Here is a 118,050-nt window from a genome sequence, read left to right as displayed (position 1 = left end):
ACCAAGGGTGGAAAAAAAGTATAAGCCGCCTCCTACGGACCCGGTTTTCATCACTACACAGCTGCCACCAGACTCTGTTGTTGTAGGAGCAGCTAGGAAAAGGGCCAACTCCCACACATCTGGAGATGCACCACCCCCAGATAAAGAAAGCCGCAAGTTTGATGCAGCTGGTAAGAGAGTCGCAGCACAAGCTGCAAACCAGTGGCGCATCGCGAACTCCCAGGCACTACTTGCGCGCTATGACAGAGCCCACTGGGACGAGATGCAACATCTCATTGAACATCTGCCCAAGGACTTACAAAATAGGGCAAAGCAAGTGGTCGAGGAAGGACAGACCATTTCCAACAACCAGATCCGCTCCTCCATGGACGCTGCAGATACAGCTGCACGGACAATTAATACATCTGTAACTATCAGAAGGCATGCATGGCTCCGAACGTCTGGATTTAAACCAGAGATTCAACAAGCAGTTCTCAATATGCCTTTTAATGAAAAAGAACTGTTCGGTCCAGAAGTGGACACAGCGATTGAGAAACTCAAAAAAGATACGGACACTGCCAAAGCCATGGGCGCACTCTACTCCCCGCAGAGCAGAGGGAATTACAGCACATTCCGTAAAACGCCCTTTCAAGGGGGGTTTCGAGGTCAAAGCACACAAGCCAGCACCTCACAAGCCACACCGTCCAGTTACCAGGGACAGTATAGAGGAGGTTTTCGGGGACAATATAGAGGAGGGCAATTCCCTAGAAATAGAGGAAGATTTCAAAGCCCCAAAGCCCCTACTACTAAACAGTGACTCACAGGTCACTCACCCCCTCCACACAACACCAGTGGGGGGAAGAATAGGTCATTATTACAAAGCATGGGAGGAAATCACTACAGACACTTGGGTTCTAGCAATTATCCAACATGGTTATTGCATAGAATTTCTACAATTCCCTCCAAACATACCACCAAAAGCACAAAATTTAACAACACACCATTCCAATCTCCTGGAGATAGAAGTGCAGGCATTATTGCAAAAGAATGCAATCGAATTAGTGCCAAACACACAAATAAACACAGGAGTTTACTCACTGTACTTTCTGATACCAAAGAAGGACAAAACACTGAGACCAATCCTAGACCTCAGAGTAGTGAACACTTTCATCAAATCAGACCACTTCCACATGGTCACACTACAAGAAGTATTGCCATTGCTAAAGCTGCACGACTACATGGCAACTTTAGACCTCAAGGATGCTTATTTCCATATACCAATACACCCATCGCACAGGAAATACCTAAGGTTTGTATTCAAAGGAATACATTACCAATTCAAGGTACTGCCTTTCGGATTAACAACCGCACCAAGAGTCTTTACCAAATGTCTAGCGGTAGTCGCAGCACACATAAGAAGGCAGCAAATACATGTGTTCCCATATCTAGACGACTGGCTAATCAAGGCCCATTCGTTAATAGAGTGCTCAAATCACACAAATCATATCATACAAACCCTCTTCAAACTAGGGTTCACCGTCAATTTCACAAAATCCAAAATTCTGCCACGCAAGGTACAACAATACCTGGGAGCCATAATAGACACATCAAAAGGAGTAGCCACTCCAAGTCCACAAAGAATTCAAAATTTCAACACCATCATACAACGCATGTATCCAACTCAAAACATACAAGCAAAGATGGTATTACAACTCCTAGGCATGATGTCATCATGCATAGCCATTGTCCCAAACGCAAGGCTGCACATGAGGCCCTTACAACAATGCCTAGCATCACAGTGGTCTCAAGCACAGGGTCACCTTCTAGATCTGGTGTTAATAGACCGCCAAACTTACCTCTCGCTTCTGTGGTGGAACAACATAAATTTAAACAAGGGGCGGCCTTTCCAAGACCCAGTGCCACAATACGTAATAACAACAGATGCTTCCATGACAGGGTGGGGAGCACACCTCGATCAACACAGCATACAAGGACAATGGAACGTACATCAAACAAAACTGCATATCAATCACCTAGAACTTCTAGCAGTTTTTCAAGCACTAAAAGCTTTCCAACCAATAATAGTTCACAAATACATTCTCGTCAAAACAGACAACATGACAACAATGTATTATCTAAACAAGCAGGGGGGGACGCACTCCACGCAGTTAAGCCTGCTAGCACAAAAAATTTGGCATTGGGCAATTCACAACCAAATTCGCCTAATTGCACAGTTTATACCAGGGATACAAAACCAACTCGCAGACAATCTCTCTCGAGATCACCAACAGGTCCACGAATGGGAAATTCACCCCCAAATTCTGAACACTTATTTCAAACTCTGGGGAACACCTCAGATAGACTTGTTTGCGACAAGGGAGAACGCAAAATGCCAAAACTTCGCATCCAGATACCCACACAAACAATCCCAAGGCAATGCCCTATGGATGAACTGGTCAGGGATATTTGCTTACGCTTTTCCTCCTCTCCCTCTCCTTCCTTACCTGGTAAACAAACTCAGTCAAAGCAAACTCAAACTCATATTGATAGCACCAACTTGGGCAAGGCAACCCTGGTACACAACGCTGCTAGACCTATCAGTGGTACCCTGCATCAAATTGCCCAACAGGCCAGATCTGTTGACACAGCACAACCAAAAGATCAGACACCCAGATCCAGCATCGCTGAATCTAGCAATCTGGCTCCTGAAATCCTAGAATTCGGGCACTTACAACTTACCCAAGAATGTATGGAAGTCATAAAACAAGCAAGAAGGCCATCCACCAGGCACTGCTATGCAAGTAAATGGAAGAGGTTTGTTTGCTACTGCCATATTAATCAAATACAACCATTACACACAACTCCAGAACAAGTAGTGGGTTACTTGCTTCACTTACAAAAATCTAACCTAGCTTTCTCTTCCATTAAGATTCACCTTGCAGCAATATCTGCATACCTGCAAACTACCTATTCAACTTCCCTATATAAAATACCAGTCATTAAAGCATTCATGGAGGGCCTTAGGAGAATTATACCACCAAGAACACTACCTGTTCCTTCATGGAACCTAAATGTTGTCCTAACTAGACTTATGGGTCCACCTTTTGAACCCATGCACTCCTGCAACATACAGTTCCTAACCTGGAAGGTGGCATTTCTCATCGCCATTACTTCCCTAAGAAGAGTAAGCGAGATTCAGGCGTTTACTATACAGGAACCTTTTATACAACTACACAAAAATAAAGTCGTCCTAAGGACCAATCCTAAATTTTTGCCAAAGGTTATTTCACCGTTCCATCTAAATCAAACAGTGGAACTTCCAGTGTTCTTTCCACAGCCAGATACCGTAGCTGAAAGGGCACTACATACATTAGATGTCAAAAGAGCATTAATGTATTACATTGACAGAACAAAAAACATCAGAAAGACTAAACAACTCTTTATTGCATTTCAAAAACCTCACGCAGGAAACCCAATTTCAAAACAAGGTATAGCCAGATGGATAGTTAAATGCATCCAAATCTGCTACCTTAAAGCTAAACGACAGCTGCCCATTACACCAAGGGCACACTCAACCAGAAAGAAAGGTGCTACCATGGCCTTTCTAGGAAACATCCCAATGCAAGAAATATGTAAGGCAGCCACATGGTCTACGCCTCACACATTCACCAAGCACTACTGTGTAGACGTGTTATCCGCACAACAAGCCACAGTAGGTCAAGCCGTATTAAGGACATTATTTCAGACTACTTCCACTCCTACAGGCTGATCCACCGCTTTGGGGGAAATAACTGCTTACTAGTCTATGCAGAACATGCGTATCTACAGCGACAGATGCCATTGAACTGAAAATGTCACTTACCCAGTGTACATCTGTTCGTGGCATCAGTCGCAGTAGATTCGCATGTGCCCACCCGCCTCCCCGGGAGCCTGTAGCAGTTTGGAAGTTACCTTCAATTATTTATATATGTATCATCTCAACCTTAAATAGGTGCATACTTAGTCACTCCATTGCATGGGCACTATTACTACAATTCAACTCCTACCTCACCCTCTGCGGGGGAAAAACAATCGAAGATGGAGTCGACGCCCATGCGCAATGGAGACAAAAGGAGGAGTCACTCGGTCCCGTGACTCGAAAGACTTCTTCGAAGAAAAACAACTTGTAACACTCCGGCCCAACACCAGATGGCGAGCTATTGCAGAACATGCGAATCTACTGCGACTGATGCCACGAACAGATGTACACTGGGTAAGTGACATTTTCATTATCTCTGAGCTCTACCTATTATGTTGACCGCAGTAGAGCTGTGTTCAACTTTAATTGGATTATTTATCTGGGAGGGATTAACAGTCTTCCCTCATTGTATTTTAATAAACATAAATTTAATCCAAAGGGACCGCAATCTAACTTGATCTTTGTTCTTTGAGTCACTCAATGTCGAACTTGCAGGACAAAGATTTAGAACATCGTTTGCATAATAACAGTTTCAATAGTTGCATAGCAAACATCCCCTTTTTGAGCTTTCCCTACTAAAGCACCCTGCCTTTTTCATTCACTGCTTGCAGCTGTATGTCAAATGCATAGCTTATTGCCAATTTTCCTTTATTCCTGGATAGTCATCGGCCTTCACTGCAGACTACAAGTTTCTGATTTGGCATACAATCTCTATTTCATAAGGGATGGGGAATTTTCACTGCATTTTAAAAGCTGATTGGCATTTCACTGTTTGCACTGCAGCACGTAATTAAACATCACTGCAATTTCAGGTGGTGAAATGTCAGTGGGCTTGTTAGGGAGGGGCTGCGGGGACACAAGGTGACGCCCCCACCGCCCGGTAAAAATAAAAATAAATAATTTAAAAAAGGGATTCACCACGGGACAAATATTGGCATTGAGAGTGACCTGGTGTTTGTCCTGCAGGAAAGGTCTGCAAATAATTTCATAATTGGTTTCAGTTCACACTGCTTTTGTCTGTACGTTTAACTTAATTGCATGTACCTTCAGTGCCAGGCACAAAAAGCCCTGGGCCAGACTGTGACCTTTTGTGGTTCACTTTATTTTCTGCTTAACAAATGTCTTTGCTGTACCTTGATTTTTGGATTTGCTGCTTAGTGGAACCCCAGGACATCACCCCACAGGAGAAGAGACTAGTCAGTTAATCTCTGTTTCTTTTCAAGCTGCCTGACTAAAGGATTTATTTTGTGGAGAGTTGAATTCAGCAAAGTGGAAATTGCTACCTTAGCCTCTGTATAGATTGTAATGTTATTCTTTTTGGGAAGTGTTTCCTTGAGGTTAACAGATTCCCTAATGGGAGTGATTACCCTGAAGAACTTTCAGAGCAAAACATTAGCAATGAAGAGTGTCCCTACGAGGCATTCTGTGCCTAGGTTCTCAGGATCTTGATCATAGTAGTCTTTGGGTATGCCCACAAGCTACTTTACCTGCGTTGACATTGCTTTTTCTGTACACCAGTGGTTTATGACCTAGACTCATACTTAGAACTGGACTCATTCATGACATACCAGACTACAGACTGATGTGGGTAGAGTGGAAGGGTGCTACCATCTTAGGAATCACCTGCAACAACTGCAATTCATTTACAACAAGACATTACGGTGCTGACTTAGATCTTGGTAAATGTGTCTCTAAATGGTTCCTCTGAGCTGCCTGCACAGTCGTTTGTAGTCTAACCAACACTGAGCATTGACGGGAAGCCTGTTTCCTCTGCCTTTCACCTTCAATAAAGACAGAAAGAAATTAATTGATTCAGGCGCTAGTGGTAAGCAATGCTTTCTATGAGTGATGGCAAAATATGAAAAAAAAAAAAAAATCTGCTTAGCTATGCCCTATAAAACATTGATCTGGCTGTCACAGGTATGTATTAGGCTTCTGGCATGTGCAAGCGAGCCTGCTTTTACTGATTTTTTGTGTTTTTTTTTGTGTTTTTTTTTTTATTTTTTAGTTTTTTATTTAATGGGGGAGAAGCCACAAGGACTGCAAGTAGGTGTAAGTCAAAGAGCGGACTTCCAGGTATCTGGCAGATTTAAAGAAAAAACTTTATGTATACCCTTCAATCTGACCGGACTGCCTTCCCCATTGTCAGATCCAAGCTTCTTGGACTGCTGCATTAAACACCTGAAGCAAAGCAGTGAACATACAAGGCTGCAGCAGAATCCTTAGAAACTGTCAGCGTTCCTCTCATTTATCACTCTGCCTTTACCAAAAGGTGATTGTGGGATACCAAACTCTAGGAGGAGCAAAATCTGCCAACCATCCACTGACCGGTAGATCAAACACAGTGAATCCTCAAACTATGTCTGTGATGGTCCATGGCTTCAGACATTATTAACCTAGAGGATGCATACATACCTATTTCCATCTGTAACTCAAAGCAGACATTTCTGAGATTTTTTTTGTTTAAGCATCAGGTCTTCCATAACGTCCTCCCCTTCTGAGCTAGACTTCCACTGTTACCTGTAATGCATATTGACTTCTATGTGTACGGACTTGCAGGATGGTGAGATCATTCTCTGCTTTAAAGGCTACAGATCCTTTATCCCTTGTCTTTGAGTTCTTATTTTATCTAGCAGTTTCTTCTGAAGTCCACAAATCCGCTCTGGTTCTATATCTGCACTTTCCTTTCACTGTGGATTTGAAATTTGGGCAAATGGTGTGCCTCTGGGTAAGGTTTTGACAATTGATAATTACAACCACTTCATCTCTCTCTTAGACCAGCGTTGTCATTCTAGAAACTGTGGCACATATGTGTGTATGTCTAAATTATCCTTTGAGAGGGTAAGGTACTACACCAGCCAGTGGAGTAGTCTTGGGTTGTGCCTTGAATGCTCAGGAATTTTCAATCCATCCTAGGTAACCTTTTCTTGGCTGAATTTCCTGTTCTGGTTTGCAGTAATATTGAAAAGCCATCCTTTCGATGATTCTGGTGGGTTGCTCTCTGGCCATATCTGTGTCAGTTCTATACATTCAGTATGCAGTGCACCCTTCCAGATGAGGGGGAATCTTTTCTTGTAGATGAAGATCCCTAGCCCTTCATGACAACCTTATTTGTGTAGCTTATCCAACATTTCAGTGGAACACAGTTATGGGCATTTCACAATATGTACAGCATATCCAAGGTAGGGAACAGGCCCTTTGAAGGCTGTATAAAAGCAAGATTGTTATGTTTTTGGGATTTGGCTAGACATGTTAACCCTCTGGATTAGTCTTTTGATGAATATCTGATTGTATCCATCCTAACCAGACCTAGCATCAAGGTGGAGACACTCCTTCCTTCTGTTGGATTTCCTTAGCCATCAGGAACATTTTCTCTTTGTTCTTCACCAGTGTCTTAGGTTTTTTTTAGGCAGTAATAACTTTTTCTAGTCGTATGCTGGACTCTTTCATCTTAATTTTGCACAAAGGCCAGCAGGTCTTCTCACTGATCTTTTTTGTTGCCTAATGCCATCTTTCACATGGCAAGAAAGTGTCAGTATATTGTGGGTGCATCATCTTTAAGTGCTTTGTGAAGTTTGTCAGTATTCTCACCTGAGGGTACCAAGCTTGCATAGTGGCCTCGGTAGAATTCAAGTGCCATGTTTGTGCTTTCATTTTGTTGCCAGGTTGATAACTCTGGTAAGACAAAGGAGGGGTAAAGGCTGCATGTTCAGGAGTCACTACAGCACATAATTTTTTTCTTTTATGTTTAAAATATCCTATTAGAAAGATTTTACTCAAGAGCGTGACATAAGCCTACTTTATTGCAACTTAAACATCTTTCAAGAAGTGTGTGGTGTTTGATATCAGTCATGATTACAGAAACCGATACATTTACCAGTCAGAGTTGAAAGCACCATTGCTGCATTCTGCAAATTGAGGAATAAAATGGGATATTGTAAAATTAACTATCAAATGGAAGATGATGTTTTCAGAAGCCTTTCATGATATCTTTCCGTGATGAATTTGTCATCTCAAAATCGAACTGCCTTTCAGACACCAATCACTGGCCACCACACATCCAGTTGTGTTAACAATTCAGTAAGCTGACAAGACTCTGGGAATATCAATATGATCTGAAAACAAACACCTTGGAATAAACTAAAAGTTGTGTCTTTGCTTGCTCAGTTGTAAATAAAGGCAACTTAAGGTGATCTGTCTGTAGGGTAGGACATGTACATAAATGCCATCCTTTATTAACTGTAAATGTGTAACTATCTGATCCATGAGGTGCGACAAATACCGGTGTATAGTATTGGGAATTACAAGCAGTAAACTGTAGCAAGTGCTTCCCTGTGACAGTCAATTTGAAAGCCGATGAATACTTGGTAACCTGTTGAAGTCTGGAATATTGTTTGCAGAGCTAAATCGAACAAGCACTGGGCAACTTGAACCCTATCCAAAGAAGGCATTGGTGTGACATTCCTGAAAGTTGTCATGAATGTATTTGTGCCTACCTGTGAAACGTAGGGATAACAAATTGTATATATACTTTTTAACTCCTTTAAACTAACAGTTTGTATATAAATACCTATATTTTTTAAAAATTGAAATGTCAAAAAAACTTGAGGGTTGGTGATATTGCACATATTTATTAATTACATTTATGAGGTTGTTTTGCATAAACAGGACTACAAAATGAAGTATGTGCCTTTATATTGCTGCTTGTAGGTGTATGTTTGTTTAAACTGCACATGTGTGTATGTGTTGCCTGCATTACATTCTTGCTTTCTTACGTATGGTTTAGTGCAAAGAAGAAGCTGAAAGACCTACATATTGGGCATCTTGTAAGTGGTTCTATTGCCAATGCAAAACTTATGGAGGTTGGCTTTATAATTAATTTACAGCTCCAATAAAGCTTTTTACATGGGTATTTTTTCTTGTGTTTCTTGCAATAGACTTCCCTTTCAGTATGTCTTACTTGGAGCATTATGAAATGTGATGTTTATGGATGGAAGGGAAAAACGATAGAGTGCTTGGTAAGTTTCCTAACAGTTTATCCTTTTTAGGTCGAAGCCTACCAGACGCCACAGCTGATTGCAAAGATATATTAGGGACACAGAGGAAGGAATTCCACCCGTTGCTTACCATTTGCTTTGCCTTTTGTCACCCACATTTGCTTGCTTCCTTGCAATTCACTAGCTCTCTTTATAGGCTGTCCAGCTTGTTTGCCCCTCCCATGGGGCATAATCTTTTTACCACTGCTCTGACTGGCCCCTTCCTGACTTGCTTTTGGGCAAACTATTGTTTATTTTGTACCTGAAGTTCTCCTTGGGAGTGCATGTTTTCTATCAGTTTCCCTTGTACATGTGTCTCCCTGCTCATTCATATAAGTGTCATGTGCTTCTGTGCACCCCTCCCCATCAATCACTGCATGTCACTATTTTGTCTGTGTGCCTGACCACTCTACTTGCACACTTCCAATCCACACTTCCCGCCTTATAGATTGCTGTCTTTGTGCTTCTGTCGTGGTTTGTTAAAAAGCCTTTTAAACACTTTTGTCCATGCTGCACCACAGTTGCGCTGCTGTACAACATTGATAAATAACACTGACAAAGCCAGTAGATCTCAATAGATCTTGCATGGCAGTGACCTATTGACTTTGCCAATGATTGTTTTATTAACTATCTGTACTATATGAGCAATGCTTTTACATTAGTAAGAGAAGACTATACATTCCTTTTCAAGTGTACAACCCATTGCCTAGTACTTAATGCTGCACATGTTCAAAATTCACATGCTTAGAAGGCACCAGCAGATTATCTCTGCGATTGTATGAACCACGAATCATCCTACACTGTCATCAAAAAACATTGACTGCTCCAATAGACATAACGTGAGCCATCTGCTAATAAAAACATCCTCAAGAGGCAGAGCTGCAGTTTGCTCACTGACCTGTGTGTGTTCAAATATAAATCAGTTTGAAACAAACTGTATGTTTAGCGAAACAATGTATTCACTGCCAAAACATGCTATAAATTAGGAAACACTCAGTGTTGCTGAGATCAGAGACAGTGTGAATTACTCAGAAGAACTGGAGGTGCTTTGCTTTGTGGCCACACTCCTCTCCAGTTACAAAACGAATCCACAAAGTAATTAACCATTTGCATTTTCAGTGTACTTGCAACTACTACTTTCGCACTGGTAATGCTGAGGACATGGGAGTGGACAAAGGGCATGTTCTTTTGACAGGTTTATGCGTCACATGCCTTTTATCCAGATATATTAATCGTTAGTAAATCCCAGTATTCGTCTAGGCAGCTGACTTTTGTAGAAGCACAAGCGCATCAAGCAACAGAGCAGAACTTACAGAAGTGTTGAGATTCTAACGTGTTACAAAGAGTATGCATTTTCTGAAATGTAGTCACCACAGAGGTAGTAAACAACTTGTTTAATGATTCCAGTAACACTCCGCGTAAGGAGGTACATGCATGCATGCATGCATGCATGCATGCATGCATCCCCACCAGATGTACATGATGTCTACACTAAACGCTGGTCATTGCGGCTTCCCAGTAGTTCATCATGCTCTTACAGGAAACCACCTCATTCAATCCTGCATGCATCTTTGGCTATGTGCTCTTATACATGGCACACAAGTCACATTTCATGTGTAAGCATCATATACAACGCTGACAACACTTTTGTGCTGACTATTCATAGGCACCCCACATTCCCAAGACAGTACTGCTGCACATGGAACATGCTGAGCACTAAAATTATATTATAATTTGTTGCATATAATATATGCCTACTACATCTTGTTGATGCTAACATGACAGTATGTGCACATAAAGTTAAGAAACTGTGAATATGTAACAGTAGCCCAGCAAAAAAATCTAGAAAACCAAGTTAGTTGCAAAGCCCATCACAGATACCAACATTCCCGAAAGCCTGGCCGTCCACCCATACTTGTGAAATATAATTAGAAGTGCTGCAGCAGGGGCGTCCAGTGCAGATTTAGGAGGGTTGGATCCGACCAAATATTCAGGAACTCCAGATATCTACGGACAGATCAACATCAGGTCTGCAACCTCTGCCTGTCCCCGGAACATAAAGAAGATGACTGCAAAGCCTGCCACTGTTTCTGGTCGAAAAAGACTGCGAGATAGAAGAGGCAGACATTTTCGGACTTCAAGACGCCACGTCGGACACTGGACAAATGCAGGAACTTCAAGAAGCTTCAGCTGCTGAAGAGGAGGCTTTTTCCATTCAAGACTCACTCTGAAGCCGAAATGACTCTCGAGTTGCAGAAAATCCGGCCAGGTCAACAAATGGTGAGTAAATATTCCCCTGTTCTGTCCAAAAAACTAATAAGTATCGGAGACTATGGAGCCACCACTGCCCTCAGGCCATTGCAGGCACTGAAAGACTTTCCTGGACGCCCTGCCCTCCGGCTCAGCATCGAAACACAAACGAAACGCCATGGGCTTCAGCAGGGAAAGCTGCACTTCCCAATCGGCACCGACTCTTTCGGCACCGAAAAGACTGTCTGCCTCGGCTCTGACAACTTCAGCACTGAAAATCAAGAGTGCTTTGGCACCCAAAAATATGGGAGTTCATATGGTTTTGGAGTCAAAAACACCACCTGAACCAATTCTTCAAAAAATGAAGCAACAGCCCCAAGCCAAGTAGACACAGCTCCACATCCAACCTCAAAAGGGGAGAGTTTCGTCAAGGCTTTCGTTATCACTCCTACCAAACAGCTTACTTTTGAGGAGGCCTTAGAAATACCTACGCCTCCAGTCAAACAGGAGGATGGACAAGGACTTGGGTGAGGCACAGCCACCTCCACTGATATCTTCACCACCACCACCAATCACTCCTCCCCCACATTCTCAGGGGGACCTCCTTGATATCTCTCCACAGGGCTCACCTCACTCTTTTCACAACACTCAGGATAGGGGATGTCCGGGTCCCTTTTCATGCTGACACAGACCCTTAGTCACAATACGATATGGATACCTACATAGACACATAGGTCTACCTAGCTAGACCTTCACCACCTGCTGATAGAACTTCTTTCCAAGAACTTATTGGCGGGCAATCCTATACCATCAGGTACACCTCCATAAAGATCCCATTGAGGATGATTTTCTTTTTGAGACTCTTGTCTCCTCACATAAGTCTACACAGTATCTGCCCATGCTTAAAGGCATGTTAAGACATGCAGGGGATATTTTCCAAGACCCGACTAGAGTGGAGAAAAAATATAACGCTTCTCAATCTGATCCAATTTACATCAAGAGTCAGATACATGCAGACAATGTTCTTAGGATGCTCCACATCCTGATAAAGAAAGAAAGCTCATTGAGGCTTCGGGCAAACATGTTGCTGCTCAGGCAGCAAATCATTGGCGTATTGCCAATACACAAGGACTCCTTGCGAGATATGGAGCAGATGCTCCGACATCCCTCCCCCTCCCCCATAGGAGCACAGAAAAAGAGGACAGGAAATTAACGAGGGGCAATTCATATCCAACAATTTCATCCGTTGTGCTTCTGATACAGCATCAAGAGGCATAAGCACAAGTATTCTGTTACACTGGCATGCCTGGCTACGCATTTCCAGTTTCAAACAGGAGGTACATCAAACCTTTTTAAATGTATCGTTTGACAAGTAGCATCTTTTTGAGCCACAAGTAGATCAGGCGTTAGAAAAGATGCCGACAGATAAGGTGGAAAAATCCATGGGGGTGGGAGGGCTCCAATTCCCTGCCTCTCATGGTGCTTTTCTAATATAGGGGGAACATATAGAGAGAGAGGTAAAACACCCTCCCCTCGAGCTCCTTCTGCTGCCTCTAAGCAGTGACTTACTCCATATTCCCTCAAATTACCAAATACCTCTAGGAGGGCACGTTCAGTTCTTCCTCCAAAATTGGCAACAAATTACAACAGATCAATGGATGTTGGAAATTATCCAACATGGTTATTGTCTGGAGCTCAGTTCCATGCCTCCAAATATTCCACCTCGCTCTCATGATCACATAATTCTCCTCAAACAGGAAGTGCAGTCTTTACTAACGAGGGGAGCAATAGAACCAGTTCCTGTACAACATCAAGGAACCGGTGTGTATTCCCTTTTACTTTCTCGTACCCAAAAAGGACTGATCCCAAAGACCCAGCCTAGATCTCCGGCGGTTAAACCATTACATCGTATCAGAGCATTTCCATATGGTCACACTTCAAGATGTGTTACCTTTGCTACAACAGGGTGACTTTTTATCTTCACTGGATATAAAAGACTCCTAGCTACTCATTCCTATACACCTAGCACATCGCAAATATCTCAGATTTATCATAGAAGGGCAACCTTATCAATTCAAAGTGCTGCCAAGCGGGGTCACCACTGCACCAAGGGTGTTTACAAAATGCCTAGCGGTGGTAGCAGCTCACCTGTGCAGGCAGAAAATTCATGTGCACCTGGATCTAGACGACAGCTCATCAAAGCCAGTTCTCTCAAACAATGTCTCAGTCATTTTCAAACTGCAATAGGCTTGCTTCACCAATAAAGTTTCATTATAAATTTTCAAAAGCCACATTTAAACCAATTTCAGATGCAGCCATATCTTGGGCCATATTTAACACACAGGAATAGCCTACCCAAAGGCAACAAGAATATAGAATTTCCAGACAAAGCTCCCTCTCTTTTGTCCCAAGCAAAGTCACGGTAAAATCATTCATGAAACTTCAAGAGATGATGCCTTCTTGCATTGCAATTGTGCCACGTTCACCAATGGTCACAGGCACAGGGTCACTTGGAGGATCTAGTGTTGGTAGACAGCTGCACCTTTCGCTCTCTATAGTGGTGGAACAAAACAAATCTTTTAAAAGGACTGTCATTTCTAGACACTGTTCCACAAGTCAGTCTGACAATGGACGCCTCTCAGACTGGATGGGGTTCAGCTCCAAAACCTTACAGTCTGAGGTCTTTGGGACCACGCACACAGGATTTTACACATCAGCTATCTAGAGCTGCTAGCTCTTACCTAGCACTCAAAGGCTTTGTGATGCATCTCATCAACAAAGTAGTTCGCACAGACAACATGACATCCATGATTTGTCTGCAAAAACGGGGGTGGGGGGGAGACACACTCGCTACAGTTGTCTCGTCTTGCACAGACAATATGGCATTGGGCCATCCGTCACAACATTTACCTGTTAACAGAACATCTCCCAGGGAGACACAACAATTTTGCTGACCTCCTCAGCAGAACGTGGCAACAAGTCCACGAGTGGGAACTCCACCCCAGAATCCTTCTACCCTACTTCCAAAAGTGGGGATTTCCAGACATAGACCTGCTCACAACAAAAAGAAACACGAAACACCCAAACTTCACCTCTAGGTTTCCATACTCCCAGTCCAAGGGCAATGCCCTCTGGACGAACTGGTCAGGAATATTTGCCTATGCTTTTCCACCTTTTCCTGTCCTTCTGTATGTGGTTTGAAAACTCAGGCAGACTTCTCTCACACTAATTCTAGTGGCACCCACATAGGAAAGACAACCATGGTTTACCACTCCCTAGATCTCTCAGCAGTGCTACACAAGAAGCTTCCCCTAGACCCGGACCTCCTCACTCAGAATCAAGGTCAAATCAGGAACCCTAATCCCAAGGAGCTGAACATTGCAATTTGGCTCCTGAAGTCATAGAATTTTAAACCTACCTCAAGAGTGTATAGCCATCCTTAAATTAAAGAAGCACTCTTAGACCTGACATCCTTGGTGTGGTTTTCCCCTGTCTGTTTCTCTTTGCTTCCTACATTTTTGACTGTGTGCTGGATTTCGTTTTTGCTGGTTTTTGGTGCTCTGGACACTTTACCACTGCTGGCCAGTGCTAAAGCTCAAGTGCTTCCTGGATAAATTGTGATTATCCCGATTGGCATTTTTGATTCACTAGTAAGTACATAGTAAAGTGCTCCAGAGGTGCACAGGGCCTGTAAGCCAAATGCTACTAGTGGGCCTGCAGCACTGATTGTGCCACCCACGAGTAGCCCTGTAAACATGCCTCACAACTGCCACTTCAGTGTCTTTGTGTGCAGTTTTGTGCTGCCACTTCAACCTAGCGAGTGTACCCACTTGCCAGGCTCAAACCTTCCCTTTTACTACTTGTAAGTCACCCCTAAGGTAGATGCTAGATAGCTCCATGGGCTGGGAGCAATGTATTTAAAAGGTAGGACATGTACTGTGTTTTACATGTCCTGATAGTGAAATATTGTCAAATTTGGTTTTCACTATTGCAAGGCCTATTTCTCCCACAGGTTAATATGGTGATTGCCGTTAAAAATCTTTTAAGTGCAGTTTCCCATGGGGAGCAGATAGAGATTTAGAGTTTGGGGTCTCTGAACTCACAATTTAAAAATACATCTTTTGGTAACGTTGGTTTTTAGACTGTCAGTTTGAAAACACCACTTTTAGAAAGTGGGCATTGTCTTCCCCTAACCATTATGTACCTCTGCTTGTCTGCTGAATCCACGTCTGGGTCAGACTGACAGTTGAGCTATTTGTGAATTCACTTTAGACAGTAACACAAAGGCAGCTGAGATGTGTCCTGCATATCTTGATGAGTCTTCCTGGGCTAGAGTGCGAGGGTGAAGCTGTCACCTGCACTTGAAAAAGCTGTGTCTTCCACTCACAATACAGTCTCCAACCCCCTAGAGTGTGGCTGGGGCAGGACAATGAAGAGGCAGGGTCTTGTGTACTACAAAGAGTTTCATTTGAAGTTTGCCTACTTCAAAAGGCAGAAATGAGTATAAGTATTGGACTGCTTAACCCACAATTTTAGAACACTTCTGAATCAAGGTGAACCTCTGCTAAGGAGAGGAGCAGTAAGGAGGAGTACTGCCCCTTTGCTGGGTTGGCCTGCAGTTGCTGCTTCTGCCATAAATAGGACAAAGACTGGCTTTTGCAGTGTATCCTGCTGGGGAAGTTTCTTCAAGGGCTTGGACTGAGCTTGCTTCCTGTTAAGAAGTCTCAGGGACATCAAAGACTTAATCTGCCAGCACCTGGGCTCTCTTGCTGGGATCCTCATACTTGCCAAGCAGAGCCATATCCAGTTCCTGGGCCCCTGGAAGGAGAATCTGGCAGAACCCGAGTGAAGATCCATGCACTGGAGCGGCAGAAAAATAGACGCAGCCCCTGCTTCATGGCTGTAAAATTGATGCAGCATCCGCCTCATGGCTGTAAAATTGACACAGCACCCACCTCGTAGCTGTAAGATCGACGCAGCACCTGCCTCACGGCTGTAAAATCGATGCAGGACCTGACTTGCAGCTGCAGAAATCGACCCATCGCCAGCTCAGCGCTGATTCATTGTTGCTGTGCTTCTGGATTTTCCACGCATAGCCCCTGGGCATCATAAACCTCAACATCACTGCACGGACCTGCTGCTGCTTGTCCGGAAACTGCCTCATCCCCTCCCTGCGAGGAAAGAATCGACGCATCGTTTACTAGGCGGCGAAAGAATCTGTGCACGGCCTCACTTGCAAGTAAGGAATCAAGTCATTGCTTGCTTTTCCCATGCATGCTTTATTTTTTATGCATACCAGGTACTTTATGCTAAAACACCCACCATTGATTCTTATGGATTAAGACTCTTTTACTTTAAAAATTTATATCTTTACTTGTGTCTGGATGTTTATCATTTTGGTCTTGTTTGATTTAGATAAATATTGGCTATTTTTTCTCAACTGGTGTGGAGACCTCTTGTGGTGTTTTCACTGTGTTACTGTATGTGTTGGTGCAAATACTTTACACATTGCCTCTCAGATAAGCCTGACAGCTTGTGCCAAGCCACCAAGGGGGTGGCTAGCGTGAGGGTCCCTACTTGGACAGGGTATAAACTGACTGCCAACTAGAGACCCCATTTCTAACAAGCACACAAACAGTAATAAACTGTAAACACAACACCAGAAAAATCCCAAAACAATTAGAAAATAGAACATATTTTAATAAATGAAATGCCACCAGAATTACAAAAATCCAACCAGTAGAACTGGGGTTATTAATTTTTTAAGAGTTTAAGGTTTCAAATCGTGCCCAAAAAGCAGACTACAAATCTCATGTCGTGGACTGGGACAAAGTCACAAGTTCAGGATAAGTGCGATGGAATGTGGATCAGATACAGGACCAGGTTCTTTTTCTAGAAGTTTTACATTTTTATCTTTAATGTGAAGTCTGCATGGAGCATGTCTACATTGCTCTGTGCCGTGCTGCATTGGGTCCACTGTGACTTTTAGTCAGTCGGGAGCAGGTGCATTCTTTGTCACTCGGCACCAGTGAGGAGTGGTGTGGTTTGGCTCTGTGTTGCTCTGCATTGGATCCAATAACACCTTCAGTGAGGAGTTGCGTGGCCCTTTGCCAGGTCTGGTGAAACCTCCAATTAGGCTGGGAGAAGTACACTCTGACTCCAGGCAAGGGTACAGGAACTTCAGGAAACACTTGGGGGAGGGGAAAGAAGAGGGGGGTCAGGACTCACTTTCACAGAAACTAGCAGAGAGTTCAGGCCCAGTGGGTCTGGTCAGCTGGGAAGCAGGAAAGGCTACTAGGAGCTTGTTATGTCCCTGTAGTTCAAACAGGAGGTCAGCCAGTTGACCTTTGCAGTTGCTTCTGGAGCCCAGGGTTCAAGACAAGCAGGTCCATTCTTCTTCCAAGATCTCCAAACAGCAGGGCAGTCCTTCTTTTGATGTTTACAGGCGCAGGAGTGTTCTGATTTCGCCTTCAAGGGTTGCCACTTTTATGACCAGTTCAATCCTGTTGATGGAGAATCCATTGGTTTAACTCTAAAACTGATTCTGGTCAATTCTTCCCTTTCCCCTGAGTTTGGTTCTAGCCTGGCTAGTGAAATAAAAGCTGCATTGGTGAGCTGCATTTGCCAGTAACAGGGTAGGCCTCTTCTGAAGTCAGGAAGGGCTTGGTACAAACCCCATGCTACCCTTTGAAGTTCCATCAGGGTAGGAGCCCAGCTTCTCCTCAGTCATCCTGTCAGTAAGGTCTTCAGCTCTCAACACCCAGGCCAATTGTCCATTTTCTGGGAGGAATACACATCACACTACAGGAAAGCCATTAACAGTGAGGTGACTATGGACTGTAGAAAGGCGCATTTGACTTAGACAGGAAAATGCCAGCTTTCTAAGAGTAAATAGTACACAATAAGGCTCCGTCAAAGAGAGTTTACAGCCTTTGCTCGCTTGGCAATTGTTTCACAAGAAAAATTACATACACAGTCCTTTACGCAGGAGTAAAGCTTAATGTCAAACAATAGAGGAATGCGTCAAAATCTGGAATCCTTACCTCGATTGTTATTGGATCTTCATCAGGAAAAAGAACAATGGTATCAACCGTAAGGGCTGTCCAAAAGAAGCTTCTTTAATCATCAAAGTATCGAATTGGAGAACAAATTGCTCCAAACCAGATTGCACCGCTTAACATTGGTGAACCACTTTTGCGGCTACAGCGCTGACCCTCATCACTGCTGATGCCAGAAACAGTTGTTCTGTACAGCAAAATTAATTTATAAAGGTTCTGTTCTCATAGGAGTGTATCAATTGTCAACAGTGGCAAAGTTCTTGTAAATATCCCTTGCACATTTATGGTTCACTTTTTGTCACAAACCATGTGACCGCAGCCTTTTTCTTTTGGAACACCTATATTGATATTTATGTTTGCAAGAAAGTAAAAACTATAGATTTAACATACAACAGATTGTGACTGTAATTTTATTTGGGGAAAAACTGCCAAGGTGGCACAGGCTGAAAACTCTCAGAGGAAGCCCTGTGTACTATTTATGTATTGCCCAGTTTCCCAGGGATTTAGAGTAACCCCTTTTCTCTTAATAGCTTTCTAAAAAGGGCATTTTAAAAACAGTAATTTAGTAATTTGTAGTTCGTATTAGTTTGTATTTAAATTCCCATCCAATGAGTCCAATCATTTTTGTAGCTAGTCCCAATGTGAAGTTATGCATTATAAGGAGTTCAAATGTAAGCCAGTGCTTTTCTATGGAAAAGACAGCCTTGCTGCAACGAAAAATGACTTTGGAGATTTTCCACCGCTAGGACTTATAAAATGTTAACTATATGTTGTGCTGTTTACGTACTATGCACCCTGCCCAATGGGCATTTGGGACCTAACATAGGCATGGCTTAGAAGTATTAAAAGGGAAGGTGTTGGCCTGGCAAAAGGTTTATTTTGCCAGGTCGAAATGGAAGTTTAAAACTGCACACATAGGCTGCAGTAGCAGGCCGTAAACATGTTTTACAGTGCTACTTCAGTGGGTGGCACAATAAGTGCTGCATCTTATTAGCAGAATTTAATGTTCGATGGCATCTGTCGCTGTAGATACGCATGTTTTGCAATAGCTCGACATCTGGTGTTGGGCCGGAGTGTTACAAGTTGTTTTTCTTCGAAGAAGTCTTTCGAGTCACGGGACCGAGTGACTCCTCCTTTTGTCTCCATTGCGCATGGGCGTCGACTCCATCTTCGATTGTTTTTTTTCCGCCATCGGGTTCGGACGTGTTCCTGTCGCTCCGAGTTTCGGAACGGAAAGATAGCTAATTTCGGAAGATTTTCGTCGGTATTGTTGCGTTCGGGATCGGCGTAGTTAGATTCAACACCGCGTCGAAGGATCGAAGAGCTCCGGTGCCCTTCGGGGGTAGTTTTTTCGATCCCCCGTCGGGGCCTGGTCGGCCCGACCGCGTGCTGAAGAACGCCGATGGAACGGACCCCGTTCCGTTTCTGCCCCAAATGCCACAATAATTACCCCTATACAGACCAACACTTGGTCTGTAACCTGTGCCTGTCACCTGAGCACAGTGAAGACACCTGCGAGGCCTGTCGTGCGTTCCGGTCCCGAAAAACACTCTGAGACCGTCGAGCCAGAAGACTTCAGATGGCGTCCGCGCCGACAGCCCACCGAGAGTTCGAGGAACAAGAAGAGGAAGGTACCTTCTCGATCCAAGACTCAGACTCCGAAGGATTCGACGATACACAAACCGTGAGTAAGACGTCGAAAACCACACCGAGGAAGATTTACAAGGCCCAGGGGACGCCACTGCCATCAGGCCATGGCTCCACCCATAAATTCGGTGACCGACCGTCGGCACCGAAAAAGGCCCAAACAGTGCCGAGATCGTCCGACTCCGGTCGAGACACCGGCACGCAGCCTTCTCGGGACCGAGAAAGTGCTGGAGACAAGCCTCGACACCGAGATGCCGGTGTGGACACGGCTCGACGCCGAGACAGCGGCCCCGAAGAAGATCGGCGCCGACAGGTTTCGGCCCCGAAAATGAATAAAGTCACCTCGGAGCCGAAAAAGGACGCAGACAGGGTTTCGGTCCCGAAACAAACTGCAACCGACCCAGCTTCAGGCTCTTATACAGAAGAGCACTCGCTAACCTCCCAAATGCAAAAGCATAGGTTTGAGGAAGAGCTACAATCAACTGATGTGGACCATACGCAAAAGCGTATTTTCATACAGCAGGGGACAGGAAAAATAAGCACCCTTCCCCCTATTGGAAGAAAGAGAAGGTTGGAGTTCCAAACTGAACAGACACCACAACCAAAAGTGGTGAAAAGAGTTACCCCACCACCCTCTCCTCCGCCCGTGATTAACGTCTCACCAGCACAAACTCCATCACACTCCCCAGCTCACACCACCATAAGCCAGGGTGACCAAGATCAAGACGCATGGGACCTATACGACGCCCCAGTGTCAGATAACAGTCCGGAGGCATACCCTACGAAGCCATCTCCACCAGAGGACAGCACCGCGTATTCTCAAGTGGTGGCTAGAGCAGCACAATTTCACAACGTAAGCCTCCACTCAGAACAGGTCGAGGATGATTTTTTATTCAACACACTCTCCTCCACCCACAGCTCATACCAAAGCCTGCCTATGCTCCCTGTTATGCTCCGGCACGCAAAAGAAATCTTTAAGGAGCCAGTCAAAAGTAGGGCAATCACACCAAGGGTGGAAAAAAAGTATAAGGCGCCTCCTACAGACCCGGTTTTCATCACTACACAGCTGCCACCAGACTCTGTCGTTGTAGGAGCAGCTAGGAAAAGGGCCAACTCCCACACATCTGGAGATGCACCACCCCCAGATAAAGAAAGCCGCAAGTTCGATGCAGCTGGTAAGAGAGTCGCAGCACAAGCTGCAAACCAGTGGCGCATCGCGAACTCCCAGGCACTACTTGCGCGCTATGACAGAGCCCACTGGGACGAGATGCAACATCTCATTGAACATCTGCCCAAGGACTTACAAAATAGGGCAAAACAAGTGGTTGAGGAGGGACAGACCATTTCCAACAACCAGATCCGCTCCTCCATGGACGCTGCAGATACAGCTGCACGGACAATTAATACATCTGTAACTATCAGAAGGCATGCATGGCTCCGAACGTCTGGATTTAAACCAGAGATTCAACAAGCAGTTCTCAATATGCCTTTTAACGAAAAAGAACTGTTCGGTCCAGAAGTGGACACAGCGATTGAGAAACTCAAAAAAGATACGGACACTGCCAAAGCCATGGGCGCACTCTACTCCCCGCAGAGCAGAGGGAATTACAGCACATTCCGTAAAACACCCTTTCGAGGGGGGTTTCGGGGTCAGAGCACACAAGCCAGCACCTCACAAGCAACACCGTCCAGTTACCAGGGACAGTATAGAGGAGGTTTTCGGGGACAATATAGAGGAGGGCAATTCCCTAGGAATAGAGGAAGATTTCAGAGCCCCAAAACCCCTACTACTAAACAGTGACTCACATGTCACTCACCCCCTCCACACAACACCAGTGGGGGGAAGAATAAGTCATTATTACAAAGCATGGGAGGAAATCACTACAGACACTTGGGTTCTAGCAATTATCCAACATGGTTATTGCATAGAATTTCTACAGTTCCCTCCAAACATACCACCAAAAGCACAAAATTTGACAACACATCATTCCAATCTCCTGGAGATAGAAGTGCAGGCACTATTGCAAAAGAATGCAATCGAATTAGTGCCAAACACACAAATAAACACAGGAGTTTACTCACTGTACTTTCTGATACCAAAGAAGGACAAAACGCTGAGACCAATCCTAGACCTCAGAGTAGTGAACACTTTCATCAAATCAGACCACTTTCACATGGTCACACTACAAGAAGTATTGCCATTGCTAAAACTACACGACTACATGGCAACTTTAGACCTCAAGGATGCTTATTTCCATATACCAATACACCCATCGCACAGGAAATACCTAAGGTTTGTATTCAAGGGAATACATTACCAATTCAAGGTACTGCCTTTCGGATTAACAACCGCACCAAGAGTCTTTACCAAATGTCTAGCAGTAGTCGCTGCACACATAAGAAGGCAGCAAATACATGTGTTCCCATATCTAGACGACTGGCTAATCAAGGCCCATTCGTTAATAGAGTGCTCAAATCACACAAATCATATCATACAAACCCTCTTCAAACTAGGGTTCACCGTCAATTTCACAAAATCCAAAATTCTGCCGCGCAAGGTACAACAATACCTGGGAGCCATAATAGACACATCAAAAGGAGTAGCCACTCCAAGTCCACAAAGAATTCAAAATTTCAACACCATCATACAACGCATGTATCCAACACAAAGGATACAAGCAAAGATGGTACTACAACTCCTAGGCATGATGTCTTCATGCATAGCCATTGTCCCAAACGCAAGACTGCACATGAGGCCCTTACAACAGTGCCTAGCATCACAATGGTCACAAGCACAGGGTCACCTTCTAGATCTGGTGTTAATAGACCGCCAAACTTACCTCTCGCTTCTGTGGTGGAACAACATAAATTTAAACAAAGGGCGGCCTTTCCAAGACCCAGTGCCACAATACGTAATAACAACAGATGCTTCCATGACAGGGTGGGGAGCACACCTCGATCAACACAGCATACAAGGACAATGGAACGTACATCAAACAAAACTGCATATAAATCACCTAGAACTTCTAGCAGTTTTTCAAGCACTAAAAGCTTTCCAACCAATAATAGTTCACAAATACATTCTCGTCAAAACAGACAACATGACAACAATGTAATATCTAAACAAGCAAGGGGGGACGCACTCCATGCAGTTAAGCCTGCTAGCACAAAAGATTTGGCGTTGGGCAATTCACAACCAAATTCGCCTAATAGCACAATTTATACCAGGGATCCAAAATCAACTCGCAGACAATCTCTCTCGAGATCACCAACAGGTCCACGAATGGGAAATTCACCCCCAAATTCTGAACACTTATTTCAAACTCTGGGGAACACCTCAGATAGACTTGTTTGCGACAAAGGAGAACGCAAAATGCCAAAACTTCGCATCCAGATACCCACACAAACAGTCCCAAGGCAATGCCCTATGGATGAACTGGTCAGGGATATTTGCTTACGCTTTTCCTCCTCTCCCTCTCCTTCCTTACCTGGTAAACAAACTCAGTCAAAACAAACTCAAACTCATATTAATAGCACCAACTTGGGCAAGGCAACCCTGGTACACAACGCTGCTAGACCTATCAGTAGTACCCTGCATCAAATTGCCCAACAGGCCAGATCTGTTGACACAACACAACCAAAAGATCAGACACCCAGATCCAGCATCGCTGAATCTAGCAATCTGGCTCCTGAAATCCTAGAATTCGGGCACTTACAACTTACCCAAGAATGTATGGAAGTCATAAAACAAGCCAGAAGGCCATCCACCAGGCACTGCTATGCAAGTAAATGGAAGAGGTTTGTTTGCTACTGCCATATTAATCAAATACAACCATTACACACAACTCCAGAACATGTAGTGGGTTACTTGCTTCACTTACAAAAATCTAACCTGGCTTTCTCTTCCATTAAAATACACCTTGCAGCAATATCTGCATACCTGCAGACTACCTATTCAACTTCCCTATATAAGATACCAGTCATTAAAGCATTCATGGAGGGCCTTAGGAGAATTATACCACCAAGAACACCACCTGTTCCTTCATGGAACCTAAATGTTGTCCTAACTAGACTTATGGGTCCACCTTTTGAACCCATGCACTCCTGCGAAATACAGTTCCTAACCTGGAAGGTGGCATTTCTCATCGCCATTACTTCCCTAAGAAGAGTAAGCGAGATTCAGGCGTTTACAATACAGGAACCTTTTATACAACTACACAAGAATAAGGTCGTCCTAAGGACCAATCCTAAATTTTTGCCAAAGGTTATTTCACCGTTCCATCTAAATCAAACAGTGGAACTTCCAGTGTTCTTTCCACAGCCAGATACCGTAGCTGAAAGGGCACTACATACATTAGATGTCAAAAGAGCATTGATGTATTACATTGACAGAACAAAGAACATCAGAAAGACTAAACAACTATTTATTGCATTTCAAAAACCTCATGCAGGAAACCCAATATCAAAACAAGGTATAGCCAGATGGATAGTTAAATGCATCCAAATCTGCTACCTTAAAGCTAAACGACAGCTGCCCATTACACCAAGGGCACACTCGACCAGAAAAAAAGGTGCTACCATGGCCTTTCTAGGAAACATCCCAATGCAAGAAATATGTAAGGCAGCCACATGGTCTACGCCTCACACATTCACCAAGCACTACTGTGTAGACGTGTTATCCGCACAACAAGCCACAGTAGGTCAAGCCGTATTAAGAACATTATTTCAGACTACTTCCACTCCTACAGGCTGATCCACCGCTTTTGGGGAGATAACTGCTTACTAGTCTATGCAAAACATGCGTATCTACAGCGACAGATGCCATCGAACTGAAAATGTCACTTACCCAGTGTACATCTGTTCGTGGCATCAGTCGCAGTAGATTTGCATGTGCCCACCCGCCTCCCCGGGAGCCTGTAGCAGTTTGGAAGTTACCTTCAACTATTTGTATATGTATCATCTCAACCTTAAATAGGTGCATACTTAGTCACTCCATTGCATGGGCACTATTACTACAATTCAACTCCTACCTCACCCTCTGCGGGGAAAAACAATCGAAGATGGAGTCGACGCCCATGCGCAATGGAGACAAAAGGAGGAGTCACTCGGTCCCGTGACTCGAAAGACTTCTTCGAAGAAAAACAACTTGTAACACTCCGGCCCAACACCAGATGGCGAGCTATTGCAAAACATGCGAATCTACTGCGACTGATGCCACGAACAGATGTACACTGGGTAAGTGACATTTTCATTACAGATCCTAGGCGCATGTGGTACCATATACTAGGAACTAGTAAGTAAATTAAATGTACTAATCATGCGTAGATTATTTTACCAGGTTTAAAGGGGATGTACAAGCACTTTAATGCTGATCAGCAGGTGTAAAGTGTGCAGAGTCCGTTGGCTCAACAAAAAACGGGTTTTGCTAAAGAAAGCAAAAATGTGTGGCGAATACCAGATGGTAATTTCCAACAGCCACTGAAACACATTACCAAAAAACCTGGCGATCACTTGTCCCATCAGACATCATTCCACATTCTTAAAATGACAACGCTGGAATACCATAATCAATCACAAGAGACACAGACATTATGTATATTAAAACATGTAATTTACAAAGGAGACTTACCCAGTAACATAAGCCATTATTGTTCCTTAAGCAATACACTCTAAAACAAATTAAAATGGTTCATGTTAACATTGGTTTGTGAAAGTCAACAACTAAAGGGATAAAGTTGAGTTTTATAAGTGCTCTGTTTGTGTATGTTTGAAGAGTTCATATATTAAATGAAACTGACAAGGTCAGGCTGCAAACGATTTTACTAATTGTCTGAGGTCCAACAGTATGGTGAATTACTTTGTCTGATAAAACTATAACTCCTAAATACACTGCTCCTCTTTTTATTGCTGAATGTATTCTCTTATCAACACACACAAAAACAACCAGCAGTGAATGTGATATTGCCAAGCTATGTAGTGAAAATATCTTCTGAAATAAAGTAATGTTTTTGTTCTTCCCAGTTTGTAGATGCCTCAAGGTATTGGCCTGCTGTATCAAAGTGACAATGACAGGCTGCAAACGGTTACTGCTATGTGAGTTCCAAAACCATGGGAATTACTTTGTGACATTTTATCATAGTTTTGCATCAACCTTGCACCGCTCGTGTGGGCACTGGCATGATGCAAAACCGAAGCTAGATTTATCAAGCCACGCAAGGCAACTTTGCGTGGCCCTGAGTGGCTTGATAAATCTTCATTAACATGAGGCTGGGCAAATTGCTGCCTTGACGTACACTGCCCCCAAGAAGTCGTTCCCTGTGTTGAGGATGGGTGTTCATGTTTCCACCCATAGATTTTGGCGCATTCCCAGATTTACCAACACTGAAAAACCTGTGAATGTGTCTAAATGCTACACCTTTCCAGGGGAGTCGCAACAAGGAGATATCTTTATTTCTCCTCAGTGGTTCCTCTTTCTAAGTGTGCTGTGTTGTGAAGCACACTCATAAAGAGGAAAATGCTGCAGAGGATTGTTTTGTGCAGGAAAGTCCCTTTCAACACAGGCACCCCAGCACCATGATGCAAGGGTGCCTGCATTGGCAGTAGGCAGCACATTGTGCCCCAGTGCACGGAAAGAACAGGAATGTTCCATATCATGTTAACTGTGGCACATTTCTGCTCTTTCCCTTTCACGCAGCGTATCACAGCAAGGTGGTTTGCTGCAGTGCGTGAAATAATGCTAAATTTGCCACTCAGATTTCAAAGCACACTGGAGCATGTTTGTGTTTAATGTTCTTATTTAATTAACTGCAATGTTTAAGGGGATGGGTGGCTCTGTCATTAGTTTTAATCGCAAAGTTGAACTAGCAGTATAAACACTGCTCTTCCAGCCTGCAGACGCAGGCTAGGAGCCATTTTGTCCACCCTCAGGGTGGCACAAACAGTACTGCAGCCCTGGATGGACACTCTGCCTTACGTACCCTGGGTACCATATGCTAGGGACTTATAAGCAAGTCCGTCCTTGCCAATTGGGTATAGCCAATTCGACATGCAATTTTATAGGGGTAGAAAACTGGCACTAAAGTCTGGTCAGCAGACCTCAGTGCACTCTCAGGGTCCAAAAACCAGCAACATCAATCCAAAAATGTGGGAGTGAGCATGCAACAAGATGCATTTCCTTACACTTCCTTTGGCGTTTAGCCATCAAGGTACAGAAACACATGTACTCTCCATGACCAAAGACAGGCATCGACCACCACCATCACTTTTGTGCACATCAAAGGGGCCGAAGTAAGGCCAAAGAGGAATATGGTAAACTGAAAGCGTTCCTGACCCAATTTGAGCTGCAATAATACCCACTGACTGCACGGAGTGTAGGGAAATGCACATCCTGCAAGTCCAAGGATGTCATCCAATCTCCCAGGTCCAGAGCTGACAGGATCTGAGCAAGGGTGAGCATTTTAAACCTGTCCTTCAGCACAGTAGTGTTCATCTGTCTGCGTTCCAAAGTTGGCTTGAGCCACCCATCTTTCTTCTGGATAAAGAAGTAACATGAATAGCATCTTTCCACCATCTCAGATTCAGGCACCTATTCTGTAGCACCCTGTGACTACAGAAGGTGGACGTCCTTCAACAGGATTGATTATCCCTAAAGCTGTTCCAGTGTAAGAAAATGATGTGGCGGGGAGAAGGTAAATAGTGGGGCTAGGCCCTTTCCACAAGTTGTAAGACACATCTAACTGACATGGTTCTCCATCTGGTAAGGAGATGTATTTTGTCTTCTCCTGGCCAGGCTTGAGTCTGAGAGGGGAAAGTAAAGCGGCTTGGTAACCACTTCAGCAGGGGAGGAAGAATTGGAGGACTGCTGTTTGGAGCAGCTTATTCCAGTGCCATGGCTGCAACCTCGACGGAACTGTGCGGATTGCTTGGTACAGAGGGCTGGTGTCCTGGACTGGCCCGGATTGTCTGTATTGCTGAAGAAATAGCTTAGTTGGAGTTAATAGCACTAAAGATTGTGTTGTGGCCCAACTGATCTTGAATTGTTCTAGCACTGAATCAGCCTTTTCTCCAAATACCCTGGAGCCATGTTAGGGCATGTCCATTAAGGATGCTTGCAAGTCTCTCGAAAATCTGGTTGATCACATCCAGACTTGCCTTCTTAGCACAAAACTGGTGCCAATAGCTCTGTTGATGCAGTCCCTAATGTCCAGACTTGCTCCGAGCATATATTTCACTGCATCCTGGCCATCATGCATGGTTTGGGAAGCCCTGAGGTCCTCTAGAGTGGCTGACCAGATGTCGCTGGCCATGTTCCATAGAGCAGGGGTATACTTCCTCAGAAGACAAACTAGATTAGATTAATGGCTCGGAGGGCAAAACTGGTAGAAAAAAAACATTCCCTTTCCAAAGTCTTCGATTTGTTTTCAATTCCCTTTCTGAAAGATTTGTCAGAAAGAATCTGGATTAACCTGACCTGTTGAGGCTTTAACTGGGGTAGTGTGCATGGTAAGGAGGTCCGGGTCACCAGAAGTTGGTCTGTCATCTAGCTGCAGGTCAAATGACTGGCAGGCATACACACAGATTAGACCTTGTGGGCAGAAGGTCATCAGCACAGGTTCTTTAAATGGTAGTAATGTCTCAGAGGGAGCTGGGTCTGGTTGAAGATAATAAGTAAAAACATTTGTTTTCACCTCTTCAAGTGGGTGACTGCAACAATAGTGCCTCAGTTACTCTCCTTGGAGGTGGTGGGGGGGGGGGAGGGGCGGCTGGTATTATGGGGGGTGGATTTGTCTCTTTCCTCATTTTCATCATGTCCGGAGGGACACGTTTCATAGTGTGGCATAGTACATAAGCCTGAACCGGATCATCGCTGGTTCAGGGGTCAGAGATCAGTGTCTGAACTGATCATTGACCAGCGCCAGCATGGAAAGAACTGGGGTAGACCTTGGTGCCAGAGTAAAAGTCAGTGCCAGGGCCAACATGGCAGCTGGCTCCGCATGAGTGACGGCGTCGGGGCAGGCCTACCAGTAGAAGTCTCACTGGAGACCTCTGCAGCGTAAATCACACCAATAATCTGCAGCATATCCTCTGTGAAGGTCACTGTTTGTGACCGGGATAACAAAGGCCCTGGGAATTCAGGGACTGGCAGGACCAATTGCGGGGTCAGCTCTAATTCAGGGGACAACAGTGGAACGAGATCTTTATCTTGATGCACCTGCACTTCCTCACTAGACTGGGATGGACGAGATGGGTTCAAGTCCCACTTGGTTTTTGTGGGCTGTGCCCAGAGCCCATACACCCCAGGCATGCCACATGTGGGCCTGTGAGCAACCTTTGTTTCCTATGAGGCTGTCATTGATTTCAATGGGCCTCTTAACAATATACTGGATTAGTCTCTTTTTTTTTTTTTACGCTGTCTCAGCAAAGGCTTGATTCTTATTGACTGTGAAGGGGACATCATTCTCTAGCACACTGTGAAAGGTTTTGGGAATTGTGAGCTGGGAATGAAGCTCCAGACCTCCTTTGAACAGTGCAGAATGAAAGGAACTGACATCAGTGTGCGGGGATGGCGCTTACATGAAACATACTCCTGGTCTTCTGGGGTCTGATTCCAGTCTGGCACTGGGCGATAGTTACATCTATGTACTGCTTAATGATACAGAGCAATGTTCTCGAATGGCGTATCCCCTTAGGAGATGTCTTAGCCACAGTGGTGGCCACAAACTGAACAAGAGGTTCAATAAGACTTGCCCCCTCTTTTACTGGTACATTAGTTTCACTTGCTTGTAGGTTTTGCTCTTCTGATGGAGTCTGTGTAAAAGAGACCTCACAGTACATGAGGTTAAGACTCTGGTTGTCGTCCAGCAAACTCGGCTGTGGCTCAGTGACATCCATTGCCTTTTTTGTTTTTCTTTGTGACCCATGGTTGGCTGCAGACAGGAATGCTGCAAAGAGTGCAGGTGAATGGTCAGATATGCATCATCATCGTAGAAGTCCCTACAAGAGTACCTTATGAATTTCAGCACATCACCATATTCATGGTAGCTCACCATTTCTGCAGTTTTTGTTTCTGCAGCATCCATGGGTTCAAAGAAACTTCACATCCAGAAATCAGGGTTTGCAGTGTTACTATGAACTTGTACTCAATGGGTGGTTTATTCAGCTGTGGATCAGGTGCAAGGATGGTAAGAATTTATTAACTTTCACTTCCTATTACTTATCTTGTCTCATTTCATGAGCATTAGCCATTGTTCAGCGTTTGACTCAAAGCCACAAGAAAGTTAGCTCTGCCACTTTCAAACAGCTGTCTCAGTGAAGCAAGAACTAAAGCAATCATTTCAATGTGAAAGGCTAGAGTTTGTAACCAATAAGTGTTTATTTGGTTCAGCCAATCAGTGAAAAGGCAAACATTTACAGAGAAGAAAGATGTGATCCTGCAAGATCACATGATGCAATATAAAGGTATACAAAGGCTTAGCAGTTGTCATTTAATACTTTTTTTTACAGCACTACACTAGTAAATATATTTTGTCTTGTTTTATAAGTTTTAATGAAAAAAAGTGGTAAGTGTAAAGTTAAACATTATATGTAAGTCTCCCCTAAGAAAGACCTGTGAAGCCCTATGGCAGGAAGCTACATATTGTTATGCAAGACATATAATTTTCATAAGTCTTAATAGCAACACTTCCAAATTGACGTTTTGCTGTGGACAAGATATTAGCCCCATTGACTACCACGCGTTACCGGTTGGCACCCCAACCAGACTAACCTCTGAATGGGACTACCTAACTGGGTCATGTAAGGTATTAAATTAATTGTGGCATTAAACCTGATGCACAGGTCGAATTTAAAAAGTTGCCACTGTGTACTCCAGCTAGCCTGGCAACCTCACAAAGGCCCTGGCATACAGATAGCTTTCAGTCCACCTCTGAAGACATGTGAACGACTCCCAGGCTTAAGAACAAAGGCAGTTGCCGCGGAATTAGGTTTTTACCTCCTCTCCCTTGAAGTCCACCCAGGGTGTTAGCCCAAAAGGTGAACTTCAAGGGGGAAGCCACCTTTGTGAGGGAAGTACTGATAACATTCCTGAGCAGTATGCCTTTTGTTCCTGCAAAGTGGAGACAGAGCATGGGAGGGAAAACCAATCCCCAAACTGGGTTTTTCCGTGGGCATGTAACCCTCTGGTAACCACACCTCTAGGGTGGGCTACTAAGCTCCTGGTGACCGAGGAAGGGTTTTGCCATCTTGAAAGGGGCAAGAATGTGGCTCTGTGTGATCGCCAGATGCCATACATGGTCCCCTTCGGGCTCTCTCCTGGGATAAATATGGCACTCCTGGCACCTTGCCCTTCAGATCATGTTGGAACTGAAACAAGGTCCGAAGAAAAACTGCCCTGCTGCCCTTGAATCCGCACAAACAAAGGTTGCACCATCTTCTGGACTGCACCTGTGTCTCTTGGCTTGGGAAAAGTCGTGCCCCGGTCCTAGATCAAAGCAGTGACTCCAAGGGTCAGTTGGCTGATCCCCTGGAACCAGCTCCAGGGACACAAGAGCTGAAGAAGCCCAAACCAACATGTTGGTAGCCACTGCACATGTTTTGTCACTACCAGTCACCTGGTGCCCAAAGAGACACATGTGAAATAGTCAAAAGTTGCACCCGAGTCTGCGGACCCAGAAGTGCTATCCAGGACCGGATTCGTCACCTACAAGGGGCACTAGCCTTCACCAAAGGATCTTGCAGCAACCGCAGTGCACACTGACAACTAGCCTTGCATTGGCTGGCCAGCTACTGCAACATAGAGGACGTCAAGGGAACTTGACCTCTGTGGCCTAAGTCGCCCCACTTCACCACAAAGGCCTGTATCCTCAGCCTCAGGAACACTCCATTAAACTCTGTGGAGGTTGTCCTGTAAAGTTTGGAACTCACTCTAAAATGCTCTGGTGGCCAGGTAACCATCCAAAGCCTCCTCTCTGGCCTCCTAGTCCTGCATCCTATTGAATTTGGTTTGGCAGGAGTACTCAAACTAACTTTTCCAAACTTTTCAAAAGTTTTCAAACTTCTCATTGACCAATGCTTGTTTGTGATTGGGTTCAAAAGTGACAATATCTTAAATATTCAGTTTTTCAAGAATCCTCCAGTGGATTCTGTTAATCAAGTTCTCTACAAACTCATATAATCTATTTTTATGAATTGGTGACTTTCTTTTGTTTTTTTTGCAAATTTCTTATTTTGTTTTTTGGTGTTGTTAAGTGCTTTACAATAAGGGGCATATTTATGAGAGGCTTGTGCAGCCGTTGCATCACTTTTAGTGATGCAGTGGCAGCAGAAACCTTTCAACCATATCTCTGTGGCCACACAAAGCACTTTGCGTGCCTTTGAATGGCCTCATATATAAGATGTAAGGCAAGACAGCCAAATTCCTTTGTTGCCTTACTCTGCGTTAGGGAGGCGTTCCATGGGTGTTGCGGTCGGTGTTCCCATGCATCACCCATAGGTTTTGGCACACCTCCAGATTTACAAGGCCATGTAAACCTGGGGATGTGCTAAAACTTTACGCCTCCCCAGGGGAGGCGCAACACGGAGAAGTATCTTTATTTCTCTTTGTTTTTCCTCTTTCTATGTGCGTTGCGTTCTTCACAAATAGAAAGAGGAAAAAGCCTTCCAGGATTGGTTTTGTGCAGGAAGGTGGCCCTTCCTGCACAAAAACAATCTTGCCGACAGCGTAAACACCCTGGCACCATAGTGCAAGGGTGCCTGGATTTGCTCTAGGCAACCAAAATGACAGCAGCACAGTGGGAAAAGACAGGAATGTGCTGCGTTGCATAGATATGGCGCATTCCTGCTCTTTCTCTTTTACGCAGGGCAGTACAGTGCAGCAAGGTGACTTGCCGCACTGCCCTGTGCCAGAAAGTCATAAATCTGCCCCTAAGTTCCTATGCCCAGCTTTCCTGGCCACAGCTACACAGCGCTAAGCATAAGATTAAGTAAATGAGGCCTGACTGGACCCAAGATGGCATTTGTGAGTGTACTGCACGACAAGGGCCCTCAGTCATATCATATAGTACACCAAAATCCTCACAGACAGGCTTGCCTCAGTCGTAGACTGCCTCCTTAAAGCCAAACTCTTAACATTGTTGGGATTCACCATCCATGAGCAGAATTCCCACATGACCGAACGGATTGGAGTCTTTAAACTTGTCAGGAGGCAGTACAACTCTATTGATGGTTTGAGCAGCACATCATCTCCCTGGTCACAAACCACATAGGGAGGTTTCTGAATGTCAGCATGAAGTAACTGAAGAGGTGTGGTCGGGTGACCATGAGTGGCATCTTCATCCTTAGTTGGCGCAGGACATCTTCGAACAATGGGGTATGCTTGTGATAAGTATGAGGTCAGGCACATAACCGAGTAATTGTTGGAATTTAAGAGAGCAGGGATAACCTTCTTTTCTGTGTATCTATTCCCTACCATTCTGTATGCCTGAGGTTCCTCCAAAGCACTTGTAAAGAGACACATTCTGGCTCCAATAGAAGGATGGAGTTGTGTAGGTATTCCCAATGCTACCTCTCCTGCCTTGAGTTCTGAAGATCATAAAGATGGACGGAGTCCAAGCTATTATCATTGCCTCAGACTGGACCAGGAGAGTGTTTTACCCAGAGCTTTTAAGCCTGAGCATTTATCCTCCAACCAAGAATCCACTTTGGGAGGACCTCCTGTCTCTACAACAGGGCCAGGTCCTGCATCCTACCCGCCACTAACTACACCTCCATGCCTGCTATGTATTATGTTAGTGAGTCTTCTGCAGTGCAAACTGATACTTATAAAGCACATCTTGGCATTGGGAGCTAAGAAGATCATTGGACAACTCTAACTCTTCTAATTCTAAATAAGTTTTCAGCAAAATAAGGTTTCTGAAAGGAAGGTGTGAAAAACATCTGTTTTGTGGGAACAAAGTAACATGTTCCAGTGTTTTTCAGCAGTTAAAAGCTCTGCCTCCAGAATTTGATTGATTAAACCTGGGGATTTTTCAACTGTGATCATTGTCTGAGTGAGGGATCCAACTTAAAACATTTTCATGCCGGTACGGTGGTCATCTATTGTGGAATGCCTGACAATTCTCATGGTCTTGACATTTCTCATGTGCTTGCCCTTCGAGCCTACACACTGCTGCTCTCTAAAAAATCAAAACGCTGAAAACTGGCTTCCTCATTACAATCACATCAGCAGGCTGCCCTAGTGCACCTTTTTCCAGAACAAATTGATGCTGAGAATACGGCAAGCCTTCTTGCCAAAAGATGCGACTCTTTTAACATTAGCTGATCAATCACTGTGCTAATGTTTGTTGACCTGTCTCATTCCTCAATAGAGGAACATATAGACCCTTCTATCTTGCCTCTAAGCTTTTAAATCAGTCGCTCAAAGGACCATAACATTGATGATCAGCTCTTTGTGGGATTCTGTGGTGCACAGAAAAGCAAGACAGTGCAGAACAGGACTCCGCCAACATGCATAGTCCTCTGCATCATAATCAGCTCGAACTGGCCAAGAAGCAGCCGAATGAAGGCTTGCAAGCTCATTCCACCACGGCTAAAGCCACTACAAAGGTATTGGCGTGAGGACTATCGGTTCCGGACTTCTGCCAGGTTGCAACCAGTCTATTAGTGCATGCATTAACAAAGCACTACTGCCTTGACAACCAGGTCCTGCAGGAAGATCTCTTCAGCCACTCGGTTCTCCAAAACTTTCTTGTTTGAGACCACTCCGTAGAACCATCACCTTTAGTAGGTACTGCTGTGGTGTCTATTCTAAAGGTGAGGAATCTACGGTTAGAAGTATACATCAGAAGAGCAAGTTACATATCTCAGTAATGCTGTTTTCGGGATACTCTACCTGCATAATACGCATTGCCCTCCAACCCCTTTTTGTGTTGAGTGGCTTCTTTAACATCTAAAAAGGTCCCAAGATAGAAGATAAGCTCACTGGTTGATAAATTTGTTCTACGGCCTGCATCTGATGCTGCCGTAAGAGAAAGATGCAAAACAAATGACATCAGCTTACACAGGTGGCACTTATATGTCGCACTGCGCCATCACTTCTGGGGCAGCACTGAGTCACTTCTGAGCCACAGGTTGCCACCTACGGGCATGCAGGAATTTTGCTGAACAACTTCACAGATCCTGTCTGGTGGCTGGGAATCTTCTCAAGGCGAGGAATTTTCACATTCACCAGAAAGAGCGTTACTGAAGGTAAGTTAATGTTCAAACATATTGTTAACGAACAAGTTAAAGGAAAATGTTCTTGCATATATAAATCTACGAAAATGTATGAATATTAAATACATACATGGAACCACTTATGGAAAAATCTAATTAAGAAAAAACAATAGTTGGCTTTATAAGCAACAGCAGCATAGTAAAAGTATCTCAAAACAAGTGTAATATAACAGCAGCATAGTAAAAATACCTATAACATTAAACAAAATGTTAAAACATTTAAAACACAAACAAGTTGAAGGTGTGTTAAAATTGACCAGGATGTAGAAGTTGCTACAGTTCAAAATCTCAAAATACATAAATTTTACAGGTTAAAGTACTGCCTGAACATCTAAGCCAGCCTGCTGTCCTCTCCCAATTTAACCCACACACACATCACACACTTCGAAACCTAACACGTTTTAAAATGTCAGGCCACTTTTATATAAATGTAAACAGAGACAGTATGCATACAGATGCACCAGTGTAATAACCTTTTTATTATCTTTGCATGTAGGGAGGATTCATGGCTCACAAGTGCCAAAGCCTCAAGTAAGGTGTGATGCATGTCTCCTCCCTCAGCAAGTAAAATGAGTTGCTTCACTTTGTGAACTGAAAGGGTGTGATGCATTTCTCCTCCCTCAGCAAGTAAAATTAGTTGCTTTACTTTGTGAACTGAAAGGAGCATGACATCTGTGAGTAAGAAACCGTTTCACAAGAGAATAAAACGGTGTTGTGGTAATAACATGGAATGTAACACTTGTGCGGTACTTTCATTAGTACGTCTTTCATGTTGAATGTTCAGTTACATGTCATTTATTTTCACTGATGTACTTAATGCAGCGCCGTGAAGCAGGAAAGGGTCCTTATGTCACTTGATGTCATGTCCCTTGTGACTTCATGCCTGGGCGTCCTCTTCATATCATTGACACGTTTTTAGCTAAACCTTCTTGAGGTTTAGATGCCAAACCACATGGTATGTATGTGTGTATGTGTGTGTGTATATGTGTGTGTGTGTATGTATCCTTGATGGTGGTTGGGAATAGGCGGAGGCACAACATGCTTTTCACATTACCCCTGTTTCTAAGTTCTCTAACCACCTTTCTTCACATGGTCTACTAGGATCTACATATGTACATCTTCGGTATATCAAGGGAGAAGAAACAGAGCCAAGAGAGTCAACCTGCCATATTTTGGGGTGAGGCTTAGTTGGGTGTGAGAGGATCTGTGCATAATCTTGGGCCTCTGGTATTTCTTTCACTTTTCTGTTTTATAGGGCAGACTAGACCCAGAAGGGCTCAGAGAGTGATACAAGTCAAAGGAAGTTGGAAAGTGATCACATGATAAAAACCAAGTGTAAAATCATAGGATATACAGAACTGTTCATATAAGCCAAAACTAACTTGTAAGACCCCGTGGGCCACATTTACTAACATTTGTTGTGCGGGTGCTCGTGCATCATAGGACAATTTATCATTGCGCATGTAGACCTTTAGAAGGTAAGTGAATGGATGGTGTCATTTGTGTTGCACTTCTCTGTACCATCATAAAACTTTCATAAATGTGGGCGGCTTTTTACACATACAGGAGTAAAACAAGAACTATAGTTGACAGATTTGCCATTTCATTCCCACTAATCAAATTTAAGTTAAACAATAATTACATTTAGATTTGACATGATCAAAGTGAATGATCTAATTCATACTATCTAGCTGCATACCAGAGTATACCAGTATCACACTGTCATAATTTGCGAGGCAGCTCCAAGACTATTTTGCCTTTTTAACATGATTAGTGCAATAGTGTCTTTTGTGACTAACTAAAAAAGAAAATCATCTCTTCTTTTTCTTTGTCGATTTTGTCCTGATCCTTATTTTCCTTCAGCTTAGAAGCAGGAGGGTCAGAACGAGCCATCAGTTTCCTCCCAGTCTGTAAGAATAAAAATGGAATTAAAATCCTAATGTATTGCCCGTTTTCATCTCTGCATGAAAATTAATGTTAATTTGAACAGCTAGTAATCATTTGTTTTGCTATTTACAAAGTTATTGGCAACGCACATCATACGAATATACTCATCTCCTCTCCTAAATAAATTATAGCTCTCCTATTTCAGTGCATGACTTAAATTGCCTAAAAAACACATTATCCCTTTGGTACTATTTATAACGCTTTTGGGTGAGTGAAGACCATGCACCCTGATCAAGACTAACTTTGAAACTGGGTATTGGTTAATGACAATTTTCTTCCTGAATGCAGAGGGAGTGAGTAAAACGTTTGTAGTCAAATAAGTGTGTATGATGCAAGAGGCAGGAGTGGGTGCAACAACAACAGCAGCTTGGAAAGCGAGGACAGAACACATGTACTAAATAGGAATGACTTAATAAAAAAACAGCTGAAGTAGTTTTGCAAAGAGTTGTGTACCACCTTACCAGAAACATCAGAGCAGAGGCGGCTAATGTACCTTTTTTAAGAATACCTCCAGAGTCTGACTTTTCAAATACTTTTATGTTTATGGACCTACATAATTTTAGTAAAATTAGATTTCACTCTTGAATATTATGATGTAGGTATTAGTTATTCTGAATATCTGGCATGGATTTGCCCCTCCTAGACGTGCATTCGTCATCCCTGAGATACAACATGAACTTGTGATTAGCATTATTTTATTAATTTATTAATTCAAACTAGGCAGCAACTCAGAACTAATGTTTTACCCAGGTGATAGAGTCCACGGACTGTCTTATTTCAGGAAGACTCACAGGCATCATTTACTAAGGTATTTTATAGCTTAAGGCGTTCTTAAAACTGGCAGCAGAAATTACCATTTTAGAGTGATCGCCAGCCACCGAGAACAATTTCTCAAGCCAGTACAGAGCCATTAGGACATCTTTGCTACCTGTCCTGAATTTAAGAACCTCTTAAGCAGAGTGAGGAATAGTAAATAGGGCCACATGTCCTTTCCCCATGGTGTTATATTAATTCCCGAGGTAACATTAGCAATATTGATTTTAAATACAAGGGGGCATATTTACAAGCCTGTTGCTCCACCTTAGTGCTGCCATAGCGCCATTTTTTTTACATTAAGGCGGAGCTAAGGTGGCTTTTCAGCCATGCCATATTTACAATTTTACATGATTTCACTGCGCCATTTTTCCCGTCATTTTTAACGCCTGCTTTAAGCAGGTGTTAAAATGACGTATCCATTTTAATTAATGGGCTTCCCTGTGCTTTCCTGCACTAGCATCAACATTTTTGAGGTAGTGTAGCGAAACGGCACAAAAGCGTCAAAGGTTTTGATACTATTTTGCTAACAATTGCCATGGTGCACCGTATTGTAAATACACTGCAACCAGTGTCATTAGGTGCCGGAAGGGGGGGGGGGTGCAAGAAAAGTGGCACATCATTTATGATGCACCACTTTCTTGTAAATATGCCCAAGGTATTTAGTTTTATATTTATTTATTTGTGTATGAGTAAACTTAATGTATTTTGAAATAGGAATTATTTTTTACCCTGTCTCAGGTTCTTTCTGTTTTTGTCGGTTTCTCCTTAGAAAAAAAGCAAATTGCCACTGATAAATATAAAGTGAACTAAGCTGGAATAACACTGTCCCGAAAGATCTACGTATAATCTGGTTTGTAAAACAGAAATAAAAGTCCCGAAGATCAAAGATATTAAGCTGTTATTTTTTAAATTCCTCTTCATGTGCTGCTAGAGGTATTTTTGACATTTGCTGTACATTGTTTATTTTCAAGAAGTAGTGAAGTTTTGCACATTTAACTGTCTACATTTGTGTATTTATGAAGTGCTTTATGGAAATAAACCTTAAATTGAAAAATAAGAGCACCGTTTGTTTACTGCCTGCCCTATTTCATAAATAATCAGAATGGAATAAATGTGAGCTCTGAACTGACCAAAAGCTAATTCAGCTTTAAGAACTGTTTGGGGTGTTGGATTAAAATAAATTAATGATTTACAGCTGCAGCATTATCAAAATCCAGGGGTGTGTAAGTTATAAAATATCTACTTGCCCAAGGGACGGTATGGTTCAGCAATCTACTTGTCTATAAATAAAAACACTTGTCGTATGTAGTGTCACGCAGTGAAGTGACACACTCTGGCAGTGTTCTCATTAGATCAGAGCTGTGGTAACTTCCCTGATAATGTGAGGGCTCATGCTAAGGCAGGGTTTGGATCCTAGCAAGGCTAGGATTATGCCACTTTTTGATTGTGGTGCACTTCTACAATACCAGCACCCTATTTGTGTCAAATTTTACTTCTGAGAAAGTGCCTTGTAAAGTGTTTGGTAAATTATTTTAAGAATTCACTTGATTTAACAAAATGTACAGTAAATAAACCCAGATTGCATTTGTGGTCCAAGGCTTAGGTTGCCAACTGAGGATGAAAGAAACCGCACACAGTCTGATATTCTATTCTTTACCACATTGTGTAATTCTTGGGCAAACCACGTGATCAGGCTGTGACTCAGTTCATGTGATTGGCGTGCTTATGAGCATATCCTTAGAGCTATTATAATGGATGGACATTTGCCTTTTACCACTAGATGAACTCTGCAAAGTCAGAGACAAAATGTCACGAGTCCGATTCTCAAAGCCATTGAAGTGTAAGTTAGGCATACGCATTGAAGAGTTAGTTCTGCACTCTTTAAAGGATTTACACAGCATGAAGGTTTCATGTGAGTAATCTACTCACAGAGCGGAAGCTAACATCAGCCCTGGAGTGCATGAGAGTGTGTGAAACACTCACTGATTTACATGTTTAAGGGTATTGAACAACACCTCTAACCCCTTCCGGCCCTGGAAAAGGTCATTAATTTACTCTAACAAGCCCAGGAGTACTTTTTCCTGGGTGGGAAAGGACCCCACCACCTCCTAAAACAAGCATTTTCAATGTTAATCGGCCTTGCTTATCTTTACATACAAGGATTTACATACAAGCATTGCCAATGATTGTTTATAAGTAGCCTTCAATGCTTTTTGGGATCGATGTTGTATCATCCACATTTCTGCTAGTTTTTCCAATAACCACTGGGTGGCACTAAAACACAGTAATCTGGTGTTTTTTAGGTCGAGCGCGCAAGCGCTCTGACGTGTTGTAGTCTATCTGTGGGCCAACTGCACTCCCATCACTATCACTTGTTCATGGGCTTGCCTTTCAAAAATCCTTTGTTATCATTGGTAAATGCTTTTCGCTTGTCCCTCCTTTGCGAGGTTTTGTTACCACCATGGCCGTCTACTCTGTTACATGGATAATTGCACATTTGCAGACACGTTTGACTGTGAGCAAACTGCTTTTTCCTTTTGTCTTTCTCCCCACTCATGCTCATGGTGGCCGTGGTGCTTTGAATCGGCTCGCTTATGTCAACTGGTTAGGAATTTACAATGCTAATAGTTGTAACTCGAGCAAACGCAAGACCCATTGCATTGCAAATGCTTGTTAAATTTAGGTCTGTTTTCTTAGATGCGATGCTGTTTGGAGCAGGACAATGATAAATCTACCAACGGAAATACTAAACCGCCCCTGTGGACAAGTACATTTAGAAAGGGAAGAAATAAAAAAGAGCAAGGCAAATGAAAATGATACAAAAGTCATCCAATCTGGAGCTAGGATTGGCTCAGTGGTGTATTGTATAAAAGGCTGTCTAACACACAGCTAGAGCAGTCTGTGGTTTGGTCATAAAAAGGTGGCTTGAAGAGAAAGAATTTTCCCCCAGAAGAAAAAGCAAAAAAAAGTTTTAACAAGTGAATTAGTACTGACTCAGCAGATTTTCACAAGAGTAAATATACATGTCTATACTTTCCCACACAAAAATGGAACTCACAAATGTTTACTAGGAGTACTCTTGGAAACATGCAACTGTTTCCAGGCACGCTTCTGTAATCACTTGCAAATTCCTTACACTTGTAAATCTGCACCCATGCAATGTCATTGCATGTTTGTGACTTAACACTGGGCACCCAAATGTAATTATTTATTTTTATGCATGTTTTCCATAAAGATTTTATGCTGCTCATACCTCATTGCTATTATTATTACTAAGTATTCAGACTAAAACACGTTTTATTAAATTATGGTTTAAAAAAAGTAGCATAAAAAGTTGACCTTAAATTTGCGCCATATTTTAGCAAAACTGTACTTAAATTTCATTTATTTTTTCAAGTTGGAAACATTTTTGGTGGGACATTTCATTTTGAAAGCAAACATGATAGTTTGGCAACTTTGCCTGCACACACCCACTTTTCTTTCAAGTTTCAAATATTTTTGGGGTGCATTTTATTTTGAATACAATCAGTTACTAATATTTTTGCTATTATTCTGCATCTTCCTGCATGCGATCAAGGAGCATTCTGGGAGCATCACAATATACAACTTACAAAACCTGCACTAAACATAATAATGTGAAAGAACCCCAGCCAATTTCCTGGCTACACTGTCCCTCAGCAACCTGCAAGCTAGCATTATGGATTGTGGAGCCTGTCAAAGCACATGATTAGCCCCTAACCTAACCTATGGTCCAGAGAAGAAGGCAGGGGCATATAAGAACACAATGGACAAATGCCAGTGTTAATGACTGGTTTCAAAGTCATTGATTCTTTCATCACATTAATCTGGAAGTTATGTTAAGTATCCCCCCTTTTCCCATACATACAAAGCCAGTTTTCCACTGTAAGAGCAGTTGATGAGGACCTGTACTGGCAGATATGGACAGCAGTTCATTGAATGTGATTGATGGACTCCCTCTCAATCAATCAATCACTCATGGTTGCTGTTCCAGGATGGCTCATTCGAACAGCCAGGTCTTGAGGGTCCTTTAGAATTCCAAAAGTGAGGTGATGGTCCAGAGCTGCATTTCCAATGGCTATACTAATATGCAAATATAGTGCAATTAGGTTTTCTGCCCAAAGTTGCACCTTCCAACATCTACAGCCAAGTATAAGTCATCTGGGCGGACAAATATCGTAACAGACAATGTGCAGTGATTCAACAGCAAGATATTCAGCAAGATTCAGCTTCTACGTCCCCACCCGCCTCCTCCGTTCCTCTGGCCTCGCTCTCGCTGCCGTCCCTCGCATCCGCCGCTCCACGGCGGGTGGGAGATCTTTCTCCTTCCTGGCGGCCAAGACCTGGAACTCCCTCCCCACCAGCCTCAGGACCACCCAGGACCACTCCGCTTTCCGGAGACTCCTAAAAACCTGGCTTTTCGAGCAGCAGTAACCCCCTCTTTCCCCTAGCGCCTTGAGACCCGCACGGGTGAGTAGCGCGCTTTATAAATGTTAATGATTTGATTTGATTTGATTTGATATCAGTGCTTCTGAAATGTCGTAGTGTCCCAGTGTAGAATGTGATGCATTGTTTTAGCTCTGACATGAAACCCACCATGGGACTGTGTAATTAGAAACTGAAACAGACACTCTCTACTGTGACGCATCAAGGTTTCAAAGTTACCGTTTTCTTGGGATCGGATTGAGCTCTTTCTAGCGCACGCCGCAGTCGTTCCTCTTGATGCAATCTCTGCTGTTTCATTTTCTCCTCTCTAACTCTGTTGTAAAAAGAAGAAAATGTTTTGATATAATCTAGATTGACAGTGGTTTTGGATACATTTGGAAAGAAGCTGATGATTTCAATGCAATTTCTAATGTGCTGAGGGTTTCAATTAAATCTAAATCATACCACAATTTGCTGACTCTTATCACAGAGTAATAGGCTCTTGCTAACCCATTGTGATTCAGCCTACAATGTTTTCTTAACAGAAGTCTAAGTCAGCTGTAATGCACTTTTATTACCCAACTAAACTTGGTCAACTGCCCAATATGAAGTTCATTCTCTAATTGATAAGATTCAGGCAAGGTTGGTGAACGTCTAGTGCCATAGTTTTTGGAATGGGAAACACTCTCAGAAAGTCAGTTGTGTATTATTAGAGGATAATGGCACTGCAGTCTGCACAGTTCAGTGGTATAACAAACATGACACAGTCGAGAGGGCGGTGGGGTGAGATTTGTGCTGTAACTGGGCGTACCTTAGCCTTCTTTCCTTCTCTTTGGCTTTCTCAGCCAATTCCAGTTTTTCTGGTGGGATCTTTTCAATGTTGTCCAGCAAGTCTAAAAGGTGACTCTCGATAGTCGCCAGCATCTGCAAGGTGCCAAGGTTAGCTTGGTTATCTCCTATGCAGGAGTGGTAAACTTGGGTCACCTTTGCATTTAAAGATTCCAGCATTCTTTCCTATAAAAAAAGACACCTTTGTTACAAAATGTTTTCAAGGTTTAGTAAAGCAGTGCACTCAAGAATACCAGTGACCATGTTCTATGTACTGTGGGGGACGGTGACATAGCAGAAATGATTGGCGACTCTTCAAAGGGAGGAACATTGCACATCTACCTGTGCCTTTTTGAGAAGGCGACATCTGCGGGGTAGAAAGCAATATAGATGCAGGGGCCTAAAGAAGCTATATCTAAGTCTGCCAGATGTGCCCAGACCTTTTAGTGGGACTTTATATCAATAGTGGTACCTTTAACACCCAATCTTCCCCCACACTGTACCTGGTCTTCAGCTTCGTACTGTCCAAAGGAAAAGACTTGCGACCTAAGTTGGAGGTCATTTGCTTTCTCTTCTTCTTTGGTGATGGCTTCTTTCAAACGGCTGATTTGGTCTTTAAGAGTCCGGGATTCGTGTTCCCTAATTGGAGAAAATAAAATTGCCTTTATGTTTTAAAAGACTTCTTTCCAAACATAGACATGACAAAGGACGTATGAGTTGGCAATTGTGTCTTGGTCCCGAATAGCATAATTTTCTTTCTGGCTGCTGAAATATTTGTTTTCGTGGAGTATAGATACTCATAGGCAGTGCCTTGAGACCCTCACGGGTGAGTAGTGGGCTTTACAAATCCCTGATCGACGGATTGATTGATATCGACCATGATAATATTCAATTTGTTTGCAACGAGGAGGCATGCATTTCTACATCTACCTGCCCTTCTGCATTTAAACAATTCAGTGTAAAGAAATAGCTCTAATCAGGCGGAATTGCAGTATCTCTTCAGTGTCTATCTCTGAGCAGACATAAACAAATGTCTTAATAAGGTAATTTTAAAGGTTTCTTGTTCCTGGTGAGCCATATGAAGCCACGTAGAACAGTGTACCACTGTAGTTGAGTCACTGAGTAATACGTGACACGCTTAGGTTTCGGCATGGCAGAAAGAACAAACTTAACTTTCTGAAGCATGTTGGTGAAGGTGACTGATCTTTCAGAAACCACTTTCAGCAACCATAGTAATCACTCTTAGTGATTATTCAGGAAGAACATTTGAGCTGGAAAACCTTTTTTCATGATTCAGAGCTAAACCTCCTTATATCTTTCAAATGTGTAACATTATATGTACACACGCCCTTTGTAAATGATGAGGACATGTGGAGGTCCCAACTGGCAAGAGAATACTTGCCGAATAGAAAAGATGAATTGATGGCATTTCATCCAGGAGTCTGATGACTGTGTCACCGTTATCATTCTTCAAGGGAGTCTTGGCAACATATTTATGAAGATATAGTACTTAGGCATCTGTGGATATTAGCCAAGATTTTCCTTGAGGACCTCTGCCACAATTTAGATCCAAAAAAGGCTAAAAGGACGTAGAGCAGTGGTCTCCAAACCTTTTAATGCTGCGCCCCCCCCAGTTGAAAAATAGAAATCATTGGGCCCCCCTCAGAATTTTTCCCAATTATTTTATAAAGATGGCAATGTTTAAATATGTCTAGACCTATTTAAACATTGCAGTTAGGTATTGTTACCTTGTTAAAAATGCAATAACATGCTTCTGCTTAAAACAAAGGCCAGTTATCTGTATAATGCTTCTTTTGGCCAGAGACTAGCGCCCCCCTGGGATTACTTGAGGCCCCATTAGGGAGGCCCACACCCCAGTTTCGATGACCTCTGACGTAGAGTGATCTAGTAGGTGTGATATAACATGCCTAGAGCACTTCTATGTTAAGAAGGCGATGAGGTAGCAGACTGGGCGGGGAGAAATTGTCATAGCAACCAGCCACGCCACAGCAGAAAGATAGAAATAAAAGAAACAGGTACTATGGGCTGAAAAGAACAAGTATAACCGAAGTTCAATCTGGGGCGGGAGCCGCTCCCTCCCAGCACTATTTGTATTTGTGGGTGCGTACACGAAAGCATTCAGCATCAACATTTACAACATACAGGAACGCCAGCCACGAACCCCTTACGATGCAGCCATGGAGAAGTTTGAAAGAGTGTTTGGAAGTCTACCGCACTCGAGGCAAAGCTTTGGGGTCCAACGTGCCAAAATACCGACATGTTCACATCGCAAGAGCCAGGAATGGGCCAAACGTAGAGTTACTTTTGATATGGCCATTAATCTTGTGTCCCTAGAGAGCTATGACCAGGTCAAAGGCTGACCTTACCTGAGAAGACCTGAAGTTGGTAGTAGACTCTCACACTTACATCTTGGCTTCTGTTCTGGCTCTCTCTTGCTTGATCTCCTCCAGCGCCTCCTCAGTCTCTTGGGAGTTTTGGATGAGCGAGAGGTTCTGCTGCTCTAGTTCAGTGAAAATATCCAGCAGCTGGCGTGTGTCTGTGAAGTACAATGGTGGCTCCTAGGGAAGGAAAACGCAGAAGCACTGAAAATGGCTGCAAGGAAGAACTATGCAGAAATAACTATGCCTGCAAGGATTGTGCAAAGTTGACAACTCCATAAAGTTGTGCAGCAAGTCACACGGTTGAAATTTTCCATGAAAGGACATTTTTGCAGAAGATTTTTCTCTGCAATATAGTTTCGAGCTTTCACACTCAAAAAGCAGGCTTGTGAGATTTGTCATCATTTTTTTTAAATATTCGCTAAGCTTGGAAACTTTATGTAAGGAAAATCATCCTGCACCCCTCTTGCTAGTGACAATACAACAAATCAAGGAACCACTATGGAAACACTTTATAGAATGCCCCACTCACAGTTGCATAATTCTGAATTGTACTCAACAGTAATGCACATAATGCATGGAGGAAATACAAATTACATTGAAAAGTAAGTTGTAGCTGTGCCCTATTCACAGACAAGTTCGTGCTCAATAAATAGATACAATTCCATTCTTTATTGCATTGCTAAATTCCTGTCTTTTCAATGAGCTAACATTACTTAAGTGTTATTGATCGCTGTGCGATTACTGTACACATTGTAGGGAAGTGGCAAGGGCAGTAAAGAACTGTCATGCTCTGCACTAATTGGGCAAAAGGCTATTGGCACCCTTCCACCTCCAAGTTCCACCAATAGCATATTTATGCTGGAGGTGACTGAATAAAATGTCTGAAAGGGAGGGGGTCAATACATTCTCTAGCACCAATGGAGGATTGTAAGGAAATGCCTCCTTGGCATGGTTACCCCCTGACTTTTTGCCTTTGCTGATGCCAAGTTATGATTTGAAAGTGTGCTGAGGCCTGCTAACCAGGCCCCAGCACCAGTGTTCTTTCCCTAACCTGTACCTTTGTTTCCACAATTGGCACACCCTGGCATCCGGGTAAGTCCCTTGTAACTGGTACCCCTGGTACCAAGGGCCCTGATGCCAGGGAAGGTCTCTAAGGGCTGCAGCATGTCTTATGCCACCCTGGGGACCCCTCACTCAGCACAGACACACTGCTTGCCAGCTTGTGTGTGCTGGTGGGGAGAAAACAACTAAGTCGACATGGCACTCCCCTCAGGGTGCCACGCCAACCTCACACTGCCTATGGCATAGATAAGTCACCCCTCTAGCAGGCCTTACAGCCCTAAGGCAGGGTGCGCACTATACCATAGGTGAGGGCATAGGTGCATGAGCACTATGCCCCTACAGTGTCTAAACAAAACCTTAGACATTGTAAGTGCAGGGTGGCCATAAGAGTACATGATCTGGGAGTCTGTCATACAGGAACTCCACAGCACCATAATGGCTACACTGAACACTGGGAAGTTTGGTATCAAACTTCTCAGCACAATAAATGCACACTGATGCCAGTGTACATTTTATTGTGAAATACACCCCAGAGGGCATCTTAGAGATGCCCCCTGAAAACATACCCGACTTCCAGTGTGGGCTGACTAGTTTTACCAGCCTGCCACACACCAGACATGTTGCTGGCCACATGGGGAGAGTGCCTTTGTCACTCTGTGGCTAGTAACAAAGCCTGTACTGGGTGGAGGTGCTTCTCACCTCCCCCTGCAGGAACTTTAACACCTGGCGGTGAGCCTCAAAGGCTCACCCCCTTTGTTACAGCACCCCAGGACACTCCAGCTAGTGGAGATGCCCGCCCCCTCCGGCCACGGCCCCACTTTTGGTGGCAAGGCCGGAGGAGATCATGAGAAAAACAAGGAGGAGTCACTGGCCAGTCAGGACAGCCCCTATGGTGTCCTGAGCTGAGGTGACTCTGACTTTTAGAAATTCTCCATCTTGCAGATGGAGGATTCCCCCAATAGGATTAGGGACGTGCCCCCCTCCCCTCAGGGAGGAGGCACAAAGAGGGTGTAGCCACCCTCAGGGCTAGTAGCCATTGGCTACTAACCCCCAGACCTAAACACACCCCTAAATTGAGTATTTAGGGGCGCCCAGGACCTAGCAAGATAGATTCCTGCATCCTAAGACGAAGAAGGACTGCTGACCTGAAAGCCCTGCAGAGAAGACAGAGACACCAACTGCTTTGGCCCCAGCCCTACCGGCCTGTCTCCCCACTTCAAGAAAAACTGCAACAGCGACGCGTTCCACAGGTTCCAGCGACCTCTGAAGCCTCAGAGGACTACCCTGCATCTAAAAGGACCAAGAACTCCCAAGGACAGCGGCTCTGCTCCAAAGAAAGACCAACTTTGCAACAAAGAAGCAATTTTTAAAGACCACACGTTTCCCGCCGGAAGCGTGAGACTTTGCACTCTGCACCCGATGCCCCTGGCTCGACCTGCGGAGAACCAACACTACAGGGAGGACTCCCCGGCGACTGCGACCCTGTGAGTAGCCAGAGTTGACCCCCCTGAACCCCCCCAGCGACGCCTGCAGAGGGAATCCAGAGCCTCCCCCTGACCGCGACTGCCTGCATCCAAGAACCCGACGCCTGGTAAAGACACTGCACCCACAGCCCCCAGGACCTGAAGGATCCGACCTCCAGTGCAGAAGCGACCCCCAGGTGGCCCTCTCCCTTGCCCAGGTGGTGGTTACCCCGAGGAGCCCCCCCCCCCCTTGCCTGCCTGCTTCGCTGAAGTTACCCCTGGGTCTCCCATTGAACTCCATTGCAAACCCGACGACTGTTTGCACTTTGCACCCTGCCGCCCCGTGCCGCTGAGGGTGTACTTTTTGTGCTGACTTGTGTCCCCCCCGGTGCCCTACAAAACCCCCCTGGTCTGCCCTCCGAAGACACGGGTACCTACCTGCTGGCAGACTGGAACCGGGGCACCCCCTTCTCCATTGAAGCCTATGTGTTTTGGGCACCACTTTGACCTCTGCACCTGACCGGCCCTGAGCTGCTGGTGTGGTAACTTTGGGGTTGCCCTGAACCCCCAACGGTGGGCTACCTTGGACCCAACTTTGAACCCTGTAGGTGGTTTACTTACCTGCAAAACTAACAAACACTTACCTCCCCCAGGAACTGTTGAAAATTGCAGTGTCTAATTTTAAAATAGCTTATTGCCATTTTTGTGAAAACTGTACATGCTATTTTGCTGATTCAAAGTTCCTAAAGTACCTAAGTGAAATACCTTTCATTTGAAGTATTACTTGCAAATCTTGAACCTGTGGTTCTTAAAATAAACTAAGAAAATATATTTTTCTATACAAAAACCTATTGGCCTGGAATTGTCTTTGAGTGTGTGTTCCTCATTTATTGCCTGTGTGTGTACAACAAATGCTTAACACTAACTTCTGATAAGCCTACTGCTCGACCACACTACCACAAAATAGAGCATTAGAATTATCTCTTTTTGCCACTTTCTTACCTCTAAGGGGAACCCTTGGACTCTGTGCATGCTATTTCTTACTTTGAAATACTGCATACAGAGCCAACTTCCTACATTGGTGGAACAGTGGTGGGGTACAAGACTTTGCATTTGCTGGACTACTCAGCCAAATCCTGATCACACGACTACATTCCAAAAATTGTCATTAGAAACTGATTTTTGAAAGTTTTCTACATTTTTAAAAGTCCTGCTAGGCCCTTGTGTTAGTCCCTGTTAGCATTTCTTTTAGAGTTTAAAAGTTTTGTAAAAGTTTGAATTAAGTTCTAGAGATAGTTTTAGATTCTTAAAAAGCATTCCAATAATACCCTCCCAGAGGGGGAAGCTAGTGATGTGGAGGATTTCCCACCCCCACTCCTAGTGAGGGAGACCAGGGTTCCTCAAACCCTGTCTCCACAAGTGATAGTCAGAGATGCTGCTTCTCTCACAGGAGAATCTCTGGAAGCATTGAGGGCAGCCTCAATGAAGATGACCTCCTGTTAGCCAGGATGGCCAAAAGATTGGCTTTGGAAAGACAGATCCTAGCCATAGAAAGGGAAAGACAAGAGATGGGTTTTGGTCCCAACAATGGTGGCAGCAACATAAATAGGGTCAGAGATTCTCCTGACATGTTGAAAATCCCTAAAGGGATTGTAACTAAATATGAAGATGGTGATGACATCACCAAATGGTTCACAGCTTTTGAGAGGGCTTGTGCAACCAGAAAAGTAAACAGATCTCATTGGGGTGCTCTCCTTTGGGAAATGTACACTGGAAAGTGTAGGGATAGACTCCTCACCCTCTCTGGAAAAGATGCAGAATCCTATGACCTCATGAAGGCTACCCTGATTGAGGGCTTTGGATTCTCAACTGAGGAGTACAGGATTAGGTTCAGGGGGGCTCAAAAATCCTCGAGCCAGACCTGGGTTGATTTTGTTGACTACTCAGTTAAAACACTGGATGGTTGGATTCATGGCAGTGGTGTAAATGATTATGATGGGCTGTGCAATTTATTTGTGAAAGAACACCTGTTAAGTAATTGTTTCATTGATAAACTGCATCAGCATCTGGTAGACCTAGGACCAATTTCTCCCCAAGAATTGGGAAAGAAGGCGGACCATTGGGTCAAGACTAGGGTGACCAAGACTTCCACAGGGGGTGACCAAAAGAAAGGGGTCACAAAGACTCCCCAGGGGAAGAGTGTTGAGACATCCAAGGGAAAAAGTAAAGAGTCTTCTATAGGACCCCAAAAACCTTCTCAGGAGGGAGGGTCCAAAGCCTCTTCACAATCCAATTTTGGGTACAAGGGTAAAAACTTTGATCCCAAAAAGGCCTGGTGTCGTAGCTGTAATCAGCAGGGACACCAAACTGGAGACAAGGCCTGTACCAAGAAAGGTTCCACTTCTAACTCTACTCCAGCTAACACTGGAATGGCCAGTCTCCAAGTGGGATCAACAGTGTGCCCGGAGCAAATCAGGGTTCACACTGAAGCTACATTAGTCTCTGAGGGTGGGGTGGACACTGGCTGCCTGGCCCCCTAATATGCAAAAATACAGGCAGCAACTCTTAATTAATAGGACTAGTGTAGAAGGCTTGAGGAATACAGGTGCCAGTGTCACCATGGTGACAGAGAAACTGGTTTCCCCTGGTCAATACCTGGCTGGACAAACTTATTCAGTCACCAACGCTGACAATCCCATATAAAGTACATCCCATGGCTATGGTAACTTTAGAGTGGGGAGGAGTCAATGGCCTGAAATAGGTGGTGGTCTCCTCAAATATCCCTGTAGACTGTTTGCTTGGAAATGACCTGGAGTCCTCAGCATGGGCTGAGGTAGAACTCAAAACCCATGCAGCCATGCTGGGTATCCCTGAACTGGTGTGTGTCAAGACAAGGGCACAGTGCAAGGCTCAGGGTGAAAAAGTGGTGTTGGAGCCTGGAAAAAGGGCCCAACCCTCCAAGAGAAAAGGAAAGAAGACTAGGGGAACCAGCTTCAACACAACAAGAGAAAGAGAACCTCTCTTCCCAGGAAGAAGTTCTGCCCTCTGAGGAAACTGAGCCCATGGAGTTAGAACCTTATCAGGTCGAGCTCCTAGGCCCAGGGGGACCCACAAGGGAACAGTTGTGTAAGGGGCAGGAAACCTGTCCCTCTCTTGAAGGCCTTAGGCAGCAAGCTGCTGAAGAGTCCAAAGGAAAAATCACTGGAACACATAGAGCCTATTGGGAAGATGGACTCCTCGACACTGAGGCAAGAGATCCCAAACCTGGTGCCACTAGGAGAGTGGTAGTGCCTCAGGAGTTTAGGAAGTTCATTCTAACCTTAGCTCATGATATTCCACTTGCTGGGCATTTGGGACAGACCAAGACTTGGGAGAGGTTAGTCAACCATTTCTATTGGCCCAACATGTCCCAGAAAGTAAAGGAGTTTTGTGTCTCCTGTGCCACCTGTCAAGCCAGTGGTAAGACAGGCGGACACCCAAAGGCCCCCCTTATTCCACTTCCAGTGGTGGGGGTCCCCTTTGAAAGAGTGGGTGTGGACATAGTGGGTCCACTTGAACCTCCCACAGCCTCAGGGAACCAATACATACTAGTAGTAGTGGATCATGCTACTAGATACCCTGAAGCAATTCCCCTTAGGTCCACTACTGCCCCTGCAGTAGCAAAAGCACTCATTGGTATCTTTACCAGAGTGGGATTTCCTAAGGAGGTGGTGTCTGACAGGGGTACCAACTTCATGTTCAGCATACCTTAAGCACATGTGGAATGAGTGTGGGGTGACTTACAAATTCACCACACCATACCATCCACAAACCAATGGTTTTGTAGAAAGGTTTAACAAGACACTGAAAGGCATGATCATGGAGCTCCCTGAAAAACTCAAAAGGAGATGGGATGTCTTCTTGCCATGTCTGCTTTTCGCCTACAGAGAGGTGCCTCAGAAGGGAGTAGGGTTTTCCCCCCAGGTGGCCCTCTCCCTTGCCCAGGTGGTGGCTACCCCTTGCCTGCCTGCTTCGCTGAGGAGACCCCTGGGTCTCCCATTGAACTCCATTGCAAACCCGATGCCTGTTTGCACTCTGCACCCGGCCGCCCCCGTGCCGCTGAGGGTGTACTTTTTGTGCTGACTTGTGTCCCCCCCGGTGCCCTACAAAACCCCCCTGGTCTGCCCTCCGAAGACACGGGTACCTACCTGCTGGCAGACTGGAACCGGGGCACCCCCTTCTCCATTGAAGCCTATATGTTTTGGGCACCACTTTGACCTCTGCACCTGACCGGCCCTGAGCTGCTGGTGTGGTAACTTTGGGGTTGCCCTGAACCCCCAACGGTGGGCTACCTTGGACCCAACTTTGAACCCTGTAGGTGGTTTACTTACCTGCAAAACTAACAAACACTTACCTCCCCCAGGAACTGTTGAAAATTGCACTGTCTAGTTTTAAAATAGCTTATTGCCATTTTTGTGAAAACTGTACATGCTATTTTGCTGATTCAAAGTTCCTAAAGTACCTAAGTGAAATACCTTTCATTTGAAGTATTACTTGCTAATCTTGAACCTGTGGTTCTTAAAATAAACTAAGAAAATATATTTTTCTATACAAAAACCTACTGGCCTGGAATTGTCTTTGAGTGTGTGTTCCTCATTTATTGCCTGTGTGTGTACAACAAATGCTTAACACTACCCTCTGATAAGCCTACTGCTCGACCACACTACCACAAAATAGAGCATTAGAATTATCTCTTTTTGCCACTATCTTACCTCTAAGGGGAACCCTTGGACTCTGTGCATGCTATTTCTTACTTTGAAATAGTGCATACAGAGCCAACTTCCTACAAGGATCGATAGCTTTATTCCACTGCACAACCCCAGATCACAGTCCGCCAGTTCAACAACAAGCCATTCAATTTACAGGGCATTGTCCTCTCCCCCACCTGATGGACACACAGGGAACATTCATGACTTTGTTAGAGACTACAACCTTCAACTATTGGTCCCTTTTTAAACCTGTTCCTCACATTCAGGGAAGGCATCTTCCACTGACATCATTCCGCTCAACCACAGCATCCTGTAAGCAAGTGGACTGGTACGATGGTTGAATTGCCTTGACCTCTTTCACATGGACTGTTGTAACATACTGGTAGGTACATTTGTGCAATGAGGTTCTCTCTCATTGGATGTATTGAGCCCTTTCTACTCTGGCTTTAATATTTAATTACCGTTCAGCAGCTGGGCATGTGGCGTCAATCAAGCAATCAATCAATCAATCAATCACTGCATTTGTAAAGCGTGCTACATACCCGCGAGGGTCTCAAGGCGCTGGGGAGGGGGGGTGCTACTGGTCGAAGAGCCAGGTCTTGAGGAGTCTTCTGAAGGCCAGCAGGTCCTGGGTCTGTCGTAGGATGGTGGGGAGAGTGTTCCAGGTCTTGGCGGCGAGGTAGGAGAAGGATCTGCCGCCGCCGGTGGTTTTTCGGATGCGGGGGACTGTGGCGAGGGCGAGGTTGGCTGAGCGGAGGCTTCGGGTGGGGGTGTGGAAGCTGAGTCGGTTGTTGAGGTAGGTGGGTCCGGTGTTGTGCAGTGCTTTGTGTGCGTGGATCAGGAGCTTGAAGGTGATCCTTTTGTTGACGGGGAGCCAGTGCAGGCCTCTCAGGTGGAGTGTGATGTGGCTACGGCAGGGGACATTGAGGATGAGTCGGGCCGAGGCGTTCTGGATGCGTTGGAGTCGTCTCAGGAGCTTGTTTGTAGTTCCTGAGTAGAGGGCGTTCCCGTAGTCGAGTCTGTTGGTGATGAGGGCCTGGGTAACGTTTTTTCTCGTGTCGAGGGGGATCCATTTGAAGATCCTGTGGAGCATACGGAGGGTGTTGAAGCAGGACGCGGAGACGGCGTTGACTTGCTTGGTCATGGAGAGAGTGGAGTCGAGGATGACCCCCAGGTTGCGTGCGTGGTCCGTGGGTTCCGGGGCTGTGCATAGTGACGTGGGCCACCAAGAGTCGTCCCAGGCTGATGGGGTGGGTCCGAGAATGAGGACCTCCGTCTTGTCTGAGTTCAGCTTCAGTCTGCTGTCCTTCATCCAGTCGGCTATGGCCTTCATTCCTCGGTGGAGGTTAGCTTTGGCGGTGTGGGGATCTTCGGTGAGGGATATGATCAGCTGGGTGTCGTCGGTGTAGGAGATGATGTTGAGGTTGTGTTGTCGTGCGACGTGGGCGAGGGGGGCCATGTAGATATTGAACAGTGTCGGGCTGAGGGAGGATCCCTGTGGGACGCCGCAGATGATCTCTGTGGTTTTGGAGCGGAAGGGTGGGAGGTGGACGCTCTGGGTTCTGCCAGAGAGGAAGGATGTGGTCCAGGCCAGGGCCTTCTCTTGGATAGCGGCGTCATGGAGGCGTGCTGATAGGGTGCGGTGGCAGACCGTGTCAAAGGCTGCTGATAGGTCCAGGAGGATGAGGGCGGCTGTTTCTCCTTTGTCCATCAGGGTCCGGATGTCGTCAGTGGCGGCGATGAGGGCGGTCTCGGTGCTGTGGTTACTGCGAAAACCGGATTGGGAAGGGTCCAGGATGTTGTTAACTTCGAGGTAGCGGGTCAGCTGTTTGTTGACAATCTTCTTGGTCACTTTTGCCGGGAAAGGGAGCAGGGAGATGGGCCGGAAGTTCTTGAGGTCCTTGGGGTCCGCCTTGGGCTTCTTCAGAAGGGCGTTGATCTCGGCGTGCTTCCAGCTTTTTGGGAAGGTTGCTGTCTCGAAGGAACAGTTGATTGTTTTCCGGAGGTGGGGCGCGATGGTTGCGCTGGCTTTGTTGAAGACGTGGTGAGGGCAGGGGTCCAATGGGGATCCGGAGTGGATGGAGTTCATGGTTTTGATGGTGTCTTCGTCGCGGACGCTGGACCAGACGGTCAGGCGACTGGTGCGAGTGGTAGTCGCAGGGGTGGTGGACTCGGTGGTGGGTGCGGGGGGGTCGGAGTTGAAGCTGTCGTGGATGTCGGTGATCTTGCGGTGGAAGAGGGTGGCCAGGGAGTCGCACAGATCTTGAGATGGCGGGATGTCGTTGGTGTTGGAGCTGGGGTTGGAGAGTTCTTTCACGATGCTGAAGAGCTCTTTGGTGTTGTGTGCGTTGTTGTCTAGGCGGTCCTTGAAGGCGGTCTTCTTGGCGGTCCTGATGAGTTGGTGGTGTCTGCGGGTGGCGCTCTTGAGGGCTGTGTGGTTGTCTGGTGTTCGGTCGTGGAACCATTTCTTCTCCAGCTTCCGACAGGTGTGCTTGGAGATCCGGAGGTCCTCGGTGAACCAGGCGGCTTACTTATTGGTGTGGTTGGTTGTAGAGGTCTTGAGAGGGGCGAGGGTGTTGGCGCAGTCGTTGATCCACTGTGTGAGGTTGGTCGCGGCGGTGTCTGGGTCGGTGGGTGGTCTCAGGGCGAGGGCGGTAATCAGTTGGTCCTCGGTGACCTTGCCCCAGCAGCGGCGTGGTAGCTGTTGGGTGCAGTGGTGTGTGGTGGGTTTTCTGAAGGTGAAGTGGACGCATCTGTGGTCGGTCCAGTGTGGTTCAGTAGTATGGTTGAAGGAGACGTGGGGGCTTGCGGAGAAGATGGGGTCGAGCGTGTGTCCAGCGGCGTGAGTAGGTGTCGTTACGAGCTGTTTGAGTCCAAGGTTGGCAAGGTTGTCGATCATCGGGTGCGGTGGAGTCTAGGAGGTCCCAGAGTTCGATGGCGTGCTTGCGAGCGGAGCGGGCGATGAGGAGGATGCAGCGGAGGTGGTTGGGTTCTCTGGCTGGTGGTGTGGAGGGTTGGATGCTGGTGAATCTGCAGTTCCGGCAGGTGAAAGGCCCCTGGGTGCGTTTCGGGGTGGCCCCGTAGCAGGGTGGTCTCGTCTGGTGTTGAGTGCGTGGAGGGTGCTTGCGTCGTAGTGCAGTCTGGCGTTGCGGGGGGTGCGGGTTCCAGGGGTTCTGGTGCTGGGTGAGGTCCAGGCGCAGACGGGCTTGCCTTAGGCGCGTCGCTGCACCCGGCCTCCATATGAGGGCAGAGGGAGGGAGGAGCAGCTGGGAGGTGGGAGCGGGGCGGCCAATGGGAGTGAAGGGGGCGGGGCAGCAGGGGCTCAGCAGCGAGGGAAAAACCCGGGGAAAAAACGGTGGGAAAAGACGGCGAGAGAGGGACAACAGAGCACAGGGGTACAGAAAGCAAAACACAGGGGCACAGAATGAAAAAACAAGTGGCACAGAAGCCAAGCGCACGGGTACAGAATAAAAAAAGGGAGCGAGTAGTCAGGCGGCAAAAGCGGCAACGGAGGGTCAACCCACAGGGGGCTGCGTGGCAGATGGAGGGAGCGACCTGCCTGGTGACAGCATCAATCTGCACTGGGATTTCTTTTTCTTTAAATCAGGCCCTACTTACATGACTCTATCTCCTGCAAAGAACTAACAAAACCCTCCTTAAAATTCCTTTAAGCAGCTTTTCTGCAAATGCATGATATGCCCTACATCTTCCTCCTTCTCTTGTGTAATTGTTCCGAGCCGGCAAAGAAAGGCTTTCTTTCCCTCACGTAACACACCCTAGCTCAGTACCTGCTGTCCACCTCGACGCATTCTTTTATCTTAGGCAATGTCAACACCTGGGTGGGTTACTACCAACACTACTACAATCAAGGCTTGGTGAAACGTATTGGTAGCCTTGCAGTTCACATAGCTTGTGGAATCCACCACCCACAATGCAGGTCATATCCTCAATCTCATCATTCCGAGATAACAAACCTCAGCATCACAAACACCAGCCGCTTTCATTTTAGACCACTGTTTGTTCCTTCTCCAGAGACAGTTCCTTGAATTCATATGGTCCCGAAACATCAGTTTGTCTATAGAGAAGTCTCTGAAGGATGTAAGGGTTTGATCTTCTCTTTTGTGTTGATCTTGGTTTGTTGGTATACTAGCCTTGCAGGTTCTTTTTCTTTTTTTGCCTGTATCAATGTCTTTCTCTTCTTTTCTTGCCTCTGCCTTTCTCTTCTCTTTAAGTATGTTAATGAAAAATAAGGCCTGGTGCCAAAAAATTAGTTCTTGTTGATGGGTGTCTTGCTTTATGCCTTCTTTGACATTGTTTCTCCTTGGAAGAGTCACAGTGAACTGGCTGACTTATTAAAAAGGAAGACGCATGAATTGACACCCTCGATATGGTGGCCGCTAATTAAAAATACAATAAAAGCAACTTCCAACAAAAGGCTCACTGAAGATCACAGTTGTGGTTATCAGATCTCCTTGGATTAACTACCAGAACAGCACCTACTTGGGCCTTTCTGCCAAAACCAAAAACAAATTCCAGAGTGTGAGGAATTAGACCTAAGTTTTGGAATTAAACGGATTAATCACTTTATACCAATTCTAATGTCAGTGAGTATTGTGTCTTGTTCATGAAGCTCTTCCTGGCAGTACACCAGTCTATTTTTCCCCACTGCGTCCTACACCAACCAACTAAACCCCCAAAGTTGGCATCCAGACTGGCACGGTGTGGTCCAAATGTTTTGGCAGATCATTGCACTGTCCAGGCTTTCCACTGAGGAACTCACTTTCCATGTCCTTGCACCTAGAGGTAGAAGACTGAAAAAATGGGGAAGGTCCTAAACCCCATCTTCAGCCAAGCTGAAGATGAGTTTTGGACTAACACCCCCTTAAATGAGTACTCTGTTCACCATGGGCCAGATGTATCAAAGGGTTTTACCCATTCTGTGTCTATGGGAAAATGCGTTGGTACATATGGCCCCATATCTTTCCTCCCTCCCTCGTTCGAGCACTCTGATGCAGCTGAGAGAGTGTGGGCTTCACAAAATATGTTCACAGGTATATGAATAAGACGTTTAAGAATAAACAGAGGGGTGCTTACCTCTTCAGTATCAGAGGAAATTGATTCATCCGCACTGTCCTCTTCCAGTACCACAGGGGTAATGCTCCTAAGAAAGCAAATGAAGGAGATGTGTTTGAAAGAGCATGAGAGAATAAGGAATTCCTATAAGGGTAGGACCAGCCTGTTTTCTTCCCATAGCAGTACATCTCCAAACATCACCTGCATCACCACTCTTCTCTGCGCTAGAGACTCATTAATGGTGCATCTGAAACCTGAGGGCTGAGTCACACAACAATACACACGTTTATGAGTCCTTGTGCCCCATTTACTAACCACTTTCTCAAAATCACAGGGTTAGCAGATGGAAAAGTGTTAAGTGCAATGTACTGAAATTATTTGATGAGTGAGAAAGGCCTTTCTGATTTGCAAAATGGGTTTTGCTATCCATTTGAATAACAATTAGGAAGAAGCGTGAAAGGGGCATGTCCTCCCGATTGTGAGTCACAATGATATATATCAGTGGTGTGGGTGGAGTTAGTAACTGATTTGCAAAGGTGAGTCATGTCAGGTAACCTCACAGGGAGCAGGCAGTGATCTAGAGGATGTTTTCACAAACATTAAATGTTTTTTAAGCAAAGCAGCACCTGTTCTTTAAAGGAACAGAGGCACCTTTAAAAAAAATATTTTCTCATTTGGGAATGCAAACACAGGAATGGTGGTCTGCTCCTCTCTGTGGGCCACTCTCCCTTTGGTTGTAGCTCATTACAGGGGGCAGTGCTTAATTTGTAAATAAAAACGTGCCAGGGCTCAAAGCCCTCCTCTTAAACACGCGGCTGCTGCAATTAAATGTGTGAACACTGAATACTGAGGCGGCATCATCCTGAAGCCATCTCAGGGCTCTTCAATCTATATAAAGCCACTCCCGGCCCCTTCAGCTCACTCCTGCAGCTTTCTGCTTTTTCCCTTTGTGACACTTTTTCGTTTTTCCCTTCTCCCGTCTTTCCCATATGTGTATTTTGTTCGCAGCAAATGCTTGAGGCAGAAGAATAAGCCCCGGCCCTAAAAAATAAGTGCCAGTACTCAGCACCGGAAACAACAAGCACAAATTAAGCACTGACAAGGGGCAGTAAATAGACTAGTGGTCAGCTGATTGAATCTTTAGGCAGGTCTGTGACCTCATGCGACTGGAGATTTTGTGACCCAAAGTATTAATATATAGATCATATCACAAAATCAGAGACAGTTGCAAAAAAGTCAGTGTGTAATTTGTGATAGCTTTTTACGACATGCCTCTCAGTACATTGTGCCATACATAGGCCCCCCTTGGCTCACTCTTATGTTTTTTTTGTTTGAGATTTACTAAAATTCCAAGGTGTACTCAGAGAAATCTGTAGGAAACATAGGCATATTTACATTTCCCATAATCTGACACAAATCATTTCCCTGCTACCCTATTTTTGGTACATGTTGACAACAGTAGCAGATATGGGGAAATCCTTTCCTCTAAGCTAGGATGTGGGTTGTTTAAGTCAGTTTCACATCATAAATACACCTGAAGGCCTCATTATAAAGTCTGATTTCTCTTCTGTAAATCCACCCCTTGGACTCCCGAAGTTACCCATGTCTGGGGTTTTGGTGGAATCCTGAGGTTCCCGCATAAAAAATGAGGAATTATGAGGGGTCTCAGTAATTCCAGGCCCAATCTGTGGGACCACACAGGATCTGTAGGGGTTTCCATGGATCTCATAATGTTGATGAATCTGGTAACTACCATTAATGACTCCACTAGAACGACAGGAGAAGTTGCAATTGACGCCTTACTCTGCTATTTTTTAAGCTACATTTCCAAGTGAATCTGGGGTGGGAAACGTACTACTAAAGTGTGCAAATGCCTACAAAAATGAGAAACTGTAGGGTTTCACAATAATCCGATTGGCGACCCGTCTGATTTTGCATTGGGAACACGAATTTTCAACCTGCCAACCTGGGGAGTCTTTCGGTGAATTGAATCTACGGTCCAAGAGTTAAGTGAATCACGATGAATGGGATTTTTTTCTACAAATTAATTGGGGTCATAATTGGGAACCTTGAACAATGTGCATACTAAAGCATGAAACTAGTGTCAAAATCTACTTGTATTGTCACTAGGGAAGTGACTGTCGTTCAAACACAGACCTCTCTAAACGTTTCTCATTTTTTTTACTTGACAGACCAAGAGTTTGATTATCTCTAACATGTTCATTAGGAAAACATCGTGTTAGTCAATGATATGAAATTACACTTTAATTAATCTTTTTTATGGCAAAGCAACAGCACTTTGATGAAGGGTGATAGAAATATTGAAAGAGGCATGTTCCAATCAGTGCCAACTATAGGAGCAATAGGTGTTTGTTTTCTAGGCACCACCCTCTATGTGTTGCCTCATTTTACTCACCAGGTTGGTTCTATTTTACTTTTGAGATCATCCCCTCTCAGGTTCATATATGTACTCCACTCACATCATCACCGACCTCGCTCACCGCATTCACTTCCACAAGTGTCCAGCCCTTGCATCTCACCCATTAGTTTAACACTTACATCCTTGCAGCTGTTGAACTTTTCACACTTTGTACAGGTGTGGTTCTGCTTTCTTTCACAGATTCCAGACTTTGTGGTTGTAGATGTGATGACTGTCTCAGTAGCCCTGAAATGAAATCATAAAATGGCAACAGCGGGTCATCTCTGGGACATGGAGTGACAGCATCCCCAGGCACGTCTTTGAGTTTTAGTGAGAATCTTTAATTCTGGATTAAGATGGGATTCACATTTGTATCCATGGCCTACATCGTCTTATGCACTACTTAAACCTTAACCATCAAATGAATACTCGAATAATGCTATACCTCCTTCCAATCCAAAACAAAATGAACCCACCCAATTGGCTGCAAGATCCCTCCTCTGTACCCCAATCAACGTATTGAGCATCTCCTTGTCTTCCCACTTATCTGTACTTCTTGGTCCCATTTAACTACTAGAGACCTACCAGTTTTTGAACTTGTATCTGTTCGTCCCCCAGTAGCCCTGTTGACTCTATTGACCAGAGATGCCTGGATGGATATTATTATACATCTCTTTGTATTAGCAATTGTGAATTCATTTCTACACCTGCTTAAAGCACACTAAAACCATACACTGCTGACCCTTTACGCATATTTTAAATGTCATCTTTATTATTTAGTTTTGTTAGCATAACAAAGACAGAACAGCAAAATTAGTGAATTCAGCCCTTTACCGTAGTGTGTTCTGTCTCTTTCCCAAAGTCCTCTCACATTCTTCGCACCAGAAGAGCCCAGCGCCTACTCATTAGTGCCTATCTGCATTTATTTTCTGCTTGAGCACTGTGTCACTAATGTTCTTATTGCATTGATAAAAATTGTATACATAGAACACCAAAGTGAATAGAATTTAGAATTACATGTTCCTACTGGTCAGAGGGTGAAGATCTGCTCCACTGAAATAACAATTCGCACTTAGAATATTTTTTATGCTTGCCGGCCATTTTTGCATTAAATATGCGTTAGACTTCTATGAGCTTTCCTGAGTGTATGGCTTCTTTCATACAGCTGTATTTTGAACACCCTACATCTAGTGATTTAACACACACAACAAAACATTGCAAGAGGTATTTTTAGACCCTATGATAATTCATTACCTTTATTACCAATAGTGTTATTAAGTACATCTCTATCCCTAAATGTGATAAATGTGCTGCCTTCTGCAGAATTGTTCCAGATATCTAAGTCATCCAAAATTACTCCTTTCGAAAACCTTTCCCCTCAACTTTCTTTCCTTCTGCCCTAATCATTGTATATTTCAGAGCCAGCTACACACCTGTTGCGGCAGTAAATATACCAAGAAAACCTCCAAACCCACCCCCATGTGTGACATATAGCACAACTGTCCTAATCCATTGTTATCAACTTCAACCATGTATCCGTGCCAAATAACCAAGGCCACCGCCAGATTTGGTTTAGCGTTCCTCTATTTTAGATCTAACAAGGTGGGCAACAGCTGAGCCCACTTCCCCGGCATCCCCATGCCCAGAACTGTGCAGGTTAAAATCCCCATATGAACATCCCAACTCTTTCCTATATGTGTTCTATGATGCATGCACACCGAACCACGTAATGTGGATTGACAACAGAACGATACTTCCATCTTGTTTGCCTTGATCAACTTACTAGCAGAATGAAGGCCCAAAAGACAAAAACCAGGCCTTCCTGTGCTGTCCTAACCCCCCACACTAAAGTACATTTACCTCTCAAGTCTGGGTAATCTCCACAACCCCCATAGCTCCTTTCTGGCGATTCATATCCCTGGCACCCTAGCATGCATACTAAACACCAATGGGTCCCAATTTCTCCACAATTGACACCACCGCCTCCTCGACTACAAATGTCACTCCCCGGATTGCCCACAATGACTCCCACAAGTACACACCCACCAGTATCAGGAAACATGTATAGAAATACTTTACTGTGGCTTGATGCCTTCAGTGTATTGGCCCACTACACAGCACAGCATCAGTTGTTAATCCAATATATTTGTATGGCCTGTCAACTTGTTAAAAAGTGAATCACATAGCCAATACATTGCTTTTATGTAGAAAACCTCCCATGAGTCAAGGTCTTCTCTCCCTTGATTTGAAATCTTCACTGTGATGTTGTATTGATGGCAATTTCTTCATTATTGCCTTCTGTCTTCAGGGGTATCTACAGATATCCCAATAAATGCTTCACCTTTATTAATTCACATGTATTTCAAGACAGCAAAATCAGGTGCCAATCCTTTCAATCATTAAAGTTTGCCATGAAGTAGTCTGTTTTATAGTTTCTGGAACCAACTTCATGCACAATTTTTTTTAATTTTGTTGTTGTCCACCCTATTTTCCAGTTCAAGTGGTAAACTCCACATGAGGTCATGGTCCTCAAAGTTCTTTGCACACTTCCTGTCCTCTTCCTGGGACACATAGCAGTGCAGTGAATATTAGTGCAGAATAAATGTGTTCGGTGCTCTCTTTAGGGGTGATACAATCAAGTGATAAATCATGACCAACAAGTGCATCAACACTGGCAGGGTCATCATCAGGACTCGGGGGCTGGAACAAGCCAGAGAGAGGGAGGGAGATCATGAAAGGTAATGCAGTTGCTAAAGAAGGGGGTCCAAGAATTCCACAGGCAAGCACTATGTGAACAATTAACGTATAAGCTTGATATAGCCAGAGAGACATGAATAGGGTGATCCCCTTCACTCTCTTTTAGACACTTACAGATCTTATGCACCACTATTTTAGGAGCACATACTTTGACTTATTAAATAAGCCTCTTCCTGTTCTAACATTACCAGTCCTATGTCCCTCCTTCCCCCTACGTCTCTGTTTTCCATGTCCACATTTACTTTGATCCGGATTCCTCTTCCTTTAACCAGTGGTGTTTTCTTATCCTTTGTTCTTTCTCCTTTATATCTTTACCAACAGGTTTACTACTGACTGGTTATTGTTTTCTTATGTCATTGTTAGATTCAGAGACCTACACCGGCTCCCTGTCAACAAACGCATCACTTTCAAACTCCTGACACAAGCTTACAAGGCCCTACCCAACATCAGACCTGCCTACCTCATCCACCACCTCTCCTTCTATGCACACCCCAGGCAGCTCCGCTCTGCTCAGCTGGCCCTCGCCACCACCTGTAGGTTCCGGAAGAGCATGGCTGGAGGAAGATCCTTTTCCTACCACACCGCACAGACCTAGAGCGCACTGCTGCTTCGCATCAGGCAGTGCCCCTCGCTGGCTCAGTTCAGGAAGGACCTGAAGACCTGGCTCTTTGGCTGATCCGCGTCCCCCCACCAACGCCTTAAGATCCCCCCAGGTGATGAGCCACGCTATACAAATATCTGATTCATTCATTCATTAAGTGACCTAATTTCTCTAAATTCGTCTGATGTTCGGTCTTGTGGGAGTGGAGGAGTTTTAGTCATTTGAAGCAATAAGTGTGGTTATCTCTGTTTTTTCTCTTGTTTACATTTAGTGCCATCCCCGGTTGTGCGCTGGTTTGAAGATCTCAAAGGAAATAAGCTGGGTCCAGGTGTAGTGTCAAACCCCGCTGGAGAAAGCACTTTTAAAGGGACAGTACTTGAGTAATGGGTATTCCCACCACGTCACTGTTATGTTTTATTTTTTATGCGACCGCAAGCTGCAAAAGTACTCCTCGGCCAGTACCCGTACTGCTCAGAACATTGTTATAGTTTAATGAGGCACCATCTTCAATTCTGAGTAGAAGTGCTAGGTATCCCATGGGGCAGGGTCGGCACTTCTTGACAGGGCTGTAATACCTTCAGTGTCATAACACGAGCACTTTTATAGCAGAAATGAGACACTGCAAACGGAAAAGTTTATAGCAAGGCTATCTTGCTTTTTCTGGGTAGTTCTTCCACTTTCAGCACGACCTCCAAAGTTTATAGCAGTATCAGCACTTCTCAGATGCGCTGTAAAACCTTCCATGCAAGAGTGCACGCACTTCTCAGAAGAGCTGCTGTGCCCTTTGATGGTTGAGTGCCGACACTCCTCCCTTGGACGGCAGACGCACTGCTGGAGAGGTCTGACATACTTTCACGTGGCCGGTACATGTATTGGTCAATAGGGCTGCTATGCGTTACACTGTGACAGTGCCCCTCACCAGGACTACTACGCTTAACATTGGCCTCTCACATTTCTTATCAGGGTCGCCATACATTTAACAGAACCGGACTTCTGTGTTTCGGCATGGCTCTTATACTTTTAATAGTGCAGTACCAGTAATTCCCACGTGGGGGTGCTACTGTACTTTTCAAGGCTGTCTTTTGTTATCAGCGCTGCCATCCTTTCAGGACCAGCATTTCTCATCATAGCTCGAATACTTTTAATTGTATAATATATTAGGTATACCCCAGTAGGGCAGAATCAGTAATTCGTGACAGGGAGAGATACTCTTTTAATTGGTCAGTAACAATTCTGCCGTTTTAATCGGACAGTATCGACATGTCTCATCAAGGCTGCTAACATGTTCAGTGGGACTCATATGCACGTATGTTTAACCGGGCTCGATAGAGATTTATATATAGAGCTGTACACTTTTAAAAGGGGCAGTGTTGGCACTTGATTGCAGTTTCAATAGGTAGGTATGGAGTATGTATGTGGTGCACACTCGTATGCTGTACACACAGTACTTCTTAACTACGCAGGATGGAGAGAACCGAAACACCACCTGAAATGTAAGATTCAGACATTTCGACACTTGCACCCTCAGATTATAAGAGGGTCTAATTATGTGAATTTATATCTGAAAAGCACTTGTGGGTTCATTTTCTTTTATTATCATTTGTTACATAGCACCGCCAAGTACAGGTTTTGTGTTTTGATGACAACAACGAGAATTGTGTCTGGGTCATTTATGACGTGAGGTTACACTTAGCTACTCTTAGGATTTAGGGACGACTATATGAACGCCAAAGATACATTTATATATAAAATCATACAATCGTACGAAGGTGTGCTTTATTTTTCCCATCACTGATAAAAACTTACTTCACAACAAAAAGGACCCGATTCAATTAAAGTTCGGTGCACATTTGTGCTAGGGACGGTCAAAGTCCGGGAGGCGAGGAATGGTGCGGGGCAAAGGGGACGTTGTGCCAACTCGTGTAAACGCCCCAAAAGTTACTATTTTGTACTTTATCTTTTTAACATATTTTTCAGGGCAGTTCCCACCATGGAAGCAAAGAGATACTATCCCTGCAAAAAGGCAGGAGTGAGTTTACTTACAGGCTGGAAACGAAAAAGGAACACACCCCTAATTTAAAGGGATGTTTGGGAACGGATTTTTACTGGGGGATTTTTTTTTTTCTTTGTAGAGAAAAAAAGAAGTCGTTTTTTAAAGATTAAAGTTATATATGCAAAATCAGGCATCCCCTATGCTTACTCGTGGACTGAGAGTCCTTGTGAAGATGTGGGAGTACTCAAGGAAATGTACCAGTTTCATAGTTTTGCAGGACTATTTCTTGAAAATTTCATGAATCCCATAAAAGTTTGAAATATGTGCCAAATGGAGCAGGGCACCTACAAGCAGCAGCTTTCTGTCTTTTAAGAACATATCTGAGAGAAGTTAAATGTAAATCACAAAAATGAGAAACACATATAAACTGCTAAAGGAGAAGGAACATTTCACCTGGGCCTGATTATTCATGTTACTTTTGGGAGAACAGCCAAATCCTCGATTCACTAGCTCTACAATATGGACTTTAGTGAATTTATTTTGCTTTTTGTAACCTGAATGTTGTTTTCCAGACCTAAGCCAGTTTCTAAATACATTTTGTGGCCGCCAATGTTATTTTATATCAATATTATTGTCCTGACTTCGGAAACTTACTTTTGGGTGTTGGAGAAATTGTTTTAGTTTCTGTGACTGCTTTTTCTGTTCCCTTTGCAGCCATTTTGGTGCTGCGCACCTCCAGCTGCTTCTTCTTCTGCTGTTCTTGCCACTCTTTTGGAGATAGTCTGAATAGGAACTCTTTGTACATCACATACTCCTTTAAGACATCTTCACACCTCATGATTTCACTGTGAAGGAGAAAAAGAAAAGATGAGCAGGTGCACTGAGGAACAAAACACTTTCAGAAACTCTCAGGAAGAAACCAATCAGGCACACATGTAAGCACAGGTTGAAAGGCTGAGGGGGGCTTTGAGGAAGCTCCAGGATGATCCTGAGGACCACCTCTTCAGTAAGCGTGGCAGGACGCTGATGAAATAAGTATGGCTGGATCTCGCCCAACACAAACGCTCAAGGGGAGAAAATACAATAGAATTTATAAATGTAACCAACTCAACAAGCAAATGCCATGTAAGTATTCTATTGACCATTCTAATGGCCAAGGTGGATCTTAACTTGTCCTTAGAGCTTTGCTTCTACTCCCATCTCACTTTCTTCACTGATTGGACAACTTGTTGGCTTTGTTGAAGACCATTTTTGGCATTTTCATTCATTTTATCTGTACTGCTCTAGAGGGTTTAATAGCACTTAGTAAGATTCTCAGTGTAAATTTGTAAATCCTAGATGATCAATGATTCCCTCAACTGATGTAAAACTACTGGAAGATGCCAATGTTTGGGGGAAGTTAGTAAACAAACATGCTTCATCGTAAGGGGTTTCTGCTTGATAGCACCTACAAGGTTAGTGTACCACATAGATGATAGTCCCTACAAGGCTAGTCTAGCACACAGCTCGTAATCCCTACAAGGCCGGTCTATCACATAGTTGTTAATCTTTAGAAGACTAGTCTAGCCCATGACTGATAATCCCTGAAGCTACTCTAGCACACAGTTAATAATCCCTACAAGGCCAATCGAGCACATAGTTGATAACAGCTACACTCATAGTCTAGCACATAGTTCATAATCCTTACAAGGCCAATCGAGCACATAGTTGATAACACCTACAAGCATAGTCTAGCACATAGTTCGTAATCCCTACAAGGCCAATCGAGCACATAGTTGATAACAGCTACAAGCATAGTCTAGCACATAGTTCATAATCCCTACAAGGCCAATCTAGCACATAGTTGATAACACCTACACACATAGTCTAGCACATAGTTCATAATCCTAACAAGGCCTATCTAGCACATAGTTGATAACACATACACGCATAGTCTAGCACATAGTTCATAATCCTAACAAGGCCAATCTAGCACATAGTTGATAACAGCTACACAGGTAATGTAGCACATAGTTCATAATCCTTACAAGGCCAATCGTGCACATAGTTGATAACACATACAAGCATAGTCTAGCACATAGTTCATAATCCCAACAAGGCTAATCAAACACCTAGATGATAAATGCTGTAAAACTGGTCAGGCCCATTGATGATAATCCCTGCAAGGCTAGTCTAGCACATATCTGATAATCGTTATGACGTTACTCTAGCACATAGGTGATGGTCCCTACAAGGCTGGTTTAGCACTTTAAACAAATGGAAAATGTTTCCTATTACCTGGGTAGATTTTGAGTGCTGCATCTAAGCATGATCCAAATTGCACAATTCCTTCTGAGTTCAGTCCATAATAGGGAGTTTAACCACATTCAAATGGGGCAAATCGATTTTTCTGACAGAGAGATCAGCCTACCCGATAAATCTGTGTGTTGCATATGAAATTCAACATAGGCTCCCGAAGAGTGAAAGGATGTTTTTTTAAATGTCTAACCAAGTACAGGTACGGAAGAACCTAACATCTTTCCCAATTTATTTCTAGGTTTACATGCCAGTAAATGCCAAATACTTGATGAGATCTGACTCAGTTGTAGAAAATTACATGCTAACCTGTGACAAACATAGTCTTCAACAGGGTGTCAGCTGGATTCTTCTCAAGCATCCTTTCCCTGCGTCCTTTTCTCTTCTCGGTTTGTGCATATACCTTTCCCATCTTTTCACTTCTCCTTAGCGCTGTCCATAACTAGTGAACTACATCCCACTGGAAGAAATCTAATGCTACAATGTGGACAGTGTCCTTTACAGTACCGTATTTGCCCTCCGGAATGCTGGTGTTTGTTCTTACAGTATAAATTCACAACTACATAAATACCTTCTAATTAGTTGCCTGAATGAAGAAGCAAAATTTCTATAAAACGACCATAGATTCTCCCTGTCAAGGGTGTTATGGAAGACCCACGACCTACCGAAGCGTGCCCCACTACTCACGGATACTTAGGTCTAGATTTATCAAACTTTCACACAGTGCAACGCAGCAAGCCACCCTGCTGCGCTGCGTGAAACAGAAAGGAATGCACTGAAGTTAACATTATACAGCGCATTCCTGTCCTTTCCTTGCACTGGCGCAGTTTTGGCAGCATAGCGCCAACACAGGCACTCCCTGAACGTCCCATAGTGCAGCACATAAAATAACACGAAAGAAAAAACAACATCGATATATATATTTTGTTAATCAGGTTTATAGATGACAAAACCTGCTTTTGAAGCGACATCAGAGAAATGGATTTAATCAGAGGACAGCAGGCTTTAATTTACAAAACCATTCCTATTTGGTCATTAAGGGACCCCCATCAAGTATGGAATTGTATTTGCTATATTTAGGTTGTTGGAACACTGTTTTGATATTCAGTTCCTGCTGTAGCAGTTCTACATGAGTCCATGGAATGTTCTTCTACTCTTGCTAGACTCTTGGCCTGTTCAAGTCTTCCCCTTGGCGACTTGTTGCCAGCTGGTGGTAGAAGTGGTCATGGAGCCTAATTCTAATCGAGTTGTAGTCTATTTAGATGGGCATGGGGGCTGTGGGGTTCCATATTATCAAACCTTGGCAAGGCCACCGTTTTGGGGGAAGTGGTCATGGTATCGCAGTGCATACCTAGCTACACCCTATAGTGCTTGGAGGAACAGAATGCGACCTACAACTGGTGTTGTTTGTGTGGGCTGTGTGTGTGAGGACGAGGTATTAAATGCATTATGTACCTGTCTTCAGTTAATTAGAACAACAGGTATGGTAGTTTAGGAAGGGATCAACAGTGTTTCATTTCTTCATTGTCCTTGGATGTCCTGCGCTTTCTTCTGATAACTTGCAGGTTTTGAGATGTACTGTGATGTGGATAGGTTTGTGATGGCTCTCAGCGTGGTTGCTTCTGTGTTCCCTGTTCACCTGGCACCTATAGTCATTGTAATCTTCTAGTGGTCCAGTGGGCTGGAACATTGATAATAAACCAAAGTTCAAGTCGTGGATGGATTCTCCGAACTCACTGGATATATTGCTGCTGTTGCAGTATTCCTGGCTCTTCTGCTCTTCACCAAGCCACCTGGCCAAAGAAGGAGGCTGACACACAATGTTATATTTGTTGTGACTAAACCCATTTTCTCTACACTCAATTTAAAGGTGGAGAAAGGAAACCAGTAGTCAGAATTGTCTGAGTATTCATTGAAAGGGGGAGCAATAGTTTTTGCTACTTGTGACTTGGCGGTAGCTACTATTGAATGGCCACTCATTCCCTCTTCTGCCACTTGACTTCTAGAGGTGTAGCTGGCACCATTAGTATGTTTCCTTGTTTGCCAGTATTATGCCCTTTAGCCCGGTTGACTTCTCCCACTAGTGCAGTGACCAGGCTACTCTCTCAATGCATACTTGCACAAACTAGTGAATGGGGGGAATGGCAATGCACTTTGCCCCCTTGAACAGGCTGATGCAGCTACCCAAGGTTTGTTGAATCCACAGGTCACTAGATTAGGGGTAAACAGAGCATTCTGTCTTTCTAGGGCAGGGCCAATCATGGTGTTGGCCCCCATATGTCTGCTGCAGCTAGCAGTAATGCCAATGCTCTTCAACCAAGACACCAAAGTGCTGCTGGTGCTTACTTAAACTGAGATGTGGAGAACGATGGGCTTTGTGGATCAGTTTGATAGTCGTGATGCTTCCTGGTCCTTTTGAGTCAATGTTGAAGCCCCAGCACTTATTGTTGAGAATCGTTGAGACATTTTAAAGATGGATTGGTCCTATCCTTTTAACTACCTGTTCTGAACACTACTTACCAAAGCTCTTCTTCAACTACAAAGAGCCTGGTTAGGGTATGGAGGTTCCACAAATAATGTATGGGTGGCAGGGCTTTTGTGGTTGGCTAACCTGCCTTGATACCTTATCCCTTCTACCTATAGAGTGATCATCTCACTTTCCCACAGGCTGAAGTGTCAGTGCTTTATAAAACAATTAAGCAAATACATGAATAAGGAAACAGCACAAGCCATAAGGTGAGGACTTTGATGTCAAAGTGGAGGGTAAAGAACATGATGTCTAAAACCTTTCTTGCACTATAGCAATTTGCTTGAAGAAACAAGTCGGTCCTCCCTCTTGTACAAGGCAATCAAGCAGGGGCAGCTCCTCCATAAGGGCAGAGGAGCGTCACCCCCGCCCCCCTTCGCCAGCAGCAGGAGCTGCAAACCTTTCAGAACGCAAGGATAATAAACTTTGTTTATTATACTTTTGTTCTGAAAGGGTCAGGGCCACGGGGTGGCGTTAACTGGGGGGAATGCTCAGCACTTCCCCTCAGAGCGCATGTGTGTCTGGCCGGCTGTCTTGGGCCACCCAAACACACATGCGCAGTAGGCTGTCTCCAGCCCAGCAACCGTGTTGGGGGCCTGTGCCTGAAGCGATGCTGGCAAGGAGCGGCGTGGGTCGGCAGATGAGGTAAGTTTTGAATTAAACAAATAATAATAATTTAATGTATCCCCCGCTCCCTCCCTCCCCTTGTCGCCTTCCCCTCCCGTTGTGCCACACCTGCCCCGCCCATTTTATGCGTTGCGAGACGCGACTGCAATCAAGGTGTCTGTCTGCCTCTACATGAAACTCTTGCAGTTAGAAACACTTCGGGGGAGGGAGGTTGTTTATCACCATGAGCGAGAATTGACACTTATAAATGAGTATAAACACAGAAAATATATTACATTTAACCATCCTTCTCATATCTCAACTGTAACTCCCCACCCAAGGATGTCTGCCAGAGAGCAGTTGTCAAGGAACATCTTTTACCTTTTTAAAGCCACCAGCTGTGCAGTTAATCTCTTGATTTCTGCTACTTTCTCCATCTTCAACTTCGTTTCTTTGTCAGCTCTGAAAGGCAGTTCACACTGGTCTTACTTGCTTGGTATAAACAGAAGAGCAGTTCTGTTAAAGGAAAAAGGGGGAAGGAGAATAAAGGTAAAAGAGAGAAAACAGAGAGCAAGATAGACAGCATGGATAGTAATGACTCATTAAAAGAGCAAAGACAAAATGTCAAAATGAGGAAGGAGAAATTGTATATGAGAGGATGAAGAGAAAAACAGCACATGGTATTGAAGGAAGATGGAGAGGGAAAAAGGAATCGGAAAATAGTTACTGGAACAAAGGGGAAGAGAGGGAAATATATGCAACTAAAAGGAAAATGAACTTAAAGAGCAAAAGAGTAAAGAAAAAATGAGAGAAGAGAAGGGACCATTCATGAGAGAGTGACCAGTGAGAGATGAGAGGATGGCTCCTATGTCATGTCATAATCATGCATTCAGTGCAAGTAACTGTTGGTGCATCAATGTTTACACAGACCATTCACCTGTCATTAATACATAAGTAGAGGTATTATGTAAGTGAGACCCAATTAATCCAATACTGCCCCTCCTCTTTCCATCACCATGGTCTATCTTCCTCGCTGCTGCCAACAATGTATGTCCAGCCCTGACCCTGATGTCTTTCCCACCACCAGTGCTTACCCTACTGCAGGTGTTTGGCCTGCCACACTGATTCCAAAGTTTTTCCACTGCCCACTGCTCTTGTGGTGTCTCCAGCCTGTCTAACACCTTCTTGTCTATCCAGAGACAGAGCCAACAGTGTTGCCTCTCCAGACACACACTGTCACTGTGGTGTCTCACCAGCATTTCTCACAGCCCAGGTATCTCTCCAGCCCTCATTTCTATGTGGTGTTTCTCCAGCCCAGCTCCCACTACCAGTGTGTTTATCTAGCCCGCCCACCTGTTCCCCCCAACTGATGCCTCTGTTTTCATGCTCTCATTGTGCTATCTCTACACCTGTGCTTTCACCTTAGGTGATTCTCTAACCATCCCTCTATTGTAGGACCTTTTCAGTTCCACTTCTGCCACCTGTTTGTCTTCCACATCATCGAAAAATAAGGGATACTCTATGAAACTGGGTACATTTATATAACAAAAATGCTGGTTCAACCAAATTATCTGTCAGAGAGAGCTTATGTTTAGAAAATTAGGTGTACTGCATGGGATGTTTGTATCCAAACATAGTTAAGTTTGGAAACATCTGAAGGTAATCGAGCCATAAACTAAACTATAGACTGCTTTCCAATCAGATTTCCTCAAGTAATTTTCAAGACCGGTAGCTTGCATATATCTCTGCAGCGGAATTGCGGCTCAGCGCTGTAAGAGCACTCATGCTAAAAGGGTAACAAAGTGATGAGAGACATAAGAATATGCACAAGTGGTAAAGAAGATTATATACAAATAACCAAACAGCTGAACTGATTAACTGGATTAGTCAAGGAGATTCAGAAGACGCATATTGTTTCGACCTTGGGTGATAAATCTGTGAGTCATCATCAGGGCAAGGCAGTAGCTGTGAAAATCTGAAATATACCATGTCATTCCCTGACCTTACATTTCTGTGCTGCTTCATCCTGAGTTTGACATCAGATGCCCACTGCTACTGCCCTGTCATGGTGATGACTCAGATTCATCGCCTGGGGTCAAAATGTCAACAATACAAAAAAGTAGACTTTTATATCACCAAGACAATTTATGGTCAAATGACTCCACCATCTGATTATTGATATACATTATTCCTTTACTATTAAATCCTATTTGCCTAATCACTTTTTTATACTTTTAGCACAAGCACTCTCAGAGCACTGTGCTGCAGATTCACCGTATGAATGACTTGAAATATATAATAGAAATGTGAATCTCAGACAGTCGGTCTTAAATGTTGCTGAATGAAATCGGGATCCACAAATGGTATTTGCTTTTGTTTTGGACTCAGTAATAGCCAGACCCTTATTGGATGTTTCCAAAATTAACTATATTTGGAAAAAGAAATTTCATGCAGTGTCCTCAAGTTCCTAAGATAAGCTTCTCTCTGAAAAATAATTTTGCTGAGTCACTATTTTTGTCACACCAGTTTATCGCCACTTGTAGGGACTCTTCATTCTGCCAGTGTTTCTCTCTCTCTACGTCTGAAATCAATCACTTTAGCCTCAATGGTGCTGTTGTGTCTTCACACCCTGCTTATATCATCCTGGAGCCTCTGGCTTCATCTCCTCTGGCAGTGTTCTCTAGTCTTGCTTCCGCTTTGGTCTAACTCCCACCACACATTTCTCCTGTCGTACTCCGGCTACTACAGTCTGGACTCCACCAATCTCTCTTATAGGTACAACCCAAGGCCAAATGGTTAAATCTTGCACAGACTAGAATGGGCAACCATGAGTAATGCAGAGGTGCTTGTGGCATCTTTGAATAGCACTCAGATAACTAATGCAACTCGAACAAGTGAACGCCTGCGTCTTCACTGCACCCTCAATACCTCCTTACGTTTTGAGAGCTTGGACAGAGTTTCGGTCATTCTCCTTCAGGAACTCATCAAATTTTGCTGCATCTTCTTCAAGAAATTGCTCTGCTTTCTCCAATTTGTATTCCTCGCTGGCTGCTAAGGTCTCCAGCTTGTGCATTTCATCTCGTTTCACGGATAGGGAGTACTAGAAGGAAGGCATTGATTTGCTTAAAACAGAGACTCTGCGCTGCCCACAGTAAACCCCAAATGTGATAATGACAGATTTCCCCAAAACAGCCTTCATTTCCAGTAATGCCACTCAATTACCCTTCTAGTAGAATTGTTAGTATATGTCCTCTGCTGACCCAGTAAGCAGTGTTTAGAGAGCACTGAACAACAGAAGGATAGACTGAATCTCATAATGATATGAGAATAAAGCTCTTTGTATTGCTCAAGCCATTTACAATCAGATCGCCGGCGTCATCATGTTTGGCTGCCTTGGAAATGAGAGGAAAGCACTGTGACCTGGAATAATTTCTGAGGTACCAAACAGACAAAAGTTGGATCCATACTCTCTGCTCCTCATCCCCACTTACAGCAATCCCTCATGAAGGGCCACTGTGGATCAGAAAATCAGACTGGACTTGAGTTTATCTAACTCCCAACACTTATCACTCCCCATTCCAAGTTCTTCTCTTAATGTATGTATGACACTTTGTAATAATATAAAAATAAATTTACAATCTAAGGATATAGCTTTAAATGCCATTTGCAGGGTTTCTCTTTAGCTTGACAAATAGTGTAACAAGGGGCTCATTCAAAATGGAGAGTTCAATGATTTGCATATGGGAAAGCCCATGCTGTAGGGGGAATTGTGCTCCGCCTGGTGGAGACTGACTCATGTAGCATGGGCCAAGCAAGGGAGGAAGAAAATATATTCATGGTGATGAGAAAACTGAAAACACAAAATAATCTATTGCCAAAACACAGACTCCAAAACATAGCTCATCAACATATCTTTCTCCCTCTCTCATATATATATATATATATATATATATATATAGAGATGTCATTAGTTATGTTACTACTTATATCATTTCACCTATCATGAGTGATGTAATATGTGAGGTTATAAGTAGGGCATGACGTGGGCATAAGTTATAGTTAGCTCAGTGAACTATCACAGGCCAAAATTCAGCGATTTTTCGGTTATGAAAGGTTACTTCTCTTAAATATAATGGAACTTTAACCTTTGTTCTTTGTTTTTTTACAGTGAATTTCTGGGTTTTATTTTTATGTAAGTCAAGGTCTTCTATACATACCTAATATATAACTTTGACCTTTGAATTGTATTTTGATCAGTGAATTTCAGTTTTTTTATCATATTCTACATGTAGCATGTTTACTTCCTTCAGCTGGGGAGCTCCAGCTGTAGATGGCGTACAGCCATACACAGTAGGCTGTTGGGCACAAGGCCTGGCCTCTGACCAGCTACTGTGCCCGACTCTGGAACCACCCTAGACACCATCTACAAGCAACCTCCTGTTGTTTGTAGGTTGGACACCATCTACAAACAACCTCCTGTTTGTAGGTTGGACACCATCTACAAACAACCTCCTGTTGTTTGTAGGTTGTACACTGCGTTTTACCTCTGGAAAGTTTATTGTTTCTTGCGTGTTGTTTTTTTTTGTACTTTTTAATTTGACTTTTTTTGTCAACATTTTTTCAGATTTTCTACAGTTTCTATTTACTACATTTTTATATGTATTTTTTAACTTTTTAAATATGTTTTATGAAATGTATTTTTTTATTTCTTTTGTTTTTCTACAAGTCTTTGTGTTCTTGGTTAAGATGATTTTCCATTTTCTTTGTAAAATATTATTTTATTTATTTCTATTGGGGCCATACTTTTAGACAGGGCCTGGAATATGTACTGAAATGCTACATCTGGTCGTCATCTACCTCTGGTTGTTGATGCAGCACTTCCTCTGGTGCAGTCTGTTCTCCTGATGCTTGAGTCCTCGCCACCTCCACTGCAGCTATGCTGTTGGTAGCCCTCAGGTGCTTCCACATTCCACTCATTCCCTTTGAATACAGGCCAGCTGTACCCCTCTGGAGCATCTGGTTGCACAAAGTGCCTATGGCTTCCCGAGCACTTACTGTTTTATTCATCTGCAAGTTAGAAAAACTGCCCCACCACTGATTCTTTTTCAGGCCTAGTTTTTTGTGCTGCTGCCCAAGCCAACATGATGGCAATAGCTTTGCTATCTTGTGATGCTGCACCTGTGCTAGTCCAAATGGTTGGTGTCTTTGGTTTCCAGCACTCTCTGGGGTCATGATGGAGTGTGACTGTATTCACAATGTCCTGCATCTCTAAAACACCAATGTGTTAATGAGGCTAAGGAAACATCATTTGAGGCTTTTTCTTAAGGCTATTGGCTTTTTTTAGTAGTGTTCCCGGAGTGGCATGACTGCTTTCATTGTTATATTTTTTGTGCCCCATAGGTACACTGGCACAACCGTGGGAGCCACATATTAAAAAAATTGTGTTTACTATAAAGGGCTGATTTTACATAAAGTTTGAGCTGGAGAGAAGAAAGTGTCTGTTAAAGTGGTCATGTGCATTCAGGTGCCCAAAGTATTTATCAGGGGTACTGGCAAAAGGTACTCTTTTGGAATGTCAGGTATGATGTAGCATCTGGACATGTGGCGTAGTTACCAATTGAATGCTGCCAAAATGTGACTGGAAGAGGAAGAGGAGGCTTCATCTTCAGTTGCAGGTCAATTGGTGCAACCTAGTGAGCCCGTACCACAAGTCCTGGCACGCAGAGGGATATCAACCCTTTGTACTCTCATATTGGGTAGTACTGCAACAAGTGCTCTAAAGTTATTTCTATTGGACAGCAAAGGTTCTGGAGCTTGGGACACTATGGTGGATGTTGCTGTATTTGTTTTTAGTTTAACTCTAAAAAAAAATGAAAAACAAAAGAAAACAATATAAACAAATATTTTAAAAACTTTTCAGAAATGTTCTTGTCATAACTACCTTCCTTGGTTAAAAAATAGAAAACGTTTTATGGTATTTGTCATGTTTGTGACTTAACGTTAGACTGTGTTTGTATATTTTAAATGTAAAATGTAATATTCAAAGTTGTACATCATACAAACATGGGCCCATATTTACTAATACTTTGTGCAGGCTTTGTGCTACTTATGTCACAAAAAAATGCAAAACATTGTAGTTCTCTTTCCTTTCCAATGCAATCATGATTTATGTTGAAAACATGGCCACACTAATGCAAAGTAGGGATATACACTACTTTGCGACAAGGGAGTGTTCCATGTGTGGTACATGGGCATTTCAGGCAGTCACCCATGGGCCTTGATGCAAATCCCTATCTGCTAAAATTGGTAAACAGGGATCGGTGCCACAAATTTACAATTCTTGGAAGCAGATGTTACTGTGGAGCAAGGTTTGAAGCTATCTTTATTTTTCCAACTTTGCATGAGTGGTGCATAGCACATCACACACACAAAGTGGGAAAGTATTATAGCATAGTTTTTATACTGGAATGGCCCGCTTACAGTACAGAACTTACGCTTGATAGAACACACACATCCTTGACAAATGGTGCAAGGGTGTGTGGATTGGAGCATGGCAGTGGCTAGGCCCTGCCTCCAACATGAAGGACTGTGGGCACAGGGTATCAGAGACTTATATAAGGTCAAAGCCAAACCTATGGAGTATGGCAAGATTGTATCTGTGAAAGGCTTCTGCTACAACATATTGACATGCATTTTAAGCCATTTAGCTCTGTAAAGACGAGGGACTTGCATTCCTATTCCACCCACCACTTGCCTCCAAGGAGGCTTTAGAATAGGAAAGAAATACCTGCAGAAGGAACATCTCTCTCTTCTTGTTGATGTAATCATTGATGCTCTCCTTCTCAACGTGACTGTCTGAAAAATAATCATAACAGCTTAATAGGACAGAATGGGTGATCTTCTGAAGCGTTCAGTTTATTATTATCAATAATGTATTTTCTAGGGGGTTCTGATGCTGACACTTGGATTTCTATGAAGAGGTTCAGGACAACACCACTGCAACAAGGGGTATATAGAGAGAATTTTGAGACATTTCTAAACATAAAGTTGTTTGCGAGCCGGGGTGAAGAGAACTGCAGGTTTCTACAGCCAGGACATTTGTATCCCTTTAAGCAATATATCCTGTCACTTAATCCTGTTGAAGAAAGAAATTCACCCTGTTGCTATAGGCCACGGCATGGTCAACCTCACAGACCATAACTACATTTATAGCTAGGTCTCTCCTTCCAATACAATCTGGAGTGGCATGCAAAAACATTATGACACTCATCTTTGGGGTCACAAAATAAACAAATGTAAGTCTTAGGGCACGAGTCAAAGGGATTTCCTCTGGAGAAAATCAAGATATGGCTGAACATTTACATTTGCTCTCGTAGCCCCTATTCAGAAACTGGAATCAAACATAAGTTGTAAACTGGAAATGCACTTGGCAAACCTGTGCAAACTATAGATTCACTTTAACCCCTTTTTGGCTATTTGGGGCAGTTCGCGCTTAGGCCCTCATAACCTTTTGTCCACATAAGCTACCAATGCCAAATTTGTGCCCTTTTTTCCAACATCCTAGGGATTCTAGAGGTATCCAGAGTTTGTGGGTCCCCCTGGAGGAGACCAAGAAATTAGCCAAAATACAGCAAACATTTCGTTATTTAAAAACAAAATGGGAAAAATGGGAAAAAGGGCTGCAGAAGAAGGCTTGTGTTTTTTCCCCCTGAAAATAGCATCAACAAAGGGTTTGCGGTGCTAAAATCACCATCTTCCCAGCTTTCAGGAACAGGCTGACTTGAATCAGAAAAACACATTTTTTAACACAATTTTGGTATTTTACTGGGATATACCCCATTTTTACTATATTTTGTGCTTTTAGCCTCCTTCCAGTTAGTGATAGAAATGGGTGTGAAACCAATGCTGGATCCTGGACAGCTAAACATTTCTGAAAAGTAGACAAAATTCTGAATTCATCAAGGGGTCATTTGTGTAGATCCTACAAGGTTTTTCATTTGCTGAAATATAAAGAGTGAAAAATAGGTATCAAGAAAACCTTTGTATTTCCAGAATGGGCACAAGAAGAGTTGTTGAGAAACAGTGGTTATTTGCACATCTCTGAATTCCGGGGTGCCCATACCAGCATTTGAATCACAGGGCATTTCTCAAATAGACGTCTTTTTTACACACTGTCTTACATTTGGAAGTAAAAAATAAAGAGAAAGACAAGGCAGAATAACACTTGTTTTGCTGTTCTATGTTCCCCCAAGTCTCCCGATAAAAATGGTATCTCACTTGCGGGGGTAGGCCTAATGCTCGCGACAGGAAACGCAAGATGGACACATCACATTTTTACATTGAAATCTGACGTGTTTTTTGCAAAGTTCGTAGCTGTGGATTTTGGCCTCTAGCTCAGCTTGCACCTAGGGAAACCTACCAAGCCCAAACATTTCTGAAAACTAGACACTTGAGGGAGTCAAGGAGTTGTGACTTGAGTGGATGCCCCAGTGTTTTCTTACCCAGAATCCTCTGCAAACCTCAAATGTAGCTAAAAAATTAAAAAAAAATTCTCACAATTCTGTTTGAGATCACCTCAAATTACCTACCACCCAACGTTCCCCTCAGTCTCCAGGCAAAAATGATACCTCACTTGTGTAGGTGGGCCAAGTGCCTGTGAGAGGGAAGAGCCAAAAACATGTTAAAATTGAGGGGGAACCAAAGCGGGTCCAAAAGGGCAGTTTGAAAAAAAAAAAAATTTAGGCTGACAAGTGGGGCAGAATGTTCATCAGTATAGATGGGACAATGCTAGGTAGTAGGAATGCTGTGGATTCCTGCAGATTCCGGAAGGTTCCATCACAAAAATGTGGGAAAAATGTGTGATTTCCAGCAAAGCTGGAGGTTTGCAGGTCATTGTTGGTAAGAAAATGGTGCGGGGTGCATGGGAAGCACACCACCCTGGACTCACCCAGATGTTTAGTTTTCAGATGTGTCTAGGTCTTATGGATTTTTTCTACATGGCAGCGTCCCAAAGTCTAAAAAGTGCAGCCCTCACCATTCCAAATGGGACGATTTAGAGAGTTAGACAAGCTCTCATGGCCCAAATGTAAAACCGAAACCCAAAATAATCAAATGTCCTCTTGCTTGCCGTGGGATAACATGTTTTAGTGTGCAGGGGAGAGCTAAAAAAGACTGTTACCCCCTTCAGTTGCGGTGACCACCCCACTATTTTTTTACTTTTTTTTTATTCCCTGGCATCTAGTAGGCTTTCTGCCCCCCCGGGGAGTGGATCAGGGGTAATTGCCCCATTTGCCCACTGGTGGGCAGAACAACTTTGGCCCCATTTATTTGGGGTGGGGGTTTGGCCATACCCCCCCTCTTTATCTTTACACACACAGCAATCCCTGGTGCCTAAGTGGTTTCTGCCCCCCCCCCGGGGCAGACCAGCCTAGTAGAAATAGGCCGATCTGCCCTCAAGAGGGGCAGAAATGGCCTAAAATACATTTGACCCCCTCCCCCCCCAGGGAAGTGACCCTTGCCTAAGGGGTTGCTCCCCTTGCGTGAAATTGATGCAAAAAAAAAAAAATGTCTAGTGGTTTCTGCCCCCCTTTGGGGCAGATTGGCCTAATAAAAATAGGCTGATCTACCCCCAAAGGGGGTAGAAATGGCCTAAAATAAAATTGTCCACCAGGAGGGCGACCCTTGCCTAAGGGGTCGCTCCCCATGTCTACATTTTGTTTTTTAAAATAAAAATTATCCCTGGTGTTTCTGCCCCCTTGGGGGCAGATCGGCCTAATTATAATAGGCCGATCTGCCCTTGGGTGGGGGGGGGGGGCAGAAATGGCCTTGAAATAATTTGCCCCCCCCCCGGGGGAGCGACCCTTACCCAAGGGGTTGCTCTCCTTTACTGTAAACAACAAAAAACACCTCCCTGGTGTCTAGTGGGCATTTCTGCTGTCCGATGGCATCGTGATCGGGCAGCAGAAATGCTGAAAGAGACATCAAAGGAAAGGAAAAGCCTTTCCTTTCCTTTGATACCTCTCTCGTCTCCTCCATGTGATCCGAGGAAAAATGCTAAAGCATTTCTCCTCTGATGAGCGGGGGTGGAGGGGTCAGCCTCTGATGAGGTCAGTGCGCTGATGTCATCAGACGCCATAGGAGGGGTCCGGGGGGGAGGTAAAAGGGGAAGCGATTCGCCTTCCAACCCTGCCCAGGGGAGGGGGGTGACAATCCCTCGGGGGAGCACTAGCACTCCCCCTGAGGGCCCATAGCAGGACAAGCTGGTCTCGTCCTCGGCACACGTTGACCGAGGGCGAGACCAGCTCGTCCAGGGCACCCAAGGGGTTAATATTTTAAAGATACACCAGGGGCCATAGTAAAAATAATTGCCCTGGGGTGCAATGTGTGTGGACTTTTCGCACCATTGCAGATATTTTGGTCTTATTGAAAGAGCTGCAGACTTTTGCGTGGCCCCTTCCGTAATGCAGATCGTGTCAGTGAACATGTAGAGCTCGTGTGATTGCAAGAGGGAGTTTCCTCATTTGTATCAGGGAGTGGTCACATGAAATTGAGAAAACACTTTGGCTCTGCACCAACACATTTTTATAGACGCAGGGGTAGATGTTGCATTTGATTGAGTGCTACAAGCAGGTGGTGCCCAGTCAGTGTACTCCTCTGTGGGTGCCACTTGAAGGGTGGAAGATGGTCCATTGGACCCACTCAAAACATTTCTATGCAGGTGTGTGCAGTCGCTCACTGCACCCATCTGCAGGGGGATCTCTGTCCCCACTTGAAATGCAGGCCAGGTGCTACCCGCACAGTGAAAGGTGGACCAGCGGCATCAAACAGCTGGTTTGCCTTTCATTAATGTGTTGCCCACAGGGCATACACAAGTTGATGCCTGCCCTGGGGAGAGTGCATTCATTCTGATAGAGTGTACTGACCAGTGCTTAATTTGTAAATAAAAACGTGCCGGTGCCCAGTGCCTTCCTTTCAAACACCCGGCTGCTGCAATTAAATGTGCGAAGACGGAATACTGAGGCAGCGTAATCCTGAAGCCATCTTGGGCCTTTTCAATCCATTTACAGCCACTCCCTGCCCCCTTCATATCACTCTTGCAGCTTTCTGCTTTCTCCCATTGTGAAGCTTTTTTGTTTTTCCTCTTCCCTCGTATTTTCCATATGTGTGTTTTGCTCGCAGTAAATGCTTGAGGCAGAAAAATAAGTGCCGGCCCTCGAAAATAAGTGCAGCTCAAAAATAAGTGCTGGTGCTCTGCACCGGAAACAACAAGCACAAATAAAGCACTGGTACAGACCCAGTCTGTGCCTCGTGCACTTAGCTAACAGTGCGGTGCAGACTACGGCAGTGAGCCCTACCTGTAATATGGGCCCTGGTATCTTTAGATGTGGTTCAGTACAAAACTCTGTGAGAGCAGTAAAGAACATCTAGTCTAAAATTAGGAAGTTCCAAGCAGCTCCTAATTTGCTTCCAATTTGAATCCTTGTGAACAGGGGTCTTAATAATGGCTCACAAGTTTGTATTTTTGAAGGCAGAGCTCCTGCTTTTAAGATAATAGCTAAAATGTGTAAGCAAAATGTCTGAAACAACAAAACATTTAAGGGCAAACAACTGAAAACATTTGAATTCACATTTAATAGTGGTTGTGAGGTTGGGCTGCAAGGTTAGTATTAGAAATAGCACACTGATGATAGAGACCAAAGCTGTTACTTGTTGCAGAGTTAAGTTTAGGTCAGGATCTGGCAAGGTTTGGGGTCAGGGATCAGTTTAAGTTCCAGCTCAGTGCTAGGGTAAAGGAGAACGTAAATGCTGTGGCCAGAGTAATGTTAGTTAAGTGTGAAAGTAAAGTCAATGTTAGAGTTACAGAAGCGATTACAACTGAAGGCAAATTTCTTAGTTTACTGTAAAAAAAAAAATCCACCCTGTTCTTAATGTAACCTAAAGTATGTGTGCTGTTGGCTTCTAGAGTTTATTTTCGACTTTAGGTTTTGAAAGAAATGTTTTTAAACTTTTGTTTTCAAGCCTTTGACCCACAGAGCCAGCTATGCTGTTGTCTATCTGGTTATTGTATCTCCCAGTCAGTCACTGCACAATTCTCTTAACAGAGATTAACACAGAGTATTGTGTCATCACATTTTAGGATCTTTACTGAGAAAGCTTTTTAAAGAGTCCAACTTTTGAAGTCACTGGGTTAGGAATGGGGTGCAAGCTACTGGTTAAGGTTGCAGACACATCTAGAACTGTGGGTGACGGGACTTGCCTTTGTGTGCAGCCCCACAATGTAGAACATCTTCCCTTCACTGGGATGCATGTCACCATGTTGGCGATAATGCTCAACTTTGGGAAACGTTGTCAAACATCCCTCCTGATCAGCAATATGGGAGGTGGAGACTTTTCAACATTTGATTCTGCTGAGTGGAACATAATGACAAGAGCTGGGTTTGACTTTGTCCTTTCTTTCCAAAGGAAGCTAAAAAGATGGGTTTTTAGATAAACTTGGAAGCAACAGAACATGATGGCGCTTCTCATGTTCTATCCATCCTTCTCTGGAGCATGTCATGTCAGGCTAGGGTAGATTGCACCTCAACTACTGGAAACAACATACCAAGGTAAGGTAGGTGTAAATCAGAAGGGAAAGGAATGAAACAAAGGCTCTTTATCCCCATCAGCTTACAAAGGTAAGTTGCAGCCACTCCCATCACAACCTCTGGATTTCCTTTACTTACGGCATTAACATACCGTAACACGTGCCTTAAGAGAAGCATCACAATATAAAAGAAGAAGAGGGAGGCAAAATATACTGATGAACTTTGCAAATTAATTCTCCATAGTATTAAACATAATTCTGCACAAATTTCACAACCACTACTGGCAACTCATTAAAATTTCCCTGTCATCAGATGATTAAAGGCAACTTATTCTGAGAAACTCATCAAGTTTCCCAGAATAAGTCTCTGCCCACCATGAATATTAATAAGATGAGTCATTGTGCTTTGTGGCAGGGAGTTCCCTATGGATCAGGGTCTGTGAGTATGAGGCTTCCCTCCATAGAGTGTACTCCAATGTTAGCTGACCAAAGCCAGGCTTCCTTACCCTCCTAGCAGCTTATCAAAGGATGCCAGTGGGCTCCATAAGCAAAAATCTTAAGCTGCCACCTGTGCAGGGGTTATCTGAATATTCATCCAGAAGCAACTCACGCATTAAACAAGCATTTGCAATGCAACGAGTTAGAACTATTTGCATTTTAAACTCCTAACCGGACTTTTCTTGCCACATAAAAGGTAAAGTAAAGCAGTTTCACATAAGCGAGCCCACGGTCACCATGAAGCATGACAGAGACACACAAAAGGAAAGAGAAATTTGCTTGCAGTGAAACGTATTGTCAAAAGTGCAATTATCCATGTAACAGGGTCGATGTCATGCAAAGCACTCGACTACTGCCCAGCGAGATTGCGCTGCCTGCGAAATAAATCGAAAAAGTAGTCCACAAATCATACGGAAAACATGGAAACTCGTATGTTTTCAGTAGTTGGCCGGTGCCCTCGAGGAGGGATAAACACTGGAAAAGGCATGACTTAGGCATGCCTTTCACTAATGAAATGAAGCAAATTTTGAAAGGCAAGCCTACGAACCAACCAAACTGATGGGCTTGACATGAGCATGGTTAAAAGCCCATAGAGAGATTACACCAGGGACAGAGAGCTTTGCGCTCGACCCTAAAAAGGAGTACAAGTCCAAGGACTTGCCTACTTCTCTTGCTTACAATCTGATCGAAGCAGTATCATTGCTTGCATGCACACATACAACTGAATGTCCTCTATAAGGGGGTAGATCTGTTTTTTAATTCATGCAAGGACATGCAATGCCTTGAAATGCACACTTTTCTTTATACTGAAGGAAGGAAGGGAGGGAGTGAGTGTTGCTATTTTGCCCGGTGTCTCCTTTTCTCTTAAGGCAAAAGTTTCACAAATATCCCTCACATCAATTTCCATTGAAATGTGAGCCAAAGAAGAGTGCACTGTTAGTTAAAAGGTCTATCCCACAAAGGTTTTCAGCTTTTTCGTGCAAGAGGTAAAGTGCTACAAAGATGGCACTAAAATATTTAGTCACAAATTAAACTTTTCAAAACTGTTCATTATGTGCAAAATATAAATCCTGAAAGCTGATTCAGTCCAAAACCAAACATGCAAGTATTGATCAAACTGTTGTTCCCTGAGCTCGCCCCGACAATCGGGCAATGTTACATTTGCACTGAAGCATGCGTGCTTCACCTTTGGTGATGGTTAATTTCCAGGAGGGGCTCTCCTGGACCGCCGCCACTGCTTGCTCAGGGGGCTCATCGGCTTCCGTCTCTGATTGAATCTCCTTACGAAGGCCCGCCAACTGCGAGTTCATCTTTGTGGCATACGTCATCTTCTCGTGTACCTTCAGTGTCTTCTGTAGCTCGCGCTCCTGTATGATATGGAACACAGTTATTTAATTCAGTGCTGTACAGTGTGACGTTACAGTGCAGATATTTTTATTATCACCCCATCAGATTGCTCAGGTCTACAAACAAAGCATTGTTATGGATTCCACATATTTGCACTGCCAGATTTGGGGGTCGATCCTTTTCTTACCGTGCACCATTTCACTGGAACAAACTCCCCTTGCACATCTGCACCTGTCCCGACTTCCCCAAGTTTAAAAGGGTCTTAAAAACCCAGATCTTTTCATTTCTACTGCGCCGCCGTCCAGAAGCAAGCGCCGAGATACTCTTCCGGGAGTGAGTCTCTGTGCTATACAAGAGCCTATAACATAACGTAACAGAGGAAGGCACGCAGGCAAAAACTGGGTAACTTTTTTACAAAGAGACTCAAACGGGGATACGAGTAGCTTGTCGCTGTATCCTGAATATTTACTCAGCCAACTGCTTTCCCAATTGATTTAGAACGACCTATTTACAGAAGAATGATTCTAAATATTAGTTACATTCCTAAAGGAAATTTTTCAAATAACAATTTTGCTTAGTCCAATCCATGTACACTCCTCCTTGGAGCATTCTGACAAAATATGCAAATCACAGCAAAATATACATAGCAGCATTAACAGAGAAACAAGGAGGAAATATGTGCACAAGAAGTGAATCTAGTTCATGCAGAATAGATAGTGGAGAGATGAGAAGTCAGGGGGAGAAGGAATTGCGAACAGCGTGAAAATACTTCAGTGAAACAAATTGTCACGATTAGATTCCTGGGAGTTCTATTTATGAATTTACATTGTTTATCTATTACATTCTATTTGTTAGATTGCAATAAAACTAATTTCAACCAATATATTGACCAAGTTGTTTGTACTTACCTTCCCAGTTTGAATCCCATTTTGAACATGCGTTTAGCAATATTATTTTGGTCAGTACCAGGAACGGGATACGTGAATTGAAAAAGCAAGGAAAAAGCTGACAGTTTCTGATCACACATTAAAAGAGGATCTGAAAAGGATGGAAGTAAGAAAGAGGTCCTTTGCAAAACTCCAAAAAAAGTGATTTAGGATCTGACCAGAGTTAGACATCAAGTGCGTTAATAGGATTTGCTTAATTTCAATGTTTCCTTTTCAAAAGTTTCTATTGTAGTGTGTATGTAATTATACACACACACACACATATATGTGTGTGTGTTTATATATGCATGAAATATGGTAATCATACATCTAAATATTGACTTCTATTAATAGTTGTGTACGTATACACAATGAGATTGGTCTGATATTTGAAAGATCAACCATCGACATCAGTAACAGTCTTCAGTCAGAGTCTGGTAATATAATCACTCTTCAGAAAAAAATAACCTGCATCAGGTTTCCATTACATGAGATAATTAGAAGGATGTAAAGACACCACAATATATCTTACACATGGCGTCTATGACTGTGTACAGATCATCAAGGCTAGTTTCCAGATGTAAGTGATGGATTTTGCTCAAGTTGCAATAAGAATATCTAATAAGGAGTTTTCTTCCAAAGGTAGAGTCACAGATTTATCCTCACCAGATGTCACGAGAGAGCACCTAAATCACTGAGCTTTATGCAATATTTTTAATGCACATCTTTGTACAATGTACAGCCAGTTCAAAAATTATCCAATAGAAATGTGCAAAAATTATTCAATGGAAATGTGCAATATGTTCTTTAATTTCTAGAGGTGTATTAAGGAAATGCGATTTTTTTGCACAGAAAGACACCTCTAGTTATAGGTATTTGATTAAGACGTTTCACTCCATCTTCAAGACAGCAAATTCACATTATTTTTGTTCAAACAAAAGTAGACTCAACATTAGAAGCCCATTTCAAGCTTCTTGCATTACTTCAGTGTTACACAGGATGCCTGTGTGATCTTGATGCAAAAACATAATGGACCAGATGTATCAAAGGGTTTTACCCTTTTTGTGTCTATGGGAAAATGTGTTCGTACATATGGCTCAATGTTCTTTAATGGTGCAATCTGCTGTTTTCTGGATCGCTTGACTCAAATCTATAAATTCGAATAACTTTCTAATGAACCTAAACACGAAAAGCGAGATGGGTGCCTGCCTACTTAAATCCTGGAAATGTGCTGAATTCCTAAAGATTGGCAAACTCAATGCAAACCTTCTGCAAGAATGGGTGGGTCACTACTCAGTCCCTCACTACTTCTTGAAAATAGAGCTGGTCTTTTGAAAGTACAAAGAAATGAATCTTTTTTTAAAAAGCTTTCTCTTCATCCTCTAAATTGATGATAGCTCTTTATATTTTTGTAAATTAAAAATGTACCCTCACCTGCACAGTTTTCCTGTTAGAGGGGCATTTAATGGAACTGAAAACCCTCTTCTGAAAACTAGAATACTTACTTTTTAGCACAGGCAAGTGTTTACTAATGCACTCAATATCCAATATCCTATATGACAAGACATCACATGGAACTATCCAGTGCTTAATCTGGGAAAGAATGACTGCCGGTGCCCAAAGCTCTGCTCGGAAGCTGGCGACCGGTGCAATTAAATGTTGGTAGCCTTTAATCCACTACCAGACACTCCCATGCCCCATTTCTCGCTCTTGCAGGTTCCTGCTTTCTCCCTTTGTGACGGTTTTGCCGTCTTTCTTTTCCTCTATCCCATCTGTGTGTTTTCCCTCTTTTGCATTCCCTAAGTATCTGATGCAGAAAAATAAGTGCCAGTCCCCAAACATAAGTGCTGGAGGCCCCACCGGCTCAAATAAAGCACTGGAACTATGAAAGGTTTTCAATTGAGAACAGGGCAGTAGCCCGCTTAGGAGCCTACAGTGGTATCAAGGACAAGGGTCAAGGGTGGGCTGTCCGAGGGCAATCATTGGGAAGGAGAGCTGAGAAATGATTCCAATATGATACTATAATCGCCCCTAGCATGCTCCACCTTCCTGTACATCTCTGCGATTCAATGAGAGCCTTTATCAAAAGATCAGCTACTGAGTAGGAGAGATTTGATAACTACCTTGAAAAAACCTGGAAGTATTTAACCTCCACCTGCCCTTTCACCACATTGGTGACATGTCTTTGCTCCTCCGGTGACAAGTCTAACTGGAATAACTACTGAACTTTAAAAATGAGCATCGCTTTTACTTTTCCTACCTTTCGTGGATGGATGTTGTACCTCATATAAATCACTGTTCATTTAACATCCCCCTGTATGAAATATTTCCTATATGTTATGTAAAAACATTAGATTGGCTTGATGTGGACTTAACATGTCAAAGGTTGCCTGAAGTCACTTCTTGTGATGTAATTTGCTCAAAGAGCACGTAAAGTCACTTCCACTGCCCAATATGTTTTAAAGAGCACATGCAGTCATTCCTCTGCCACAATTATTTTGATGACAGGGTGCCTCTGGGCTGACCTGCTTGCACTGGATGTAATGTATCCTCAAGGATAGTCAGTTCCAGGGAAAGACACCTGAGGAGGGAACACCTGATGCCCTGATGAATAGATGGGACCCCTATTTTAGTGCATCAACCAATGACAAGCCTCCCCCCCACACTGTAGTGGTCAATTACGCAAAGTCAGTCAGCACTTGCTTAAGGTCAGACCAGGCTGACCAGCAGCATTAGCAGCCCTTGCTGATTAAAACAGCATAAAGTGATAGACTTTAAACACAAGTAGTGAGTTAATACATACATCCTTCTTTTTCTCTCTTTCTTTGTCTCTAAGTAGAAAGAATTGACTGTCAGGAGGAATCTTGAAGGGGTTCTGCTCCACTCGACGACTATCCTCTGTGCAGACTTTAAGAAGGAGAAAAAAACATGGTTTAAAGTTATTTATGCAACACTCCAAGGCCCCAATCTCCATCATACAAAGGTGACAAACTAATAATTAAGCATTATTGATCCTACCTGGAGGCAACAAAATGATCTTCTATATAGTTATAGGCCCAATCTGCAGGCGATGGCTCATAACTCAGGTGGGGAATTAACAGCCATTATTGCCCTGCAGGTAATGGGCAATAAGGGTATTAGCAAACCCACCACCTCCCAAATTAGGGAGCGCTGAAGGAGCAGGGGCAGCATCTGTACTGTTAAATGTCTGGATTAGAAAACACAGCTCCATCCTCCCACAGAACTCTCCCAGCCTCTTCTCAAGCACCACCAGTTCATCCAACATGCCTGCGTCCTTCCCATGGAAGTCGATTCACCAAAATGCCAGGGGTAGCAGAAGTGACATCACACACCCTTTGCCATGACCTTAATGACATCACAAGAAGCAACAGCAGTTGACCTTTGACCCTGAATTTCCCCAGGACATCATCCCGCATGACCTTACCTCTGATGACATCACAATAATTGACGTTGCTGATGTTCCATAATAACTTCATGATTAATGTAACAACATAACACAGACAAATGGCTGTTACAGATACCACTTATATTAGGGTGGTGGCATGATGTTTAAAAGTGCTGAGGAATAAATGCCTGCCCCAAATTGTAGCAAGCAGGCAAAGTGAGTACATAAGACCTCTTTTAGTGGGGACTGGGGTTGTTCTTCCTCCAAGACAATTTTGAAAAACATGGGATCAAGTAACGCATTGTAACATACAACTGGTAACAGGCCATCGCCTTTGAAAGGGCACTCATCCAATATTCAAGTCTTTTCATGGGATGCCAAGCCAATGAAAAGAAAATGATGCTACTCAGAAGTTGACACCATTTCTTTTTTTCAAAATCAGCTATGGGTGCCCCAATATCTCAAAAATTACCACCACTGTTCCAGGGTCAACATTTTCAAATGAGTGTCCCCATGTGTCCTGAGCTCTCCCTTATGCCAAAAAGTACATCTAATTTTGCCATTATTGCCGGGCATACTCCATGGATGAAACACTATGTCAAAAACTACCTAAGTATGTCACGACCAGCATTTTGTCATGATTACCCCCTTCTATATGCCACAGCTGTCGTCCCTTATGTCAAGTATTACCTGCAAAGTGCAGTCACCGGCATTTTCCTCAAGTATGCCAGCATTTTTCCACAGACGGGTAACTGCTCCTAGTATGCCAGTAGTAGTATTTCAGCATGGGTGCCCCTAAAGCCCAAAATACTTCAAGTAAACCAGTGCCAGTATTTTGTCACCGGTACCTGTCATGCTAAGAAGTGCATCTAGTATGCCAGCGAAAGTATTTTGTCAAGAGAGTATCTATGAGGCAAGAATTACCTTTGGTATGCCAGGATCAGTAGCAGACTTATCAGCGTAACACCACATATTCACTCAAGCTCGCTTAAATTCATTCACTCATAATCATTCTCACTCTCATTAATTTTCACTCGTTTGCAATAGTTAATTGTCACTCACTCTCTTGCACTCACTGCTACTTGCACTCACTTACTCCAATGTATTCTTACTCTGACCCACTCAAACTTTCTCACTCACTTGCACTCACTCCTAATCGGATTTCCTCATTTCCTCTCATTTATCACAGACTAATCCATTTACACTCCAACACTTACTCACTCACATTCACTCTTACACTAATGTATTCATTCTTTCTCACTCACACTCACTCTTATTCACTCTGACTCACTCATTCACAGTCACTCTCACTTTCTGTCACTCACTCTCAATTATTCTCAATCACACGCTCCGTCATACTCATTCATTGTCAATAACTTACAGTCAAGTCTTACTTTCACTCAGCCTCACTCACTCTGCCTGTCTCAACTCATCTACCAACACTCAATCTCACCCATGGTCACTCACTATCTGTCACTTTCGCACATATGCATCCTTACACATGAAGACAACCACACATACAAATGCCACTTTTCCTACAAAACCCGACACACATACTGTTCTGCAATACTGTTTATTACAAGAATTAGATTTAGAGATGAGAAATATCATCAATTTCACATTGATGATTAAACCTGAGTTAAACTGCTGAAAGTCTAACACAAGGAAAGGTTTTTTGTCAGAAGCCCCTGTTAGACTCACTGCTTCTGACCCTGACTTACACGTTTACTTCATTCAGACACTTACTCCTTCCAAGGCCACAGGAGAAAGAAAGAGCAGCCAGTCAGGCCCACCACCTCATTTCTGTGTCGCAGTTCTCACCAAGTTCTCTGCCCACCTGACCTGACGCGGGGAGCTCTGAGAGTGAGAATGAGAATGCAGTGTGGGCGGTCACTGGACTTGAATGGAACAGTGAACTGATAAGCACTTTCTCTGCTGAAGTATGACTTAACAGCAGCAGAAAGTCTGTAATGCTAGGTGCATGAACAGCAGAGTGATTTAGAGTATATGGTAGGCAGCCCACCTTATTTAGAGATCCCACCAGGCAGACGTGGATTTCTCTCCATTTATTGGAACTGTCACAGTAGTGGCTTCACTGCTTGGTGAGCCAGCTCGGCAAAAAAATGTGTTTTTCAAAAATAAACTCAAAGTGGGATCAATGACACTAATGTGCAGGAGTTTATCCCTGTGAATAGCTGCCATTGAGTAATTTGCCTGCCCAGGACCCCCATTCATTGCATTTCATTGTTTGTTCTGAACGTGGAAATTGAGTTATGGTAACTCTGGCCTATATAACTTGTGGTGATCGTCACTATGGCCTGACAGTCCCGTGGTGGACAGGCTTTTGGGGCAAACTTTTCTGAAAGCAGAACCAGATGAGACTATGCCATCAGAGTACGCTGTCAGTAGCCCATTACTCTAAATAGAGTGGGAAACTGCAAATGTGTCATGGTAAGACCATCGCCAATGTATGACAGTTCTAACTCTGCCAAACTCTAAATAAACCCCTTAACCTGTTTCCCGCTCACAGGCAGCCTGTACATGCCTTCTGCCCTGCTTCTTGTGTTAAGCAAGCTTACCATTGGCCAAAGAATTAAATCCTGTGTTCTTCCTTGGCCAATCAAATCTACGACATTGAAAAAGGAAGCAGAGAAACGGGCGTGGAAAAGAAAGATTCTTTTCAGTTCCCCCTGCCTTCCCCTGCACCGACGGCCATTGTCTACTTCAAGGTAGCCCGGCAGCTGCAAACTCATTGATTTACAGGGAGAGTTCCATAGAGTTTCCTGCCCCATCTCGTTGTGCCTCCAAAATCAAGGTAACTTACGGGGACACAGGAAAATAGGGGACGAGATACTGAAGTCTAGGACTGTCCCTGAAACTTGTTGCGGTATGGCAGCATTAGGTGGATAAATTCTCTTACCACCACCATGTTTTGTATGGATGTAGAGGAAGGTTTTTTTTCAACTGGTGGAAATAAAAAGTCTTTAGTATTTAATATTTGAGAGTTGTATGGATTCGCCTTTTGTGGCAGCAACAAGACAAAGTGATTTGTCATTTAAAATATATATATATATTTTTTTTTTAAGGGCATTTTATCCCAGACGAAAGAGTCACCTTAACCTCATGCTTTGAAAGGTACTATTGGTCCAGGTGTAGGCTTGTGACCATTAGTAAAAGAAATGAAATAGACCCTGTGGTGGATTTAGTCTTTTGGCAGATATCCTGTTGTCTATGTTTAGTGGGCATACAGGGCAATACAATTACAGCAGAGTGGAAGGAGCATCTTCCTATTTTTGGCAGATGTCCTGCATCTGATAAACTTTAAATCACCCTCTGGATTTTATCTTGAAGACACGTGGCTCTGCTGAACGTAGATCAGTAATTACTAGTGCTTCAGTCTTAATTCAGCATTTCCATCCATCACCTTTTGAATGGGTCCTACAGCTTCTGAAGACACAAATTTGGATGACAGCATCAGGTAGAATTGTAGAGAGAGGACAGAGGTGGCAGTAGAAGTCTTGATTCCACAGAGGGTAGAATTGGAAGCACCATAGATGATGAATGAAAGAAGCACTGCAATACTTATGGAAATATCCTCATTTGAAGTCTAAAACATAATGGATTCCTTTATTGACTTAAGACTGCCATTTTGAACAATAATTCTCAATTAACATGAACTCTCAGTTTTATATCCATTGTAATCAGCCTTCATTGAGGGCTCAGATTTTGCCATTAACAAAAGAAATCCTAAGTCTGAAGGTCTGAAAACATTTATGCACCTCAGGTAGTCAGATTTCTGCCTATCACTGTTATGAGATTTGGAATCTGTACCCCAGGTAGTATGGGACAGCAGCTAGACTGAAAAAGCCTCAGAGGTGCTTCTTGTAGATGGGACAAACAGTTCAAAATATGATCAAAAACCTGCAAGGCAGGAGCTTGAGTATCCGATACCAGCAGATACTTGCTCAGTTTGGAGAATGCGGTCATGTCATCTTCATCCCGATCATTATTTTTTAATTCAGTCCGTTGAAATATATAAGCACACGCCTACTTTTTCTTCTAACACAAGACCCAGCCGCAGCTTTACTAAACAATACCATAGGAGTGGAGATTTCCATTGTGCAATCTAAGGTACCATCATCAGCTGTAATCAAAAGCAGAGATTTTATCTCTGGGTATCTCCTGTGTGATTTCAGTAAATGGTAAGAGAGGGGCAGTGTTCTGTATTGTTCTGTGGTCCTGTGGGCAGGCATGGAGCATCAGTCAATGTTAGAAATCCCTACTGAATGACACAACCAAAAATTACCATTCCAGAGATTTCAGCTCTAGTGGATGGTAATGTCAGCAGTAATGGTATTAAATAGCAGCAATGCACATCGCCAGGGGAGTATCTTCGGGAGTGGGTGGGGGGAGGTTTGGGGTGTTACACCAATGTTACATTTAAGGTGAGCGCACGCACAACGGCCCATATTTATACTTTTCGACGCACAACTGCGCCAACGCAGTTGTGCGTCAAAAAATCTAACGCCGGCTAACGCCATTCTGAAGCGCCATGCGGGCACCGTATTTATTCAATGACGTTAGGCGGCGTTAGCCGGCGGAGCTGCCTGGTGTGCGTAAAAAAAAATGACTTACACCAGGCAGCGCCGGCGTAGGGGAATATGGAGCTTGGGCGTCAAAAAATGGGGCAAGTCAGGCTGAGGCAAAATTTTCGCCTCAACCCGATTTGTGCCATTTTTTTTTACTCCCAACCCCCATTGAAATGACTCCTGTCTTAGCAAAGACAGGAGTCATGCCCCCTTGCCCAATGGCCATGCCCAGGGGACTTATGTCCCCTGGGCATGGTCATTGGGCATAGTGGCATGTAGGGGGGCACAAATCAGGCCCCACATGCCACAAAAAAATATATATATATATACTTACCTGAACTTACCTTAAGTTCCCTGGGATGGGTCCCTCCATCCTTGGGCGTCCTCCTGGGGTGGGCAAGGGTGGCAGGGGGTGTCCCTGGGGGCATGGGAGGGCACCTCTGGGCTCATTCCGAGCCCACAGGTCCCTTAACGCCTGCTCTGACCAGGCGCTAAGAAACGACGCAAAAGCGGCTGGACGTCATTTTTTTTGACCCGCCCACTCCCGGGTGTCATTTTTGCCTGGGAGTGTAAATACGGCGCACATGCCTCGGAGTCATTTTTTAGAAGGGAACGCCTACCTTGCATATCATTAACGCAAAGTAGGTGTCCACGCAAAAAAATGACGCAAACTCCATGAACTTTGGCGCTAGACACGTCTAATGCCAGAGTATAAATATGGAGTTCGTTTTGCGTCGAATTTGCGTTAAAAAAAACGACGCAAATCCGGCGCAAACGGAGTATAAATATGGCCCAATGTCTTTTCCCACAGCACACACACGTTTACAAAGCGCGCACTTTTAACTGCCTGCATCACGTGAGAGCGTGAAACCGTTCGTTAGTGCTGCATTTAAAAACAAGCAGCGCAAAAATATGCTCTCTCTACAGCAGCGCAGGACAAGCTGCATCCAGAGGAGAAATCGCCATGAATAAGGGTTGTGCTTTTTCAGGAATTACAGCAGGTCACAGAGTTTAATTAGTTGTGTCTGGCAGGAGGGCACCAGGCTACATTCAGGGCAATAAATAATGTTTATCAGCAGACTGGCTGGCTTATACAGCTGGGGTGATCGCTTGCTAGATAAAATGTTTATTTTGTCACTGAGGGCATTGTGTTCTCTCCAGTGCGTAATTTGTAAATAAAAAACTTGCTGGTGCCCAAAGCCCTCTTCATAAAACATGCGGCTGCTGCAATTAAAAGTGCAAACACGGAATACTGAGGCAGCGTAATCCTGAAGCCATCTCGGGCCTCTTCAATCCATTTAAAGCCTCTCCCTGCCCCTTCAGCTCACTCTTGCAGCTTTCTGCTTTCTACCATTGTGACGCTTTTTTGTTTTTCTCTTCCTCCGTCTTTCCCATATGTGTCTTTTACTCGCAGTAAATGCTTGAGTAAGAAAAATAAGCATTTGTCTGTTTGTTGAGCCCCCGCCGTGACTTCAGTTTGTAAGATGCACTATATTCAGGGCCACTAAAATTATGCAATTGTGTGGCCGCAGCATTTTTGTATAATTATAGATTTGCCACGTAACCAAAAATCTGCAACCAAAATACATTGTTTATAGCTCAAACGGTTCAAATATTACTAAAACGCACCGCCACATGAAGACGCGCAGTGGAAGGCCGTTCTTGTCACCTTTCTGTTGCTTATAATGCTATCACAAAATGTGCTGCATTATGCTGCATAATTTGCCTTTTCTTGCTGCATAATTTACTCATCTCTGGCATATAATTAGTCCCTCCCATACCACATTATTCCAGTGGGCCTGCCTCACTATACTCTGACAAGGTGTGTACATGAAATGGGGAAGAACTGCAATTCCTGTTTTTTTTTTTGTTGTTGATTACATTTTTAGGGTCGAGCCTGTGAATGCATGTGCTAGTGCCTGCATCTTGCTTGCCTGATTTCGGTTTTCTTTAACTGGGGGGAAGGTGGTACTTAACAGGTCATGTCCTTGGGGTGTGCCACCAGGTCACAAAACTGCCTTAATGCCGTATTACATGGGGCAATGTTAATAAAAAATATCCCTTTTTTGCTTTAGTGGTAAAACAAAGCTATGGAGAGGCAAATGCCAATGATCTTGGTAGTTATGCGCTGTGCTCGTGTGAATAGTCAATTTCTTGGCACACGTATCCTTGGCTGCAGCGCACAGAGACCTTACACTGCCGCACACAGTGGAAAAACATTAGAGGGAACATTGGTTACACCCCCCAATAAAGATATATTCTGGCAAATAGTTGGGTGCAGGTGCTTTCAGTCGAGTATGGTGATGTGCCTGTCAGATTTCACCAGGATTTTTTACATAAATACAGACAAAATCACACACGCACAATCCCTCTCTCTCTGCTTTGAAAGTCGCAAAAAATGTTGGTTATTTTACATATATTGTGTTTTCTCTCACTACCCCCGACAGTCCACATTCATCTTCTTTTGCACTGTCTCTTTGGCCCCTCTAAAGTGCCCTGCTTGCCTTATTTGTTGGAAAATCGGGTGCTTCCCCCCCAAATCTTACTGACCAAGCTACGCCCCCTGGACATCGCACTGTTTGTAAATACTACCAGAGTCCATCTGCAAATGTGCTTCCCGCCTAATAATACATTGCCTACATATCAGTAGAAGTCGACTGGTTGTAGTAGAACTCATAATGCAGTTTGTAGCAGGTGCAGTACTATTTATGCATCTATAGTGCTCTCTCCCATCTCCTTCCCATGCTCCCCATCACACCAGAGTAGTCCTTTTACAACAAGCACTGGCAAAGCCAACAGGTTAGCTTTAATTTAAGAAAGTATGTGAAAATGTGCTTGTTTGTGTTGGCATATTAAAATCAGACATACTGGCTTTGCCAATGCTTGTTTATCAACTACAAGGAGTGCTCCAGCAGACAAAATTCGAGTGCCGACTAAAAACGTATTAAAAAGTCTGTTGCGCTAAAAAAAAAAGAAAAAAGATTGTTTTTGCGTATGATGCTTGTATGACATAATTTAAAGTGTGATTGGTCAGTGTAGTTTCAAGATGTGAAATAGCTACACTTGGATTGCAATGCAAACACTCCATAGGATGCAGAATAATATATAAAACAGCCATTAGCATGAAGTCAGACAGAAATACGTTTCTAGGCACAGCCAATGCCCTTTCTGAGTATAGTTTGAAGAACTGATAACAATAGGTCGAGCATACAGCTGCTCAGTCACGTCACTGCAAAATGGTTGTCAGTTTCAGCCTCCCCATGAGGACCAGGAACTGTCACAATCTAAGTGTAAACTCAAATGAGGCAGCAACCAGAGCCTAATTCTACTGTAGAGCAGCGGGAGGTTGAGATGCGAGTAGAAGTCAGAGAGCCTGATGAGCATTTCGAGATAAACCAGTGACCACAGTGGGCTTTGGGCTGTCTACTGTGGAATTTTCATTCTTGGAAGCCTTAACATCTCTGCTCACCTTTGGTCTGAGGAAGCAATAGAACTAGGGATGATGTGTATGTAGTCTACCTGTCCAAAATCTAATTTTGCTTGTCGCTTTCATGGATACGGAAACACGTTGCACCAAAAGACATGGGAGCACATACGTATAGGTAACGTATGTCACTGTACCTGACACCGCAGACTTGGTTCCAGTTCCAGATTTTGCAGAGTTCACTACAGAGCGTGGTGCGGACGGACGCGATGACATCCTTGTTCCTGGTGGAAAACGTACAAACAAAACTTATTGTATGGGAAAAGCTGTTCTGCCAAGACTAAATGGTGACAGAGGGCACAGACCTGGAAATTGTGATGAAATGTAAAGGTATTATCAATGTGGAGCACGTAGTTGCCACTGAACCACTGATCTTCTGTCACTGTTGTGAGTGCTGTCCATTTAAATGGCCACAATGTGGTCAGGCAATGGGGGCCTCACTGAGCTCAGTGGGGGGGATCTATTGCATACCTCCATTCTATGGGATCATAATCTTTCAGCCAGGGTTTAAAGGGGCTATATATTAATAAAATAATCTGGACCTCTCACTCAGGCTTGCATCATCAACAATAAGGGTTCCAGAATGCTTCTATCTTTATATATTTTCATGTGTTAAAAACATCCTATTAGGACATAACTCCTCTGATGGTCTCTTTAACATAATCGCATGGTTTGGAGATCGGTCTACAAACAGGCAGGAGTAGATGGTGGCCATTTTCTACCATCTATTTGTTCACAATGGTGACATAATTTTCCACAAACGTACAATTTTCTTACCAAAATTCTGTGAATTAATTTAGATCCATCTTTCTCTCTATCAGTCTTTTTGTTTCTGCATCCTTTTTGTTCTGTTCACAGCCCTTCATACACCATTGATGCTCAACGTTCAACTAGAGGAAAGTTATGAACACATTGTGCTGCCGAAAAGTCTCAACAAGCGGCACAAAGGGAGTCATTACGAGTCTGGCGGGTGGAAAAGGGCGCCTGCCAAACTCCCGGGGTCAAGTTGCCGCCAGTGCAGCCGGTTCCAGCGGGGCCCCATTACAAGTTCCACCAGCTGGCCCAGCGGGGAACAGCCCACAACATTGACGTCGGCTCCTAATTGAGCAGGCAGCAATGTTGCTATGCAGACTGTGAAGAGCGTGAAGGGCTGTCCATGGGGGCCCCTGCACTGCCCATGCCAAGTGCATTGGCAGTACAGTGGCTCCCAGGGGGCTCCCTGCACCCCGTCTCCGCCAGCTTTTACATGGCTATGTAAAAGCTGGCAGAGAAGGGGGTCGTAATCCCCAGGATGGCGCTGCATGCACCGCTGCCCTGGCGGATTAGGACCGCCAGCACTGGCAGTCCCTCCAGTGGAGGGAAACTGGCAGTGCTGGCAGTCCGACTGTGGCCAAAGCGCCACGGTCATAATGTGGCATCTGACCATCGCCAAAGTGGTCGGACCACCACTTTCGTGGCAGTCAGACCGCCACCGCGGACCTGGCGGTCTGAAGACCGCCAGGGTCATAATTAAGGCCAAAGTGTTGATAAGGTGGGTACTTTCTATGGAGTAGCAAAAACAATGCTTTCTGCTACTTTAATTCAAGGGGGCTCTCCCTAGGTGGTCCTTTGACGTTACCTTGCGTCCCATAGTTTTTGATACAAAGAAAAAATCTACAAAGATTGTCAGACCTGGCTTTGTCCAGAAAATAATACCTTCTTCAAAGAGGCGTAAAGTGGGAAGAATGTTTAAATGTCTCCTGTCATTACAATCACTGGATGAGTGCTTCACTGTATAGCACACGTCCAATGTGTGTAATGTTAAAAAATGTCTAAGCATAGTAGGTTGTACTAGAACAGTATCCTACCAGTAAAAACTCTATGCAAGATGGCACACACATGTATTTCCACTATGGGGTTAGGTGCCTATTTTTGCACCAGCGCAGGGGAAGAATGCAGCAGCAGAGACATATCCAGTAAATATGGCTATGTACTACTGTGTCCCCTAGTGCAGCACAGCACAGCTACTTTGGTTGCTGTGCTGTATTGCCCTATTTTAACATCCTGTAGAAAAAAATGCAAGCTTTGCATTTCAGAAATAATGCTCGCCTATAAGCATTCACACTATCCTTTTTCAGAAATTGTGTTGCTATTACAAATTAGAAGAGCATATGACATCCTTGGCAGAGTGTTTTCTGTATTACTACATATTTGTATTTTAACATTCTTGCAACAGAGGGAAGAAATGTTGATAGATTAATTAAAATAATTGCTGCTCAAAGAGAGTGGGCATGAAAGGGGAAAATAATCTACATACCAACAAAACAAAAAGAGTGGATCTGGTGGTCCTGTGAACTTTGGCACAGAGGACCACTCCTCCTATCCCACTTAGACAATCTGCAGAAATGTCTACCTCCAACAGATGTCCTGATCGTCTTTGTCATTGGTCTTCCTTCCTGAAAGGAGCATGCTTAATTAGCAATACGCCATCAAGAGGCAGTCTCTTCCTACTATAATCTACTGTATTCATGACCTTGCATGCTCACCCCAAACTCAGCAAATCAGAAGCTTGGCTGCCATCCATGCTGTGGGTAACCTATTGGATGTGAGGCTTCTGGGTGTATCTTCTGCACTGTGCACATCACTGACAATTTTAAAGCAGTCAAGTGAAGCATTCAAACTATTTCTAGAAATGTATTTCACCTCCTTTCCAACAAAAAGATACACATAGCCATGGTTGAGAGGTTCCTTTGAGTTACTTGAGCAAGTGCACTGCTCTTTTTGCACCTATCTTCATAACAAGAGTGCAAAACCTGCAGTGCTTTGAAGGGACAGAAAGAAGTGTGGAAATTCACTATCGCAGAGGCCTGCTTCCTACTGAGAAATGCCGGTACGCGCCCATGGGTAGTAATGCATCCCGGCTGAGAAGTTAAAGTACTCTCCTGTGTGCCAGGCAGGGCCGGCTTTAGGGTGGTGCGAGCGGTGCAGCTGCACCGGGTGCTGACCTGAATGAGGGGGCACACATAGGGGGCGCTGTGTTTAGAAATAACTTACTAAACTTGCCATTTAAAATCACCTGCTGAAAAGTTCCTTGTGCGTCCAGCCTTCAGAAAACAATTAAAATGTCAAGATACCTTTTGTAAATAAGGTTCCTGCTAGAGACAGAGAGAGAGAGAGAGAGAGAGAGAGACAGGAGTTTTGTCTAGAGGCAGCTTTGACTCGCCATAAATTTGCATAGAGCAGTGGTTCCCAACCTGTCATCCGGTGACCCCTGGGGGTCAGCATCGCCTTCTCAGGGGGTCCGTGACTGCAGAGAAAATGTAATATATTTAAAAGATCCCCAGCTTTCAGTAATGACTCTGTGGGGGGGTCCCCAGATTCCAATAATGATTCAGTGGGGGTCCCTGGGTTACAGTATTGATAAAGTGGGGGTCCACAGAAGTCAAAAGGTTGGGAACCACTGGCTTAGAGGGTTAATATGCCTGCTGCAAAGAACAGAACTATATTTTATGTGGATAGCTGAGTGGATTAGTGAAGCCAGTCTTTACAAGTGCGTTAAAACAAATGAATGTATGTGAAAGGGGGGCTACGGAGAGATGAGGGGCACATTTGCCTGGTGGTAGTGACTGAATCCAAGGAGGTGGTCATGGGGTGGGGAGCACCAAAAAAGACTGTCGCCCAGGGCACCACCAGCGCTAAAGCCGGCCCTGGTGCCAGGTACATCAGTGCGTCAACACAAGTTTCCCGTACACTAATAGGAGGTGTAGCTACCATCATTGCAGCAGCGGCACCGATACCCAGGGGTGTGAGCGCCTCGCGGCACCCCATTTGTGACTGTCCTTTACTACGTAATAGAGGCTCATTTTACTGTTTATTCCAATTTTTACAAAATATTCTTGAAGAGAACCTAAAGAATCCCTTTGGAGGAGAATAGACTTGCTCGCAACTCAGGACAGGTATTACACCCGCCTTTGAGAGGCACAAAGATTTAGAATAGTTAGTACAACGGGCAGAAGTGGGGGTACCAATGGTAGAACTGGGTAGCGGTGTCTTAAAAAACATATTGGGCATTTGCACTTTTTTTTTTAAAACAAATTAAGCACTGCAATAATATGTCTGTCTAACTTAAAGCCGAAAAAATGGGAAACAAATTACAGTATTTCTTACTTGAAACATTGCCAGTTCTCGATGTATCTGGGGATGCAGAAGATCGAACCATCGATAGGGAAGACATTCTGCTAGAAATCATTTACAGAGGCTTTCCCTGTTGCATCTATTTCTTTCTGAAGCAGTGACTTGAGGAGACAGATGATGCTGGAACGACCAGACGATTTCACTGTACGGTGACTTTTTGTGTTAGATTCTGAAACAGACTAATGACCTTGAAAAAGAGAAAAGTCAAGGTCAGTACACGTATGCCATTGAAAACAGTAAGTTGGATCATTCCTTTTGGGATGGAGTCAGACTGAGCTGCTAATGATTGGTCCTCTTTCAAAAGGGTGGGGCAGTGCACAATAACAGTGGTGGAATGCAACTGGGAGGGTATATCCCCAGTATTCTACAATCCGATGTCTGCTTTTGTAATAGAGGTTTTAAGCATGGGATTAGCACAGTACCACTGTCAGATGAGCTCTAATAAGCGAGAAACACGTGTCAGGGGTTGCTTTTATTAATTTCAGATTGGCTTAGACCATATTTAACAAATCCAAAGGTGTAATACTGTATCTGGCGTAGAGGAAGATCTTGTCATTCTTCAGCTCTGCATCCATGGCACTTGATAATCCTAAAATTAAAGACTTAACTGTAAAATGGCAAAAGGCTTTATCACTTTCTAGCTTGGCATGGATGTCACTAGATAATCCTAAACTTAAAATCTTTGGTGTATAAATTGGAAAAGACTTCGGGTCTGGCTGAGATCTTGGCAGAGAAATTACTCTGTCACAACGGTGATGGATATCCCGCGATGTGAAATATAAATCCCATTCAACGGTGATGGATATCCCATCCGCCGAAATATAAATCCCATCAGATATAATGGGATTAATATTACGGCGGGCAAGATATTTGTCACAGATGTGACAGAGTAACTCAGTCCCCTAGAACTAAATCAGACCCTTTGTCCCTTTCTAGCTTAGAGTGGATGGCACAGTGCTAATAACATGCTTAAAAACTCTTCTAACAAAACAGACGTTCGAAGTGAGCAGATTTGGAGTGTTGGTGGTAGTGTAGAGTGCTACATATAAAGGTGATGCTCTCCACCTAAAGCCTGGGAACATCCCAGGGTTCTCTGCACTTTTTTGCATGCACATACACATAGATAGATAGATAGATAGATAGATAGATAGATAGATAGATAGATAGATAGATAGATAGATAGATAGATCACGCAAGGAAATGTCTCTTTTTGTACGATTACCCTCATGTATTTTGACTGATGCTACTGGTTTAAGAGTGCACTAAGACCTGCTAACCAGACCGCAGTGCCAGTGCCCTGACCCTAAAGTTTATGCCGAATTGGTTGTACCCAATTGGAAATGACTAACTTACCTGTAAGTCCCTAGGAAATGGTACCCTGGTACCCCAAGGAAGTAAGCTAGAAGGGTACCACAGGGATTGCAGCACTGATTGTGCCACCATGGAGGTCCCCCAAGTAAAACAAGTCCCACAGTCCACCACTGCAGACTGCTAGAGAGGGGGTCAGCAGACCAATATGTCTGTAATTGCGTTTAAATAAAGCAAACTTTTTTTTTTATGCAGCCCGTTTTCCTTAAAGGAAAACAGGATGAGTTTTTAAAAAATGTCAAGTTTTGTTTTAATTTTTTTAAGAGTAGGCAGTGGTCTGTGGGGCCACTGTCTGCTCTTAAGAAATATTTTTTCAACCATTTTCAAAGGAGAAGGGGTCCCTTTGGGGGCCCCTTCCCATTTGCAAATTGGTTACCACCAACTTTGAGTTGGTGGTAAAATGTAAATGTAAAAGCTTTGTACATCTGACCATAAATTATTATAAAAATGCAGTCTATTTTTATAAATTGGTGTCAGATTTCTTGAGTGTTGTGCTGATTTCTTTCTCAACTATTTTGGTGCTGTTTAATTGCTTTATACTTGTTCCTCTGTGTAACCCTTGCTGGTCAGTGCCATAGCTACCCAGGGTTGTGCTGAAGGTTTTACAGACAAAACCTGCTTGACTGAAAGGGGTTGGTAAGTGTATTACATGATGAGGTCACAGAACCACACCATATAATACACCCAATTTCCTCCCATTGTGCCCAACGGTGGGATTCATAACTTGTACCATACCGTTGCTGAAGTCAAGAAATCTGAGAATCTGCATAGATAGACACCCAGAAAAAAATCTTGCTTCCAAAAACTACTTTCTGGGGACATTGTTGAACTCCATAGCTTTGTCTCCAAAGAGTGCAAAAACATTCCCAAGGAGAGAAGGAATGTTTGAAAAAGTTTGGCAAAATGTCCACAAGTTTTGAACAACGCCAAGGAGCCACTTTTGGACAAGAGAGACATGGAGCTCAACTTGGCAAATCTGTCCTCATACAAGAGAGATGATCTGAAGGCATTTCGTTCAGAGCGAAAAATCATCATGGGAGCTAAAGCCAAGAAACCTGCTTTGTTTAAGGCCCTGAGAGCCAGGAAGGAGGCTCATAGACTACCTCCACACCTGAGGAAGGAATTACCTCAAGGTAGTGGTGATGGAGATGAGGAGGAGCTTGAGGACAATCACAGTCTGTTAAGTGGTGCAAGAGAGGCAGGTAGAAACCTACCCTTACCCGCTTAGATGGCCCAGGAGGGTACCCCGGGCCACAGCCTGGCTGTCTCTGAACACAGCCAGAGATCCCTACAGGAGAGCATGACAGCCCTAGATTTGGAGAAGATGGCCATAGCCCTGGCTGTGAGAAGGTTGGTTCTAGAGTTTAGGAGGGCCAGGCTAGGTTTGGAGTCTAGAGAAGATGGTGGCAGCAAATCTGGAGGTGCTGGTGAGCGTGCCCCTAGTGTAAAGTTGCCCAAAGAGATTGTCCCTAGTTATGCATCATCTGAGGTTTTTAGACACTAAACCAACTGGACCTAAAGGGTTTGGTAAGTGTATTGCATGGTGAGGTCGCATACACACATACAACCATGCGCGCACACACACACACACACACACACAAAATGCATTTTTGTGTTGCTTTGGCACTGTTTGATGAATCTCCACGAAATGTTCCATAAAAGTGCTATTTTTGCTTAGTATGTGCATAAAAAGTGTCAGGGTGATTCATCAAGAGGGGGGGTTGAGAAAAAAAGAGGGATTCCACAACCCAAAATCCAGATGCATTTTCCATATGAAACGCTACATCAAAAACTGATGAACGGAATTACCCTAAATGTAGAAGAAAATTAGACCTTGGTCCACAGATTGTGCTTTTTGTGATTTGGTGTAAATCCCTTCAGTAGTGTTTGTGAAATTAAGGTTAAAAAATATTTGTATATTTGGAAGGCTGGAGTCGGTGAGAGGCTCGCGAGTTTCTCTGGTGCGCCAATTTAAAAATAGAGGGTTTTGAGTGGCCCAAGGAGTTTTTTCCGCTTGGCCCACTTTGCTCCCATGGGAGTCAGGGAAACAGAACAACAGATTGCCCTGCCATTAGGGAGCATCATAAATAGCTTCTACATCCAGGCAGGAGCAATGCTGCCTCTGGAACCATGCGAGAAGCTGGCTGGGGCCACAGGGACCCTGAGGCTCCCCACATGGCCCCCAACATTGTGTATAGTGGGTGCAATGGTGGCCCTGGGGAATGGGGCCCATGAGGCCAAAATAGGCTCGAGGAGGGGGAGGGCATGTGTCCCCTCCCTTCATTAAGTACTCGGCCCCAGGAGATGGGACCCACAGGGCCTAATAATGCTTGGGGTGGGGTGCCGCACACCCCTGCCCTTTTTTATTGATTTTGTTCCCATGGTGCTAGGGTTCCTGGGATCTGGTAAGGCTAGGGAGGAGGGCCATGAGACCCCTCCCATTTTAAACAAAAAACAGCCTTGGAAGATGGGGTCCCCGAAGCCTATGAAGGGTGGGTGGGCCACACACCCCCCTCCACTTTTTTATTGGTTTGGTCCCGGGGTAGGGTCAATGTGCACCTAACACATGCTTCCTACACCTAAGGGAGTTGTATCTGTGATGTTATTAATGATGCTTCGTATTATTCTGAGCTCTTTTGTACTTAATGTCGGGCCTCTAGTGCCATACTAGTTTATAGAGTATTGTGTACAAAAGGAGCTTGGATGATGTCATGAGTGATGTTATTAATGAAGTCATTTGAGAAGTCATGAGTGATGTCATAAATGATGTCACAGAATGTCATGAGTGATGCAATATGTTACGTCATAAACAGTGCATGGCAAGTTATAAACTGGTGAATTTTGCCAAAACGTTAATGTCGTCACTGATATATTCCTCTAACTATAACGTTACTTTAACCTTTGGATTTTTCAGTGAAAAAAATGCAAAAAAATATATATATTAATATATATTGTGTCTCAGGTATCAGCAAGAGATCGGGAAGAGACAAGCAATTATTAATTTGTATTAAAAAACATAAAGTGCAGGGGTCTGTTTTTCTTAGGAATCCTCCACTGCACTGCCAAATGCCAGAATTGACGATTAGTAGCACTGTATACTTTTGATTCCACCTTATTCCTCTTTCTTCCATCAAGTTACATTTCCTCTCTTTTTAATTTCTGCTTACTCCCTTTCTGCTTTTCTCTGTCTTTCTCTTTCGCCTTAACCCTCCCTTTTCTGGTGTTCTCTCTCTTGCTCTTGGTCAAGCAACTATGAAAAATGAGTTTCAGTGCCCAGCAATAAATGCTGGTAGCAACCACCTACAATCACTGGTACAATCTAATCATGGAATTAGAGAGTGAGGGCTCTTGGTGAGGAATACAAGAAATCTGCCCGTTAGGATCAGGATAAAGATTCAGGACCTGACGTATGAACCATTTTTCGACTCCAGACTCTCTGAATCAGAGATGGTGACCGAACAATGTTTTTGCAATTTACAAATCATATTTTAGCATCTTCCTAAATGGGATTTTGACTGGATAATGATTCACTATTTGGAAGGTGAGTGCTGTGAGCGTCCCTTCCAAATTCGGAATCAGCATGCAATGTACCAACAGTTTGCAATAGCAATTCAGGTCACAAGCTTTTGAAAAGTTACAACCCCTCAGTTTGGGGGTAATAATCCATATGCTTTCGGCCCCATCTTCTTTGTGAATGATGAATAAAGTTTCAGGGATTTGATGGCAGTTGTCCAGAGGACCTTTGCAAACTGTCAGCAAAACTTTTTTTCTTTTAAGAAAACTTTTTTTTAAAGCAGGCTCCTTTTCTTTAAGGATAAGGGCTGCTTTAAAACATCTTTAATTAAACACAATCTCAGGCATAGTGTTCTTCATGGTGTTCTGATAAACTTGCAGGTGAATATCCCTGTGATTGTGATCAATGAAAGTGAGATGTCATTTGCGACCTACTATGACTATTAGGGCCATATGTACTAAAGCATTTTCCGATAGATTCAGAATGGGTAAAACCCTTTGATACATCTGGCCCTTAATCTGGTAGATAGGATTGCATCACAATCTGATTCAGAACTTTGTGAAATGACCTAGTGATGCATACGTCAGTTCACAAAATTCCACAGTGGTCACAAAAAACTAGTTAAAAACTGTTATCAGTTTTGGTGACTGGTGCAATAACACATCTGACCCGGAGAACTCAATTTGTCAAGTGTTTTTCCTTTATTCTAGTGTCTTTGAAAGGGCTTGTCTCAGGGATCCCTAAATGTTGAATGCCTTGTTTTTTTAGTTTAGTCATTGGACTACTTTTCTGTGTTGTTGTCAAATACATTGAGATATTAACTTTTAATGACTTTCTTCCTGTTTTGAACAAAATATCCAGCCCATTGTGCAAGTTCCTTTCATTCAGAGAGCCTGGAGGGAATATAGCATTGAGCCAATAGATTGTTTGAGCCTCTAAACTAGCTGTTTAAGCATTCAGTCCGTCCCACAACTTGACTCACCATTGCTCAGCATGGCTTAGCTGATTTCTCGTAAGTATTTACTCTGCCAATGAAGGGCCCTCCATCTACAGTGTAGCTGAACAGGGCATATTATCCCCCCAACAGCACTCCTGCAAGTGGTAGCAGTCTGATTTAGGGGCAGTCATTCCAACAGCTGCAACCACCCCACACTTAATGAGGGGAGATGGGTCAGTGTTTTACTTGCAGAAAACGTGTTTATTGTGTTACCCTATATATTGTTTCAGGTGTTTCCAGTGCTCGGTACAATGTTCAGACACAATTCTCATTCTTCCTGATTTCCTGCCCACAGCTTTGCCCTAATGCCCACCTCCACCTCTCTCCAGATGAACCGTAGCCACTGATTAAGGTACACTCAACTATGTAGCATGCCCATTGGGTGATGGGGAGGGGGATCATACTCTCAAACTCCTTCACTGCAGGCACCTATGATTCTGCTCATCTGTTCCCAACACCACAACTCAAGACACTTAGGGCACGATTTAGTGGAAGGACATAATTTGTAATTCGTCCCAAAATAATACATTTATCATCTGTTATCTCACTCTGCAGCTACACTATTTTTTGTTCCTTGGATGGAAGGATTCCCCTCCGTGAAGACTTCTCCAGCTCCACTATTACACCCTCCAAAGTGCAGAGGTAACACCACCAATAATTGTGGCTGATGCATGGTGGAGTTACTTATCCGTGGAAGACCATGGTCGTGGGTCCATTTTACTTAGTCACTTGGGCACAGTAATAGCTTAGCCTAGGCTTGCGGCCTGTGCTCTTTTACCCAGTTATTATGCTCTGCGCTGTTTTTATTCATTTTATTTTTCTAAACATTTAAGTGGTATTGTTTTAATTTCAATTTCAGCTGCTATTCTGCGAAAGTGTCACTATCAGTGCTATGGATGACATACTTTGCATCATGTTCTTATCTTAGAATCACAAGAATGGACTGCTAGACTTACAGAATAATATTTTGTATTGCCGGTCCCAAGTCTGTGTAAACAGTCCATCGCTTAGGCACATACCCGCATCAGGCTTCTGTGCATGAACATAAGCATGTCCTCTACAAAACATCTTGTAGGATAAAGGGCATCAGAGAGGGTTCCAGCCAGACTTTCCATCCATGCGGCAAATGCCGGCTTTCAGTAGACCTCAGCCTTTGTGTCCTGTTCTGGAGACTGGCGACCTGACCTTGTACCAAGGTGAAAAGGGTGGGGTGTGCTTCTCATGGACACTGTATGGACTGATTTGGCTTATATCGCAATGCTCTCGCTTAGGGGGTGGAGATTAGGCTTTTCAGGTAAGAATAGTTCATTTGTGTTATTACAAATAAGTTGGGGTTGTATATAATTAACATCTCTGATTTTCACAATACTATTTGTGTTACTCCTCATTATCCTAATCATTGCAGCTCATGCATCTTATCATAGATTGCAGTCCTTTTAATAAATGTATTGAAAACTGTCCTGCATCTGTCTTTTGCCTATGTGCTTAAGACACTTGTATTTGGAGAGAAAAGAGTAAGATTTGTTTCCACCACGATTTCCCTGAGGGGTAGTCAGAGTCCATGCACAGTTGCCACAAACCACCTTTACAGGATGGGTTTTGGTGAGGAACTGGTAGTGAGCTGGGATGGTTGGGCCAACAGCTGCCATCTTCTGTACGAGTGACTCAGTTGCCTATAATGCACAGGTGCTGCCGACCCCAAATACAGCAGTCTTGTTACTTTGAGAGAGTCCTTATGACATCACTGTTGAATGAGCGGCAGACTTCAAGTTATGGTGTGTATATAGAGTGCTCCTTAGATGCTGGGGACCACTGCCAAGAATACTGAGGAGACTAGACATCCTTACTGCCAATGTAACTCTCTCATGCTCATTACGGGCTATACTTCCAATGCCCACATGTTCTGGCTAAATTTCTACTTTCTGATGCAGTAATTGGCAACATTTCAACTGATGATGTCCCACCAAAGTGGCTCCTCACCTAGTCAAAATAGCCATAAAGCTCTGCTGTCCGGATATTTTTTAATTCAGTATATTTTCCAGTGTTATTATGAGGTGTGAGAGAAAACCACTGCAACAGAAGAAGGACAATTTGCCACCTGATATCTAAATCAAGCAAGTTTAGTCTTCTGTCTAGGTCCATCGCCCAAAGGAGAGGGGGCACATGCCACCCACTGCCTAACTCAGGCTAGTTTAGTCTCCTCTCTCGCCTCATCGCTCCAAAGACAGGGACACAATGTAGACTCCTGTCATGTGTCAGATCACAGAAGATCACCTACCACGCACTACATACATTTAAAAAACCTAAAACTCCTTAAGTCTTTCATGGCAGATTAATTTAATGGAACATTAAAGTAACCTACGACCAACAAGTGCCTACATGACGATTATCTCTGCAAATGAGTTGGAATCCAAATCTTTAAAGCAATGTCATTTTTATAAGGTAAATAAAACATCATACTCTGCGGAATGCCTCAATATATTAAGCTCATTATTTAATTCCATTGAAACACGTGCCATCTGGGCGGATGCCATCAAACCGTTTTAAACCTGATGAACATCATGAAATCCATACGCCCTGCTCCAGAGTGTAGTTTAATTAAATGCAAATCATCTATTAACAGACAAGCTGGTACTGCTCACGTGCCAAAAGTGCATAAAGTGTACCCTTACGTATTTTGTCAAAGGAAATGACAATTACACTATTTTGAAGTAAGGTTTAAAATACTCTAGTCATATACACAATATAAAGGCACGGTGTTCTAAAACTTATTAAGGAGTCAGTTAGGTTACAACTTAAATAGGCAGTGCAAAGTAACGTCCGTGACATTATAGTATCTTTACATATAAAAGCAAGTGTCTTCAATTAGAATTGATTTGTGCCAAATATTAAACAAAATAAATCCCATAATCCAATATTCCAGCTGGTACAAAACCCTATATGGGGTCACCAACCACAGTACTAGCAAAAATGTACTCTTGGAGAAAAACTTATTCTATCCAAGTATGGATTATCAAAAAACCTTTAACCTAGAAGTTCTTGCCCAATGGCCTATTTCTTCTGAAACACATTCAAACTTAGAGATGAAATCATACATTATAAAAATACGTGCAGTTCTTCTTCTGTATTTAGTCTGTATGATATTTTATTCAATATATGCAATATTATTAATTTACAAAAGTGCTAATTAAATGCCATATATTTAGCATAGTAGGTATATTCCTGCAAGGTCGATTTTGCTAAATTGGGGCAACTTTTAAAGATGATTGCTAAAATTCCCACTTGATGTGTAAAAGACAATTTATATCAGAACAAGTAGAGAGATGGTCCGGTATATGTTAGTAGATAACGTTAAAAATAACATTAGCTATAGGATGCACATTTGCTTTGCTTTGACAAGAATGCAATTTATTTTGTTATAGTTATTATATGATTCTTGCTTTTGGATAGATGCAGAGGTTCCAGACATAATGCTGTTTAATTTACATATGTTATGCAAGGGTTGGTTGGGTAGATTTTCTTTGTTATTACAGAGTGCAAACTTAATATCTTTGAAGGCTTAGGGCCATGTGCAGGAATGGATCGCCAGATAGACACAAGGAAGCTCCCTGGTATGCCAAGAGAGAGTAGTCTGCCTTCATCCACATGCTCTGAGCAATTCTCAAGAGAAAGTCCACTTCATTCTAGGTCATGAAAGACCATCTCTTCAGTCCTGGTCTTTTCACCCTCAAATCATTGTTTTCAGGTGTGTTACTTCAATTAGGTCAATGTAAGCAAAACAAGGCTACGCTGCATAGAGTGCACTAAGTTATCACACGCAAGTCCTGGACTGGAAACACTGGAAAATGAAACAAGCATTGGTAAAGCCAATGGGTTTAGTCATACTGCACAGCTTCCCTGATGCTGTGCACCATGGCTACTAAACAGGAAAAAAACTACAAGGCTGGCTGCATCATTTCGTAGGCTCATACACTGAGCTACAAAATTAGGCGAGCATTTTTTTTTCATTTTTGTTTACCGATCCAAGTGGGTTGATAAAAAAAAAATGATCACTAACTGGAGCAAGGAAAGAATGCAGATGGAGAGAAAGAACGAGGGTGGCGGAAGCAGCACAGAGGGTGGAGTCACAGAGGAAGGGGAAGCAACATGATGGTGGGAAGAAACACAGTGATACACATAAGGGAAGCAATGCAGAAGGCCTGGGTGGGGTTTAGCAATAAGGAGAGTGCAGGCAGGGAAGTAAATAAAGACAGAGCAAGATGTAGGTGGGTAGAAGCGAACGAACAAGAGAGAGCACCATGTGGAGATAAAGAGCACTGGAGAGCCACTCGAAGGGCGAAGACGTGTGAAAGCATACAAACAGTGGCTCAAAGGTCAAAGTTATGGAAAATGTTGGTTTTATAATATTGTGAAAAGTAAAGTACTGGGAGAAGTGTGAAAACAGAACGGGTGAAACGCATGCACCCTCCTGGAGTGCTTTTAGAAAAAGAAAAAAATAGTTCTAGAAAAACAGACACTTGTTGAAGGATAAAAGAAGTCAATCAAAGAGATGGCAAACGGGCTATGATCCTTGGGAGGGACAAAGAGTAGATGGACTGTTTAAACAAAGAAAACCATTAAATAGAAAGCAAGAAAATAAAAACGATAAAACAAAAGCTAAAAAGCCAACTGAAAACAATGGGCGAAGATGCTTTCCATGTTGGCTACCGACATGTCCCCAGTAAGTCTTCTGCAACCAAATGGCTGTGCTAGCTGGCAGGCTTTGACCTTACTCTCTACCAACGGCCACATATCTCTGGTCAAAAAAGTGCATTTTAATAATTTTTCCCCCGTCCCACAAGGACCCATCACACATTGTGTGACACTTGGCAGCACTGTGCAGGATGAGGTGCTTCATTAATACAGGGCGCGGATTGTGCCTTTCAACTGGTGGGGCACGACATTAAAAAGTTTGAAAACCACTGCCTTAAATTGAATGTAAAAAATGGCCATTTCACCATAATAATAACTTGTTTTTTATGCAGTGATTCATACTATATATACTTCTATTGTTTCTCAGACCTTTATTTAAAAAAATTACTAGTAGAGAATTTAAGGGAGGTCTTGAGGGTCTCTTCTTAAACTGTGAGTCCACACCTCATATTTCCATTTGTAAGATCACTGCATTTACGTTGTTTATGCTCGTGCAACAAATGTTTTAATTTTTCAATACCAGCATGTCAGAAAAGCAAAGTGTGCAAGGCCAATGGAATAATGCAATTCTACTGCTTTTTTCGCAATAGTATGCAGAATTTGCCACATAATCAGGTGCGTAGCTTCAGGGTGGGTGTACGGTGTGTTACATCCCCCTAATAAATGTATTCTCTGATGAATAGTTGGATACAGGTACCTTCAGTCGGTATGGCGAGGTGTCTATCAGATTTCACCTGAGATTTTTGAATGCACACACTGACAAAAACACACACACACTCTCTCTCATCTTTGTTTTGAAAGTTCTCAAACTGTTGGTTATTCTACAAAATGTTGTGTTTCTTTCTCTTGGCATCCCTACCAAACCACATTACTACCCCTTTCCGCTTCCCCTTAATCCCCTCCTGTGCGCCCTGCTTGTCCTATAATTTATTTTAACATTATTTGCCAGCGTGATTGTTGGGAAATCTGAAGATCACACCCCCTAATCTCCCTGACCAAGATATTCCCCTGCACATAATTCTTCATCTGCTGCATAATCTACATCTTTTAACAAAAAGAATTGTTTATAGCTCAAACGGATCAAAAGTTACTATGAAAGTGACAACGTGTTTGTGCATTGGAAGCCCATTTACAAAGGTTAACTGGTCACCTTTCAGTTCAGTGTGAAACAAAGGGTAATTTCTAAAATGTATATTAACATTACTGTTATGTTTCACTCGCAACAATGGCACTCAAAGTGTTGCACCTAGAGCATTGAAATTTCACACCACACATGCTGGAAACATGTAAGTCTCGCCATAAGAACAATGAAAACTCAGCAGCTATGTAAAAGGCACATCAGCAACTCCAAGTGATTTGAATTCAAACTTAAGAATGCACTATTCATACATATCGACATTTAGGAAGACTCCAGGGAGGCTGAAAGAGGGAGACATGCAATTGTCCATTATTTCTTGTGAGGAATGTTTCATGAAGGAGATTTTTGAAACATTTTCGTGTTAACATTCGTTACAAAAAATATGGCCTTCCATTTACAAAAGTTAAAGAATGAAATGAAATGCATTAAAGTGCAGTTCTAAAGCCAGGTCGAGAAGGTGCCTGGTCAGTCTAGAGACATGAAAGCTGCGATTGTGGCATTACAAATCTGTAGGAATCATCATAATATAATCAAAGTGAACTGCAGACGTTATCTTACGTATCAAGTTACAAATGTTGATATTTATGGTGTTATGCAGGACATCCTAAAGAAAGCAGGTCAGTTAACGTGATGCATATTCCAGCAAAGCAGCGTAGACTATGAAGAGTGAAACTATGCATGCCCCGTACTCCCCGATACTCACCGAGTTCATGTGAATGCTCGTTCCTACGCGGATGCTGTGTTTGCATTGGTTACACTAGTAACTATTAAGGAGCAGCAGCAGAAGAAACTTATTTGTTCGCATTTCTGTTCTTTATGTCCCTCGACGCACACCGTAACCTCGGAAAGTGCCCGAACAGGCATGTTTGTGTTACTATGGGAACGGTGACAAGCGTTGTCCTAGCAACAGAACGTCACAAGCCAGCGGCGACGCGCCTTTGTGTTTCCCGGAGGGCTGGACGAAGACCCCTGGTGGGTACCGGGGCAGGCTATGGTCCGTCAAGGAAAGGGAGTCTGTGGTACCCAGAGCTGGAGTTGGAAAAATATGTTACTCCACTGGTGGTCAATGAGTGGCAGAGGAAAGGGGGAGGAGTCCGACAGTGTAGTCATATGTTCACTTTTTAATAGACTACCGCAAAGAAATTAGCAGCGAGGGCAAATGGTGTAGTAAATACGTTCTCTTACACAATTGTTCACAAAGCGGCCGTATTTTAACATATTTTACAGGATTAAGACGTGCTACAGAAATCTTTGTATGTCTAGCAATTTTCATGGGCTTATAATAAGATAACTGTTGTGGATAAAGCAGTGAGACTGGTGCTTTAAATGAGCAGGTATCGACTACCTGCACTTCTTTAATTTGAAAGGGACAGTACCCGCACCTCTGAGCACTGCTGCAATATAAATAATGGCAGTGTACCAGCACTTCTCGGGAGCAAATAGGTACTCTAAATAGTCAGTACCTGCACTTCTATGCTACTTAAAGCTCTGACTGAATCTTCTTTGTTTTGCACAGTCACAGTTTTGACTCACAATGTAGCATAGAGGGTTATTGTGCCTGCTGCAAAGCACATCATGTAACATACAGATCACAGATTTGTGTTAGCTTCATGTTCCTTGTCCTCAACCCAGTCATTAAACCTTGACCTTTGTACCCAATCACCAGACAGGAAAAAAAAAAAACAGGAATGTTGATATTAACCCAATCCTCCCACAACTGTGGGCTATTAATAGTATAACAGTCCTGCAGCACTTCTAGTTTTGTTTTCTGTCCCAGAATAAGGTCCATAAATGCTGAGGTAGAAAACAGAAACCATCTATTCCTCAAATACACAATCATGCTGGTTGGATTTGGCATGGGTGTGAGTGAAGATTCAGAATGTAACATTTTATTAACAAGACATTTCACAAAGATGAAATGCATTGTTAATAACTGAAAGGTCAAAAAACTGAACCAATGACTCACAGCTTGTGAGCTGTAAAGCTGCTACAAGGCACCAACCGCTTTACAGTCCATTCACACATCTTTCCTACGCAACACACACAAGAACATTCACACCACCAGCTGCAGGCCCAGCACATTACAGCACTCACATCAACAGACAATGCCATACAGGGGCCCATCACTTTTTCATACGCCCACATGACCGACACAGCAATCACACCGGCTGACAAAGTGTGTGGACTGGCATTTGGCAAGCAGTGTGTGTAGTGACAAGCAGCAAGTCACTGCTCACACACCACCAGCCAAATGCCAGCTCACATACACCGCCAGCTTAAAGACGCCATCAGCCAAGCACCAGCTCACACACACCACCATCAAATGTTTTTCTCACAAAAAAGAAAACACAAACCAATTGAAGTAAATACAAACTTATAACTACAAACACAACAGCTATAACTTAGTACATCACACTAATGCCAACTGTGAAATCTGAACAAAAAATATAAAACAATACAGACCAGTCAGTTCACTTTCACGCTCACAGTTGCCCCCAAAACTCTGTTATGTACGGTACAATCTAAAACATGCAGCCACACAAAGCCCAGCTTTGGAAGGACACTCGGGTTTCCTTACGACTCTCCTTCCGTATGCCTCATCACATACAGACTCTATGGTGGTCATTACAACCCTGGCGGACGGTGTTAAAGCGGCGGTAATACCGCAAACAGGCCGGCGAAAAAAAAAAGGCAATTATGACCGTGGTGGAAACCTCCAACATAGCAAGCCACTTTAACACTCTGATCGCCACGGCGGTACAGACAAGCAGCGCGGCGGTCACCGCCAACAGACAGGCGGGAGACAAAGTACCGCCCACAGTATTACAACAGGCCAATCCGCCACCTTTTCCGGGGCGGATTCACCGTGGATAAAAACACAGCCGAAACAGACATTTCAATGGGAAAACGCTCACCTGAACAAACTCCACGAGGAAGGAGGGCACCATGGAGCCGGAACTCCAAATACTCCCTGCGCTTGTCTTCCTGCTCCTCTACGAACATCAGCAACGGCGTCGCCGAAGACAACGGTGAGTACTGCACCTACGACATAGGGGAGGGGGGAGGCAAAAGTCACGGACACACACATGCAACACCCCCAACCCGACCCTCACCCACTACAACACACACACCAATGCATTTCCGAACATCACAGTAACAACCCCCAACCCCCCCGGAAGAATGCTAAGACAAAAGGAAATGAGTTCAACCATTGTAATGTATCAAAAAACAGTTAGCTCATATATACATCAATATATACACATTCCAAATATATACATCACGATTAGTAGTACAGGTATGCACATTTCAATGTCCGTGGACCACTGAGCCCCAAATGCATGGGCGAGGCCCACACACAATACCTGTCCTGGAACGGAGAGAACACTGCAGGGGCATCAGATAGAAATACAACAGGCACCTCAGGGGGAAGTTAAGGGGGGGCACCTCAGCCGGATGACTGCACCATGCCAGATCCACGACGGGGCTCCATGCCCATTGATGTATCCTGGGAAGTGCAAAGCCACAGTCTCACAAGTCTTTTCAGTGGGTGGTTTGCCCACTGCTGTATCTTGGGGAGTGCAAAGCCACAGTCTCACAAGTCTCTACAGTGGGTGGTTTGCCCACTGCTGTATCCTGGGGAGTGCAAAGCCAAAGTCTCACAAGTCTTTTCAGTGGGTGGTTTGCCCACTGCTGCATCCTGGGGAGTGCAAAGCCAAAGTCTCACAAGTCTTTTCAGTGGGTGGTTTGCCCACTGCTGCATCCTGGGGAGTGCAAAGCCACAGTCTCACAAGTCTCTACAGTGGGTGGTTTGCCCACTGTACCATCCTGGGGAGTGCAAAGCCAAAGTCTCTTAAGTGGATAACAGTCTCCACTGGTTCTGGAGGGGGACTGGTGCCCAGAGTGCTTCATCCTGCCAAGGATAGATGGAGTGGATGCATGTCTCCACTGGTTCTGGAGGGGGACTGGTGCCCAGAGTGCTTCATTCTGTGCAGGATAGATAGAGTGGATGCATGTCTCCACTGGTTCTGGAGGGGGACTGGTGCCCAGAGTGCGTCATCCTGCCAAGGATAGATGGAGTGGATGCATGTCTCCACTGGTTCTGGAGGGGGACTGGTGCCCAGAGTGCTTCATCCTGCCAAGGATAGATGGAGTGGATG

At 43.7% G+C, this 118,050-nt stretch overlaps 1 protein-coding gene across 2 annotated transcripts; it reads right to left on the bottom strand.

Moving 5' to 3' along the window:
- Window positions 1–32,162: 32,162 nt before the first annotated feature.
- Window positions 32,163–114,741, bottom strand: CFAP100 (cilia and flagella associated protein 100). 2 transcript variants are annotated; one of them, XM_069206281.1, is made up of 15 exons: window positions 102,158–102,371; window positions 98,149–98,235; window positions 89,336–89,439; window positions 85,446–85,626; window positions 77,966–78,033; window positions 74,115–74,278; window positions 71,560–71,640; window positions 66,405–66,595; window positions 60,540–60,645; window positions 58,002–58,068; window positions 45,660–45,811; window positions 43,736–43,871; window positions 43,216–43,418; window positions 42,645–42,738; window positions 32,163–37,106 (listed from the first exon to the last, which is right to left on the bottom strand). In XM_069206281.1, exons 1-15 carry the CDS (start codon window positions 102,237–102,239, stop codon window positions 36,993–36,995), a joined length of 1,830 nt encoding a protein of 609 aa, XP_069062382.1. In that variant the 5' UTR covers window positions 102,240–102,371; the 3' UTR covers window positions 32,163–36,992. The 2 variants fall into 2 exon arrangements, with proteins under 2 accessions (XP_069062382.1, XP_069062383.1); XM_069206282.1 differs by lacking the exon at window positions 102,158–102,371 and adding an exon at window positions 114,597–114,741 and having other exon boundaries at window positions 36,846–37,106.
- Between the last annotated feature and the right edge of the window lie 3,309 nt (window positions 114,742–118,050).

Source organism: Pleurodeles waltl, chromosome 9 (genome assembly GCF_031143425.1).
Source record: "Pleurodeles waltl isolate 20211129_DDA chromosome 9, aPleWal1.hap1.20221129, whole genome shotgun sequence".
NCBI classification, from domain to species: Eukaryota; Metazoa; Chordata; class Amphibia; order Caudata; family Salamandridae; genus Pleurodeles; species Pleurodeles waltl.
Note: the sequence above shows the minus strand (reverse complement) of the source record. Positions and strands in the feature narration are given on the sequence as shown.

Coding starts and splice junctions, on each gene's coding strand:
- CFAP100 (XM_069206281.1), bottom strand. CDS start 102,239: ATGATTTCTAGCAGAATGTCTTCCCTATCGATGGTTCGATCTTCTGCA. Junction 71,641..74,114: donor TCTGTCCAAGCTCTCAAAAC/GTAAGGAGGTAT, acceptor ACTGCCTTTCAG/AGCTGACAAAGAAACGAAGT. Junction 37,107..42,644: donor AATCCGATCCCAAGAAAACG/GTAACTTTGAAA, acceptor TTATTCTTACAG/ACTGGGAGGAAACTGATGGC.